General features: G+C 39.8%; 2 protein-coding genes across 10 annotated transcripts; both read left to right on the forward strand.

Annotated features, from left to right (window-relative positions):
- The first annotated feature begins 2,414 nt into the window (after positions 1–2,414).
- HBS1L (HBS1 like translational GTPase) lies at positions 2,415–63,475 on the forward strand. Of its 9 annotated transcripts, XM_055714498.1 has the most exons (19): positions 2,465–2,609; positions 4,272–4,343; positions 5,873–5,938; positions 7,886–8,026; positions 10,302–10,496; positions 36,392–36,500; positions 44,253–44,509; positions 44,989–45,154; positions 47,386–47,503; positions 50,735–50,881; positions 51,575–51,649; positions 52,434–52,551; positions 52,728–52,796; positions 56,047–56,151; positions 58,188–58,278; positions 59,898–60,006; positions 60,622–60,722; positions 61,621–61,765; positions 62,835–63,475. In XM_055714498.1, the coding sequence occupies exons 4-19, from the start codon at positions 7,924–7,926 to the stop codon at positions 62,844–62,846; spliced, it is 1,920 nt and encodes a 639-aa protein (XP_055570473.1). In that variant the 5' UTR covers positions 2,465–2,609; positions 4,272–4,343; positions 5,873–5,938; positions 7,886–7,923; the 3' UTR covers positions 62,847–63,475. The 9 variants fall into 9 exon arrangements, with proteins under 9 accessions (XP_055570472.1, XP_055570470.1, XP_055570469.1 ...); XM_055714495.1 differs by lacking the exon at positions 4,272–4,343 and having other exon boundaries at positions 2,440–2,609; positions 7,886–7,966; XM_055714494.1 differs by lacking the exon at positions 4,272–4,343 and having other exon boundaries at positions 2,441–2,609.
- A 2,342-nt stretch (positions 63,476–65,817) lies between these two features.
- On the forward strand, positions 65,818–76,935 carry ALDH8A1 (aldehyde dehydrogenase 8 family member A1). The gene is made up of 7 exons (XM_005432824.4): positions 65,818–66,077; positions 70,044–70,191; positions 70,581–70,736; positions 72,131–72,280; positions 72,898–73,154; positions 73,959–74,120; positions 75,566–76,935. The coding sequence occupies exons 1-7, from the start codon at positions 65,940–65,942 to the stop codon at positions 76,016–76,018; spliced, it is 1,464 nt and encodes a 487-aa protein (XP_005432881.2). The 5' UTR covers positions 65,818–65,939; the 3' UTR covers positions 76,019–76,935.
- The last annotated feature ends 67,244 nt before the right edge of the window (positions 76,936–144,179 follow it).

The following is a 144,179-nucleotide window of genomic DNA, read 5'->3' on the forward strand; positions in this document are numbered from 1 at the left end:
TCTTTACATTCTTACAACTATTATTTATTTTCTTTTTTAAAACACTAATTTGAAATCTTGAAAAAAATGTTACATTTGACTATCAAGAAACAAAATGTGGGTCAAATCTGTGGAGGTCACGGTCACTGAAAATCAAGAGCAATAACGTAACAGAGATGAACGTAAAACTAAGCATGAAATTATTATTTGACAAACAGCTGTTGATTTGTGTAAAAAGCATGAATAAGAAGGATAAAAGAAGCATTTTTGCAATAGGATGATTAGGCGTGAAATGAGAAATGTCACTATTTGAAAGAAAAAAAAAAGCTAAGTTTACATGACTAAGATTTACTGGAGTTTTTAACATTTGAAAAATGGAATCTAAGTAATTTTGGAGGCTGGAAAAAGTGCCATTTCCAAAGCAAAGCCATTGGCTTCCAAAGTAAAGACTGGCAGGATGCTGTGTGGGTTCTAGTGCTACAGTGTCTTAAGTTACTTCACTAAATGCTCAGATAGCACGTGCTGGAATCAGGTTTTTAATTCAGAATTTTGTCATCCTGGCCATATAATATTAAATCATAAAGTATGACAGCAATTCTTCACTTGTGTGTCTTCGACCTTTATCAAGAGATTGACAACTTCTGTCAAACCTCTGCTGTAGAGAACATTTGGGTCACTTAAGGTCCACAGGACACCAGCATTAATTAGAAATCTTTGTTTCCAATTCTATTTTAATCTTAGCACTATATGAAAAAATATTATATAGATCCTAAGTTTGTGCAGCTACATATGCTGTTCTGTACAAATTAGTTAGAAATATGCAAATAACTTAAGAAAACAATCTGCACATTTGCATACAATTTGTATATGAACACAAACTTCCGCTTATGTTTAACACACTCCACCTCCGGCTGTGACCAGGAAGGATGTGGAGTTGCAGATAGTGGCAGTTTTGGCATGTGGGCCAGGATGAGACAATAGTTAGGTGGCAGTTACAAACCCAGGGTATGCGTGTTCGTAGGGATGTGAGGCTATGTGGTGGGATATAGGACACCTGGGGCACGCAGGTGGCTGGAGGAGGCTGGATTTCTGGTTTTGTGAAAGCTGGCTAAAAAGACGGTAAACAAAGTATTAAAGATCTTGAAGATGGAAACATCTGACTTGAGAAATATTCATGGGGTTGTCTGTCTAGCAGCTCCTGAGTATGTAGATGAATGCAGGCATCTGGGGAACAACTGGGCTGGAGGATGTAGAAGCAGCCGAGTCTGTCAGAAATGGCACTCAGCAGGGAGCACTGGCAGGGCCTGGGAACTGGGATGTGTCTCCTCCCCTTGCCACTGAAGCTTACAGTTTTCTCTGCTTGCCCTCCTCTCCTGACACAGTAAAAGGAGTAACTGTAGGGATGTTCCTTGATTACCTGATCCCAACAGCACCTGGAGGCTGAAACTGTTTTAGATGGTGGCTACAGTAATGTGTCAATGAAGTAAAATCAAGACCGCTATAGAGCCTAATACCTTGCCATTTTGCTGCTTAACATTACCAGTAGAAATGCTAATTAATATGGTTTGCATTTACCTGCAAGCCAGCACATTTAATCCCAGCCACTAGTCACTGGATCGTAACAGCCACTAGTTACCAACGAGCCAGGTTAATTTGAGCTGTTTCAGGTCCAGAACTGAAAAAAGCTTGTAGTTAACTTCAAAGCCATACCAACTCTGCTCCTGTGGTGGTACACAAATGTGGAAATGGTGTTTTGAGGGCGTGTTGTAATGCGCATAGCCTTCAGCGAACGTAGGCCAACTCAGAATCCCACATTGTCATCAATGATACAACCATTTTTAATAACTTTAAATACACTTGCCTACATACATGCACATACGGTCGCAGCCATTTATTAAGTGTGAGGTGTGAGTAAGATGTAGCAGTGAGGGTTACACATCAAATGCCAGGACTGCACTCGACTGTAAGATCACAGTCATGACAGTCGGTGGCGGGGTGGTGGGATTGTGGTGGGATGTTGGCGGAGCGGTGGGATAGCTGCCGGGCGAGGCCGGGGCAGTTTGCCCGCCGGGGGGCCGGTGAGGCGTACAGGCCCCACCGCTTTTGGGGCCGGGCCCGCTCCGCGTTACGCAGGGCTGAGCACGGCGCTACCGGAGGAAGCTGCGCGCAAAAACTTCCCGGAGCGCGGGGCCGCAGCGGCCCTTCCCTCAGCGCCTCCGAGGAAGCCGAGGGAGCCCGCGGGCGGGCGGCACGGGCCCTACGGCAGCGACCTCCCCAGCCTCCCCCAGCCCTCCTGCCGCGCCAGGCAAGCCCGCGCCAGCCGCTGACGTCACCACCGGCCCGGCGCAGGGGCGGAGCGCGAGCAGCGTAAGGAGCCGCCCCCCCTCGCCCCGCGCGACGGGCCGCCCAGGGAGCGGCCGGGCGAGGCGGGAGACGCCGCGCATGCGCGAGGGCGCGATGAGAGCGGGCGGGCGCGCGGCGCGCCTGCGCAGGGGGACAGCGCCAGCCCCGCCGGACATCAACATGGCGCCCTAGGTCCGCCGCGCCAGCACCACCGCGGGCGAGCGAGGCGGCCGCCGCCGCCATCATGTCCCGACACAGGAACGTCCGAGGCTATAACTACGACGAAGGTAGTGGCGGGCAGGAGGCGGCGGCGGAGCTGCGGGAACCGTCCCAGCCGCCGGCCCCTTCGCGCCCCTCCAGCCCGCACGCCTTCCCCCGGCGGGGCCCTCCGCGCCGCGGCTATGCGCGGCGGTGTCCGCGGGCGGGAAGGTGTGCCGGGGCCCGCGCGGGTGGAGGGGAGGGTGCGGGGGGCTGTCGAGGGCGGTGGGAGGGGAGAAGCAGCCGCCTCCCCTTCCTCCCCTCCGCGGGGGTTGGACGAGGCTCCGTGAGAGGCCTCGCCGCCCCTACCCCGCCCCCAGCCCCCCCCCCCCCCCCCCCCGCCGCCTCCCGCCTGAGTGGCGGGTGGGGCGCACGTGGCCGCGCGGCCGCTGCCCTCCGGGGCCGCATCCTGCTGCCAAGGTCGCCCCGGGGCTCACACGGGCAAAGCCCAGCTTTGGCGCGCAGGCCGAGCCACGGCAGGGCTTACCTGCCTTGTCTTAAGCTGCCGAAGTTGACTGCTTTTCAGGCGGGTGGGAGTGACCCTCTGTGCAATTGAACCTGCCCTTCTTTAGTCTTGTGAAACTTAAAAATTTGTGTTCCCAGTCTAACTCTAGCAAATTGTTGCTGTTGTTCAGCCATAATAATAGACATGAGGCAGCAGCTCTTCTTTGTAGAAGAAATGTAGTTCTTGAAGATGGAGTTGAATACCTGAGGAAGACCCTGTTTTTCAGACACCTTTCTGACATATGTAACTTCCGTGTGCATGGAATGAACAAGCTCTTGTGTAAGAACTCGGTCATACCTGCAGTACTGAAGCTTGCGTTGTGCCCTGACCCATTAACTTAGGCAAACTATGAACTGTGCACTTTTTTCCAGAGGCTTCCTTTGTGTTGTCTTGGGCTGTGGAAAAGTGGACCACAGTTGATATTGGTGTGGGAGCAGCTATTTTGTTGCCTCACTTTGTCAGGATAGGTAAAAAAACACAGGAAATACTTCTGCCTACCTCTGGTCTTTTGCTGCTGAGTGAACAGATGCAATGTCAATATGTGTTACAGTAGCACAGATTGGGTTATGCATCACAGTCTTGGAATTGGGGAAGTCATGTAAATCCATGTGAACTGTGACATTTGTGTGGCCTACCCTGCAGGTTTTACTAGTGCAAATTTACCCATTATAGGCAACATTTTAGACTGGATTGGGGATTTTACTGTGTCATTCTTTCATCCTCTATAGAGATTTTTCTTCATCACAGAGTACTTGAAATGTTGATTTCAACTGAATCTCTGTCTCTGTGAAGTTGGGTGCCCACTCTGTAGAATTTATTTCAGTGTTTGTACACTGTGATTAGAATCTCTTCTAATGAGGTTGCTGACATACATAGTAATTTGCGGTCATATGAGGCTTAAGTTGATAGTGCTATTTGTAAATTTACTATTGCATTACGCGTAAGGTTTAATTAGAAGTATGTATATGTGTGGTCTTTGTATTTATACCATGTACAACTTCTGTAGTCGCTTACAATAATTTATCCCAAATGAAGTACGCTTCTGTCATCTTTTTTTATTATTATTTCATATAATGCCATTTGTTCTTCTTATGCCATTTATGATTCTGTAATGCTTTGTCTGGCCAAATTATTTGTATCCTTTCTAAAGTAAACATTTGCAGTATTTTTTGGTCTCCTTTCATAGGAAGGCTTCTGAGGTCTTGGATCTTGTGGCCTTTATTTGACCATATTCTATTTCTGCTCTCTTCTTTTTGAGGTATGGTAATATTCCAGCAGAGAGTATGTTGGTGATACAGTTGTTGATACTGTGGAATGCTTCTGTTGGTTCTATTCTGTAATTCCTGTCATTTTTTAATGATCATTTTTATGGTCAATGAAAGGTGAACCATTTTCACAGAGATGTCTTTCTTAGTCTAGAAATTAAACTAGTATAGGATATACAGGTAGTTCAGATAATGCACACTGACAAGACTTACCTTGATTTCACTTAGTACTAAATCTGAATTAACCGTTCACACAAGTCATTTTGGAGTTCCCCGTGACACTCTCCAAGTATTGGCCAAATTATGAAAAGGGATCTTACCTTGAAAAAAATGTATAGCTGTTCTCTAGACTTTTTATAGATTAATTGGTCCTAGCAAGGAACCAGGAGACAGTGGTCAAAAAGTAGATTAACAGTGCACTTTTTTTTTTAAAGACAATCAGTCAAAACAAGCTTATAATATGTTTTCTTTATCCTGAGATACTTAACTTCCAAAGTAGCTTCCTGGGTCCTTCATTAAACTTTTCTTATACTTGTGCCTGCCTTTTTAGCTACTGCTTTTCATTCGTGTTTTTTTGAAAATTACAGAGTTGAGTTTGAGATAAGTGAACCTTTTGTGCTGCAAATTCTGAGGCTTTTATAGATGTGTACAGTGTTTGTAATGTCCCAGTTCTGTGGTCCATAAGTTGGTATCCAGTGCAGATTTTTTTTAGTTGTTAGCTGCTTTTTTTTCTCTGGCTCTTAGAATTACAAACAATACATGTTGTTTGTGAAACTGCCAAGTGTATGCAGTAACATCTTTTTTCATGTATTTCCTTATTAGTTAGTGAAAACTACAAATTTATTTTCAAGGTTACATGGTACTAGGATATTGGGGGAGGGGAATGTGATTGCTTTCTCTTTGTGTTTCCTCATAACTGATTCCTCTTTAATGGGGAAAGTGTATGGTTATATTTAAGTAAATATATAAGGTTCTTGGTTTTTGGCTGAAACAACTTTGCATGTTCAAAGGGAATTGTGAATTGTGTTTTTGCCTTGCTGAACTCAAAAAGTGTGTGGCCGTAAGGATGGACTAGAGAGGAAAGCTGAGAAGTAGACAGGTATGGAGTAGCAGTGCTAATCCTGAGTTGTTGGAGTAGGGATTGTAATTGAACTGTCTTGTGGTTAAGACTGTCGAGAGGTCAAGCAGAAATATCAAGAGAAGTGCCGTGGGTGAAGATTTGTGGAACTGTAGAAAGCTGTGTTTGGACTGTGAGGGCAGCCTTCCAAAGGAGATGCTGAAGGAAGAAGTGTGAAGCATGGCAACCCTTGAAAATTTTCAGCTTTCCTAATGAATAGAGTATTAAAATTACATTATTGTAACTCAGAATTTCTTACCAAGGTAAATAAACAGTACTTACCTGCACTTCTGGAATATTAGATATGCATACTTTCTTAAAACCTTGTGTAAAAACTACACTTTGAATTATAATATTAAGTATTTAGAAATTGTGCAGACTAATCTTACTGTTTCTGCTTCATAGATTTTGAAGATGATGATGTGTATGGCCAATCAGTAGAAGATGATTATTGCATTTCTCCTTCAACAGGTTAGTTCCAATGGTTACCTATAAGCACTGTCCATTGATGCCTACTCTGATATTTATTTGTGTATAAAACGGTTTTTAAAAGCTAGTGAAACTTTTGAAGAGTGCCTAGCGGCCATAATAATTTTCAAGTCAGTTAGGTAACATGAGGCATTGCTGTACTTTTGGAAGTCACATTAGACAACTGGGCACATCTTCAGTCAAACAAGTATATTGTCTTGGATGGTCAGAATAGACTTGATAATATAAAAATCTGAATGTGTTGGTAGTCTTGAAACGTTTGGTATCTTTCAGAATTGTTATTAAGATATAGCTGGGCTTAACAGTTATGATTCTGCACCTGGTAATTTGTCTTTTACACAACTTTGGGTAAATGTGGGGTAGGGAGTCTTATTGTGGGATGCAGCACTGATCCTTACTGGCTTGTGTTCTCATGCAAGATCTCATGGAGCTAAGAAGCCTTCTGGCATTTGTAATGTTGCAAAGTAGGTATGAAAACAGTGATGCTGTGTGCTCAGGTAAGATGTAATTGGAGCGTCTCAGCCCAGATGAATTCGGTCCAACTGTAGAATCATTAGGTTGTGTTCTGCAGTTGAATCTCTGGCAAGATTTTCCCGGATTTGGTGGCAGTGTTTCTAGAGCTGAGTAGGCTCTGAAAATAGTATGGCTGAGGCTGATGTGAAGCTGTGTTGCAGGTAACCATGCCACATCTAAATCCACTGCAACTGTGATGTAGTCTGTGTCCTCTTGCCACAGGTACTTGAGTTAATTAGGTCTTTAAAAATCTGTTCCTCTGTCATCCTGTTGATTTTGGTTAGTGAATCTAGGTGTGTATTTTTATCATTTGTAGTCACATTCCCCAGCAGATTGCTTGCATTCGGTTTCCAAGTATTGCATTTTATGCTAGAATTTTTCAGACACTTTCTAAGAAGAATTAAGGTAGTCTTGTATTTTGTGATGAAAACATGCAACATGCTTACTTTTTACTCAAGTATAAACTGCTAAATTACAAAACTAATTCTTGCTTGTGCACAGCTATTTTCCTAAGAATTCCTTTTACCTAACCTTCATTTATAAAATAATCTGATCTAGATTGTATAGTAATATTTTAATACTTCCTTCAGTTATGGTGATTGAATTTGGAATGGTATGCATTTGGGAAACAGTTGCTAAGGCTATACTACTGCTGGATATACAAATGCTTTACGTATGTGTTTTAGAGCTGGAGAGCGTATTACATAACATAAGGAAATTTGTTTACATTATATTTTGTACATTTCTGAGAGAGGTAATGACTGGGTCTCATGTTCAACAAGAAGTTTTATCTATATATGTCTTAATGTGTTGCAAAATCAGAGTGGAATTATGTACTTGTTTAAAGTTTTGTGTGAATATGTTTTAACTCATGGGCTGTATTTCTAATGAAATTCCAAGAAGAGAAGAATGTGTTTAACTCCATTAAATTATCAGTAGTTTGACAGTGCCATACTGTGAAAGCAATGGTATTTTCATGATAATTTTTTTTTTTACTTGTAACTGAGGTAAAAAAATAATTGCGGAGTATGGTTCTGAAGGCATTAGGCCGTAGAGAGTAATTTGGTATAGAAAATACTACTTTTTTGAACCTGGGGCATATTCTTTTGTTTGAATATTGAACTTGAATAATGCAGAATGAATATTGAATAATGCAGAATTACTGCATTACATGGATATGAGGATATTGCCCAGCCTGTGGTTTCACTGTGAGGATGACTTTCTTATATTCTAGCATGAACTGTTGTAAGCTTTGTACAGTCTTCAGGTAGTAATCATTATACAGTAGTGTTCCCCACCCCTGAAACCACTGCAACGGCAGCATCCTAACACTTTTCCCCCTTCAGATATGTTTTGTTTTTAAAGGAGGAAAAAAGATTTGACTTTTTTTAATACTTTGTTTTGTGCCTAATGCAGCAGCTCAGTTTATCTACTCCAGACGAGACAAACCAGCAATGTGTGCTGAGCCATTAGAAGAAGAAGGATATGGCTATGAAGGTACAGATGATACAGCTGATTATTTTACATCTAATCATCAGTTGACTGACGTTGATAGAGGTAATTATAGACAATAAATAATTCTCAAAACAGTCTATTTTATGAATTAAGGACTTACTAAAATAGCTTTAAATTAATGTTTGTAACTTGACTGACGCTGCTCACAACTTCGTAATCTTGTAGAACACCACCCTCCATGAAATTAGATAGCTTCAGTGGTGATTCTTTAAGCTTGTAACTGCCTTTTGTATAGTACTTGGTTGCATACTTTGAAACATGTTTTAGTTTCTTATTAGATGCAGTGAGATTTGATGTGAAATTCATACATAAGAACAACTGTACTGGCTCAGGCCAAGCATCCATGTAGCTCAAGGTCTTGATACAGCAAATGGATGCTTAGGGAAGAGTATTAGAAATGGAGTAGTTGTAGAATGATTTTTTTTTTTTTGCTTGTATTGCATTCCAAATTATGGCAATTAGCAGTATTTCAGAGGTTTTCAAAGTCATGCATTTCCTTGAAATAGTAGCCAATATCTTCAGATATCTGTATCCTCTGCAATCTTTTCTTACCCTGTTTTGAATTCATTTGGTTTCTATTCTGTCCTTCAGCTGTGAATTCCACGTTACAAGCAGAGTTCTGAGTGGTTGAGGGCAAAATACTTGCTTTAGTTTTTTAAACTTGCTTCCTGATGGCTTAATTACATGCTTTGTGAGAAATACTCACAAGTATCCTTCCCAAGTATTAATAGTTAACTTCAGGTTTTAATGTTTTGGAAAACGAGGATTATTTTTAAAATCTTGATAAGCTCAAAGTAAAGTGTGTTGGTGAATGAATAGTCAATAAAATACATGAATGAAATGTGGTATTTAAAACAAGTTACAGAAAATTCAGAAACAATGGACAGAATAGAAACAATCTAGATTCCATGTCAAGTAAATTGGTAGAAGCTATGCTAATGCGTAGACACACGGGTAAAACATGATAAATTGGGGTGTAATAGACATGTTTTTACAGCAGGAAATAATGCTGTAGAGGGCAGTTTGAAAGAATCAGTATGTGGATACAGGTGATCTGGACGATACAGTATGGTACCCTGGCTCTTCAGAATGCTTTTGACAGACTCAAACAGTTAAGAATTGACATTGAAGAAAGAAGGAAGGTAAAATTCTGGACTAAAAGAAGATGGTAAAGAAACCTAGAAATAACCATTTCTGCTGTGAAAACAGCAGTTGTCCCACAAGACCTGTAATGTTTGGTATAGTGTGCAGTGTTGGCCGTTAACACAAAATGATTAATTGCGGTCCATCTGGCTGCAGAGAGTTTGGTAAGATTGGCCTTGTTGAATGTTAGATAGTAAAATGGCCAACTGGCACATTGTGCCAGGGCTGTGCCAGTACTTGTTCTGCAGAGCAGATATCTGGAGTGCATTGCCTTGCTATTTGGATTACAGGTTGAGGTTGCTGATTTGAGTAACCAGTTGGAATTCTGTGGTGTCAAATTCCCTTAGCAAAGTTCTTTAAACATCACCATCTTTGAGAAGGTGTTCAAATAAATAATCTGTAGTAGTCTTCCTGTTGTTCACTTACTGTTGTCTAAAATCTGAACTAGCAGAACCTATGATACACAGGAAGATTCTCTTCTGTTCTCTTGTGTTTGTATGTCTGATCAGCACACTACTTCCAGTGAGTGGCAGCCTGGTGAATTTTCAGTCTTCCTGGTGTGTGGCAAGTCAAGACTTAAGAAACTTGTCTTACAAGGCTTATACTGGTTGCAGAAATATGCTCCAAAGAAAATTGATTTTATCAGCCAAAAAATGTATTACAGGTTTAGGAAAGGTAAAGATTACAGGTAGTTTAAAACCTGGCGCGTTGATCCAGAGTTTTCAGTTGTTGAGGCCTGAGGCCTCTGAAAATGCTGTTTTACTTTGGGTGTTAATTATAACATCTGTAAACACTGGAATTGTGTTGTTCAATGGGATTCCACGTTGACTTATTAAATTCGGATAATTTTAAGTTGTTTATTTGTGCTTCTCAACAGTGAAGATATTTAATTTCACAACATCAAAGGATTTCAATATTGAGACTTTATAGACTAATAAATAGTAGTTGGTGATATGTTCCTTATAGCAATATCTGGAATTATTCAAATATTCTGCAGGGTTTGGGGGCAGACTTTATCATGGCAGTAAGTGAGATTAAAGTTAATTTCTAAAGGTTTTATCTCTTACTGTGATATTTTTCTCCTGTTTTTGTTAATCAGATGTGTGGTGCTAGTGGTTAGGCCACTTAAGACATTTTTTTTGTGCAGCTTATAACAGTCATATGTCTCTTTTAGCCCGTCTTAATTCATGCCTTGATCAAATGAGAGAAGTTTTGGCAGAGTCTGTACCAGAGCAAAAAATGGTGCAAGCAGTACTGGATAGTAAATTTGATGTACAGAAGGCTTTGGATCTTGTGCTTTCTCAAGGCAGTAAGCAAAATGTGAAGACCAAGAATGAGGACACTGTGACTGTAGGAAAGACAACAAAAGGTATACTTCTATTTAATTGTTTACACTGAAGATGATTCATTTCTAAGTACAGTTTAATTTTGGCTTTACAGGCTGTGAAGATGCTTGTTATTACATTAGAAATTTATTAGAAATTTAAAAAAGATGAACTTTTCTATTTCTGTGTTCTAAAAACATTTAAAGGAAAGTAGCTTTTCTTGAGCTAGAAGTCAAAGTAACAACCTTAGTGTCAGTTTAAATTCAAACTGCGAGTATCCACAGTTCACAGTACATTTCTGATTTCTAATATATAACTTAATTGAATAAATAAGTGTCCTAAAAGTTGGACAACATCTTTAAGTTTTATGCTCTTCCATTATTTGTGAACTGATAATCTCCCATCCCCAGTTCCACCCTTTTTTTGGTAGTATCTGTACATTAACTTTCTTGTTTTGATTTATGTTTAAATCTTTGTAATCCTTACTGGCATACTTTGCTGGTTCTTACAGTTTCTTAGGTATTTCAGTAGATACCCATAATTTAATTGTATAACATTGCATGTCTTTGGATAACACTTAGTAATTAAATGCCTTTTCATGTTTCTCCTTGATTTTTCTGTTGCTGCTGTCAACTTTTAAAAAAATGGATATTTCGTTGTGACTGCATTTGCATCTGAAAATTATTGGCTATTGTAAGGTAAGGAGACTTACTTTGTTGTCCAGAAATGTGTATTGATACAGGTGGTTTCTCTTGTGCAGCAGAAAGTGTTGCTGACAACACCAACAAACCTGGGTTTGGAAACCTGACAGCCAAAAGTGGTTCAGCTTGTTACTCTCTAATTAAAAATGACAGAATACTCCTTAATGCTGAAAAATCCAATATACCTTCATCTGAAAGGAAAGGGTTGAAATCCTCTTCACTTGTTCTGTCATCTTGTTTCAGTGATGATTTATGTAAAGAATTGTTTTGTGAACCTGTGAATAAACAGGCAGAGAATCAACTACCAGAAAGTGCTAATACAGTAAATTTGATTTCTAACAGTGAAGATAATTACTTTAGTATAGGAAGTAACCCATCTGGATATTCTTCTTTTAAGAAGTTGGAATGCAAGGAAACACAGGACTTGAAATCCTTGCCAATGCAGAATGTGCTTTGTGATTCTCTGAGTCCTGAAGACTGCATTCCTCTTGTTTCCTCAGATACTTCTGATCGTAATAGTAATGCGTATTTTTACAGTCCTCCGTGTTTAACAAGTGCTTTAGGAAAATTGGCTCTTGATAACAAAGTCAGTCATACTGTAAATAGAAATAATGAACTTGAAAATTTTTCTTCAGTTGTGCAAAGTAGAAAACAAGAAAGCCCCTCTTCAGATACGGCTGCTTTGCCAGTGTTAAGGTCTGGAAGTACAATGTTGGCTGACTTACTTCAGGAGCACCAGGAAAGCAGTGCTAGCCACTGTTACTCTTTGGCTGACCTTTATACCCAGTCAACAGCAAGTCTCACTGATACAAAGTTGGGAATCTCACCATTATCGCAACTAGTAAGTCAACCTCAAACTTCAGGTGGGATGCCAGAGCTAACAGGATCTTTGTCTTCTCTAGTCCTGTCCAAAGTTTCTCCACGAAAGGAGGTTGAGAATTTATCACTCTCGGATTTAATAGCAGAGACTATTGAAGTAGACAAAACTCAACAACAGACAGACTTCCCCATGCTTGATGTAATTGAACTAAGGCCCTCTAAAAGAATCAACATTGATTTAAGTGTCCTCGTAAAAAATACGGATGTTTCTGCAAAACAAAATGTGGTAGGACAGTCAAGTGTCTTGAGCCCTGAATCTAAACATTTAAAAGAAAAACAAGGAAAATATTCTGGTTTTGCCAAAACAGATAAAAAACCCAAAAGAGGTCTTGCTTCTAAGAGGCAGGATTTGTCCCTTTCATGGATAAAGGCATTGCGTGCAAGACCTTCAGCTTTTGCTTTAACCTTGTGTCTCCGTTATCCTCCAAAAGGTTATAAGCGGCGCACAATTGGTATACATAAGGCTTTCCTATACAGTAGACAAGTACAAGATGTAAAACCCAAGGAAACTGGTCCTATAATAACCATAACACCATTTGACTTCAAATCAGCATCTCCTGATGACATTGTGAAAGCTAACCAAAAAAAAGCTTTCACAAGAGAGTAATGAAAAAAAAAGAAAGCAAAAAACCAAACCAGCCAAGCAACCAAACCCACACAAACAAACCCCTCCAAGAAACAGTGTTTATGTCTTGATATATGAAAAATATTAATTATGTAGGACCTATTTATAATGCAGAATTGGATTTTTTTATTTTTTTAATTGACATGTTACATTCTCACTGTTTGGTAGCAAATTTGTATGTGAACTTTTAAGCTGTTGCACTGAATATCTTTATTTTTGTCTAATTTTCACTGACAATATAACATTTTTAACTTTTGCAAAGTCTTGAACTTTACTATAGATATTGCATGCACAAAATTCTATAAACAGCATTAGACTTCTTGAAACATCTGTAGGTGTTGAAGATACAGTTTGTTGGGAAGAACACAGTTATTATTTTGTAATTTAGTTTTGCTATATGGTGTGTATAGTTTGGGGAGCAGGAACCTCAGTTTATATTATGACTGATGTAATAAATATTCTTAAAGTTAGATTTTCTGATAAGGTATGCTGGTAAACTGCCAGTCTTGTAGTTGATGTTTTCAGTCAATGTCATTATTCTCTTCTATCGTTATACTGATTACAATATTACAACAGAAATACCTTTAGTTTTAAAAAGCCTCGCTAACCTCAGGTCTTAATGGTTTTACTTGTGGTAGGACATGTAATTTTTGATAGGACCAAATTTTCAGGGGAGCAAGCAATTAAAACTGTGTGCCTCCCCTCCACCCCATCAGCTGTCAAAAGTGTGGAATCCGCTATTTTGTGGGCATATACATGTATTTCATTGGAAGATTAGCTAGGATTCTGTGGTTTATTCTCAGGTTTTTTGGAAAAGTATTGGCATGAGCGTTTGCTCAATTGAAAAAAAAAAAATGGGCAGTGTAAGTGCTGTTTGTGTCTCCCTCTTGTCTGTTTTGAAGAAAGCTTTCTTTAGTAATGGAAATGTATTCTCTTCAACTGTTTGCACCAGTCGCTGTTACTTTGAATCTTTAAATGAACGATCAGAATTGGGACATTCTGAAAATTTTTTTTTAGCTGATAGTTACCAGATTCTGGTGCCCCTTCTAGTCAAATTAGTAACTACATGTGTATTTCAACTTCTCTTTTAGTAAATACTACTACTTTTAGTATGTTTCCAGTGTCAGTGTCAGTATTTTAGATTCTGAACAGCAATAAGTGCAATAAAAGTACTGCTGCAACTAGAAGAATGTTTGTTCAGATACTGCCATACGCTTATTCATGCTAAACTTGGCAGCTAGTATGGAACAGTAGATACAATTTTAATCTAATTTCTGTTGAGCATGTTGAATCAAAAAGCAGACAAAAGCTTTAGGTTTATTCCTAAAGTCAGGTTGCACTACAGTTTTGTTTCTAAATAAAAATAAAACATGTTCCAGTGCTCTCAGGTACAAATTTCATGTTCTGTATATTTTGCTTGTTTGTCTAGTTGATGCTATTGTCATTTAGAACTATGGACAGTGTGACCTCTGACCTCTTGAATGAAATTAATATTTCTTACCCTTACTAATAAAAGTTTTATATAATGACAGTGCTGCAGTGTTTATGTTCTAGCTGACATGTTAATCTAGCTATCTGTATTCTTACTTAGTTTGAGTGCCTTAAAGAACTGAAGCGTAAATAGTACAATCCAGGGTACATGCTATGATCTGATAAGTTCATGGGCAGGACCAGAATTTATTTACTTTCTTGGAAGACTTCCTACAGAAGTCTGGCTGATACTGATGGTACACTGGTTGTTTTATTAATTAGTCTTAATAGTAAATTCTGCTTTTTGAACAGTATGGAATGCTTTTCAATGATCAGTTTCTCTGTAGTTACTCCAAATATTAACTTCCTACTGCTTAAAAGTTCAAGTCTCTTTTTCCCACTGAGGCAAAATGTCCTACTTGGAGAGTTTATAATTAAAGTTCAGTTTTTCCAGAATTATATATATTCTTCTAGTAGAGAAATTCAAATTTTTAAAAGTAAAGTATTAGTGCAAAGTTTGGCATCATCATGCCTGGTATATTTTTAGGTGGTTTTGCTTACTTATGTTCCAAATACTCTTGAGGCACTAATTAATGTAGGTAGAGATTTCTAATACATGGCAGTTTGGTTTTTGTGATTTTTTTTAATTTTCACTTGAATAGCTTTGTTTTTCTCTAGAAATCTTTCCTTTTACTCTTGCTGAACTTGTCCTTGATTTTGGTCTATTTTCTCATTCCCCTGGCTGCTTTTCTTTGCGTGACACTTCTTACAATTTTTTAATAATTTTGGAATGTAAACTGGACATACACCTAAATGTATGTGCTATGAATTCCATTGGAAAGTATGTACAAGTAGTGGGTGGCAATGCATAGTACTCAGAGCTCACTTTTGCCATAGGTTTCATGCAGATCAAAGTTGAAACAAGTGACTGAAGCCAAAGGGCATCAGCATTACATCTTTATTGTAGATCTTACTGTGGGATTGATACCTCGGTAAACAATTTTGGGTCTTGTGATATAGCTAAATTTTCATGTATAAATACTTTTTCATTTGCATTTGTGTCAGTGTTGTTAGTGGTCTTGAAGAAGCAATACATGCTGTTTAGTGTATAAGAAGTAGGGGTGGGATTTTTCTTCAGTTTGCAATCCTAAATCCCGAAGTGAGTGTTGAATTAGTACAAACCTGCAGGCTGAACACTGCAGAAGGTACCTAAGTGGTGGATAAACCTAAATTCCAATGAATTTTCAGTAGAGGTTGTTCATTTCCATGCTTGGAAAATCTTACAGTTTTGTTTTTATTAGGAAAAGGGAATGTGTTACTATATTTGCTTTTTAAGTGAAGCAGATATTTTAATAATTTCCTTACTGAGAACTGGGTTTGTGTCATTAGTGACAGGTTTAATTGTTTTAGCATACTGCATGATACTACAGCATATGGCACTTCTGTATAACAAGTCTGTCTTTGGCCTTTGCGCTGAAGTGTTTCTGCCTAATGAATGTTGGAATTCTTGTTAATAAATCTACTTTATGCTTAACACTGAGCTTATTTTATTGATGTATGTATATAAATTTCCCCACCCCCCCACCCCCCATTTTTCAGCTAGTGGGTATCTTTGTCTAATACAGGTTGTGCTACTTGTTTTGGAATTCACATATTAACATTGTAAAGTACTTGTGTCTGTGTTTGCATATGGACATAAAGAGAATACTAAGCTACATAGACCTACTACTTCTAGTATTCAGATTGTGTACTTCTAAGGTATTTTGTACATTAAATTTATTTTGTACATAATTTTAACGTGGCTGCTGAATATTTTTTAATACAAAATTGACTTCTGGGTATTGCTTTATCTACCTTTTAAATAAAGTACGTATTCTTAAAGGACTGACTTAATTACAGTTTCTTGTTAACTTACCTGATGGAAACAGTTGTGATTACATGTTCTAGAATAATTGTATCTATTGTGGAAACGGGCTCCAATTCTTGTCTAGGTTTGCATGGGCATAGTTCGTTCTTTCTATGGAAGACTCCTTTGGAGAAAGTAAGGCAAAAACTAGCATCTGCTAGTGTTTCTTCAGACACCATATTGAGGCTCTGGTTTGCGTTTGGTTAGAAATGGGTTTGTAAATTCTATATTTTATTTTTATTTTTAAGATAATTTTGATAGCATTTTTTTAAACCTTATTTGGATCTTAAAAAGGAAAGGATATCAGTGAAATAAGGAAAAATCAACTGTCTGAAGTTAGTTCTCAAGCTTTGTTACAGTGGAAATTAGAGCTACTACAGTTGAATTCTTAAAATGTCTCAATACCTGTTCCATTTTTCTCTTTTAGGTTTCCTTTTTCTAGCTGATTCTATATGAATTTGTTTTGGAAAATTAGCGCAAATTGAAAGTCACAGTATGTGAAGTATAGGAAAATAACCCCCATGGGGATATAAAAAAATATTAATGCTTTGTACCCTTTTGGGATGTGATTTAATGTAATTAGGTTTAGCTGGTTTTTAATTGCAACAGGAAACAGTTTTGTTTTGAGAAGAGTATACTGTTAGGAGTATAAGCTTCACATTAGAAAAAAACCCTATGGGATTAAAACTTCACATACCTGTTTTTTTACTTCCTATTCAGAAATAACAGTATGAGTAATTTCTCATTGAGTTGTTTAGACAGTTCTCAGGGTCTTAAGCTTCAGAGGCAGCAAGCTACTTGAATTTCTGGAACTGTTGCACAATAGTATTTCAAAATCTTACTTCTAAGACACTTAACTAGTGCAGTGAGGTAGTCCTTGCAATTTTGTAATTTGCCCTATTTCCTCTAATCATGTCATTCAAATACATTTTTCAGTAATCGGTAATTCCTGAAAATCTACACTTATGCAAAAAGCTAAAGAGCAACTTCTACTACTGGAAATAATGAATAGCTATACAAAAGATTTCTATGAAGATAGGATATAGGTTGTCTTTATGAAATGCATAAATACTGAAATAAGCTACATACAAGGGCAGTAGTTCAGGGTTATGCACACAATCATTCATGTCTCTTGCAAATCTAAAGTTTTCAGCTTTTCAGAGTTGTTGAAGTGTTTTTGTATTAAAAGTTGATTATGAATTGTGATTGGGAGGAAAAAAGCAAAAATTTCAATACATTGTAATTCATGCAGTAAAAATAAACTATCAAGTGCTGAAAGGGGATGCTTCTCTGTTTTATTGTTTCTTTGGAAGTGAGTTGAATGTTTGTGGACAAGGTATCCTTTTTTGGTTTGTGTGAAGTGTAGACAGCTGGTAAACTCTTCAGTAGATTTTATGTTCAATTCACTGTGTCCAAAATACTATTTAGATTATGAGGAAATGTCATTAGTCCAAGTTATTTATACTTCTGTGTGTGCTAATGGTTTTGACCTTATAGGATTTTCTGCGGGGAAGTAAGAGAAAAAAATTTTGTGTGTTCATTCTGCACTAGAAAACAATGTGATGAAAACGAAAATCAAAGCCAATGGTGATTTATTTATTTCTTGAAGAAAGCTCTTTTGTTCTTTCTGAATTGCTATTTTAATGCAGTTTGGTGGGAATGGATCTCTATTTTAGCGTTGCTGTAGTGTACAGCCAGTTGCTCCTTTATGCAGACTGTTGAAGTATACATTTTTACCCAAAGTAAGAGCTAATTGCAGTTAGTGAATTTTAAGAACTCTTAATCTCAACAATCACTTATGAAATCGTTCATGGGTTTCTAGTGTCTATGTCATCATGAAGGTGTTCTTTTTTTTTGTTTATGGACATGTTACATTGCATACTTAAAACTGGGCCATTAAAAACAATTGTCAGTGACTTTCGAGGTATGGCAGTGGCTTGTTGGTCTAATAATTGATTTGGGTGCTTAGTGTTCATAGGGTCTTTTTAGAAAATAACCTATTGCCCTTCTCTACAACTTTCTGGTAATAAAATGACCTGTAAAATGGTTGTAGTCTGCAGAGATTAAAATGATATATTTTGGAAGAGAACTCATGAACAGTTTGTTAAGAATTAGACTTATGAAGATACAGTGAAAATTGTCTTTTTTCTTTTTAAATTTATGAGAATATGGAGATTTTGGAGAAGAGTTGCTTGTGACTTATTTACTCGTCACATCAATGTATGGAGATAATAGCTGATGAAGATGGACATTATTTTAATATTTCAATTGGCTATTTTGAGTCTCTTTGTCTTTTTTTTTTTCCTTGCTTACTTTTTCTGGCTAAACTACCTTTTAATTTCTTGTTGCTTGTGTTAGTATTGTAGAACTAATACAGATGCTGGTGAGTGAGCCAGATTCTTTTCCATTTTGGGCACCATTAATGGGATTATGAACCACTTTATGACATTAAGATTTTTTTGTTTCAGTGATGCCCGAGCAAGAAGGAGGTCAGATATCTGTAAATGTGCAATCCTTGCAAGAAATGCAAACTACTGTGAACTGAGCATGTCTTTTGACTGTAATTAGAGTAGCAAGGAAGCTATAATTTATTTTTTTTTTTTCAGGTGAAGTCATTCCCATAGTTGAGCTGTCTTTGTGGGGACACTAGCTGTTTTGGTTTATGGTAATTTCTCGGGAATAGCACCAAGAACAGGGCCTCTACAGGGCTATATGTATAAATACTTCATAAGAAACAACCTTCAGAGTAAAGAGTTAATGTTGAAAGTAAGGCACAGGAAGCTGAAAAGCCTTACTCATGATATGCCAGATAATCTAGGAATAGAGTACAGGTCTCAAGCTTTAGTCTAGTTTTCTAGATACTGGACTATACTACTTCACTTTTAGCTGTTAATAGAGGAGCAGCTTCTTCACTGGCATTTATTTTTTTATTTATGTTTTTTATTAATGCTGCAGGTACTCAGATTTTTGATGTAGCTATTAAGACAGTGTGGGCAGTTTCGAGTATATAAGCCACAAGTAAAATTAGTAGGTGCTTAGCTTGCATTTTATTGATGTTCTTTTGTTTTTCAATTTTCTGGAATTCTTTTCTTTTGCCTCTCCTGTATAACTGTCTTCCTTAATTTTTGCTTTACACCACTAACAAACAAAAATTCCACAAACACCACCACAATGTGACTTAACATAATTAGCTTTTTCTTTTCACTCAGTCAAATGCCGCAAGGTTTGTTTTTGGTTCAGAATGGTGGGTGTTTCTTGGTGCATGGACAAATACCTAATTGTCTTCTGTCTTTTTATGCTACAGGTGGACTCATAGCAGTTGTTTCTGAGTGCAACATGTCAGAATGCAGATTACTGTGCTTTAACAGATAAATTATCTCTTCTGTATTTATTAACCACATCTGTGGTTAATGGACAAGTGAAGTTAGGAGTCTTAGATGAAAAAACAAACTGATACTTTTTGGATTTTATTTATAGGGAGAATTCCAAAGAAATCCTGGAGGAGCAAACGTTCTGCAGTTTAATGGTGATGTACAATATATTTTTATGAGCTTAGAGTCCCTCAGGTTTTACTTCAATTTATCATACTAGGCCCTTAATGCTTTGGTTTTGCACGTTTGAAAAATCCATTATTTGTACCAGAGTAGCTCAGAAGAAATTTTTCTCCCCAACTTCGATCGGCTGTGCTCACTTTTCTGTAACATGACAGTTCTCAAATGTCTGCTGTAGTGATGAGAGCCCATTGTATTTAATACTACTCGGATATGGCATGTATTCAGTCTGTGGCAAAGAGAATGTGTTCTTTACTGAATGGAAATGTTTGAAATCTGACAGAACTGGTGATATAGTTATATCTTAAATCATGGAAAGTAATGAGAATTTAAGACTTCCGTGTTTTGTGTAAGAAAAATATATACACAGACTTCAAGAAGTTATGAATCTGACGCTGAGGTACTGTGTGGGTTTTAGAAAGGAAGTGGCTTATTTCAGGGAAAAATGTGTCACTAGCAATGAAAAGCTTTTTAAAATCCTTTGAGATACTTTTTGAGATTCTCCTCATACATGCTGTACACCTACACTGGAAAAAGTGACACTCCAGGCTTTTTCTCAGTTTTCTTTTATGGGTCTTCAACATTAGTTTGGTTCACTTTTTTTTTACTTTTTTTTTTTTCAGACAAAGTATAAACCAATACAAAGGCAATAATTTTCATATTTTCATAATTGACTGTTATCATCTATGAAAGTCAGAACTTTTGAGATTCCAGAAGAACTAGAGATCCTGGGGGGACAGTAATTCCCCTTATTCTTACAGTGGTCTTCTATCTCAGTGCCTTCAGGTCATGGTAAAGATCAACCTTCAGCTGTTTTTTTCTGTCTTTAGAAGGTGAAGTGCAGAATTTTAAGTTCTCAGATGTGATGTGATTGCTGGAGTGCCAGGAAGGTATGGTTGGAGTAACTTTTTAATCCTATTAGGTTTAAGAATGAATGATTGCTGCTGTAGTGCTGTTGTATATGAATTGATACATTTTAAGTCCTACCTGAAGTTTGCACTTGAGTACTCAAAGCAAGGCTGTTGACAATGCTAAGACAGTAGCATTTTGCAGTTGCAAACAAATGCATTTCAGCTCTAGAAACTATTAAGACGTCTAAACATCAGAAGTATAGGTGTATCAAATCCAAAATTGTGGGAGCAAAAGAAACAGTTTAGAATGTATCAGTTACTGATGATGAAAGGAGCTTGAATGCTAACAGGAAGCACATGTAGAAATTCAGAAATTAAGTTGATGGGGGGAAGCCAGGTAGGTGTAAAAATGCAAGCTTAGACCACAAAATTACAATGTCTGTTTATGCTGTGTCTCTCACTACAAACACTGTTGTTCCTTCCCTGTAAAATTTGTTAGCAATACCTGCTTTATCTCTCTACTGTTATCTGGATGTATTTCTGCAGTATCATACTTTTTTTTTTACTCTGTGTGAATCAATATTGTTATAAAACATCAGTTGTGTAGTCTAGTTATTATGCCACATATCAACAGAAATGCCATTCATGCACTGCTTAATGTGCCTTGATTTGCACCTGAACTGGTTTGTTCTTGGGTGACAAAATTTTGCCCGTTTTTCATCTCCTCAGCTTCTGTATTCTTCCATAAAGCTAGTGTTTTGGTCTCCAGAGTGGACAGTTATAAATACTTAAAATACCAGGTTCCTCCCTTCTGTTATACTTGTGAGACTAGAAATGGCCATTAAACTTAAAACCCTTGAGTCTACTGTCAGAATCTCTGGTAGAGATTCATGGTTAAAAAGCCAGAAGTTTGAAAAAGTAGGTAACTTCACTATGGAAAATACCTGTTCCTGCAGAAGCTGTGATGCCCAGTTCACAGAGACATGGAAGAGCTTTGAGTGGTTGTTGCTTCAGTTCTTCAGTATTTTTACTGCATATAGAAGCTTGGTGTAAATGGAAATCTTATATCTAATTAATTCCAAAATATGAGTTGAAGTTGTTTTGGGTACTCCTTGTTTGAGTCCTTTTTACCATTTTTTTTTGTGGTTTTAGAATCACATTTTCCAATTTTTAATGTTTTCCCTATTGCTGACCCACATAAACAGGAAAATGACTAACTTTGCTTGTCAACTAAGCAAGTGTGAAACTCCGTATACACCAAGTGCTGTGCCTAAGTTGGAAAAAAAGGAAGGAAAATATTAAAGATTTTAAGTAAACATTTTTCAAGGCAAAAATGCAATTGGAATTGTATGTTTTCAATGCTATTTTTCTGATAACATGTATACAAACTATTGTAAGGTTGTATATGCTATTTATGTGCTTACAGGTACTCCTGTAAATGTGAAATGTCTTAATTACTCTCACTGCATCAAAGGAAAACATTAAGCAATGAACTTGAGTCCATGGAAGTTTTCCCGTCTAAAGTTACGATAGAGTGAAATGCACTTCTTTAGACTGTCAAATGAACTTTTCCTGGCATTCATTTCCATCTGCTAAATCTTGCAAAGCTTATTTAAAACTACAGATTATATTTTACTATATTATTTTTTTCTTCTAAACTCAGTTATACAGCATTTTATAAATCAGTTTGTGTCTCCAAATGATTTTGGCAATGAAGAATAGAGCTTGCAATGCTGTGTTTCCCATCACATCTGTCATAGGTTGTTATTTTCCAAATACAGGTCTCCCTTATTCAGATTATGGCCATGTTCAAACTGCATTTTTTCTAGATTTAATTAAACAAGTTCATCTCTGATATCTCTGGAATGCAGATATGTTTGGCTGGCACCAGAGGGGTTCATAGGAAAATGTGGAAGAAAGACATTTTCAGAGTAATAATATATATAAATAATGTAGATAAGTAATGCAGATAGTGTCAAACATACTGCAATTAGAAAGGGAAACCTTTGTAAGTTTGTAAGTTTACAAAGTTTCCTTTTTAAGGGAAAACAATGTAAGTGAATACATTTCTTATGCTGAACTGTGGGGTAATTTTTATAATCTCTTCCTAAATTTTAATGTAGAACAGGTTTTTTTAAATGAATTTTGCTTCTCAAATGTATGTTGCTATGTATGTCAGGTAGCTTGCTTTTACTTTGCTTGCTTCATCTTGGCCAGTATCGCTACTTTTCCTTGCAGTGGTTTCCCTGATAAATACAATTAGAGCTATGATTTTATATCAGTTAACTACTGAAAGCCCTACTGTCAGCTTAATTGTCTAATTAATGTTAGATTCACCAAATCCCTAATAATGTCCACTGTTACTGGTAGCATCCGTAATGTGTTTCTTATGGAATGATGTCTTTCTGGTGTATGATCTGTAGTAGGCTAAGTGTACAAACAGCATGGTATACAGTGGTGGTCCAGGAAAATTTCCTTTGCGGCTTTTCAGATAGCTTAAGATTTGTCTCTCAAATTGTAGTAATAGATGTTAGAACTTGTTTGCTCCCCCGCCGCTAATACATTGTTTTTAATACTACAAAATTTCCTAACTGCAGATAAATCAAGTACGCTTCATGAGCCTGCTGCATTGTTATAGCTTGAGTTTGTTTTGCAAGTTAGATTCAGAAATCTTCAGCAGTTTCACACTTAGGTTTCAAAGATTCTTTGTCTGTAAATGTGTTACCACAAACACATTTAAATCACAAAGAATGCTAAAGTTTTTCTTTCTCTGTTACTTGTATTTTTTTAATAGCCATTGCTTCCTCTGCATTTTTGCCCTTCCTCAATGAGTAGGAACAAGGCAAGATAGCAGTGTGGCAAACTAATTCTGTTTATTTAGGAAATGAGCAGGGTGCCTTCAACTAGAATTAAAGGAAGCAGCAAAAGTAGATGTTGAAACCTGTTGATACTACAGAGAAGACAAACAGAAAATCTGACAGAAACAAACGAGAAGAAAATTATGTGGCAGTAAAGTATGCCTTAGTAGTTTCAAACTGCTTTATCTAACAGCTTGCATCTCAAGCCATGCTTTGAGAATGTGCTCATCCTCTCATATAGATGTATTTAGTTATTATTTGTCTTTTGTTATAAACAGCTGCTGTTGAGTAGGTTTATGTGGCATCTATTGAACGTTCATCTGTGTAGCACTGAGGACAAAACTGTGATTGCACTCTTTGCCTCCAAATGGCAGTTGCTCAAGTTTAGAAGGTACATACAGCAAAAAGTCCTTTGCAGCACAGGAATATCTGGAAAGTGTACCAGCAAGGGCTGCTACTGGTGATGTCTAGCTATATCAGAAAAGATGAGCTTTGAACCCTAGTAGGAAGGCAAAATAAAAATGTTGGTTTTCTAGAATAATTATGACCAGGCAAGGTCTTTTCCAGTAGGGAGCAGTCACTTTGAATAACACGTCTTCATATCCTCTGTTGTGGATAGAGTACCAAAAACTGGTAGATACGCAAACCTGATCAGGCTTTTAAGCCTAACTTCCTTTTGTTTCTCTTCTGATGTTCCACCATGAGTGGAAAATAGCATTAAGGAGAGGAGTAAGATGGGAAGATGTTCTGATTTTAGGTGGTATCTAATAAAAAAATGGAGAGAGCACACTGCTAAATAATGGCACGCTGTGAAATGTGATCTTTAGTATTGAGTTGGTAGGTTGCGAGCATATTGTAGAAATGGCTTGTTTGGTGGTGTACCTGCAGCCTTTGGCTTCATGATGTAAGAACATACTGAAAACAAAATTCAGCTAGAAGGAAAAAATCCCAAGTGTTTTCTCCTGATGTTATCTTTTTTAAATTGATGTTTAATGTCTACAGAATACTTACTGCCCCATCTACTTAGAAATAATTTGTAAATCTCATTTCTTTTTAATTAGGTTGAATAGAATATAAGAAAAAGTGTTAAAACTCTGAAGTAGTGTTTCTGAAATTTATACTGAAGAACTGTAATCTCACAGCTAAGTTTTTGGATTTTTTTAAAGCTACTTGATATTTTGTAGTTGAGGAATAATGGAAGATTGAACTAATGGCATAAAGCTCTGCCCCCTTATTCTGAAATCTTGGAACAGTTAAGGAGGGGAAGAGTGGGTACTTGGTCAATATTAGTCTCGATTTGGAGGGGGGAAAAAAACCCAAAGGAAAAACAGCACCTTGTTAATTATTTTGCTTGGTTTGATAAGTGTATGTGTTTTGCTTCAGTACTTGTTTTACTAGGACTAAATGTAAAATAATATAAAAGGTGTAAGTTCACTCAGCAAATTTTCTTTGAACAGATTGTGTGAAATGTTTAACTTTACCGAATTTACATGTGCAAAGGAGAACAGTGCATTTTTAATGCCTTTTGTTTCCAGGTTGTCCTTTCTTAACATTTATTTTTTCTGATACATTAAAAATGGCAAAAATCCGAACATTGAACATTTTTTTCTCTTCAAAGTAATTGTTCAGGTGGCTTTTAAATATGTGTATTAAACTGTTTAAGATTTCACAGCTTTTTGAAATAGACTCGGCTAATGTATCCTTTAAATTTTTACAGGGCTATACATTTCCAGTAGCTGCTTAATTTTTGGATATTAAGAGACATTGGAATAGCAAAAAAGGGAGGATTTTCAAGTAAACAGTACCTTTGAGCTATGCAGTTTTGTAAAACCCTGTAAATTATCGTACTTCAGTCCTCTAATACAGCTTTTTTGTAATCAGGGGCATATCAGATGCTAGGTCTGGAAGCTCTTTATTTAGAGCTTGTCAGCTATCAGCTGTGTTAATAGTTCTTGTGATTTTTTTCCTTCAAAAATTTTATTTACAATAGTTAGTAACTTAAGGCATCCATGTGCACAGCTACAAATACTTGTCCTGCAAAAAATTCCTATTGTCTTGGGGGCCCACAGGCAGATACTGCTCTGCTAGACTGCCTTAAAAAGTGAGAGCACCTATTACATGTAACGTGCCAGTTCCTATTTCACTGCTTATTCTTATTCCTTTGGAAGCTTTTTTTCATCCAGAGTAAAAGGCATTGCTTGGAGTCCCGTTTCTGTTGGCAATCTTGTACCACCATTCCTACTGTCTTCACCTTTAATTAAATTATAATGCATACTGTCATTTCCTTTTGTCTTCATGATAGGTAAAGCTTTCAAAACTGGAGTCTTTGGCTGACTTTTTGTAAAATAGGAAGTAGAGTATGTCTATCTTTTGTCTTTCTAAGGAAAAAAAAAAATAAAAAGAGACATCTCCCTGGATTTGCTGTTTAATTACTGTAATCTTGCAGGCAGAAATGCCTGTCAGTGTCAGTGAGTGATTCTGTCTCCCTTGTACTCTTGACCAGTTCCTGGTTTTTGTTATTAAATGCATTTGTGTTTCAATTTACAGTAAGGGTGTGTATGTATACATAATGTTTTCAATAATTGCTGTACTGCCGGACCTTTATTATTATTTTTTTTTGTTACTCTAACCATACTCAATCTGTTGAAAATTTTTGATTCTTTGAAATCATGTCGTACATAAGTCCCTAAACGTGGTTTTTTTCAATAGCTGGTAAATTCTTGATATGTGATTAGGTTCTTGTTTTGGTCTTCTGAAGCCACAAATATTTCAGTCTGAAATGTGTCCTATGCTGTGACATTGCAGGCGGCACTGCCGTCCCTGAAATGGTGGAAAGACATCAAGTAAATATATTTTTCTTATATAGGGCTAATTTTTCAGAGAAACAGGTGAATGAATAGACAAGTTAAAATTTGCAAATTTGACTGACTTGTAAGAGAAAAATTGATTGATTCTCCTACAGATATGCCAGCTATCTGGCCCAGTCAAGGTCTAGTGTGGTTGTAATGTCACCAGCAGAATGAGAGAGTTGAGAATCCAGAAAACCTAAACAAAATTTAATAAGGTTTCAGCTAATCTTACCTTGAAGTTCTCACTACACTAAAAGTTTGCAAGATACAACTTTCTGGAACTTAGAAATTATGAAGATACATGCAGCTTCAACCTACTTAGTGGGGCAGGACTAGTAAATACTATTTCTTTTTGTTTTTCAACTTTAAAAGGCCATCTCATCAAGTTTTTAGAGAAATTTGCAGAACAATTGTGGAAAAGTTGAACAGATATGAGATGATTTTACTTTTTGTATACCATCAGTTTTGCTGGTATGCTTTTCTTGTTCACTGTTCTTCTATTTAAATATCTGTTTCATACTGAAGTCATCTTGGTGCCTAAATAGAAGTTGTGGATCAGGAAAGGTTTCTTCTGTAAAATGCCTTGCCACTCCTGCAGCACAGTCAACGGGGATGTACTTGTGTAGGTAACGTCAGTGTGTAAAAGGCATGATGATGTTTCGGAATTACCTGGATGATGTGCAGGCAAATAGCACCATCCTCTGGCATTATAATATTAGTTAAGAATTAAACTTGAAGTTGCTGTGTTATTTTTGGAAATTAAATATGATTGTAATAGAATGTACGTATTGTACTTTCAGTTTTACATACTCATTTTGGGCCAGGGTTTTAACAGAAATTCAGGTAATTTGCATGGACTCTGTGTATTCTGTTCAACTAAGTGACTGGCTAAAGGGGGTATCTTTTTAGGGTTATTCTGCCAATAGTGCTGACGCTGCTTTTTACATGACCATTTATGGTAAGAAATTGCACTTCAGAAATACCAGACTGAGCTTTTTCTAAATCCCAGTGAAAGACAATTCACAGTCATTTAAGAAAAATTCGTTGAATTAGAAAACACCACCAACGACTTACAGTTGTGTATGTGTGGGAGAATAAAGGTGCTGTTACAGAACAACTGCGAATGTCTAATAAATTATTTTTACAGCAGATTGTAGCTTCAGTTACGGATTGAGAAAAGGGGCATTTGTTGGCATTGCTAGAGTGCAAAACAATACACCTCCCACAAATAAGGTTTCAGTAGTTACAGGATGAGTTGTACTGAGATATGATTATGTGAAGGACTGGATTTTAGTCCATTTAACTATAAGCAGTAGGTATGAGAAATACCGCAGGGACATTCTTTTCAAAGACTTGACGGATGAGAAAGTCACTGTTTTGATTGTTGTGAATTCCTATTGGACCTTAGATGTTTACGTATCAGAAACATCAAAAGGAGGCAGCTGATGTTAGGGTAATCTCTAGAAAACAGACACATACACACCCAGCCCCAAGTCTGCCTTTCTGTACAGCAGATCTCCATTCCTTTACATCGGAGGTGTTGGCCTAGTGAAACTGGAAATCTTGAGAGTTTTACTCCAGTGACAGTGACTTTCCCTTAATGTATTAACTGTGAATGTAAAGCAGACCAATTATCCATGTTTCTGGAAAGACCATGACAATGGTCTACATACAGAGCTGAACTATGTATTCCTTTGTTGACGTGTGTTGCTTAAACATAACTTCTTAGAGATAGCTACTGATTGGAACGTTGTATTAAGCATCTAGATCTTGAGACATACAAATTCAATTTGCTGAAACGCTTGAATGCTCGCTGTTGTAACAGAGGTCTGTAAAATGTTTTATATTAAAAGATATACCATTCTGAGAGACATTAGATTTTTGTGGGACATCAGATACTGTAAATGAACACCATTCAATGGAATGATTGCAATAGAGTCACAGAGAAAAAATAGCTTTAATAGGTAATGTTGTTTGAGTGTTTGAATGTATGTAATTTGATTAAGTCTTGATGGCCGGAAAAGTTGTATGGGAAGATGTTTGTTTCGGGGAGGAAGAGCAAGGGAACACAGCAGTAGCTGACTGCAATATTCTGTATCATTTGGCTTCTGTCAGGGAGGAAGTGTTGATGACTAGAAGTGGTGAGACTCCAGAAATTTTGGCGAAGTTCCAGGCAGGAGAGAAAATGTGTTACTGCTTTGTTATAAAACATTGCATGCCATCCACTTCAACCTGATTAGTGTCAGTGTCTCTGTCCTGAAATTAAATCCTTCCATTTATTTAGTTAGGTTCAGATTTTGTTGTTTAATTCCTACTTGTGCCCTAAACACAAAATTTCCTCATGTCATTCCAAGTTTTTCATTACTGTTCCATTTTTTCCACTTTATCATTCCAAACCCTTTGTCTAGCCATTTCCAGTTTCCTACCTATTTTCCAGTCATTGGCCATGATTGTTTTCTATGTTTACTTTTTTCCACCGATAGTTTGCGATCATTTTCAGTTCTGATCCTCTTCTGCTTCCTTTGTTTCATGTTTAGCTCTGCACGTAACTTGCCACTGAGTGTGTGGCGTCGCACTTTCTCCATCTCCTTACATGCAGCTTTTCCCCAAGTTAGTTAATGAATACTGTCAATTTTTTTGTGGTCACTGTAGCTCTCATTTCAACTCTGCTTTATTCTTTTTCATTCTTGTAGTCTGTGCCTGTCCTTGATAATCAGGTCGTCTTGTTGCTTGTCAGTGCTTTACTATACTGTTGGATTTTATCCCACTCGCCCCCCAGTTCTGTTTCATTTTTGTGATTCTCTGAGCCAGGTTGATGCCTCCAGTTTCCTGATGTGGTAGTAAACTATGGAGACCACAGGGAGAGGTAGGATTTGCTCTCAGGTGACCCAACAGAGTCTAGCCTGCTCAAAAATGGCCACAACAGCTACATATTGAATGTTGATGAAGTATTTGGGGGATTTAATTGCTAAAACTTAAGCTGTAAGAGCATATGCAAACTGTTTTCTAAGGCCAAATTGAGTGGATTTTCAGAAGGTGGAAAGATCACTTGAAGTATTTAATTTATGCAGAGAGTCTTTTCTTCAGGTGCCATTTTTGAAAATAAACTGTTCTGTCTGATATTTTCTCTTCCGGTTTCCCTATTCTCCCTGTCTGGAATGGGGGGGAAAAAAAGTCATCCCCAGACAGATACCTCACTTGAGCGAATTAATTTTTTGACTGAAGAGTTCAACTTGCTGAAAGTTGCAAGCATTGAAAGTAAAGTCTGAGCAATGAGAAGTGCAAGCTAAATCTAACAGGCGAGGCTGCCAGTGCGTCTCACTGTGCCTACTGCGCATCCAGTTGTTGCAGCTGCATGTGGTGAAGCAAACTGTTTCTGGAACATCAGCCTTGGGGTAGCAAGTTGTGCTGTTTGAGTATTATGGGCCACAGAGAGCTGGCTCATGTTGGTGATATTCAAGCATATCACTCAATAGCCTGCTGTATCAAAAACCTTAAAACCAAAACATTCTTGTAATCAGGTGCAAGTAGACATTTTTATTTTCAGCATTTTTCAATGAAAATGCATACTCCCAAGTTCATGAAAGAAAAAAAAAAACCAAGTCATATTCACCATCCGAAACTTTGCAGAGAATAGAATAGCTATAACAACAAGACGAAGTTACCTGGAAAACCCCTGACTGGTTTCTATTAGGAAATAACCTTCTTTTAAAAAGAAAAAGTTCAGTGCTCTTGTTTGGAGAATTGTTTTCAGTAATATCTTTAGAATGGCTGTATCTCAGCACTAGGGAGTGACTTAGCAAGTTGCCTTCTCTGTTACTTTGGACTGTTGCATTACTTTTATAAGTGCTATAGATGTTCGGTAGCATCCATTTGTATATTGGCAGTTCATGATAGTATGTCATGTGTTTTCCTAAAAATGGGTGTTTTGAACTGGTATAATTTAAATACTAAATAAACCTTTTATTTTGAAATTTTTTCATGTGACATTTTTATTAGAGCTAAGTGGTTGGTTTTTGCTATCAGAGGTGCTCTTTGGAGGGCTAGGATCATAGAAGAGTAGGAAGACTTTTCCAAGTAATTTATTTTTTCCCATTTGTCCAGTATTGCTTTTTATATATCCATAAGACAATTTCTGCATGTTGAACTTCCTTCTCACATATGCTACAGACTGTCACTGATCTGTTACATCCAGCCAAATTTAAATGATGAGCTGTAGGGATGAGTGCACATCACATTGTATGCAGGCATAGTGTTTTAAAGGTTAGTGAACTGTGTTAATTTAGGAAATCTGAGGTGTTCTAAGTTCAGTAGTCATGGTATGTACTGATGGGAAATGACTGAGTCCTGAACTTCTGATATTCCCAGCACTGTGATGTGTTGATAATGCTAATACTCAGTACCATTGTCACTGAAGATCCAGCGTGCTCTGTGACAAACTGTACTGCAAATCGCTGTCATGTCCTATGGCATTTTGTAGAATTTGAGTGTCAAATAATTCACTTGAATTATAAAAAAATAAATAGTGTATGTCTTTATTAAATGAATTTTTGTATTTCCTTATGTTACTGTTTTTCCTGTGTACTGTGAAATTTGAAGGGAGAAAAATGCAATGCTACTGTTTCTAAGGCAGATTAAAGGCTAGAAGCTGGTGAGGTTTGTGGCATAGAAGCATATAAACAGTTTGAAATCTGTCAGCTGGGATAGGTTACAGTCACAATTTTGAAGTAGCTCATTACAGTGATGGGTGGATGTATTAGATGTTAATATAAACCCACATATGTATGGGCAAACAGATGATGCATGCTTCTGAGCATGAAATTGTGTCATGAGGCTGGCATCTCCACATCTGCTTGTCTCGTGTAGTCTGTATTTGGAATATTTTTCACAATTGTAGGGCCTTAAAATCAGTTTTAAATCATAGCACAGCATATAGGAAGGGAACTATTATCTTGATAGAGACCTCAGTTATTAAGTCTGCTTTTCAAGGACAGACAAGACGCAGTTCTGTCTCTGCTGCTACTGATACGGTCAATAGTTTAACTGCCAGTAATGTATTAAAATTATTTTTTTTAATCAGTGAGTCATGAGGCATACTTGGAACAAACTACTGACATGGTGCACAAAACCAGTGTGCTGTCTTTTTTCTTTTATGCAGTTGGTGGCTGTTGCTGTATGATGGTAGACAAAGTTGCAAGTGGCTTGGTTGTGGTTATATAGAAAGTCTGTAGCAGAGTAAGGGATGCAAACTGTGTCTTCTAGATATGAAGGCATGGTGTTATGTGTATATTTTTCAATGACAATGCAGGTTTAGACAGTCCTAGGAGAACTTGCTTAAGTAAATTAGTTCTGGTGTCAATAGCATCTAGGCTTCCCAGCCCCTATTCAAAATCGAAATAGTATGCAGCCTTCTTCAAGTGCTCATACCACTTTTGAAAACAGATGAATCAGTATAAACCAGGTAAGAATTACAAAAGCATGTAAAAGACTTAAAACTTTAAAGAAAAAGAAACTGCAATCTGGCCACAGTTAATTAGCACCTTCAAGGTGCATTCCTTTGCCGGTACTGATGCACTGCTAGTAGTTGTTTTGTATGTAGACAACGATTTATTTAAATGGTGTTGCCATCTGAAAAAGCACAGACTGAGGACATGTCTAACGTTGGTATTCTTCCTTTCTTGTTTTTTTCAAGCTAGATTCAGGTATATTAAAAATTTTGGTTCATCTTACCGGAAGCAGGCTTTTCTGTGCAATGGTATCCTTCAGCTTAAAGTTTCAGTGCCATAATAAAATTTGATGAGGGGAAGACAAATTGGGAGGAGAAGCCTCTGTGTATGGGAATCAAAAATGGCATTTTGTTTCTTTTGTTGAAAAGGTATGGCCATCTGAATGGAGCCAGTGTGGGTTTAAAAACCCAGTGTTAGTATGCATTTCTCCAAATCTGCCAGTATCCCTGTTTCACTTGGTATAAACTTTCACTTGGTGTCTTTCTTGAGATGATGGTTTAACAGGTTCCTCTTGGTTTTATGCACCTCTAAACTACTACACCTCAAAACAGAGTAGACTGACGATCAGCTCTTCCAAGTACTACACTTAACTTCCCAATCTTCAACAGAATTAAAGACCAATTTTTATCTTCCCGTTACTTTCAATGTAAGTATATAAATGAACAAAAACTGAAAAAAGAAATTCTCAAGCCTGTTATGTATGGTAAAGAAGCCCAAATAATCTTTTGTTTGTTTAAATCTTTTACGGGTACTCCTTAACAACCATTTTTACAAGGAGATCCAAAATCTAGGGACTTGCTTTACAGTAAAGGAAAATGGTTGACTATATCCATACACTTTTGCTATTCCAGCTTGAACACCCAGAAAGACTGTTCTAATTTTTAAAGACTGTCCCAATGTTTTACTTGCTTCCTGCATATATATGTGTGTGTCTGTGTCCTGTTTGTCAGTATGCAAATACATTATTGTGTCATCAGATTTTGGGGTTATACTCCTAATAATTTTGACATTATAGCATGTGTCATTAGTATTAATTTTTGACTAAATCAAAAGGATTTTAAGTCAGAAGGCCAACTGGCAGTTACAGGAAAGGTAAAAGCAGACAGAAGGATAGTAAAGGGAAGAGAGCTTTGGCTGTCAAGTTGTTGCACGCTACCATAGTTGTACTGGAGTAACGGCAGTGCAGGTCTGTCTGTACCCTTGGGTATTAGGCTTATCCTAACTTAATACTGAGACAAATTGCATCCGTGCATGTTTTGTTTTGTAATAGTATTTGACTTGTAGCTACAGTATGCTTTAGTCTAAGTACTCTTGTCAGTACAGTCTAAATACCAAATACCTGTCTGAAAACCGCTTTGCTTAAAATAGGCTAGAAGTTTGTGTGTTAAACTTTCTGAATTGTGAGAACTATGGTGCTGACAAGCCTTTACATTTTTTTAAAGGTATGAAGGTATACTTTCTGTTTTCATGGAAGGTAAATTTCTTTAATTTTCCTAATGTTAAGTTAGTGAATTGCCAGAATTTTTATGGAGCGTCCCGTTCAATAAAATCTCTTGCTCTGCAATTTGACGCCATTGGCCAGTCAGTTCGTTTAGATGCATATGATCCACTCTTTCACTTCTTGCAATGCTAGAGTGATGAAAAGTAGCAAAGAGGTGTTTGGGCTTCTTTAGGAGTTTATGAAAGATGTATCTGTGTTTTTATTTTATGTGTACTCTTGATTTAGGAAATGTATTGTCATTGATTTACTTAGGTGTGTGTTTAAGAATGTTCAAATGACAGTAAGTGTGAAGAACCTTTTTTGACAAGAAAGGCTTCGTGCTTATATATCCTTTATATCCTTTCCCTTTAGAGGTTAATATACCTTACCAGTGCTCTTGTCCTAATCAAATTGGAATTACTGCTCCTACACTTCTTCCAGGCTTGTAGTGCACTTCAGCTGCCATAGGATACTCTGATTGTTGATTAAGAAGTGTTCTAAGAATTGTATCACCATTGGGCATTGACTTCCTTTTAGTTCCAAGGTGCAATTTAAGGATTTGCATATGATCTGTTCTGTTAAGTGCTGAATAGTTTTTGCTTTGCCTGCTAAAGCAGGTAATTTATCAGGCGGTTTTCTCTGGTGCCCTATAGATTAGATAGTAAAGTATACTGCTTTCCTAGCCTTGTGCCCTTTGTAATGAGGCCTATAATTATTAATCTTCGTGGTGCCTGCAGTGCATAAAAGATAGACTCGGTCCTTATCTCAAATGTAAATGTGCTGCTTGATTTTTAGTGTACTTGGTTATAAAAATACTGAAGTCAGAAAATTATATTTGACTCTTCAGTCAGTAGTGTTACTAATAATTCTTGTGTTGTCTTTGCATGTATTTGTATACCACTATTCCAGGATTACCTTCTATGGTTTGGTTTGCCTTTATATGATCCTAGCCTGCTTCCTTGCTCCACTTATGCTGAAGTAGTAGTGTTTTATAAAACTAACTAATTACACCTCCCCCTTCCCCAACTATTAGTGCTATTGATGGACAATTACTTTACATTCTCTTGTGCTTTTTAATTTTATTTTTATATCTTCTTTCAACTTCTAGTGTTTCCTGATCTCCAGTGTTAAATTTTTGTGGTTTGTGTCAAAAACTTGGTTCATTGAATGTATTTTGTCTCCTTGTACATTTAACTACAGATCAGTGTCAAACACCCCAACAGTACTTGTACAGAGTGAAGCTTAATTTCTAAATTGATTATAGAAGATGTTTTTTGTAAAACCTTTGACCTGATTTTTGGATCATATGTAGCAAATATTGCTAATAGATTGCAAGTTATTTTCAAGTTACATGATGTGAATTGTTATCTTGGCTTCTTTGAACTAATTTCATTCAGTATCACTGTGTTTTTTTGTAATTATTAGTTCCTAGCAGCCAGATTTCAAAAATGGTACTTTCTGAGAATTAACTGTAATTCATCTTTGAAATGATAATAAAGCATTCATGTTTAACTGGCAGTTGAAGGGCATGGCTGCTTGAAACTTCTCAAAATTGAAGTGGAAAAAACCATACCAAGTTGGCAAGAAAAGTAATTTTTACTGTAACTCAAGTGATTAACTACTTATTACAAAAATGCTGTACGTGATTTGTGTAGGAGCTGGAAGATGAACCAGAATCTTTGTGCTTAAGTAGTAGTCCCTGTCTGAGAATTTTATATTCTGAGTCTTCACTATTTGTTTGTCAGTTAAATAATTTGTGAATATTGTAAACCATGATTTGTGCTGTTGCCTTTATTTCTCTTATTGTTTTTCCTTATTTACAGTGTAGTTGATATGCAGGTACTAGTAATACGCAGAGACTACTTCTTCCAGAGATCTCTAGGTGGCATATAAATGAAATCAGTTACAGCAGATAAGACAAATGAGGGAGATGAAGACCAAGTCATCAGTTAAATAAGAATGTCTCTGTCTATAGCGTGATTGTTTAGAAAAAGTTGCACAACAACTTTTTTGGTATGCTATTATAGACATGCCTGTAGTAGTCTATTTTCTTGCCTGACATCTTCAGCAGCCTTGACCACATCTTTATATGTAACCTACAAAGCAATATTATTCTGTGGTTTTAAAGGTGTAACCATCATACTTCAGTACACAATAGAGTTAACCTAAATGAGTAGGACCAAATGACTCCAATAATTCATCTTGCAGCAGTAATCTAAAATACTTAAAAGATTAACTTGTTATTCAAAATAAGTATTCATTTGACTCTGGCTATCTGAATTGGTCTATTACTGGAAGAATATCAGCATTTTTCTAGTTTTCAGATACATAGATGAAGATTGTTTAAAACTTTTAGTTAAATTCTGAATTCAGGTTACTGGTTTGCTTTCTTGTGTGTATAACGTCCTTCAGAATGCAAGGTATAGCCACCATCACTAATGCTGTAAAGCTGGAAGTCTTTTTTGTTGTTAGGATGCCTTCTCCCTTCATATTAGAGAGGGAATTGCGGAAAGGAAAGAGCTAGTTTACTACTTTCATTTAAACACCCCTTCCCCAGTGTAAATATTTTATTACTTTTTTTAAAGCTTGACAAGAAACTAATAGTGCTGTAGTGTTATTAGTTGTGAAACTGTAGTTTCACAAAAATAAGAATGAACTTTACTGTGCTCATGTTTTCATTTAACTTACGGTACAAATTGATACCTCTAAGTTACTCAACTCTGGTAATTATTTCTGAACATCCTTTAAATTAGCTAGCTTTTGGGTATTGCTTGGCTTCTTCGGTGTAATTCAGTGCAAGACAACTCTGTTTCCAGGTTTCAGGGAAGGCCTGGTAGCCCACACATAGCTTGTGCTGCTGCTGGCAGTACCTGAGGCAGACATGGGTTTTTTTATCTTACTATAGCCTTGAGGATCAACTGTGTTAAGGCAAAAGAAGAACTCTATAAATAAGAATTAATCTGATCAGATAGTGAGCAGCTGCAAAGCATTTCATCCTCATATTGCATGAAATGCTTCTGGCATCTTGCAGAACTGCTGCAAGTAAAGTTCTTGAATGGCGTAGGTGTCATGTGAATGAATATAACTGTAGATTATTTTGAATAAAAATGTAACATATGCAAGTAAGACATGGAAGTGTGGGAATTCATTATCACAGACTGGTATCTTTAGGTTGAAGAGAAGTAATGTACTTGTTAAACTTTGTATTTAACACCTGTTAGTTACAACCTTAAGTTCAAACTTACTTTTTGTCTATTACTAGGAAAAGCAAGAGATTCCCAGTCAGCCAGAATGGAATCTGAAATTGTGCCAAAAATTACCAAAATGACAGTGTCTGGAAAGAAACAGTCTATGGGATTTGAAGTTCCATGGTAAGCCAAGCCCTCTTGTATCAAGGTACATCAGCAGCTCTTCTTTCAGACTGATGCACCTGTAGCAAGTTTCTTCTTCTTTTTTTTCTATTCTTTACAGCAGTTTTAGTGTCACTCTCCAGAACTAACCATCTCAGCTTCTTGTTTGACTCAGAATTACTTTCAGAAGATTGTACCTCACGTTTTGAGTTTAACAAATCCTTTCACTATGAATAGTGCAGAGAGATATCGGCTAGTCAGATTATTTAAACATCCGCTTCATAGAATACTGAACTTTCTTGGGGTTCGTTTATTTTAAATTTAGTTCTCTAAGTGGAATTATGAAATCAATAAATCTTAACTGTAATTGCTTGTTCTTCAAAGGAAGTAATACCTTTAAGAATAATTTCTGGGGAAAGCAATCACTTATGGCTAAACTTTGCCTTCCTCTGCAGCTTTTATTAACTTTAACAGGTGTCCAGGGTATAACTGTTGTGGAGAAGAAATTGGTCCTCCTTATGCTTTAGCTAAATTAGAGTGGTTGAGCTGTATTTCTAATTTTATCCTAACTCAGAACAGTTGGGGGTATGTCTTGTGAGAGTGTGAAAACAGACATCTGGATCAGAGTCTACCTACAACAGTAGCCAGCAGTGAATACTTCAAGAAATACATAAGGACAGGGCATGTGCATAGGGCATACAGTCAGTGGAATGTCATTACATGTAGTGTTCTGTGGCTCGCCACCATATTTTTTTCTTGATTAGGCTGTTTCTGTTAAAAATGGTTAATGTGTTTTTCTTACTTGGATGCACTTATTCTATTTTTGAACCCAACTTATAATAGCCGCCTAATCTGTGGTAAGAAATTCCATAGTTCATCCTCAGGAAAAAATTTGCAAGCATAAGCAGTTCCAACATCCCCGCCTCATCTCCCAGTGTTTGTAGTTCTGATCTGAAAGCATTTTTGGGAGTAAGAAGGCAGCATGGTCATTATTTTACAGTATCTTGTGCATGTTTGGTAACTGAGTGGAAAGTAAGCAGTTGCACCTACTTAGTCTCTTAAGCACATTTAATACAAGGTGTGAAGCTGATGTCATTACACCCTTTGTACGGCTAGATATCATTGCTAAGAGACATCACTTTCATTCAGCTACCTAGATGCAGTAAGCTCCAAATGAAAAATTTATGGGACTTTAAAAATCCTCTTTGCTGTTTGAGATTTGCAATATATAAAAGGGAACAATGTTTGGGTGTTTTTCTCCTTGCCCTACTAATCGGTGACTGGCTGTCACAACTGGCCTCAATCACGAAATTCCTATCAACGTCGTAACATCTTCATCTATGGTGTTTCTACTACACTTCTTTTTTTTGTGGGACTTTTGTGGATTAAATTAATTTGGATGTAAATTTATAAAAATAAAGGAATCTTAAGTGAGTGAAAAAGTTAGACCTGGATAGTAGCGACTGATTATTTTAGCTGTAATAATGACTAATAAAAGGTTTGTTTATAAATAAAAGCAAATACAGAATTTTGTATCTCTGATACTTAGCAACTCCCACACGTTGTGCATGTGTGCCTGCTCCATAGGAGAGAAGAAGGTAAGAATAATGCTTTCTCATCTGTAGACTGGAGTAATTCCTGGACAGGATAGTGATGACTCAGTCCCTGCGGAAAGATGGTTGTCTTTAACATGCTTCTCAGCCACTCTGCCTTCTCTTCAGGGATCCTGAAGTAGTTTGTGTTATACTTGCTTCCATTTTTTTTTTTTTTTTTGTTATATACTATTTTTTGTGACAGAAAAAAATTAAGCCTTCAGGACCTGCAGGTAATTGCTTTAGAAAAATCCTCAATATTGTGAGGTGGTTTTAAATATACTTCACTTGTTTAGTTGTACTGCTGAAATGCTAATCAAGAACAAGCCTCTTCAGCTCTAGAAATTGGATGCACGTTAGGCATTTAGCTTTAAGTGGGAAGAATTAGGTAAGTGGAGCGATTTGTAAAAGCATGTGAGATTTGAAGCCCTGCCAGTCAATAAATACGGAAGAAAGTACAATTTAAGTTGTAAAGTTATCTGCATGCCTAAAGATCCCTGCTTCAAGGAGTCTGTCATGGCCTCCTTTCTTCTTTTGCCTTACAGGCACTGTGGAGACATTGCTAAGGCACTAGGACCTTGACATGAAGAATGAGGGAGGAGGCCTTGACCGTATTTGCATCACATTTTTCCTTCTCTGCTGTAGGACAGTGGCACTTGCTCTCCTGATTATTTTCCTAACAGTTGGAGCTTGACTAGCTTCTTTCCACAGTATCTGCATAAAGCCTGTGCTAAATACGTTCTGGTTAGCTGAAGCATTGGTATTGTCTTGCAAACTTGTAATGACTTTGTATGTGTCTGTTTCTAGATTTCAAAAACAAAGCAAAACATGAACCCCTGCCTCAACTCCATGAGTATCACAGTTGAGTTTTTTCTTCTGCAGTTGTCTTCTGGATTGACAGTGTAAGGATGAGTTTTCAGGGAACAGAATGAATCTGTGTTTATTAACACCTAAGAAAGACTCATTATTTTGACTCTTTTCAGACCCTTTTTATGTTACTGTTGCATTGATAAATGTACTGCAGAGGGTTTACTATTATACAGATTTCTAAGTACATAGTTTATATTACTGACAAAAAAATACAGTGTTATAAATTACTCGTAGCAGTTTAGATTCTAAAACACCTGTAACTGTGTCCCTTACTCTCATCCCCAAAAACTGTGTTGGTGCAGACACCATTAAAAAGTGATTGTATAGTATGTATGAACTATTTTTTTTGTCACTTCTTATAGGATCTTAAATGTAATTCATGAACCGTATTTTCAAGCCAGTGGCCTAGCTATTCAGCCTTTATGATTGTCTTATGATGATGTCATATCACATAACAATTAATTTTACTTAAAATGAATGGGTTATTAGAAGTCATGAAGTGCTTTAAGCATTGATTGCCTTTTTTTGGGGTATTCTTAAGGGGATTGTCTACAGAAGATGGTTTGCTCACTTCTGACAAACTGTTTTTCTGATGTTCTAGCAAAATTATTTACCAGGCTTTTTCTTCCTGGTAAGTCATGAAGGAAGCCAGAAGTTGTGAGCAAAAAGAGTGATTATTTTAACCAGCCTGACCGATATTGTATAATTAATAATTTTGAAAGGGGAAATAAACGTAGACATTCCTGTAATGACTGTAAGTACTCCGAAAGAGTCGGTTGTATAAAAATAATTCACTAAGCATCCAGACCAGAAGATTGAAAATAATGTTTAAGAGCTTAATTATGCAGAGTTAATCTTCAGCAGATAAGCTTTCAGGTTCTTTGAATGCATGGTAGCATGAACCTCTCAACAGTTGTTGAGATTGAGTATCTTCTAACATGTCTTACAACAACATATGTTGTATTTCTTAGTTTTCCTCAGAAAGGAGATGTAAGCATAACATTTTAGTCCATTTACTCTTATGGTTCTTGTTGGCAAGACAACGTAGGATGTTTCTGGCCTGGCAGTTTTAATTTTGACTAAATGTTGGTCCTTGGCAGGCTTTTGTGTCTGCTGATGTCTTAACAAAAAGCTGTGGTAAGCTCTCTTGACGTTTGTGCCAGAATTGCTGGTTGTGAGGCTTTCTTGAGTACATGACCTCAGTGCGCGTACAAGGTGTGTAATGGTTCTGTCCTTTAAAAGAAGTCAAGAGCTGTTTAATCAGAAACTCCATGTTACTGGCTAGCGGTGATGTGGCAGACAGGCACAGATGTTGGCAAATGCAGCTGCTCTTGGTAGTTCCATCAAGTCCTCATACAAAGCCACAAGCAGTTGGTTAGGAAGTGCTGTTCTTCCAAATGTGAATAATTCTTGATATGGTGGCTCAAATAGCTCAGACCAAGTTGGAGCTTTGCTACTGAAGATGCTTGCTAATGCAGTCGACTTGTTTATACCCTCAACTGCCTGCACCAGTGTATACTAGGTACTAGTATGCTATCCTATATTCTCTGTCATCTGCCAGAAATTTTCAGTTCAATAATTTTGAGAAATCTCAGTGGAAAAGGCTTACTGAAAAGTGTTTCCAAGGTCACTAATTTCTTCATTGACTGTTAGAGATGAAGCTCCTTGGCATTTTTCTGAGCTGTTATCGAGCTTTAAATAAACTACTCATCTGGTTGCCATGAAGAATGGCTGTCAGGGTCTTACTGCTGCATCTCTTTTCATGTACTTCCATGAGACTGGAATTGTACATTTTATCTGCCCATCTTCCTGTTTTGGTACCTAGCAATAAACTCACTTTTCCTTTTCCTCACATTGATCTGCTGAAAGCTGAATTCACTCTACCCATTCTGAAGTTTATACTATGAAATGGCAAGTCATGGTTTATCATGGCACAAGTTGTTTTCAAGTTTCCAAAATAGGGTAGTACCTGAAACTTGCAAAACCCTAAATGGAGCGGTGTACTGACTGTTCAAGTACGGCACCACTGAAAAATTAGCAAGGCCTAATGCTATGGTGCCTGGAGTCACGTTTCACTCATTATTTCACTTGTATCTAGCGCTTTTTTTTTTTTTTTTGCACCACCTAAAATAAAAAATGTCAGCTTTAAGCAGTAGTAGTCACAGTAAAAGCTACTTAGAATTGAGAGAGTAGTTATTTTATCTGGCAATAACTGTGATTCTTTCAGGTACTGTAATTAGTTTGAATTCTACCGCTTGACATCCATCCTAGTTCTGGGAATCCTTACTGACATAGGGTTTGGCCTACAGGATGATTAGCGCATCTGGGATTACAAAAAAAAAAATCAATTACCTAGCTAAACAAAATAGAATTTAGAATCTTATAGGTAACCTGTCTTTCAAAATACATTTTGGATTTTAATAGTCTTGATTGTGACAGTCTTTGAATATATTTTTGAAAGCTACAGAAAAACATGAGAGTTATGTTTTTGGGTCACATCACTTGGAGCTTCATCTAAATATCTTTTACATTTTTCATTTTTTGAAATTTGGTTTGGAAAGAAATGCAGACGTTGAAAAGGAGAGAAAACTACTGCCAACTGCAAAAGCTGCTTTGATATGACTGCTTATACAAATACTTCTTTCTAGAACTTCAAATATCAGAATTCTAAGGAAGAAAACTTGATACCAGTGTAAAATACTGTATTTGTATTACAGTGTGACCTTTGCATATTGGCATTGGTCCTAGTACTTAAGTGTGAAAGTGCTAGATAGTATGCTGACACTGAACTGAAGTTTACCTGAAGAAAGGGAAGAAGATGGAAGAGAGCCTCAACCTTTATGAAGGATGTCTAATGCAAATTAATTGTAAATATTTGAAGATCTCTTAATGCATGATTCAGGCAAAAATGATCTGGTGTACTTTGTTTATTCAGATTATTTAAAAGTTATATATAGAAAGCTTTGTCACCACAGTTTTGTGCATAATTGCCTCCTATCAACTGGACTGTTTCCAGTCAGTTTTTATGAAGTAAAATTCCCTGAAGAGACATTGGAGAACACAATTCTGCCATTCCAAAGCAGAGTTTTCAGCTTGATCTTAATGTACTATTTAAGGAATTTTAAAAATAGAGCCTTCTGCTCAGTCTTAGGGAAATGCACTGATCTTTTCCAGTAAAAGAGCACAAATAACTGTAGTGACTATTTTTCTGTGGAATAGTTCATGTGTAATCACCTTTCTTCATAGCTACATCTAAAGCAATGATGACCCACTAATTTTTGGAACTTGGGCAATCAATTGTATCTTCTTGTAAAGGGTATTCAGCTTGTCAAGACACGATGTTATATACTGGAACTTGTTTAAGGCTGTATTTGGTGCTACTGTACAGCTGGTTTCATAGTGCAGAGTTCAAAATGTCATGATTGTGTGACCTAAGACAGTAGCTTGATATTGACTTGCCCTTCTCTCTCAAGTGATTTAGAATATTTTGATAGGACGAGTTCTTGTGAACAGGCTTTATACAGAATTGTCTATCCAGGTAGCATCTGTGCCCCTGTAACCAGCATGGCTGGCATAAACTAAGTTCTTTGCTTAGCAAAGGTGAGAAATGTGTTTGTGTATCCAGCCTTGATGCAAGAACCAGGCCTTGGGTTATGGAACTGTAGGGGGATAAAAAAAACCCCAACCAACCACCAAATGAGTGCTCATATTTCTGCTTTCGAGTCTCAGAATCAAGAGAAAAACTTGGCTTTGGGCCTCATGAAAAAAGTGTCAAGTCAATAATTGGCTGCAGTACTGATTACATAGGTGGGTTCTGAAACTGAGGGGAAAAAGGGACATGCATAAAATATCCCATGTTACATAGTGCTGTGTAATGAGGGGCAAATTTTCTGTTCAGTCTGAACGTTTCCTAGGTTTAATTTTTTTAGACTGTAACCCTTGAACTGATTTGTTCAATAAACTTAACGTGCTTGGACTGTATTGTTTCCTGAGATACATGTAATGGAAAGGGACTAATACAATGCAAATACTCCTACGCAGACAGAAAATGAGAAGCAATGTCAAATAAAAGCAGTTGGTATCACAATGGGATTCTGAAGTACAGAATAAGTAGTTTTGTTTGTAGAAGTTGAAAAGAGGAAACTGAGGAGACAATTGTGGTACTTAAACAGAAAATGGAGAGAAAAATTCATACTGGATGTGCAGACACTTGAGTCTGAGAGCCTACATGAATCTGTTCCATAGAAAGCAGCCCGCGGCATGGTGGTACTGCATTGGAAAGGATTTCCATTTTTCCAGGGGAAGAAGCCTCTTCTGTATTGTTTTAAATACAGTACTTTGTAGGTATTTTCAATAATCTGTAATGGTCAGTGGTTGGTATATTGAAGTTTGCTGTGATACAGTGTTGTCACACCTGTAATTACTGCTTCTGTTCCTGTCTTGCTGCTTACATTAATGCCTCGCTGTGGAGCTCTGTCAGGCAATAAGAAAGCTTTTGTTGTCTTAAAGATGTTGCTTAGCGTTCGTTTTTAGTGGTCATTTCTGCCATAACAGGTGAAGAATCATATTGTATATTCTCAGAGTGCTTGTGTAAATTAGAAAAATATCTCGTTTACAAATTGGAGAGAAAAAGAGTGAGAGAGTGTAATATAATAATATATATAGGATTATTTATTATTAGGATTAGTATGGTGATCTGTTGGAAAACAGGGTGTTAGAGAAGGAGAGTTGGGGAACCCAAATCTCCTTAGTCCCAGATGCCTTGTTTTATGCATAGAACACATTATATTGATAAATATAACTTATCTGTTATGGCTCTGTATAAGCATTGCACCATAAATTGCAGCTCAGGTATGCTTAGTTCTTTATGCTGTATTGCTGTTCTCACTATAGAACATTGCTACGTTCCGCTGTAATACTTGTAGCGTATGTGGAAGCTGTTTTAGAATCCATGCTTCAGGGTTGACTTAGGCTCTTAGTTCAGAGACAGCCAGCTCTAGTTGCTCTGCACAACTGTCCTTTCCCTCCCCATTAAAAGAAGTGGCTGTGGGAAGCTTTTGTTTATCTGTTTCATGTATTTTACAAGATTATTTCTTATCTTGCTTTTGTACACAGGGCTTTTCAGACAAGATGTTCAGAGCTGGTATCTGTGCAGTTTGTATCTAGCTGCTTATCGCCTCCACCTTAACGGGTTTATCACATGCTCTTTGTCTGGGGCTTTACAGGGTAGTGGAAGGAAAACTTAGTTTCTCTCCTATATTTCTACAGCTTCTTTGTCATTTGTATTCCTTGTGTTTTCTTTTTTCCCTAGTGTGATTGCTGAAGAAAATGGCCATGCTAACACACCTCAGAAAGGACTGTTAACTGAAGACGCCAGTGTAGCTTCTGGGGTGCTTCAGGCAGTCTCAAAATCTGCTCTTTTACCCCAAGTAGCGCAGGTTTCAGAAGAGCAAAATATGGTGCCTACTCCAGTAAAAAAGTCAAGCAAGACAAAACTGCAAATAGATGTGAAAGCAGAGTTGGAGAAGAGACAAGGAGGAAAGCAACTGCTTAATTTGGTGGTAATAGGTAATACTGTTAAATTGTATTTTTGACAGACATAGAGATTAAAAACTGTGGTGATCGTATCTGGAAGTAATACCGAAGCAAATCTATCCTCTCTCTAGGGAAGGGAAATTTCATACCGTTTTCAGTCGCGTCTGCTTGACCATTATTCATTGGAAAAAGAGTACATTCAGATGTCCTTGACTAGGGCACAGGGGTTGATTTAGCTTCCTTTTGAGAGTATAATAAAATGTACTTTGGTTTGGTTTCATTCTTGGCGGTGTGTTCTTTTTAGTATGAATTTGGACATCCTATATTACTGTCATGCTCTGTTTCAATAAATTTCCTCTCTGTAACTCTCTTACAGGATTGTGAAATTCTGTGGATTGCATAGGCATTATTAGTGCACATGATTTTCATAATGGTTTAGTGTTTTTCTTCTTGTACTGTATTTAAAATCCTTAAAATAATAAAACTGATACAGTGTTTATTTCCCTCTGTAGGACATGTTGATGCAGGTAAAAGTACTTTAATGGGTCATCTGCTCTACCTTTTGGGAAATGTGAACAAAAGAACTATGCATAAATACGAACAGGAATCTAAGAAGGCTGGCAAAGCTTCATTTGCCTATGCATGGGTCTTGGATGAAACTGGTGAAGAAAGAGAAAGGTAGAAATATCTTTTAATGGGAATTACCTTGTTTTCCCTGAAAGAACAGCATTTGTTAGAAAGTATCGGTCTACTAATAATGCTTTGGTAGAAATAATCTAAATTTAAAGATACTTAATACTTACAAAGAAAAATATTTGCTAATATGAGTACATGTTATCAAAAGAAAAAATAATATTCTTGTTTTGTTATAAGAAGTGTGAACAAGAAGCTGAGCATTTCATGACTTATTTCTGTGCTGTGGAATGCAGTGTACGGCTACAATGCAGAATGCTTCTCATAGCTGAGTTAGTTCATTTAAAGCTGCCTTACCAATTTATTGCTGCCACATTTCTCTGTTTGATATAATTATATGGGAAAGATCTAGGTTTAAATTTTTCTGTGAAAGGCTGGCAGAATTATAAACTAAACACTGAAATGTCAGTTTATCACTTAGATTACATTAAATATAAAATCTATAAATTAAATTAATAAATAATTCATATTTTTATAACCTGTCTTTTATTATTGAAATATGAAATTTTAAATTAAACTTTATCATATTTAAGTAGTACATAAAGGGGAAGTAGTGAAGCTAATAAAAAAAAAGTAAGAGCTTTTGAGAACACTATATGGGAAGCTAAGGACATGGTATTCTGTGTTCACAAAAAAAAAGGCGTTTTCTTTTGTGTTTATTTTTTTACAATCATTTGTCACCCATGGTTTCATAGCATATAAGCTCTTCTGGTTAGGAAGATAACCTTCACAATGTAAACTGATGCTTGAAGAACATGGAGTAAGGCAGTCCTTATCAAGCATGTAACTTACTGTTTTCAAAGGCAGATATGCTTTTGCAGTGTCCCTGTATATAGCTAAACTTTTGCCTGTGTGAGTCCTTTAATTTACGAAGTGCACATACACATCTGAGTGGGGGTGTCTGTCTTGGGTGGGGTGCAGGTACGAGGAGGGGGGAACAATCCTGAAATGACCAAACATAAACTTTGAAAGTAGCCTTACATCAATTAAGGCTGTTGATATTGTAGTGGTAGTGTTGTTGTGACATTACAGTCTTGAGGATGTAAAAGAGGAAAAGCTAATGGAAAGGAATTTTCTTTATCCTTGTAGATGTAGCGCAGTGTAAAACAAACAAACTTTGAAGATCAATTTCTTTCACAGATCTGTAATAAAACCATATTATGTTATTTTATTAATATAAGCTACCTTTGATAGGATGTAATTAACATGTGAAACAGGAAATAGAGACAAGTATTTATAGCCCGTGAAGAGTAAAATGTTAACAGAAAGTAATTTGTGGAATAATTGTCATGAGCCTTAAAAGTGATATTTCTTGGTTTGTGATTTTTTTATTATTTTTTTTTTAAGTATCCAACAGTTGTGCATTTAGGTACATGACTTCAGAAGATAATTTCTAATTATTAAGGGAAACATCTTCTGAATTGGTATTTTGGATTGATTGTGTTTTCTTTTTACTTTGAGTTTTGTATTTTAAAAGGAAAACTTTCTGGAGCCATCTGTAAATGTTTGGGGGTTGGGAGGGGTTATTTTGTTGGGGTTTTTTTGTCATTGGAAGTAGCCTATTTTAAGTATCTGTGCTAATGTAAGAATTTCGTCCATTTAAAGTGCCTGTGTGTCTTCATTGTCTATAAAGGGAGATGGGGATGACTTAACACAGATAGACATGTGCGTTATAGGTGTTTGCATTTGAGCAGATGAATCCTATCCTATTTGCCATGCAGAACATGTGGTTGTTAGTGAGATGTGGAACTGAGTCAAAGCACTGCCTTCCATCCCAGCTAATCAGCTTGTGGATTTTTGCATGTATAACTGTATTGCTATAGTCCCATACCTTCAATTTTTTTATTCTTGGCTGTGTTTTTGTTACTTTATGATGTCTTTTTTCTGAAGAGCTATGTATTAAAAATAGAATTAATAATGATACAAATATGCAGTACAATTACCATGTCCTCGCTGTGCTTGTTGGGACATTGTCTATAGGTGCATGGGGTTACTATTGTGAATTCTGCATGTTTGTTTCTTTATGACTAGAGTTACTGAAAGGCAGTTCTAGAGATCTGCTTTTCCAGCACGCAGGTTTCTTTTGGTACAGACTAAACCAAGTGAAAGCTATGAAGTGTATAATTTCACGATGGTGTTTTTAATAGCTTACTTGATACCTCTCTGAAGCTTTCAAAGCAGTTTTAATGGTGCATTGTGTATGTGCTTTGTTTAAGGGGAGTGACAATGGATGTGGGTATGACCAAATTTGAGACAAAGACTAAAGTAATTACACTGATGGATGCTCCAGGCCACAAAGACTTCATTCCAAATATGATCACAGGAGCGGCACAGGTAGCGTTGGTCTAAAACTCTTTTTCCAATGGCATTATTATTTATAACTTAAATTGTTTTTCTTCTTTTAAAATCTAAGATGAAATGGAATTATGGTGCTGAGATACCTTTGATATTTTCATGAGTTTTCTAAACTTAAGAAAATGTTTAACTGTAAAGGCAGCTACTTTGCTTTTTTGGGATGTTAACTTTTTGGAGAAGAGTTTTATTAGGGAAGTAATTTGAATACTAAGTTCAGTTTGATAACATCAGAGTTGAGCCTTGAAAGCTATTCAAATGTGGCATATGTCTACTCAACAAGAAGCTCTGTGAAAGTGGTCCCGTAGATAAAGACTTTAAGTGGTTTTGAGCTTAAAGAGAAAAGCTTTGTGTCATGGTTTAACCCCAGCTGGCAACTGAGCACCACACAGCTGCTCAGTCACTCCACCTCTCCCCTGGTGGGGTGGGGAGGAGTATCAGGGAAAAAGGTGAGACTCGTAGGTTGAGATAGAATTCAATAATTGAAATAAAATTAAATATAATAATAATTGTAATGGAAATGAGAGAGAGGGAAAGAGAAATAATAGCCAAAAGGAGAGGGGGGAAAGAAAAAACAATACAATTGCTCACCACCTGCTGACAGATGCTCAGCCAGTCCCCAAGCAGCAGTCAGCAGGCCTAAGCCAGCTCCCCCCAGTTTATATACTGAGCATGACATTCTATGGTATGGAGTATCCCTTTGGCTAGTTTGGGTTACCTGTCCTGGCTGTGTCCCCTCCAAATTTCTTGTGACCCTCCAGCCTTCTCGGCGGCAGGGCCTCAGAAACTGGAAAGTCTTCGACTTGGTATAAACATTATTTAACAACAACTAAACCCATCAGTGTGTTATCAACATTATTCTCATACTGAATGTAAAACGCAGCATTGTACCAGCTACTGAAAAGAAAATTAACTCTATCCCAGCCAAAACCAGGACAATTTGGAGAGGTCAAACAAAAGGCATTCTTGTATTTAACAATGTATTTTATGTGGGATGAGAAAACATACTACAATGTTTATGCAGAAGTCATCTGTATTGCCAATAGGACTTTTGCAGAGAATACTTGCCACTTGTTTTAGGAACGGTAGGTAAAGTCAAAAGTACTGGGCACTACCCATTTAATTCAGTATGACACTTACCATTCTTATATAGGTTAGTTATTTAATTTATGGAAATAATAAAGGGGAGGGGAGAATAATGTGATTACATAAAATGTGTGAAATTTTTTCCACTTAAAGGCACCATTTTTATAATACTAGATTTGATTCTTCAAAGTAGAGATTAATAAAAAATTATTTTTTTCCCAAAACGAAGCTACTGTGTAGAGTTTTCTGCTTTGTGCATGTCATTACAGTGTAAAATGTGAATTTTAACTTAACATCTCAGTAAGAATGGGTACTGCTAGTATGATTTTACAGTAAAGAGAACTATACTGTAAGAAGACTAGCTTGCCCCAAATTCTGCTCTAGCTCTGAAGCAGAGCCTGAGTAAGAATTCAGACCTTGTGACCCAATGGTTAGGCTGCAGAACAGTCAGAAGTTTGGAAATTAGTGTAGAGCTTGTACAGTTATCTGTATTATGGAGCATATCTTGTAGGAAGTCCAGGATTTTTAAAATTAGAAATTGATCTTCAGTTTCAGAACAGTGGAATACACCAACTCAGCCATGCCATTTTCTTTAGAACTTTATTTTGAATTGGTTTGTCTTTTGGGGAAAAACTAATACAGGTAGAAGTGTTAAAAGAAGACCTGCAGATACACCAGCAGTTGTATCAGTTCAGCAGAAGATGGGGCTGGCCAAATAGCACTTGTTATCTCTGTGTTCCCTCAGCTCTCGAGATGGTGAGGGGCTGCTCTAGTCTGGAGCTCTTTAAGGAATCACTGAAACTTTGCAATTTTCGGTTGCCTGTTAAAGTAGTCTCAGTGCTGAAGCAGTGGGTGGAAGGAAAGCATATGTGGCAATGGCTCTGATGCCTTTTTATCATGGAGAATTCTGTTAGGAGGTGAATCCCCAACTGCTGTTATGCAAAATGCAAATCAGCCTTATCAGGGTCAGGATCTGGCCTTTGATACATATGGTTAATTCACGTAAGTCCCGAGGTATTTTTTTGTAATTTAGAAAATACAGGATGTCCTTTTTTGAGGGAGAAGTTTACCACATGTACTTCTGAGGCAGAGAGCTGTGGGGAAACTCATCCCTCATCCTTTCCCGTTCTCACACTTGGGCCGTCTCTGTATGAACTGTGAGGATTTCGTGTCTAGGACAAGGCAAGGGGAGTTCAGAGCCAGGACAGTGTGCTGTCTCTGTTCCTTCTTCTGGCACCCCGAAGCATAAGCATATAAGGAAAGGGAGAAAGTACCGCTTTTTCTCCTCTCTTTCCGTTATGTCCATCTCATCAGTCCTATTAAATTTTCTTAAACCTGCCTCTTGATAGCAGTATCTTTGTTGTTCGCATCTTGTTGCTGTTGCTTGGTACATGAAGGTGGTCTAACTGGCTGTTACCAAAGCAGGAAAAGTAAAAGAAGTATTAGCAGCATTTAAGGCTAATAGCAAAATCTGTGGTTTTCCCTGGGCTTACATGCTGACTTTTGTGCAGTGCTGTCGAGTCTCTGATACCTCTTTGCTCTTAATGCTGTGTGGCAGAGAGTTTGCCTAGAAGATAAAATAGGCTTACACGGTCTTTTCCATCGTGTGATTTTGGCATGCTCCAGTGTGTTGAGTGGACTGTGAAGCATCCACATCCAATATGCAGTTGACCAGTTGTCCCAGTTGTATAGTGAGGTGATTTATCTGTAATTTTTGCAGCTTCTCACTATGAAGTTTTTCAGACTGAGGCAGGGAGGCATAGACACTGTGCTCATACCCATTCTTAAACTTCTGGAGCACGGGCTGCATTTGTTTAGTTGAGGTCTGTGCAGCACATCCATAGTGGGTAGTTTGAAGAGGACAGGTTCCCAAAACCAAGAGTTGGCTTGTGTTTAACAGAAAATGGTGGTTTATGACATGAGATGACATAATGCCATAATACTCACCAAAGTGGGCATGACTGAGCAGCTCAAAATACATTTAAGGCACATGAGGATTCCTCCCATGTAAAGTACATTTGTATATTTATTTTTTTTTAATTTGTGAAACATTGCTGATGGGCATAATCTTGGTAAATATGTCAACCTCTTAACCACTTTTGATTGTATTGGTTTTTTTTAATCTAGGCTGATGTGGCTATTTTGGTTGTGGATGCTAGCAGAGGAGAGTTTGAAGCAGGGTTTGAGACAGGTGGACAAACACGAGAACATGGATTATTAGTGCGTTCTCTTGGAGTTACACAGCTAGCTGTTGCAGTCAATAAAATGGACCAGGTATGTGCTTATTTTTTTCATTTTCTGAAGGGCTTCCACCTAGGATCGTGGACCCTGAGTTTAAAGATCAGTATTGTAAAACTAATAACAAAGTATCATTTCTTTCTTTGATTCTCTGCTCTGTCTCTTGTGTTTAGACTTTACAATACTTCTTTTTTTTTTTTTTTTGGTTATGGTATATTTTCAAAGTACACAGAAGGATAGTTGTGGTGCTAAAATGTGTAGGGGTCCCTCTTGTACTTGTGAAGATCTTACATGAGCAGTTAACCCAGTGGTATCTGCAAGGGCATCTTGGTGGTCATTCAGTTCAAGACCTCAGGAGCTTTACTTAAAACTGTAAGGTGTGTTAAATATTACTAGTTGTGTTTTAGATTATTACTGTGTTATATATAATCTTGCTAAATCTGAATTTTATGTAAGTTTATTTAAAAAAAAAAGGATGCTGTTCAAAGACAGCTCAAACTAAAGGGGCTTGCAAGTTAATCAATGTGTTGCTTGCTATCAGTAATTGTTAATGTATATGTTCAACTGAATCCACCCAGAAGTCTTGTGTTTATGAATTCATTGGGTGCTGTGTGTGGAGAACACCTACTGATACTACATGTTGTGTACACACAGTTGATGACATGCAGCTGTATGTTTGAGTCATAGTTAAAAAACTGCTATTTTATTATAATCTGTTTTCTATTTTAGGTCAATTGGCAACAGGAAAGATTTCAGGAAATTACGAGTAAGCTTGGCCAATTTCTTAAGCAAGCTGGCTTTAAGGTAATACAGATTTCAGTGGTTGTTGCTTTGTTCAGGCATTTGGATAGGATAAGCTTTTCTTACAGTCAGGTTATTTATTTTTTTTTAGTCGCTTTCCTGCTACTACTATGTGTACATATTCTAGCATATTCCATTTCTTACTGGTAGGGTGTACACTGAGCCCTGGCTAAGGTTAGTCAGTTCTTCAGTGATCTGTCTGTCATCAGCTTTGTTTAGGTCTGTAGAATCTTCGGGGCACTCACCTTATTTGTAGTTTCTTGGAATTGTTGACTGCAAAGCAGAACAGACCAAGTATTATGTCTTAATGTTTAGTACTACAGGATCGACAGGAGAGTTTTATACCAGAGCAGGTGTCAAGTGTGGATTATGAACTCATAAGGACACTCTCCATTTGCCATTCCTGACCGTTCTTGTGTTTCCTCAGATCCAACTACTATCCATTTGGACTGGTTGTGGCCTTCCTGAAATCCAGCAATTCAAACTGAAGTTTTGCTTGTCAGATAGGGAATTTGAGTTTGTTACCTGAACTTGGTTTCTAGTAGTTAATGTTGCTATCATCACGTTTAAATATCGCCAACTCTTTGTTGGAGTACTGTGATCAGGCAAGAGGTAAACAGAGAGGAAATGGATCCCCCGAGTAGTCTGCCTTCTCCACGGGAAGTACAAATGTGCCAGTTGTTCTTTTATAGCTTAGATGTGTAACGTTTTAAAAATGCACCTCTTGTTTCTGCTAGAAGATCCTGTTGTTAATGTGTGCTTAACTTCTATTTGTTTTCTTAATTAGGAATCAGATGTGGCTTATATCCCAACAAGTGGCCTTGGTGGTGAAAATCTGGTCACAAGGGGTCAGTCAAGTGACCTCACACAGTGGTATAAAGGAAAATGTTTGTTAGAGCAAATTGGTGAGTGTAATTTTCCTCATTTAAAAATTAATATATCTTAGTCCTGTGTATGCCAAAACTTTTATTTTGGGGAAAGTGTGGGGCAAAACCTTTGGAATACAATGCAGTTGCTTTATCCCTAAGTGAGAAGTTACTGAATACAGAAATTCTAAAAGTTCTTGTCAATTTATTTGCAGATTCTTTCAAGCCACCACAGAGATCAGTGGATAAACCATTTAGGTTGTGTGTTGCTGATGTTTTTAAAGGTTGGTTGTTTTTATAGTTTTTTCACCATCATTTCACTGATATTTAACACAGGTGTTGAAAAATGATGTAAAAATAAGACTTAAAGTAGTAGCTCTATGTGTATCAGTAGTCTTGAACAGGAATATTAAGTTTCAAGCACTGTTCTTTGTTGAATTTTACACAGTGCTGCTGAAGGAAAAACATACTGGGAAAGAAATTGAGGAAGAAAATCTGCATGACCAGCTAATTGGCTATGTAATGAGTTGATGGTTTTGTGGGACAGAATTTGGGAGTTTCTCTCCCAAACTGGTTCCTGTTGCTTAAATTAATGTTTCTCAAACTTTCTACGTGTGTGACTTTGGTTTCTTTTACATTTCACTCTTAGATTTTAAGAGTTTGACTTGTTCCTTTTATGTTCATTGTTGTAGCTGTAAATAATGATACATTTCTTCTTTTTTGTATAAAAATTTGGGGAGTGGGAGGTAGAAGAAAAGGGTGGTAGTGGTCAGACTGTTATAACCAGCCAAGGATTTAATGAAAGGCAGCTAGCTATTCCCTAGCACGAATAGCGATATGGAAAGCAGCTATAACCAGTTCTTACTTCCATTGCCTGGAGAAAATAGACTGCCCTGAGCTCTTAAGGTTTTCATGGTAAACTTTTTTTTTTTTAGTTAAATGCATTTACATTTACAGGTAATTTAGGAAACATAAGGTTTGTAATGCTCATCCCACTTGAAACATTCTGTAGGACCCTTGAGAAAAATTGCAAACTAAGTGACAGCATGATTTGAAATGTTGTAAATATTTTTCTATTTTAAAATTCATATTTTAAAATAAACTTTGCTTTATATATAGGGTGTTTATAGGGGGAGTACAAACAAACCAGATCAAAATACTGATTTTTTTTAATTGGAAAAATCAGTTTTGTGCAATTTTCATGTGGGTGTTTGAGGAGACACTGGATGCTGTACATGCCCTGGGTTAGTTGACTTAATGTACTGAAGCCATAATGCTGAATATTGAAACTTTGCATGAGAATGTGACCGCTAGTTTCGTCATCTAGGTTGTCACTGCATGTTTTCTTTTCTTTTTTTTTTTTTTTTTAATAATTTTGTGAGCTGTGGGAAAGGGTGTTAGGATTGTTGATTGAGATCTTTTGAAGTATTATCATAACTTTTTTTGTTGCATCAATCATTTTGGTGTTGAACCAAGTTTCACAAAACGAGCAATTTTGACTAAATTTGTTCTGTGGAAAATATTTTTTTTTTTTTTTTGCTAAAGTATGCAAAAAAAAAGTCATGGCTTTGGAAGGGACTCAATTTACATATACAGGGTTTATCACTAAATGTGGCCTTTTAGGTGTTTTTTTAGGCTATTTTTTTCTTGGCTTGTGATCTCAAATTGGATGTCAGCAGAGGAAGTATCTGCAGGTTACAAGTACATGAAGCAACAGTTGTTCTCAGCTCTGTTCCAGTGGCTGTGTGTGCTCGGGAGGAGCTGTCCATAGAAGTGTGTAAAAAGTGAGAGTGCTGAGTGTACTCTTGCGTAGTTTGGAAAACCCCTTTATTAAGGTTACCCACACATATGATTCATCAGCCTCAGCCTGATTTTAGCAGTTGTACTTCATAGCTCTCATAATATTCTGTGCAGGCAAGCTATCCCCTGATGCAAGAGATGCCTGTAAATTCCTTCATTGCTGCATCAGTCCCCAGTTACCATATGATAATGCTGTCTAGGGTATGACTTGACCTGACTTCAGGAAAGCCTTGTCCAGCAGCCAAATTCTGAGGACAAAGAACATGTCCTGGCAGAAGCAGAGTACCATGATACACAGAAATCCAGCTATTTTTTATGCCCCCGATTCTGTTCCCCACTATCCATTTTGTACTTGTGTTGATTTCATGGGGAGCTGAAGGAACTTGACACTTTGCAGGAAGCAATCAGTATGGGAGAGGGTGAAGCTTCAAACACCACACTGGTTTACCAAGCCAGAGCTGGTGGTGATGTGAAAAAAAGAAAAATTATTCTTGATTGTGCTTGGGAGTGGTTAGGAACCTGGAACCAGTTCTCGTCTCTGGTTGCCTGCAAGTTCTGGTTGCCTTTAAGGTTGCCTGCAACCTTCAGGTTCTGTTGTGTACCGTATTGAGGTCGTGTTTGTACCGTGACTTGGGGAGCAAGTAGCTGCTTCACCAGTTTTCTGTTCTTTTGACTTCTGATGTCATCTGTTAATTGACTACATTCATCTCACTTGCTGGAATGAATAGAGGAAGATCAGCTTGCAGGCATACTGCAATGCAACAGTACTTTCCCAGCTAGATAGATGCAAGCATTCATCAGTAAAATGGTGATGAATGCAAAAGAGCAAGTTGGTAGTATGTGACCTCAAGATTTGAGGTCAGTTTGCTCTTTTGAATTCAATTTTAAATTAAGCTTTTAAACTAATGTGACAGACAAAATAGTAAACTGTTTGCTTATCACAAAGTTCTAATGTTCAGCAAAAGGTATACTTGTTGTTTGTATGGATACTGAAAATGACATTGTAGAATCACTTTGTGAGATTCTTCTTAAACACACATGTAGACACGCTAAGGAGATGAGACATTTCTTAAAGTGTATGTGCTTAAATGTGCACGTGTAGCGTGTCTATTGAAAAGAACTGATGTATTGTTCACATAATGAAGAGACTATTAGAACGTTGAGGAAGAAAAACTTTGCAGATCTTTTAGATTCAGAAATATTTAAGTCATCCACAATTACAATAGCTCCTCATATTAAACAGGACCGATTCAATCTCTTGACTTTCCAGGACTAAAACTAATATGCAGACAGTATGTAGGATTCTGACTCAGTTAAATGGTAAATGGCATAGGAATTTGCACCTGTATGCATGAGAATTTTTGAGAGGTCTGTAGTATGTTTTTATCTATGTTTGAATGAGAAAGTATTGAATTAAATGAAATTGTTAGAAATTAAGGGGCTTAATGTAATATGGAAAAACTAAAAAATATTTCTTGATGTACCTACGTTTATGAAAAGAAGGATGTATCTCCCTTAGTTCTGAAAAACATAAGATCTAGAGGTTTTGAATTTAATGTTTCATTTTCGTTATGATGCGCAGCTGGCTAACTTGCAAGTACTGAACGCTCTACTTGGCTGTGTGTGGGGATTTGTATTAAAAACTTATGTATGCATTGCTGAAGGGCTAACTTGTGTTGGGAAACTGACCTTACTAAGAAGTTTTTTGAAATATTACTGCTGTGTTTATTACAGACCAAGGATCAGGATTTTGTGTGACTGGTAAAATAGAAGCAGGCTATATTCAGGTTGGGGAACGACTTCTGGCAATGCCTCCCAATGAAACTTGCACTGCAAAAGGTACAGTCTTCAGAAGTGTGTTTACTTTCAGGTCAATACTGGGCTAGAAGCAGTTACTGAAATGGTAACAGACTGTCAAATTGATACCAACTGTCAAACATAAAATGTGAAAGCATAAAACGAATTTCTTCAGATGTGACTGTGACTGTATAAATATGTCTATGAAGAGTATGTGAAATCTTGCATGTTTTTTTTTTTTCTTTTACCGTATCAGATATTCCAAATGTTACAGCCTCATGACTTTTTACAGGTTCTTCATAAAGCAATGTCAAAACATCTGAGTTACAGCAATGTCTATAAAAATAAGCAGTACAGGAATCATTAATATTCAGCTTTGCTGTGGAGTGTTACTTCTGTTAGGAAGTGTGAGGATGTTGAACAACCCTTAAAATTAATCTTACGAATTAATGTGAAAAAGCTTGAGAATTAAGTCTCTGCTGTTTGATGTTCATGAGATTTGTCACTGATCCTTTCATAATATTCAAACTTTCAGGATGCCATTGTTCTGAGCAGCTACAAAAGAAGAAAATTGGGTTTAAATTTCAATACCTTTGACTTCTGGAAAGAGGAATAGCTAAGTCAAGACATTAAATGTTTAGCTGTTTCCCGATTGCTGTCTTTAAACTGCAGAGCTGGTTTTGTTTCATATGCAAACACAAAGATAAAATTACGATTTTCCTACATTGACCAATGAATAAAAAATTAAGCCCTCAAAATAAATGAATAGGTTTCTGTATCTAACTATTTAGCCTGAATTCAGCAATGTGTCAGTTTATCTGTCCTGTTCTGTTCCGGAACCAGATCGTTCAATGCTAATTTGGGAAGCTCCTCAGTATGCCTCTGCTTTTCATGTGGTTGTATGCACATTGTCTGCATGCACAAGAATGTTAAAATAACACGGATGAATATGGGTATCAGACCACTGTAGTCACTCCTCTGTTTTGCAAGTGGAGGAAGTAGCATGGAAAAAGATGTATTTTGAGTATCCCCAGTGGTGCAATTCTATGGTTTTTCTTCTGTACTGTCTCTCATATGGGTGAAATGCAGGTGAAGGTTGGAGGCATGCGTTCATTAAGCATGTTAAATAACATTATCTCCTCTTTACATTAATCATACAATGTTTACTGAAGATAGCATGCACATTAGGATTCCTGTTTTTCATTTCAAGAGGTTCTTCTCACTTATTCTTTCTTAGTCTCACTTACTTATATTCATTCGTGAGAATGAAATGTGTATGTGAAATTATTACCAACACTGCTTAAAAATCAGTACTTAACATGCTTGTAGTTGAGTGATGCTTTCTGGCATGTTCTTGACAAGTGGTTTTGGGAACAGATTTGCAAATCAATAAATACAATCTCTAGTGAAATAGAATTAGATCCTATAAATGTATGCAGTATTTATAAAAAGTGGGGTTTTTCTCTTTTCTTCTTGGTGTCTTATCAGAAACCTCAGAATGTTAAGTCAGGAGCAGTTGATTTTGCCCTCACCCACCAGCCAGGTTATCTTTTAAAGGGATTAAAATACTTAAAAGTCAGAATTATTTTTTTTAAAGATGCTTTCTAATAGACGCAATGTCATGAACGAAAGGCATCAGTTACACTTTTTTATGAAAGAGTCAGCAAACCCACTTAAGGTAAATGAAAGTTGACATAATACCATTAAAGTATATGAAAGATGCGGTCTAGGGTGTGCGTGTGCCTGAAAGGAAGGGTGGGGCGATACAGAGATACTAGTACTACAGCATTTTCAGGACTGCGTCATCTGCACTGTGTGACAAGTGCCCGGTCCCTTCCTCTAGCTTAAATAAAGCCATGTTATTGTGCAGGGTGGGGTGAGAGAATAGTGAGTCCTTACCACGGGGGGAAAAAAGCTTCCTCAGTCTTCTGAGTTAAAAAGCTTTTACTCTCAACCCATTCATACTGAAAATTGATGAGTAATGGTTGATGAAGCACAAATGGCCCAAACAGAACTGTTTGTTTGTAGCTCAGAACCTAGGTACTTCACTGTGAGGTTCTGTTCTTACTCATTTCCAGGAATCACACTGCATGATGAACCAGTTGATTGGGCTGCAGCAGGAGATCACGTTAGTCTCACTTTGACCGGCATGGATATCATCAAAATCAAGTGAGCAAAACTGGGTTTCAGTCTAAGTAACGGTTTGTTTTTAATGAAAAGCTTTGTTAAAGTATTACACTTAACAATCGGCGGTTTACTTGAAGAATGATGTGGCTACCAGGATATTTAAAACCAAAGTGATGCATATCACCTGTCTTGCATGTACAAACGTTGGAAACATCTGCTACATGTACAACGGCAACCTCAGAATACTGTTAGTTTTCATACTTTTCCCCTAGTGCTGACACTGATAACTTTCAAAGCCTTTTTCCTTAAGACTTGTCCTTGGACGTTCTAATTACTGAATTAAGTAAATCCTTACTGCTAAATAAAACAAAATGCTTTTGAAGAGCTTATTGCATCATAAATCATTCTAACAAAACCCATCCAAACAACTGCCATTGCGTACCAATGAGTAAATCTGGACAAGTGGAATTGACGGAGGCTTTATTCAACACATTTAGCTGCTTGTGATACTTGTTTTGGTAATTGTTTTGCTGACCCTTGTTTTTTTGGGGGTCCGATACATTCAGTGAGACACAGCAAATCTGTTTGTGTCTATTTCAGTCTATAGGTTTCATGCTAAGCATTAGCCTCAAGCTTTTTAATAAGTGTCAGTTATTGTTCAGGCTAGAAAATTGGATCCATAATTTGATCAGCTTTTTTACATTTCAGTTGGACTTCAGACAGCAAACTTTCAAGCTAGTGTTTGAAAAACTCCTTGTGTTGATAGTTTTGTAAATTTATGCTCTGTTAAGGGAAAAGGACAGGCTTTTCTGTATTGCTGTTTCATAACGGGGTTTGATTCTGTGTTAAATGGATTGGAAAAAAAAAAAGTCTTGTTCTGCTTGTTGAATAAGGCTTGAGTCAATTCATTAACTTGATGTCATTTATCTTTTGGAGATATATTAGATTTTTCAAGAAAAAGTATGAAGTTTTAAGTCCTCTTGATACTGATGAAATCTGATTACATCTGATGTATATAGTTTAATCGTGCTGTTTGGTCTCTTCAGTCGTGTTTTTCTGCATGGGACTGTTTTTCCTTTAATTTTAGATAGCTAAAGCCAGCCACTGTGATAAAGCTTGTCTACCTCGTGGGCTTGTAACGAGCAGCATCTTTCTTGTTCACTCCATGTAGTGTTCTTTGGAAATGAGTGCTGCTGAGAGCTTAAGTTCTGCAAGTGCTGATCATGATGTTCCTTTATCAACAAAATAGTTGTTACAGGGAGCAACATTGCAGTTTTGGGCACCCTGCAGTATTTTATGCTATTGATCTGAAACAATTAATCTCTGAATGAAAGTCTTATTTCTTCAAAGTACCTACGCACAGGAAACAGTGACATTTTTAGAAACTGATTAGCAATGGACGTAATTGTTCACTGAATTAGACAGACCTCTTCATGCATACCCACAAAATACTGTAGACATTGTCTAGGAATTAATTTCATTACAGGCTTTAATACGGTGTTCCTGGTTTCTTCTCTCCCCCGCCCACCCCACCCCCAGGTTATAGTAAAGCAGTGTTGTCTTTGCTTTGCTTGTCTTAAATATTTATCTTTTTCCAGTGCACTGATTAACATTTGTATGCCAAGATAGATATTGGTTTCTTTTGTTCTCCTCTCTTGTAGTGTTGGCTGTGTATTTTGTGATCCCAAGGAACCCATTAAAGTTTGCACTCGTTTCAGAGCTCGGGTTCTCATCTTCAATATTGAGGTTCCAATCACTAAAGGTTTTCCTGTAAGTCTCTGTGAAAGTTGCTGTGTTCATTACAGGCTGTTTTGGGGCTTTTCCTCTCCATGTTCAACCACCTGTATATGAGAGGTATTTAGTGTCCAGAAGTGGTTCTGTCTCTCCAGAGGAAACTGATTTATTTGTAACTTGAAGAGGATATAAGGGGATACTGTGGCCACTTATGCATATTCTTACTGGCTTTTAACACGCAGCTGAGCCATTTTGGAGAACATGAGTTCCACCACAGTCAGGCTACACTGTGCTTTAGAAAGCTCATGCCTTTTAGGAGTATAATGATGCATTTAGTTATAAGATACCTTTTAAAATAAATAATATATCAGTTCATGCTACAGAAGTGCACTGAAGTGGCAAAAGCAAAACACTTAAAGAATGAAAAATGTATTTTTGATGAATTAATACATGATCTTTGTCATATCTGTAGAGATCACAAAGTTTAGGAACTGGGAACAGTTACTGAATGTGAGGCAGAGACTCCTGTAAGGAAGCTTTATAAGCATTTGTTCAAAAAATCAGTCTTAAAAGAAGTTGATGCTTTTAAGTATTAACACCTAGGATTTCTGATTATTGTAGAATGTTTAATAACAACTAAAATATTTTTAGGTGCTTTTACACTATCAAACCATAAGTGAACCTGCTACTATTAGAAAACTGTTGAGTGTCCTGCACAAAAGCACTGGTGAAGTGACAAAGAAAAAACCAAAGTAAGTGTTTTGAATAGTTAATAATTGCTCAAGAAATAGGCTGACTTTTGATTTAATATATGGTATATCAAGCAGGTTCTATTATATAGCTATAACGTGTTTGTAAGAGTATGCTTTCATTGTTCTAGTTGGTTTCATGTTTATATTTCAATGTGAAAAACCTCCTGCCCACTTGATACGTCTGTGGAGCACCTGAGAAGAAAATGACTTGGCTAAGTTCACTTGCAGAACTGGGAGTGAATCCTAGATCACCAGCTTGCACTTAAAGGATTATTCCGAGCCCCTCACCCCCTTTTTTTTAAAAAACGATCTCGTCTTCCTGCAATAGCATGGGAGCGTTGCTATAATTCTGGAGATGGGTTGCTGTAGACAGCGGTTCAGAGAAAGAGAGATTTTTAGGGAGCCTTCCCATACAAGTTAAACTATGGGAATATCCCTCTAGTTATTTAAAGCTGTATTTGGATAGAAATGCTGTTTGGTACATACAACGTTATCAGAATAATCCTTTTCCAGAAATTGCGTGGCTGAAACTGTTGCTGAAAAGTAATGGAAAGAAAAATCTTGACTTCTGAAGAGCAATAAATTAGCTGTTTAGTCATCGAGTTTGAAATAACACTTGTTTTCTACTAGACGTGACAAAACAGGTGTTAATGAGGTAATTAACTTCAAAACAATTTGCTGAAGGTTGTGGTGGATATCCTCTAGAAGTTTTTAAAGAAAACTCAAACGCCATTTTAAAAGGTATGCTCCAGGCAAATGAGTTTTCAGTCTGGTGGCTTGGGTTATACTTGAAGTCAAGCTTGATTATTATACTTTTGGCCTTTTAAGTGGTTGGTTGTTTTTTTTCATTTATGCATGCATGTATTTATAGTAGAGTTTTCTGCCTATTTGCCTGCAGGTTCTTGAGTAAAGGACAGAATGCGCTAATAGAACTACAAACTCAAAGACCTGTTGCTCTAGAGTTGTATAAAGATTTTAAAGAGCTTGGGAGGTTTATGTTACGCTACAGTGGTTCCACTATTGCTGCAGGAGTCGTGACGGAGGTATAGTATTTTTGTAACAGACCTTCTGTACTGTAAAGGAGCAGTGTTAACTTTCACGTAGCATTTAGTTTTTATGGTTAAGACCTGGTTTACACCCATTGGTCTAAAAAGTGAATTTATTCTGCTGAAAAAGAGACAGTCTTCAACAAGGTGTAAGGAAGACTTGCCACAGTTCTGTTAAGTTTATTAGGAACAAAAATGACTCTATTTAGAATTTTTGACTTGTGCATTTTTCCCCATCTCATCTGTCACTGTTTTAACATACACTGGTCTTTCTGAAATCTAATTGCCTATATAACGGTACTGGAAGTAGTTCATAAATGAGACATGTTGGCCATTTTAATTGTGGCTAGTGGGTCCCAGGTCTTTTTCTGTTAGTGTTAAAGATGATTATGCATTTGATTTTTACTGATGCCTATAGACATTTTCTGATCCTGTGTAAGTGAGAAGGAAGCAAAGGCTGTGAGGCTAAATGTAAATGTTTTGCCTTCCATTAGGAGCAAAAATATGAATGTCCCCCTATCTGTCACTTTAAAAAAAATTTGCTATGATTTCTGGATTAGAATTGAAATTATAATTCTAGGCTTGAGGGAGAGCCATTTAGTCGTGTTAGTCACCTTCTGGTACTGAGACTTAAAGCTGAGTCATTTAATGTCAAAACTTGGAACTAGAGCATGAGAATTTCTGGCTTCTCCCTGTGTGCATAGGAGTGATATGCTACGTCTGTCAGAAGCTCTGGGCTTTACGGAACTTCAAGGCTCTTAATCTGTCTGGTCTTAAATAGGATCTACAATTACTTGCACCCATTTTTCATTAAATTTAACTTGAACTCAATGGGGTCCATGGTCTATGATACCCAATGTTTGTAGAAGAGTTGGGGACTAAACTCTTTGATTGTTATTTGGGAATTACTATTTTAGTACTTGTTAAATTGTCCCAGAGAATTTCAGAGCAAAAGGAATTATTTTTTCCACAGCTAACTATATCATGTTGAAAAAGGCTGTGACTGTTTTACATTTAGTACTCCATTTTTCACCATAGGTTTTTTTCCATTTACTTGTATTTTTAGATTAAAGAATGACAGTGGTGCAAGAACTTCACCGTCCAACCAAAATTCAATCAGATATCCAAACTTCTGTTTAAGAGTTGAAGGAACAAGTGCAATTAATCGGGGAGATGATGATGATGACAAAAGTTGTGTGAGACGTCTGGGGAGCCCTTCATCAGTCTCTCCCACTGCAGAACAAGATGCCAACTGACAAGGAACTGCTAATGTTGCACTTCTCAATCTCAAGAATCTCATGTGTTTCTCCATGTGGAATTTAGCCTTTAGAGAGCTTGACGGAAAAATTTTAGCAAGTTGAATTAGAGGAAAAGATGATGAATCATCATGAAACAAACTCCTTCCAGACATAAATTGTTTACATGTTTTCTTTGGTTTGCTTTTTTCCTGCACATCAATTCGTTAAAGTAACTTTATTGGTCTAATATATTTTTAGGTTTGAGTTGAATGCATATTCAGGGGAAAAAAAAGAGCTATTTACTTTGGTTTCAAGAAAATGGCATGTAGTATTATCTTGGGATTATTTTCCCTGTCCCAAAATTTATTTAAAAAAATTTTCTTTTGCTGTGTAGTGGAAGCTGTGCCAACATTGGCTAATTTTATTTTTTAAACTGTAAGAATAATAAAATAACTTTGTCTGAGCATAATTTTTGTCTCCTTCATCTTTTGTTATTTAAGCACTTTCAAATTGTGTTAAATCATTCTTTACTTTCCATAGCTCAGAAGTTTCAGAGTAAACTTCTGAGTTAAAATGCGAAACTGGCATGCGACTTGTCTTTCTGTGGAAATAATTTCAGTTTTTCTCACATTACTCAATGCACTTACTGTGCATACACGTCCTTCATCCAGACTTAGTGCTCTTTGAACAGAAGCTGGCAGTTTAATCTATGGTAAAGCCTGATTATTCTTGCTCAAGCCTGTAACTCCTTCCCACTATTCAGTAATTGGGTCTGCAAAAACCTCCAAAATGAAAAGGGGGTCCTTCTGCCACCTCCAGCATAAGCTCAGGACAGACACGCTTTACTACAGTTTGGAAGTTTATGTTCAATAGGAAGTGTGACAGGACCTCAGGTATTTAAGGACCTGTACGCAAGTGCAGGGTGGAGACAACTCTACTTTGACTATAGTAGCGTGGGGAAGGAACTAAAGTACCGCTCCAGAGCATCAGTTACTGGGGTTAACTGCAGTAAAGCTCTGTGCCCTGTGTAGTGAAAAACACAAAAAGCATAAACGATCATTACTTAGTTCAAAGTCTTGTACAATCTGTACCTACTCTTCCCATGTGCTTTTTTTGGTAGGTAACTTTTTTTTTGCACTTGGATGCTTTAGCCCCATTTTCAGCAGATACCTGCACTTGGCCACATAGATACAATACAAATTGTACTGTTGACTGCATGCACATTTGTAGAAGCATCGGCAATGCTTTATGTGGAAATGGCTTCTGTGAAATCTTACGAATCTGAAATAACTGGAAAATGTTATTGCCAAAACTGAAGCTTATGAACTATCACTATTTGTTATGTCTTTTTATAGTCCAGAAATGCATTTAAATACTTACCAGTTTTAGCATGCCAGAAGGTTTCAGTGCACTCATTGGATTCCAGAGATTTGTACTGCCAAGCACCCATGTTAAACCTGTTCCACTTGAACTTGCCTTCAAACCTTGAAAATGGTTGCTTTTAAGTCAGAGGACAGCTGAAGTGCTACAGGCAGAGGAATGTGTCTTCAGTTTTAGGACTGAAGTAAATTCCTGGCTGTTTGTGGACAAGGACGTGTGATACGGGATGAACCTATGATAACCATTCTCACACGTGGTTACATTAAATTTTGAGATTCGGTATTCTGTGACGACAGAAAAGCTAGGGCATGCTTTCCCAGTTTGTAGCTTGGGACAGCCGAAAGTATTGCCTAACGCAGTTTCAACATGACTGCACCTACCTTTCAGCCCTGATTTGAACTTTGCCCAGAGGTGCCAGCTGGCTAATGTATAAATGATCTGTTGTTGTGCAACAACAAACTCGGAGCCTTTATCGATCAAAACATGTTTGCATGTTAATCCATAAGAAATGCAATGGCTTGGCAATGGTCTAGGGCGCAAAAGCTTTATAAACTTCTGATTTGAGATATTCACAATCCCCTGGTAACAAAGCATACTGCTGTCCCATATGTATGTCGTGTTTTGAGTATCTCTGGAAAGCAAGGAGGTGACATGCAGTCTTAGAGCAATTTGATCATCTACGCGTTCTCTCTTGGAGAAAAATGTCTTTTACGCAGCTCTTATCGGGCAGTTTGGGTTCTTGGGAAGTTAAAGAAAAACCTAATTGTATGTAATGGGCTTCTCTATAGTAAGGTGGTTTCCACTGGTATATGGAAGGGAAGGTGTGAAAGCTGGTGTCTTGCTGCTTTTTTAAGAACTGGATTTCTGACAATATACAACTGATTGTACCAGGTAGGGTTGTGCTCCCTCAGCCGTTTTGAATTGAAGGCCCACTCAGCTGCTTGTATTGTTTGATGTTTGGGGACATTGGTGGAAAAAAAAGGTTTCTTAAGTTTAAAAAAACGTTTGTTTTGGTAGCAGCATTGTTTTGGGGATTACAAGGAAAAGTACTGATGATGACAAAGCTGAGCATGAGTTGCAGACATGGTAGTCCAAGTTTTTCTGTCTGCTGTCAGTAAGGAGCAGGTCCCTGGCTGGGTGTTTTGTTCTTGAATTATTTTGTGTAGATTTTGCAAAATGTCTTTAGACTGTAAACTGTCTAGACTTGAAAAACTGCTGTAGGGAGAAATTTCCCTGTCAAACCATTCTTCTCCCCTTCTTCAGTACTTTGTTTCCTATAGGCAGAGAGGAGCTGTTTTCTAACAACTGAGCTGAACCTGCCTCCCTGCCTCAACTCCTAGAAAAGATCCAAGTGTCACAGAAATAGTAATTTTTAGCCTCTTTCCTCTTTTTTGCTGGTGTTACCAGGGGTTTGTTCCCACTCACAGGCGAGCGGTGCAGGGAAGGCTGAGAGAGGGGGAGGAGTTCAGACTCGCTGTGCAAATATATACAGACCTACTTATCTAAACTGATGCCATGCAGAAAAAAATCACGGATGAAGCAAGCGGCTAACAATGGCTCACTCAAAGAGTCTCCTAGTGCTGGAAAACTTTATAGGTGGCAAATTTGTTCCTTGTTCCTCCTACATAGACTCCTATAATCCATCAACTGGAGATGTCTATTGCAGGGTGCCAGATAGTGGCAAAGCAGAGGTGAGTACTATCCAAATGTACAAATAAGAGAAAACATTAAATGCACTCAACGTTAGTATTTTGAGTGGGAAAGGCTGAAGGTGAGAGAACAGAAAAAAACCTGAAGCCTTTAATGCTTAAATGAGTAAGTTCTTGATTGTATTGTAGCATGCTGTCCTGTACCCTATTGCTGCAGCAGTGAATACTGTTACTTTTTTGCACTCTGCTGTTAAAAACTTACAGGCTGCATGCTGGGCTGCTGTAGCTCAACAAAGCTTCAGGAACTTCAGTGGAGCAGCTTCAGCTCATGTGGGAGATGTCTTGTACGTAAATTAACAATAGTGCTCAGACTGGCTGTAAGTATAAAATATTTGTAAGAGAGAAAAAGGATTATTGATCTCTTCTGTAAATAAGCTTAGAGGTACTATATACAACTGAATGTATTTTCCCTTAGTATCTTGATGATTTGCAGTTGTCATTTAAAAGGATTTTTGGTATTAGCAGTTGGATATTAAGCGGAGGTGATGAAGTGGCTGTGATGAGTGTACATTTCCTTAAAACGTAGCCTGTCCTCTGCATCAATGTAATGCTTCCTAGTTCTGTGCTCTCTAGTGGGATGAATATTTCCTGGCACCCTATACATCCTCAGGTGTGTATGGGCAATGTGACGTTCATCTGGGGATCTGCAGTTTCATTGATGCTACTTGGTAAGGGACCTACAAGTATGTGTTCAGCGTAGTGTTTAAGGCTTATTGAAGAGAGAGACAACTGGAAAACCTAGAATAATGCCAAGGTCTTGGAAAATATTGACAAGAAGTGTACAGTACTTTCAAAACATTTTTTAAAATAAACTGCTGCAGTATGTAGCTGTTCACTTGTATTTCAGTCCTGTGGACATCTTTTTTCTATGCTTTTCTCAGCAGAAACCTTTGCACTGTAGTTTCAACTGGGTAAATATTTGCTAGATGCTGATGACCAAGAGTTAAACAGTAACAGGTTGAGTTTGCTAGAATACATCTGTGTAGGTTCATTCCAACCCTAATTATGCCTCAAGAGACTTCTCTTTGATGTGCAGGTGCAAATCTTTTTGCAAAATTTGCAAAATAAGAGATGTGAGGATGCTAGAACATCTTAACAAAAGTAGGTTGCTGGCCATTCTGGAGATACAGGTCAAATATGCTGAAGAGCAATGGCTTTCCTCTTTTCAGCCTTTCCAGTTAGCTAGCGGTTGTGTATAGCAGCAGGAACCCAGTTTAAACACCTGTAAAGTCAGTGGCTGCTTTACTCCTGCCTTTAGAGAACTATGCAAGGAGGTTGGGCTCTGCAGTGCTGGTATCTGCCTGTGACTGATGGAATATGCTGCAGGGGAAAAATGCAATCACATATTATTTAGACATACCTAGAGATATCAAAATACACATCTAGACCCAAGTTCAATGAAGAGCTCAAGAACTCAGGATGCTGGTTTCTAGCAAGGCTCAGTGTCCAGCTGGATTTTTTCTTGGTTAGTTTTAGTGGAAAGTGAGAAGGCAGAAGAGAGACACAGTGAATCTGTCGCTGACCCTGGAATTTAACACCTGCTTAACAGCTGCAATGGCCATTTCAGCCAGTTTCTGCGGAATGTTTTTATTCATGGGTTAATTAGTCCCCCAGCTAGATGTCTTAAATTCCAAGTAGCAACACCAAAGCAAGCTGAGCAGGTGCCCTGTATCTCCAAAAGACAGGTCTAATTAGTCCTGGTTAATATCTCCTTTAAAAAGAAATAAATCTCTCTTTAAAGAACCTTGTTGCTGGCATCATCCCCTGGAAAGCAAACATCATGTCCTGAGGGCAGTTTTGAGTATTTTAGTATCAATCTTTTATGATAGGTCTTGATTGTGTGTTCTTTCTTGGTGTTTGTCTTGTGCAGGAGAGGAAAGCAGAAGGAAGCGTTTCAGACACACGAGTTCATAGTTGAATTCTTAGGCATGTTTTCTTTGTGGCTCAGCTTTCTTTGCTGCTTTTTGCTAGTCAAACTAAGTAACTGTCTTACTTCTGAACAAATCTCTCCTTTTTTGCCCTCTTGCTTTTTATTAATCTACTGCCACTTCATTCCTTCCTTTTTCTCTTCTGCTATCTGTGAAAATGCAACTTTTTTTTCTTTCTTATAAATGTACTTGGAGGGTTAGAAATGCAGATAGCCTTAACTTCACATTAGCCCTCTCTTGAAACGCAAAGCACCCAGTAGAAAAGGCCACAGAGGAGAGGACAGATGAAAAGCAGCACCACAATGGCACCTAATGATAGGAGGGTGGAAGAACAAGTTGATTAGTAAAGGTGGTAGGGTTTCACAGAGGGTGAACCTTTTCAGGGTAGTGTGCCATCTGCACCTGACTCACTCAAGATGCTGTAGTTCCCCTTTCCCAGGCCTGTTTTGACCTTGCTCCAGCTGTGGGGTAGCTGACAGCCTGCCACCGTTGGCATCTGAGCAGTAGGTTGTTGAACTACAGTTGTAAGAGTAGAGTCTAGGTTTCTGAGCTTAGCCAGTGATCCACGTGATCTTGGTGATTTGATTTGTTTCCAGCCTTGGCCTCTGTACTAATATTGTTCTGGCCCTCAAACTCTGGTCCTTATTTTTAGGAAGACCATAAATTCTGATGTGCTTGGCAGGGAGGCTTTTTCACCCGTTTCAACTTTTGCACCTTCATTAGTAAAGCATCATCGGAGTGTCCATAAAATATTTTGTGATGGGTTTTATAGCACTCATCACACTCTGAAGAAACAAATTTGGAACTCGGTTTTGTGGAATTGGTAGAAAGGAGCCTTCAGTGACTGCATGGGAACCAGCAACATGGCAATGTTAAGAGAGATCAGAATCATCTGATAGATGTTAGACCAGTGTCCTCCTAGTTACTGACTCTGGCAGATTTCCAAAAGCTGAAGAAATTAATGAGCAAAAATTGTGGGAAACCAGTTAAGACAGCTTTGGCTAAAAGCCCACCTTGATGCATGTGTTAGTCACTGGAAGCAATAAAGATGTGATACGTAGGAAGCAAAAATTGGGAAATAGGGCAGTTAATTAAAATATGGAAGGATGCTGATAACCCTCTCTAGTAATCTGAGAGACTGGTAAACATCTGGAAGAAACTGCTTATAAATCAATAGATGCAGGTACCTTCCATTTAACAGCCCAGAGGAAATGACTGGTGGGAGAGAAAGCTTCCTGGGGAACTGCAATCCTTTGAGGCCCAGCCTGCTTCAGAAAGTGCTGGTAATCTGCCACTATTCAGACAGGTCAGGCTGAAGGACCATGCAGCAGTTATGTACATCTCAGGCAAAATAGTGACAAGACTGGTATGCATCTATGTAAAAACATATAATTATCTTTTATATCTGTGGATTTCATTAGGTATCTGATGAGAGAACAGACTAAACCCCAAGAGTTTAGGAAGGAACTTCTTTCTTTTTCTGTGAGGGCACTAATGAGTTTCTAGCTGTGATCAGGTAAGGCTTGACTGTCTGTTCTGTACACATATTCTTAATCCTTGCTTGCACAAGCCGGTGGAAAGGAAAGAGGAAATCTAAGGCTAGCAGGGCATGCAGTCTGTTCCTTCCGCAGCCCCTTAATTTCATCATTGCTCGGTGTGGCTGAAGCCCTGTGTTGCAAGGACTGTGGATGTTTCGACTGAGGATGCGTTTGTTCTGGGAGATTCTTGCACTTTCCTCCAGGAGAAACAAGGTTCTACATGGGTTCAGCCAGGGGCACTTGCTGCTGCTAGTTGACTGGTCTGGCGTTTCCTGCAGGCCTGGAGGGTTGCCCACAAGTTGCTGGAGAAAAGCAAGACTTACAGCAACTGTTTCTTTTCTGGATACTCATTTCAACAACACCTCCTGAGTTATGGGAAAGTGTCCTGGGAAGATAAAATAGTCAAAACTCTGAAGAGATGCAGTCTTCCCAACAGTGTGATCTAGATTGTTAGCCTCACCATCCCTCTTCTGCTTTTTTAGGTGGAAGCTGCTGTCAAAGCTGCCAAAGATGCCTTCCCAATTTGGTCCTCAAAAAGTCCATTGGAGAGATCTCAGATCCTGAACAAAATGGCAGACCTGATCGAACATGACCTGGAAGCATTTGCACAAGCAGAGTCAAAGGATCAGGGTAAAAATTGGAACTGTTGATCTCAAATACACTGTGTCTTGCCGAATATTGAAATGGTGGATATGATCTAAATTTTTAGCATGGCATGAACTGTTGGAGCAAATTGGAGTTGATGTGTGCATGACCTTTGCAGAAGCTACTGATTTTGGATTCCTGGAGTGTTCTTGCTTTTCAGAATTGCTGAGTTTGACTTCAGTTGTTAGTTATTCGGAATGCAATACCACAGGGGAACTGCTGCTGTTGGCTATGGTTGCACTGTGCTCGGGATTACTTGGGTGCAGGACAAAAGACATTTCCCAAAAAACATGCAAATCAGCTTTCAGAGAAGAGCAAACAGAGCAACTGTTTCTGCCCATGATAACACAGCATTGTGCTTGGTTTTGTTTCAGGAAAAACTATTACATTTGCTAGAACAGTGGACATCCCTCGGGCCGTGTACAACTTCAGATTCTTTGCCTCTTCCGTCCTTCATCATGTGACAGAATGCACTGAGATGTCAACCATAGGCTGTGTGCATTACACCTCAAGGACACCTGTGGGAGTTGGTATGGTGCTCCTGAAATGCTGATAAGCTTGGCTTCGATCCTCAGCAGTGGCTCAACAAAGAAAGAGCATTTTTCAAAAGCGTTTATTGTTTCTGGATCAGGTGCTAAACACGACTGGTCTGCTAAAGCATGAGCAACTTTATCTAAAATCAATTATTCTACTTCATGGTAAAAATAATGCCTTAAAAAACATCTGTTTTAACTTGGTAGCTCTTATCCTCAAAATCTGTCTTGTGTTTTGCACGTTGGGTGACCATGTGGGCATGCACGTGTGTGTCCATGTTGGCAAGTATGTGTTACTGCTGTGGGTCAGTGAGATGCTCAGCAGCACTGAGCTGCTGCTTCTGCCGGGAGAGCTGGGTCCTCCTCACCTTTGGGGAAGGAGGAGTAGTTTGCAACCTGACATACCAGCCTGTGACTGGAGTGCATGTGGGTGGCTGAACCGCTTTGAGCTGGGAAATGGCTGAACGAAGCCACTAGATGCTGCTAATGTTTCAGAAATAAAGTGGCCGTGCTAAACTGACGAGTGATGGCATCCTGATGCCATTATTAGGTATTGATCTAAATATATATGAATGTTCTATGTTCACGCTTGAATTATTTAAAACATAGGATTGGCTAACCTAGAGAACCCATTTAAAAGTGTTCTTGAACAGTGGAGAACGTGAGTGCTTCTGGTAAAAACTGTCATAAGGAAAAGTCACTTGCTGCATCTGCTCCATCAAACAGTGAGAAATCCTGTGGCTTTTTTGAGCAGTCACGCCTAATGATTACAGACGGTTTTTCACCATTTCCTATAAGTATGTAAAGTATTCCCAAAAGTGCTTACTGAAAAAATTGAGTAAATTGTGGAAACAGCAGCTTTTACACTGATAAACTTTGGCACTCCTTACTTAGGCTGAAATTTATCAGGAAAATGTGTGCTATATTTTATGTGTGTTCTTTTTAATATTAAAATTGGGGGGGAAAAAGCTCTAAAGACAACAGAAAGCAAGAGTGATCTCAGCTAACACATTACTTTGCTGTTTGCTATCAAAGAATATTATCACAGACTGGCTGAGGTAAATAATTGTTATGACTAACCTTGCATTAATGTTTCTAGAAAACACTGAAAAGCTTCCTGTGAATATAAGATGCTGCCCTGAAGAAGTAGCAGAACTTATTCAGAGACTTTGGCTGATCGTCTTTTAGGATCATTTGCACAAATCTTTTAAAGTTATTTGTCTGTGAGAAATGTTTCTAGCTGCAAATTTATTGTACAGTTGTCAGGAAGCAAAGGCCGTAGCCAGATTCCCATCATAAATCTGAACTGGTGTATAACTGTTTGAGATCAGAGAAATAAATTTTATATCCTGGTAAACTAAACTCCTGTCTTTTGTGGGTTTGTATTGTAGCTGGTTTAATCAGTCCTTGGAATTTGCCACTGTATTTGTTGACCTGGAAAATAGCTCCTGCCATTGCATGTGGAAATACTGTGGTTGCCAAGCCAAGTGAGATGACATCTGTCACAGCCTGGATGATGTGCAAACTCTTGGAGAAAGCAGGTAAATCCTGTAGTGTTCTAGGGAGGGGGAACGAGGTAGAAATGCTTGTCTGTGCACCATTTTTTGTTGCAGATATCAGAATGTGCTCAAAGACTGGCTGCACCAGAGAACAAAAAGTTCTCCCTGTCCTCATGCTATCCCATCTCCCCACCCCAGCTATTGCCCATTTTTTTCATGAGAAGATAGTGGAAAAGTCTTCATGGGCCTTCTTTCCTCTTTCTGCACTCCACTTAAGGATGTCCTAAGTCTGTGGTGCCAACAGAGGAACCATGAGAGCATAAGAGGGTGAGAATCAGCTCTCGGCGGTTGTGTTGTGGCTGCATTTGATGCGTTTTTAAGAGAAACCGGGAGGACAAATGCTGCTTCCCTGAATGACTGAAAACTGAATCTCTGTTGATGGGTATCAGGCAAGCTTGACTGATCAGCAGAATTAATGTTATCATTTAACTCATGGCCCGCGGAGCTGTTTAAGATCATGCATTTCAGCTACTATGAAAGTTAAGGGTCAGTCTTTGTCACCCGAGGTGATGTTCTAACTTCAGTGGCAAGACACGGTGAGCTGAAACCAGCTGAGCAAGGGAAAGCGTAGGAGAACTGTGTGCCTTTCTTCCCATCAGGGGTGCCTCACGGGGTGGTGAATGTGGTATTTGGAACGGGCGCCAAGGCAGGAGAAGCCCTTGTCTGCCACCCTGACGTGCCTCTGATCTCCTTCACGGGAAGCACGCTGACGGCCCAGCGGATCATGGAGAGAAGTGCTCCGCACTGCAAACGGCTTTCGCTGGAACTGGGAGGCAAAAACCCCGCGATTGTCTTCAATGATGCCGACTTGAGCCAGTGCATCCCCACAACCCTGAGGTCCAGCTTTGCCAACCAGGTGCCTCCCGCTGCTGTAGTGTACAAACCCCGCTTGCAACAGCTGTGCATGTGTCTGAGAAGTGTGTGTGCGCACGTGCACATATCTCTGCTAATACCAAATCCTAAATTGTCAAGGTCTGTTTCAACATTCTGTGTTGTGAGCAAATCCTAAGTACAAAAATATGAGAAATGCTTCATTATTCCACAAGCAGGGAAACAAAATAAAAAAGGGCTCTTTGCATTCTCCATCAGAAGATAACAAGATGTCATTATCCCTCTCAAAATAGATATATTACTTATCCCTCCAGGAAGCAGCTGCTTTAAATCCTACCCTGCAAGTAGGTGGGAAGCTTGCTGATTTTCTGGAATTAAGTTAGGAGACTTCCCCCAAAATTCTTCCAATGATCTTCCCTCATCAACGCCCTCAGGACAGATCACCAAAGCCAGGAAACTGTATCAGGACAAATGTTCAGAAAAATAGCTTGGTGTCAGAAAGGGAATACCAGGAAATGAAGACAGAGAGCATTCAGAGTTGGAAATCACATTTCCTATGAAAAATGTTGGAGAGGAAAACAGGTAATCAATGAAAAATTGTATTTACTTGCGTTAGGAAGTGACTGCACAATCTGATACTGTTGTTTTGTCTTTTTCTTCTCTTTTTCCCTTTTAATCTGGGAAAAAAAAACTACTTTTCAGTGTTGGTGAATGTAGTTTGCACTCCTGAGGATGCAGGGACACAAGTCTCATTCTGGGATGTGATTCCCAGTACTCATCAATAGTATAATGAACTAAAATTTTTTTCTTGTTTGTTTCTTTTCTGTAGGGTGAGATCTGTCTCTGTACATCCAGAATCTTTGTTCAGAGGGGCATATACAGTGAGTTTTTGAAGAGGTTTGTGGCAGAGGCTAAGAAGTGGAAGGCTGGCAACCCCTCAGATCCTACAGTCGACATAGGAGCGCTAATAAGTAAAGAACATCTAGAAAAGGTGATGTTATGTGGACCTTATGTGATCACATCTCATCATTTAGAGGGCTATAAAGGGTGATTTCAGAGGTATATAGAAAAGGACCATGTCCTCTCCAAGATTAGCTCTGAGAAATGACAATTCAAAGCCATAATAAGGTATCTTTTAGATAAGGTTTCTGTTGCCTGTGGACTGGGATCATGTGATTCCTCTGGAAAAATCAGCTCCATAGGGAAAATAATTTTAAATTACAAAAAATATTTCTTCCTGTTTGAAATAATTCAGAATGGTGAATTCTAAATAATGAATCTGAATACTAACCAATCTTGGAGCTTAGCAACATTTTCATAGATTTTAATATTCCATTTGCTAAGATCACTTATTTGCCTAATAAGTTAGTTAACAAGATAATTATTTATTTATTTTTATATCACCATCAAATCCTGGAGAGTGCAAGACACGGCTTCCTAGGACTGCTTGCAGTAATTTGGAATTGCATGTGTGGAGGGCAGCTGAGATGATGCACCACTAAGACATAGTCTGCTTTAGTGGCTTACATGAAATGAATTTTACGGTGTCAGGCAGAGTTCAGGAGAGCAGGTGTTTGTATCCCCAGCACTATCTGACACAATCGGTATAAGCAAGAAGCAGACTGAAACCGCAGCATGAGAGAGAAAGCCAGACCTTTGTCATGTTTCCTGGTGCCTCAGCAGGCTCTCCAGGGCTGTTATGAAGTGGGGTGGTAGAAATACCCACTTCCCGAGATCCTCAGTCTGTGGCACCACAGAAAACTTCCGAGTCTAACCTACTAAGGTGGTTGAAAGAAGAGAAAGAAGCCCAATGGGTATCTCCCTGATGTTTCCATAGAGAGAGGAACCAAGCAACTGTTTCAGAACAGCAGCAGATTAAAAGCATGTCCTATCTGTTCAAGGTAGCATAGGATAGCAGCAGCCATGGAAACAACTTTAATTATTTATTGATGAGATTTTCTATAGCATTGATGGCTTCATCATCCTAGTGGCATGTAAACATTTAACAAGCCTGCCTGCGAGGTAGGAAGATATTACTGATCCCTTGGAGTAAATGGATGAACCATGGCATGGAATATATGGCAAACTGCCCAAGCTCCAGGAAGGATGGAGGGAGGCTCTGGGACAGCTTGTGTTTTCATCAGGGGCTCTACCCTTTTGCGGATATTTAGTGAGGAGGGCCACTGGTGTTACCTGCTAAGCTAATAAATGTTTGGAGAGAGAGAACAGTTGTTTTACAGCAAGAAACACCTAGTCTTACTTTTACAGAAATGTAACGAAAAACTAGGGAATAACCCTCTGTTGTTAGAAGGGAAGTAAAGGCAGCATGATACAGTTGGAGATATTCAGGGGCTCCTGATGATGTGTCCAGGCTTGTGAGGTGGACTCTCAGATTCGGTGTTCTTCAGCAGTGACGTTTTCCTGCTGCTTCCCCAGGTAAGGAACTATGTGAAGAAAGCCCAGGCTGAAGGAGCCAGAGTCCTCTGCGGAGAGGGAGTGGATTCCTTGGCTCTCCCAGCTGGCAACCAGAAAGGCTATTTCATGTTGCCCACGGTTATTGCTGAAGTCAAGGATGAATCTTGTTGCATGCAAGAAGAGATCTTTGGTCCTGTGACATGCGTGGTAGCATTTGACACAGAAGAAGAAGTGATCAAAAGAGCCAACAGCGTGAAATATGGCTTGGCAGCCACTGTGTGGTCCAGCAACGTGGGACGCGTTCACCGGGTGGCACGAAGACTGCAGTCTGGATTGGTGTGGACCAACTGCTGGCTTATTAGAGATCTGAACTTGCCATTTGGTGGGATGAAAGCCTCAGGCATAGGAAGGGAGGGAGCAAAGGACTCCTATGAGTTCTTCACTGAGGTCAAAACCATCACAATAAAGCACTGACATACGTCAATGGAAGTATTCTGGAGTAAAATAAATGGCAGTAATCTGTGTTACCAAAAGTGGCTTTCTAGAACACAGGTTGCTATTGTGGCCATCTTTTTCTTGAACTTTGGTCAAGTAATACTGATGACAGCTGAAAAGAGTCATCCCCAAGGCTAATGTTGAATGCAGCCTTTCATCTTGCATAGGAAGATCAGTGTGGACTCCACAATCAACCCATCCTAAGCCAGATGACTTGCTTCTCTCACGGATCCTAAAGCTTTTTTAGTATTCCTGTGCAAAAATCTCTCCCTCTAAGGCAGATTGGAGAAAGGATGATATATGACTGTACCTGCAGTGGGTGAATTACCTTGATGGACAAAGCGGCAAGCACATTGTGAGGCTGATACTGTAACGGAAATCAGGCTGTTTCCACTATGAACAGTATGGTCCACATACCAATCCATATTGCACTTCACTGATACCAGACTGCTGCAGCATGCTAAAAGCCTGAGGCAGTACTTTTAATCTACTATGTGGTGTTAAACCATGGGGTCGTGAAATTCTCGTGATACACGGAGACAATAAAAATTTTAATTATAACCTGCTTTATGGTATGCAGCTGAATCATCCTGAGACTTGTTCTCTTAGCTATTTTCAAATTACCGCTTTTTGTCACTTCTAGGCCTCACTGATGGTGTTTTTCACATCCCCGCACAAAGATTTGGCTCCATCAGACAGTGTTATTCTTCATTACTAAAGACTGGAAGTGACTCCTAGGAGAGCTGACTGTTGGAAATGTTTGTCACCAAGATGTAAAAACACTGGTGACCTTTCCTCATTTGTTTACAACGGGAATTTTTTTAATCCGATATCTCACAAACTTGTTTGCATTCTGCAGAAACAGAAATAAAGTTGGATACATGTTTCCCCCCTGAGATGGCTATGTTGCTATTGAATTTTTACAGTAGCCCTTCATGACTTGTTTTTCAAGTTTTGAGCTGAATTTGACAGTAAACAAAGCTCCATGTAATTTCATAAATGCCTGTATTCTAAGAAGAGCTTATGAGTTACTGGCATGTGTTTTTCAGGGCTGTTGGAAAAAAAAGGGCACCTCTAAAATACAAAAAAAACCCTGATGAAAAATTATTACTAATGAGACGTGAAAGAATAGAGTAGCAAACTGCCCTGCTGCTCCTAATCACAACAGAAAGAAAATATATAGAGAGATCTGGGGTTAATAGAAAAGACAATTTTATTTTTTGTATGCTTTATAACATTTTTAGCAATGTGGAGCTATGACATGCAGGGCTGTAATACCAGTTTCTAGGTCTTGAATACTAATCCATACCTTTATTTTGATATTTCTATTTAAGATAGATTTTTTTGCATAGCGTACTATTCAAGAGTATATTTTCCAGAATGGATTTATCTTTTTCTCTCCAGAGTTTGGCCAAGCTAACACTGGATTTCCACTTTGCTTAGTAAAAATAAAAATGCCAACATGGTGTTTTAAATTCCAGCTGCAGAAAGGCAGTCTTTCTTAAGTGCTCTTTGGTGGGGGGAGTACTGCAGTAAATAGTCGTGGTGGTGTCCTCACTTTGCCGAAGTTGTGCCAGGAACTGCTTTAAAGGCCTTAGCGTAGGGGATGAGTCCACCCCCACTTCCAGAAGCATTTGCTGCATATGTCCCAAGTTGGTTGAAAACCTGGTTCTCTTTCAGAAGACTTTTTGAAAGTAATTTTTACCTCAGAGCTGAGGCCCAAGTGTGTGGTGAACCTGGATCCAGCCTGGTGGCAGGGCAGACCTTCCAGGCAGGCAGGGACCTTGGTCATCTGATATACAAGTACCCCCAGCTGGGCATGAGCTAAGGAAATACATAAAAGTGATAGCCTCGGTGAACTGATGTGTTCTGAAGCACAAGCATTTCGTGGTATTCTAAAACAATGCCTAGGTCTGTCCGTGACCGTGTGGTGGCAGCAGAACCCTGCTCTGGTGGTTTTAGTCCCCCAGTCAATCATTTTGCTTGGAGGGGAACCAATAGCTGTATCAGTGCCTATTGGAAATTTTTTTTTTTTTTTTTTTTTAAGAAATCCTATTTGGTAGAGCAGAAGAGCCCAAAAGCTGTGGAATGCTTAATTAATTTGGGGGGCAGACGTTTTCAGCAGCGGCAGGTGGGATATTACACAGTTAGTAGATTTTGATGGATTCCTCCCCCCACCTGGATCTGGTATAGGTTCAGTTTTAATGAGCTGAATTTTCTTTCAGGTGTTGGTTCTGATTTGGCTTGAGATGTGATGGGAGATTCTGTATATATTTCACGTACAGGAGACAGAGGCCTCATCTATGTGTTTCTGGCCCAAGATATCAGAGGCGGAGTAGTAGGTGGGGAGGGGAAAGAGCTCTGCAGGACCCTTGAGTGAAGGGTATGGAGTTGGCAGGGTATGGCTCTGAGGGTTTCTCAGAGGTGAATTCCTGGGATGCCCCATTTGGTTATCCCTGTGTCCAGCACCTCAGCGAGGTAAGGGAGGTCCGCTGCTGCCGCTGCTGCTTACTATGAGGCAGGAGGGAGAGCCTAGGTGAAGATACAAAATATTGTCCGTTGCTGCATTTTCCATCTGTAACGGACTTCTTCCTTCTCCAGTTAAAGTGCAGGTCATGCTCCTTGTTTATTCTGCTATTTCTTGCCCTTTTAGATGAGTAGAGATTCACATATGTAACTACACACGTGGGTGGCTGGGTAACCTGGTGGGGGATTTCTTTTCCTGCCTGCAGTGATGGGTAATTCTTGCCTTTCACGTGCCCACCTCTGTCGTCAGGTCCTGGCCCACAGGGGAGCTGCTGGTGCTCGTGGCTGTGAAGCAGATGACATGAGAGAGGTTATCTGCTTGTACCAGGGGCTGCCTGTGGAGACACTGAATTCTCCCACATACCAAGTGCTGTGAACTTTCCCATATTTTCTTTATTCAGACTGACTCCTAGTATAGCAGTGTGCATGGATAACTGTCTCTCATCTTACAGATAAAGTAGTCCAAGAACTTCTTCCTGCAGATGATGAAGGTGCCTGTTGCAGCTGCTTTGTTTCTGGATTTTCTGCTCTTGGTCCCAGTGCACAGCGAAGAGGATATCCTGGAGGACAAGGCACGCTGATCCAAGGCATTAGGCTGACGCTTTTGCAGAGCTCTCTGGGCTACATGGCCTGGAATTTTCCAACCTGGCAGAAAAGCTTTTTTCGTAGACTGCTCTGGCTTGTGCATGAAATCATGTGGCTATTGTGAGGATTTGTTTAATTACTGTTACGTAAACCCCAAAGAGTTGTTCCATCTGTTAATTCTTACAGATGGAGCGAGTACAGTTCTGTTTAACACGAGCAGATTATCTCACTGGTGTGAGATGATTACTTTACATGGGTAGGTAGTAATGTATTTGCCATACCTAACAGCTCTCAGTTAGCATAGTGTTATTTTTGTTGTATTTCAGTTCTTTTCTCAGCATGTTTATATCTGTATCCAGCTATGGTATAATGCTTGAAAGCAGCTTTGCTTCGGGAGACTCTGGGTGTACTTTGGAGAGAAGACTGATCAGTTCTAATGATTATATTCAAATCAAGCTACATCCCTGTTCCCACAGTGTTTTTAACTTAAGGCAGAACAAGAAGTATTCGTAGAACACACAGGGATGAAAACAGATTTGATTTTTTGGGTCAAAGAAAGTTTCATGCCTAACTTAAATGTGCAGGACTAGAGTGTAAGCTAGGCTAGTTTTAAAACCTTAGCTTTGGATTTCTGAACTTCAGAAAGCTATACCATAAGATTCAGCTTCAGAGATAGAGTTAGATCTCTTATCCTTGAGACTTTCCTCTGACAACAGCAACAACAAAAAAAGAAGAAGAAAGAAAGAAAGAAAGAAAAGCGGGGGGCAGCAGGACAGGGGGATGATTCTGAGAGAACTGTGAGGATTTCTGTCAAGGTTGTTCTCAGGGCTGAGGTATATGTTTTTGCTCAGTCTGGAAGGATGTTTGTTCAACACCTGTTTCAGCTCTAGAAGGGATGCCATCTGAAGTGTCCAAGTACTTGACTTCAAGCTTCTTATTAAGTCTTTGGATTTTCTATGTGTTGAGAGAGTGAAAAATGGAAATTGAATGAAATTTTCCTAGGCTGGAGGAAGACCTTGGTCCCACTCTCCACCCTAGCTAGCAGTTAAGTATGCTGTAGAAAGCTGTATGTAATGAATAGAGGAGACCCAGAACAGTTGCAGGAAATCCTGGTGCCTGCGCCAGTTTCTTCATTGAATTCTGTTCCCCTCCTTTCCAGGCATTTGTTTTTGTATCTGGAGGATGATGCTTGTATTTTGGGGGCCTCAATGCACCAGCTTTGTTGTTCTACCAATATATTAAATCCCTCTTGGTAACGCTTGGACTCTAGGTGAAGACTGGTATATAATGAGAAAAAGAAGGAAGTCCTGCAGTATTATAACCGGTAAATTGAACGCATTTTAATGCAGCTGAAAGCTAGTTATGCATCTAGAAGCTGTATGTGTGTGTTGCTGCTGCCTCCTGAAAAGGAGCAGTTGAAAAGGATTTAGAGATCATGAGGGAAAGCACAATCAGTATGAGAATACCAGCTCAGCCAAACAGTGTAGAACTCAGCAGAGCTCATGCTACATCATTGTAATTAATGGGGGAGCCAGCATGATCCCAGAGAGAATAAGCAGAATTGTGCTGAAACTGCAAATAAACTGTACCTTTGTATGTAGTGTTGCTGTCATATTGTGCATCTATTTCTGACCTCTTTTAAAGGATATGGAGGGAGAAAAATTATTCCCAGTTTGAAAAAAAAGGCCTTCTATTGTGAGGCTTAGACCTTGGGCCACGTGTTGCAACATCCTTTGGCTTCAGGAACACCTGCTTTACTAAGACAACTCGTGTATGTGTATGTGTGTGTATGCAGATGCAGGAGAGCAATTACAGGGATCATTTTTGAGTCCAGAGGGGCAGATGCATACAATTGGGCTGGTATTTCGAGAGCAAGTTTTGTCTTCTGAAACACAGGAGGTGGTGGAGCACACCTGACAGATATTCTCTCTGTTGGGTGATCAGTTAACCATAGCACAACCTGGCTTATGGTGTTTCCCTCTGGCACCAGGTGTCCTTAATCATTTCCGAGAAAATGCAAATGCTCCCACAGAAGGGAGCATGAGTGTCCTGAACAGGCTACATCCTGTGCTTTAAAGCTTGCTTTTTACGGAAAGGGGGAGATGCGGAGTCGTGACCCATCAGGTGGATCAGGCCAAGGCTTCTCACCTGGTTGTGACCACTCAGTCTTTGTCCTGGGCTCTGGGAAGATGGGCTGGACCTTGCAGCTTGGCTCAGGTACGGGCAGGGATGGCTGGTCCAAGGAGCCTTCTGGGACATGAGTGGGTGAGAGACGTATGCTGAACTGCTGCCAGAACTTCATGGTAGGCATGTGGGACCTTTGCTGTTACATGCAAGATGAAGTAAGAAAACTTCCCTGGGTATGAGAGGTGTTGTGGAGTGCTCAGATATGATAATGATGGGGCTTATATAAGCCCCCAAAAGAGCAAAAGTCGTCTTCCAGAGTAATGCTAATAAGAGCTATTTCCTCGTTTCAGAGAAATGGAAGTAATTACAGACCATTTATTGTGGAGAAGTAAGGACACACGTTCATTCACAGGGTGCTAAACTGGCCCAGTTAACTCTGAGCTCCTGAAATAATAATGAAAAGATTATGCTACCATTTTAGTAATTGAATTTTCTCCTCCTTTGGGAACAGTGCATATTAAAGTGAGGGTTTACCCTCGGTTACAGAGAATTTTCTTGTTTTTCCTCAAGTTTGGCTGACCCAACAAAAAAGTCAGGCAAAAGTCACATTTTCTGCAGCTGTAAAATAGCATTTTCAAGGCTTGATTTAAAAAAAAGAAAAAAAAAAAAAGACCATTTCCTAATCTTGCCTTAATTTTTCAAAATTGATTTGTTTACACTTACTTGGCTTGAGTGAATTAACTGTTTACCTGCTAAAAATGCAAGCTTTTGTCATCAGGAGGAATGCCAAAATGTGTGTTAGTGGAAATAGCAGAAAGTCGGTTTGGGATTCCGTTTGGGATTCTTGTGCTAAAATATCCATGTTTTCACATGTGTACTTGTTAGCTGAAAATAGATAATTTCAGTCCTGCTTCATGGCTGTATTTCAGTCACCATTTTCCAAGGAGCCAGTGGAGCCAGTTTTCCATGTAGAGGACATTGAGTAGCTATGATAAGATTGTTTCAGAAGTTTTATTAGGAAATTACCTCCTTCCTGTGCTGTTTTACTCCCCAAACTAGAGTAAGATTTTTCAGGATGGAAACAATACTTTTGTAGTCCATGATTATATTTTTACAGTTAATAATATATTTTCAGAGCTGCCACTTTTGCCTTTTCAAATGCACAGTGTGGAGGGTTTTTTTGATCATAGAATAGTTTGGGTTGGAAGGGACCTTTAAAGGTCATCAAGTCTACCCCCCTGCCCCTGCAATGAACTGGGATGTCTTCAACAAATCGAGCAGCTGAGGGAACTGGCTACAGTTGTTTAGCCTGGAGAAAAGGAGGCTGAGGGAAGATCTTACTGCTCTCCACAACTACCTGAAAGGAGGTGATAGACAGGCAGACATCATTCTCTTCTCCCAGATAACAAGCAATGAGACAAGAGTAAACAGCCACAGGTTTGTCAGAGAAGGTTTAGATAGGATAGTAGGAAAAATTTCATCACTGAAAGGGTCATCAAGATTGGAACAGGCTGCCCAGGGAGGTGGCTGAGTCACCATCCCCAGAGGTATTCAAAAGACGTGTAGATGTAGCGTTTAGGGACATGTTTAGTGATGAACTTGGCAGTGTTGGGTTAACAGCTGGGGTCCATGGTCATCAAGGTCTTTTCCAACATAAATGATTCTATGATTCTTTCAAATGTGTCTCTGGACGTTGTGGCTTCGAGTCACATGGGACAGGGGTGAAAACCAGCATCCTGTAACAGCCACATGCACGAGAGTTTATTGGCAATTTGCAGAGAAATTTGCTGCTACAGCGCTCTGAGATTCTTCTAATCTTTTCACCCCTGCAAGGAGCTTCAGGCTGCCTCCTCTGTTGGTGATATGTTTTGAAACCTTTGCTTTGTGTTTAAAAAATAAATATGTGTATGTGCATAACTGTTCAGAGCTCTAGTTTCCATAGTGTGGTGCTCCAGTAAGAAGGGCAAGCTGAGCTATTGATCCATGTGCTTCCAAAGAAAATCTCACTCTGGTCTGAGACTTTACCTTCCTGTTCAGTTTCTTTCCATGAGCAGCATAAAAGAAAACCAGTTTTTTAGATTCCAGAGCTCTTTATAGCACAACCTGCTGTGTATTTGTAGCGCTTAACACCACAGACTCATCTAAATAATAAAATTTCCTTATTTTAAGAACAAGGGTCCAGGGGAGGTCGTGTTTCTCTCAGCTGATACAAATCAATTTCAGCTTTTGATCATCAGCTGTTGGCTTGTTCCTGATTTTGCTGTCATCCTGCCAAGGACTTGCTTTTCCTTTTCTTCCCAGGGTCTGATCAATATCACTTTTCCCCAGCGGGATTAGAACACTGTTTACCAAAGCACCTTGCTCTTCTCCTGGGAGATGTGGCTTTTCACTACTGGAGAAGGGAAGTAACTTCTCCAGTTATTCTTCCTGAGATTTGGCTAGGTTATTGCAGTTTATGAAGTTTGGAAGTGAAGATGATGATGTTCTGTCAAAGGACAGAATTCAGCGAGAGGTGCATTTTTGTCTGGTTTTTAAATATGCTTAATCTTTCTTCCCTTCCTAATTAATGTTTGGAAATGAGCTTTCATGAACTCGGATTCACTTGGTTTTTTGCTCCTAGATACCATTTCTCACCAGTGTTAGTCAGTGATATGAGGTATTTAGTGGGCATACTCGACTTCAGAAGCAGCATTTGTAGCTGGGCTGCTATGTACTTGAGCAGAAAAAAAGATCAGTTTTTGAGGAAGCTGTTAGAAGTCTCCTGTATTTTAAACATCAAAACTGCGAGCCCTGAATGTGATAGAGTTCTAGCAATATTTACTCTAATATCTCATTTGATTATCCTGTCAAAAGTAGGTTGTGAAATCAAATCTCTGACTGCGATACAGCTTGGAAATACCAGTTTCTAAACAATCCCTGAGGCTCCCAGTAAAACTTTGATGAATAATCCTATGATTGGATGATTTTTCTGGCATACATTTTCTGTGCAACATCAATCTGCTTTTTATGTTGGGTTTTTGGGGGTTTTGTTGTGGTTTTTTTTTTTAATACTAGAAAGATGGATTCTGGTTGTCTATTCTTAGCACTTCATTCAGAGGTCTTCCCATCTTCAAAGCAGTATATAAACTTTAGCTAATTAAGCCTCTTTATACATTTTACATCTGGCAGTATGAAGCATTTTTCATTTTGCTGCTGAGACAATTTATGGAGAGAATATACTCTTAATATCTGCAAGATATTTTCTTCAAAGGGATTTGAGGGTGTTTTTTTCTTCATGCAGTCATATCCTGAAGTGTTTGAATAACCTTGCCAGAAGAGAAAGTCAATTTGGAGGGGGGAGGCAAAAAGTTCCTGGCTGAAATTTCTTGCTTATTCCTTTCCTTGGTTGTAGTGTGGTTTATGTGGTCTCCAAGCATCCTGGAAAATGCTCACTGCTGGAATTCAGGGAAGGAGGTGTTGGCCAGTGTGTACTCTGGCTGCTGGGTTATCTGGTAAGGATGAGTTGGAGCAGAGCTGAGGTAGAAAAAGTAAGAGTGAATGCTTTCAGTGTGTGTTACTGGGAGGTCAGACTGCTTTAATTCAGGCAGTCTGACTTCGTAGTTCTTTTTTCATTGTAGATAAATCTTCTAAATCCGTTTATATACCTCTAAATCATAAAGAAACCTTAATGTAACAGTAGATGGTATTTATACCACGAGTTAATTCATAAATGTAAAGAAGTCAGAATCTAAGTGAGAACTAGACTCAGGTAAAGCTCAGAAAATAAAAGAATAAAAAAGCTTTTACAGATGGTGTTGGCTTTTGCCTTTGAGAGCACTCAAATCATATGCACAGAGAAAAAGCACCTGCTGACATTTACTCGTGCACAGGACAGGAATATCATGAATCTACAGTAATATTCTGAACAATGCTAAATTTTCATTTGGATTTTATTGTCATGAAGTAGCGTAAGAACTTAACTTATTTTGGTTTGAGGAAACAGCCATTAAGGGCTGGACTTGGACTTCATGCATCTGTCATTGGCATGATGTCAGATTTTGATAGCTCTTGAAAGAGTTCTGTTCCTTGAAGCTACATCAGATCATTTCTGTGATTAATGCACAGCATTATTTCTCTTTACGTGTGCAGGCTACTTAGTTATTCTCTGAGTTACATTTTAAAAAATGCAATCACTCAAAGCAGTGATCGTGCATGGACTAAGCCCTGCATGGTCAGAGCAGCAGGAGCATTAGGCATACCAGATCAGGAGTGTGCAGTCTTAACTAAACTGGAAGTTGCCCATGGTTTCACAAACCTCAACTGAAATCTGTTTTCTTTTTCTATGTGGCCCTGAATAATTTTCCATGCTTTGAATAGGTCTAATTTCTGAGCTTGCAGCTCTCTGTGCAAAACACTTGACATCTGAAACAGCAGGAATGGGAGTAACTTCTATTTCTCTGATCCATACTTTGTTAATGGCTAAGTATGAATGAGGAAAGTGCTCTGTAGTCCAAGGGAGGATGTTGAATGCAGCATTTTGTTCTTCCAGCATAAATGGATGTCTCTCTACCATCAGGGACAGCTCTGCTCTGGATGGGTGAGCATGGATGTGGAGCTCAGACCAGTCCTGCAGAGCTGGGAGGAGGACTCAGCCCATTCTCGTAACTGTGCTTCAGGTCATTGCAATAGGAAGTTTGGCCGAGCACAGTTTCAATCCGCAGCTCCAGCTCTCAACTTTCCACTTAGAGCTGCAATTTTCCCCTGGAGTGGGATGGGGCAAAGGTAAAGAGACAGTCATTAGACTGTGTGACCAAAGTATTGTTTCAAGGTGACTGTGTATCCCAGATCGGTGGCTGCCTCATTTTCTCCTTTTCCCTCCACAAGCCCTCCAGAAGGTTAATGCAGTTCATGCTCTCAGACGGCAGTCATGCAGAGCGGCACTGCACCCTTTCCTCAGGATGTGTCCCGTGCAGCCTAATCTTTATAAAGACCAGGTCCTGAACTGAGAGGTGAGGGTCACATTGCCACACATGGAAACGAGAAACCTTTCCCTACGCTTCTTGTAAATGTCAAGACTAAGTGATGAGCCCTGTGAAAAGGTGAGGGGAATCTCCCCACCCCATCCATGGACCTTTTGGCACTGCATTGTGCGGCGTAAAACATGCTCCGCCTTGGGTGATAAAAGGAGCACTACTATTTCTGCCTTTTGGCACTGCCGGGTCCCTGCTGCAGGTTCATGGTGACAGACGAGCTGTGAACTGCTCATATGGAGTGGCCCTGGCGGTGGCTGCACTTGGTCTTTTGATGGTAAGGCAGAGCGTGCCATGCGGGAATGCCGAGGAGAGCCTGTGGATGGTAACCACTACTCGTGACACATCCCCACCTGTTCTGGAAAAGAAATACGGGCAGGGTCACGCACTCTTTCCTCATAAAACATTCCCATAACCTTGAAATTACAGTTTTCAAAGGGAGCATTGCTTTTGCTATATGCAATTTAAAATGATGGCTTTGTGCTATTTTTAGGGTGGTGCTTGCCTTCTACTGTAAAATGCTTGTATTGTGGTTATTTAGACTTGTTTCCTCCACCACCCTTAATTCTGAGAAGACCGTGGGGAAGTTATGAAGGAATGCTGGTAGCATTAACAGCCCAAGACACCTGAATTTGCTTCTCCACAAATGGAGGCAGATCAGGCAATAACTTCTGCAGTAGGGCTCAGCTCTGCTCTGCTAAGACTGAGAAGAAACTCGTTCTCCGTGTACACAGAAACTGCCAGCAAAGGTGCCAGCAGCCATGTCATTGCTAAGGGTTGCATCCAGCTCGTTTACTTTCTGTTGGTCATCAAGAAGGCATCAGGTAATGCTAGCTTTTGAGCTACGGCACTAGCTTAGTTCCAGACTGAACCGATAGCCCAGCTAACAAAAGGCACTGCAGTTTATGGCTGGCTCAGAGTATCGGGCAAAGCACAACAAAGATGTTGCTGTGAGGAGAAGCAGGTGTGTGTACGTGCTCACCCACCCACCCTCCTGCACAGCAGGATTGTGCCGGGGTCTCTGTAGGCTCCCTTCTGATAATGGATCTGTTTTAGGCCCTGAAATGGCAGTGTATCTTTTGCTTGGTACAGCGGTTAGCCACTGAGGCGTGTATATACACACACGTACTCTTCCTTAAAGCCCATTATCTGGCAATTCTCCACAGTAGCCTGGACCTCATTTCATGCTGCTTTAGCTCCTAATAGAGGTCAGAGAGAGAAACTGAGCATATGTATAAACTCCCCATTTTTTTTCCACGCCACTGCAGAGCCCCTCGAGAGCACAAGCGTGCCGTAAGAGCACTCCTTCCTCGAAAGCCACCTGGAAAGCAGTAACTACCCCAACTGCGTCCCTATAAACGCATTTTTTGGTTTTTTACTGTTCTCTCCCTGTAGACCTCCAGTCATTCTTGGAGTGACAGGTGTTCAATCCGCAGCTGATACATTGGGGCACAGCTTCATTGGTTTGCACTGGTTACCAGTTTGACCCTTTTCCTTGGAGTAGTTCACGAGGGGTTTAACAGGACAAAAGTACACTGCAGCCTGTTTTAATGCCCTCGCATGCTCGCTTGTGGCTGCAAGCACTTGTGAAGCTGAGTAGACTTACAGAGCCAGATTCACCAAAGGCTTTAGATGGACAAGGGAAGATTTTTAGTGCTGTTCAGTGACTTCTCACACTGCAATTTCCTAAGCCCCTGCTTAGCCACCACATAAACCTGCTGTCCTTTCTGCATTTATCACCAAACCGTGCCAGGTTTCTCAATCCTTTCAACATGTGTGTCTAGAAGCATCACTACTTCTGCCTCGTGCCAACCCTGCTAGCAGCTGGATGGCAGAGGGCAGGGAAATCCCTGGTAAAGCTTTGTTTTTCATACAGTCCCTAAAGGTAAATAGTGACAGAGCGGGAGAGCTAGGTACACAAAACTCTTGGTTTTTTGCTTCCAGGGCAGCCTGTCCAATTTATCTAATGGGACATAAAAGCAGGTTTTAACAGAAATGCCTGCAGTCATGGGAGTAGGAACCCAGACTGGCTCTTCCCTGGAGCAGAGTGCTCACATTCAGTTTCTCTGGCCCATTTAAGCATGGCCAGCATGACAGAATTTGCTTTGCGTCTAAAAATTTGGAGTTACTATGCCTAGATTGCACAGGCCTGTGGGTTTTCACATGGCTTCCTGAATGTTTTTGAAAGGTTAAAGCTGAGGGGAGAAAATGGTGTAATTATCGAGGGAAAGGAAGGTCACACTTTTCCTATCACTGTATCTGATAGCCTGCTCTCTCCTTCCTCTGCCCTGCCCAGGCTATGAATAGGGAGTTCAGGGGTGTTTCCTGCAGGCCAGCTGCGGTGTGGTTGCTGGAAAGTCTCAGTTCCAAGTGAAGAACACAGGCTGGATCAAAAGCGATGAGTTACTGGTGACTGATCTCAGCTGATGAGGGAAAAAAATGACTCCTCGGTGAACTGGGCTAGTCCCCAAAAAAAGAATCCATCACTTTGGAAAAGAGATTAATGGAGTGCATCCAGCAGCTCCGCTGGCCCGTGGACAGCAGTTTGCACTGCAGCCACCGGATGAGGCGTTTCGTTGTGTCATCGTGTGATTATTTATATCTTCCGTTGACTAGCACATTTGTTTCCCCAAAGCCGAGTGGGTGTATGATTTGCTATTTTTTATTTTTTATTAAGTTCTAAATATAAACCAGCCCTGAAGGGTGTGTAGAGCTGTAGTGCTGATTGATTGGGATGGGATGGGGTGGGGCGGGGCGGGGGAACTCCCCCTACCCACAGAGGTCTTCTCCCCTTCTCCAGTGTTCACAGACTTCTGAGCCAAGCAATGAATTTGCCTTTCTGCCTGGTTGCTGTTGATTTGAGGAACAGTTTGACTTAGTCTGCAGAATTAAGACCATTTTATATCTTGTCTCTCAAGCACCACAAAGGATTTTGCCGATAAAATAATTCGCAGTGTTGTGTGTGTTCATGATTTTTGCTAGAACAAGCATATATTCTGATAGTTATAAGCCTCTGTGGCCATACATGGCAAGGAGGACTAAGTTTATGGGGTATTTTAGTAGTGTTGAACTGCAAAGTGAAACCTTCTTGAAGCAAATCTGTTGATAGCTGTAGAAAACTTACCTGACTGATCATTTACATTAGGAAATTTCTCAGTTTTTTCCCTCCTTTTGATAAGGGTTTTTTTCAGTCTTCTATGAATTTGTATTTCAGTCCTGTAGTAATGTAAGTTTCAGAAGTACAAAATGATTAGTTACTTATATATAAATCTAACGTTTTTATAAATGAGAAGGAGAGTGGGTGAAAGTTCTGCTACTTCTGCAAAAGCTAATTAATGTCAAAAAAAAAAAAAAAGGAACATCAAGTTCTCATACTGGGTCCCGTATAACCACTTAAAAGTGGGGAAGGTGTATTGCTGGAGGGCATCCCTAATTTTGAGCTGGAGACCCAGGGTTTGTTTTCCTGAGGCTTTCCTATGTGCCTGTCAAGGATGACTTCCCAGAAAGTAATGCTCTAGTGTTTCTCTGGACAAGGGGGAGATACTGGTTACCACCTCAGAGCCTACTGACCTTTATCACAGGGGTCTGTGTGCAACATTAAAGACAGTGAAAAACTTCGGAAATGTTTTAAAAATACAAATAAGAATTTAAAAGAAGTAGTTATCTGAAGCTCACCAACTTCTCAAAGCAGATTTTGGTTCTGATATTCAAAACCTTTATTTTCCACTTTTTACCGTGATGTTGTTCCTGTTTGCTTTACCTTTGCCTCTGTAAGTTTGAAATACTGAATAGCAAAAGGCTAAAAAAGCACTGAAAAGCTAGCAGGAAAGTTACTCCTGCGAGGGATCCTTCTCCTTAAGGTTTTACGTTGATATTACACCAGATCCAGATGTGATATACTTTGAAACATCAAATCTTTGGAAATTTGCCTGAAATTAATGTGAACCTGTGCCTATCAAAATGTTCAGGCACCTCTGGTGGCAGAGTATAGTTCTATTATGTTCTTTTTCCAGCTTCCACCAGTTATGCTGAAACTTAATTTGGTGTCTTTTAAGTGGAAGGGTATATGAGATTTACAGCTGTAAATACTGTAAATACTGATTCTGATATTATGGGTTGAACCGTAGACATCAGGTTTTACCAACACAGTTTGGCTGAAGTAAGGCAAGCTCTGTTGCTGGACATGAGGAAGCACAGCAGTATGAGAAGTATGCAGGGGAGAGCAATAAACATTTTATCAGCTGAGGATCTAGGTGAAATGGTTGATTTTATGAGAAACTGTTTTTCACAAGTCCAAAAATAGATAGCATATCCAAAATTTTCCATCCTATGTGTTTCCCATTGCAGAGCGAGCTTAGTTAAGCAGAGTTGAAGCGGCTTTTTGGATCCACTGTGAAGTAGCACTTATGAACTCTATTCAGCCTTTTACTTATTTATTTTCTTTTACATGAAAACTGTCAGAATAAGTACAAATTCCTTTAGAAATATGCTGTGGACAGTACCTATCATTTTTTTTCAGCTATACTCTTGGAGACTTGGTGTATGTCTCTTATCAGAGATGTATTTGAATTGAGTTTCAGGGATGTTGTCAGTGCTTTACTTTTGAAGCATAGCATCAGGGCATGTTGAATCTTGGGTCACCCTTGGGACTTTAACTGCTTCTGTTAACATTGTCTTTTGTAGCAACCTGTATTCAGATTGTGTATAAATCCCATCTGCTCTTGTGGCAAGTGATAGCAAGACACTGGGTCCTTGATTATCCTACAGTGATGTCTGGGAAAACCATCTAATATTTTTCTACCAGGCATGGTTTCTGGAAGGGCAGAGGGTACAGCTGGATGATGCAAAAGCCCAACTGTGCTTCAGCTGAGTCGTGAGGACACTGTTGGGGAGCTGAGTTTTCCTGAAATTCCTATAAGGTTGTTCAGAACCAGCCCTGAGAGCATCTCCTAACAGTGGGCAGTTTAGGAGGTCTGAGGTTATTCAGTGCAGAAAATAGTTTCAGAAATTTGTACAAACTTGCCTGTGACCTTCAGGCCAAACAGCAACTTCTCCCTTCCTATTCTGTCTTCATTGGTAATTTTTTATTTATTTTTTCCTACATACCTATTTTTTCTTCTGGCTAATTAGAGATGCTTTCAGTGGACAAGTTGATACTGTATTTGTTCTTTGCTTTATAAAGTTCTGATAGGAATCAAATGCATATTGTGCATCAGAATAAACTATACAGACTATCATGGATTGGATATCTCTTCTCATAACTGCTTTGATTGTGATTAACATTTGTGTAACAGAGCCTATTAGGTGTTAATTTTTGAGGAGATGAATGGAAAGATTTCCTTACCAACGCAAAGATAGTTTCCTTGTAGATTAAATGTCTGCTCTATAGTGTTATCTTTGGCATGTTGTACAGGGAGTCAATGACTTGTTTATTCTGCAATACTAAGTGGTCTTTTAGAGCATGCTGTACAATTGCTGTCTTGGTGCTGCTTATTAGAGCTAATAAAGACTCGCTGCAGTCTGTTGAGCCAACAGGAGGGGCATTAGCTGCTAGTAAAACAATTTAATTCTGAAGGTTTGAATCTTCATTTAATAATGAAAACATACTGCCTTTCACCACAAGTGCTATGCTACTGATTGTTGCCATAGCAGCTATATTGTATTGGGGAAAAAAAAACCCCTGTATACTGAGTTAACCACAGATTTATTTTTAAACAAAATTCTGATTGACCTCAGAAGACAACTTGCACGCTTAAATTTAAGTATATGCTTAAATATCTTATTAGAGTTGAGCAACTGTCAGAGATAATATTATGACTGAAGACAGAATCTTAAATTCAGCTGAGTGGAGGTGCCTCTTTAATTGTCTGTTGTGGCAATAAACAATGGAAACCATAATCTGGCATTCAAAGTTAATAACCTGAAGTTAATGCTTGCTTATTTCAGAATTATATTATATTTAGAAACAGTGGAAAATAAGGAGCTTTGCTAGAGCAGAAATATAGGACACGATTGCCAAATAATGTGAGAAATAGCGAAGTTATTGCCCTACTCAAGCAAGAGCATTACTGTAGCGTTGAGTGGAAGTTGTCCTTGCTTGGTACCCTCTCAGTTATGGACTGTTGGGGGTGCTCATTGTGTCAGTAGGAGTTAGGTGTCCTGGAGACAAAGTGAGAAAGTGTGAGTTGATCCCGTTCCCACTGAGGCTGCTGGGAGACTTGTCAACTGGTCTCAGCAAGGGCAGCCACGCTGGTTGACAGTGTGTCTCTCTAGATGATAAAAAGCCATCTCCTAGTCATTTACTGAATTCCATCAAAAGGCCAGTAAAGGGGAATTAATTTCTAAAATTTTGGTGAGAGTATCTTCTGTGATCTAATTTAATTTGGGAATATGCAAAGCACCCTGCTTAATGAACTGATCATCCAGCAGACATCTGGGGTGAGAAAAATGCGATCTCTGTGTAACAGACAGAGGAAACTGGGGCACAGAGAAGATCAAAGATTTAGCTAGGCCCTTTGGTTCTGTTTTTAATTAGTACTTACCATGTACAAAATTAGCCAGTTCAAAAAAGAAAGTTGTGTGAAACTGTTAACTACAGAAGTCAGGTTTATTAAGTGAAATTATATAAAGAATTTACTGATCTCCAAACCTCCCATCAGTAGGTATCAGACATGGTGCAGGGGCACCAAAGCATTTGATTTTTCTCCCAGATAATTTTTTTTCTACCCTCCTACACTGCTCAGGTGCCAGGGTAGTAAGGTGACAATATAGTTATTCCTATAAAACCCAGAATAGAACAGAACAAAGAAACTAGTATGGGTACAAAAAATATCTTGAAATTGCTTTGTCTTACATTAAAATCCTTTAGCTTAATGATCTTGAATGACATCTTTCTGGGCTTTACAATGGCGTAAGTCCACTGCCCTTAGCTAAGTACCTCCTGATTGACACTGGTGTGTGTGAAATCCAGCTGTACTTGTAATTTGATCGTGTTTGCAGTTGGAAGGGAGCTTAGACATGATGATCTTAAAGGTCTTTTCCAACCTAAATGATTCTATGATTCTGTGATTATGTTTTCTAGGCTAGAATTTTAATATCAGAGGCTCATGGAAAAACAGGGCTGGAAGAACCTCATGTATTTGTCTAGGCTTTGCTTCTGCTTCAGGCCAGAAAAATTAAACCTCTATGTTTATTAAATTTGTCCTTAAAGACCTCTGAAGGTAGAAAGTCCACAGCCTCTCAGGCACACTATGTCAGTATCGCTACCTGTACCACTGAAATGCCTTTTGCTAATATCTAACCTGAATTCTCGTAACTGCAAATGAAGATCATTACATCATCCTCACATCCGTGATAAACAGGAAGATCTTACTAGTTCTGTTCTCCTTTCAGTAGCTTTTAATATGTTGCTAGATGATTTTACCCCATGCAAGTTCTTCCTTGTAGGGCACACTTTCTGGATCTCTCTTGTTTTTCACTGCTTTCCACTGGATTTCTTCACACACTTTCTGAAGGTGACACCCAGTCCTGGCTGTGGTATCCAAGTGGGAGCTTGCCAGGACAGAATAGGGCAAATGGCTACTTTCTGTATCTCATGTAATTTGAGAATTACATGTTAGTGCTGAACCAAGATCAACTTTGAATTATTAGAGCCCTCAGGATCCTGCTCCTCTACCATTTGGAAAGCTCTTTCCCCATCATTTACAGTGGACCTTCTCAGGCTCTGTGTGACCATCATGTTATTATGGCCCAATAGGCAAACTACAGTTTGCAGGAAAGTATTTCCAGTTGAAGAAAAAGTTATTAATGGGAAAAGGTAAATTCTGCATCACTGAGGAAAAACTAGCCCAATCACAAATGTACACACATTTCTATTTGGTTCTGCATCAGGAATTTCATTTCTGCTGGGGTATGTTGCTATTTCGCACTTAAAGAATATGGGAAAAAAGTAGTTACTGCTACTCCATTGACAAATATATTCCTTTCACCAAAACTCTTTTTACAATTATGAGAGAGAATATCATGTCCCTGTGGGAAACTCTCTTCCCAGTATTAGGTTAATCCTGAAGTCTTCACACAGACAGAAAAAATGCATCAGCCTTGCTGGAATATTTTCCTCAAATCCAGGCTTTGAGTTGTTAAGGAGTCCTTCCTCCTTCCTTTACTCTGGTGCTGTATTTAATGCTTGAGTTTAGTCCTTTGACTTTCAACCCGAAACACGGCTATCGAGGTGATGGTGAATGGTACTGCTTGTGTTTTCAAGTACTCTTGGTGGTTTTGAAAGGCAATATGTTGTTCAGTGTTCAGTATTTTAGTGCTCTCCCATTAATTTTTATCTCCATAAAATTAACCCTTTTTGGGGGGGAATAACGGAATTGTTGGCACGATATTCCTCTAAACATGAGGTTTCAGTTTGTGTTCAGTTGTCAAGAAATTTCTGTTACCTGTTTTTGGGTTCATAGCGCTGTTAGAGAACTGGTGATAGAGGCAGTACTATTTAGAACAGTGCACTGAGCACACCTGATCAAAAATAAAACAGTCCTGTGCTGATCTTGATTGCCTCCAACCCTGTTGCAGCCTCAAATTCCTGAGGGACAGCAGCGTGCTCCTTCACATGCAGGTTGCATGCCGAGCACATCTTTGTCATGGGATGCAGTGACTGGCAGAAACAGTTCTCCTCAACATCTTGTGTTACTTACAGCTGGAAATCCATAAGGAAGGTCTAGTTTTCTATTTCTTGAATTCTGAGTAGGTAGGAACACCCTGATTAAAGGTACAATCTTTACCATAAGTTATTCTTTTATACCTATTAGGTATATTTAGTATATCAGGTTAGCTATATATTATACATATCAGGTTAAATGCTCTGGATTTGCCAGTGGAAACACTCATTTGCCATGGGAGGCACAGCTGTGTGCCAGCCTTCAAAATGGCTTAGGACTTCGAGGTCCTGGCTGGTATTTGGTTATCTTATTCCCTTGAGTGACTGGCTTTTAATTTTAGTCCTTATTTTCCCCATCTGCAAAATAAGGCAATTTTATTAATTCCCCAGTCTGAAAGGCAGAGCCTTATGCCCTGTAGACCCCTGCACTGGTCCCTCCTAGGCACCTTGGGCTTTGTTTGTGGGATATGGGGAACAGGGGAAGAAGACAGGCAGGGTAAATGGAAGGGAATGATGTAACTTCTGGGCCATACTTAAGAGCAAGGACGGGACATGGCCAGAGAGTGCATTTGGATGTGGGAGCCAGGCAGCACCCCTTGCCTCACATGCCTAGGGAAACACAGGGTCACTACGATTTATGGCAGACGGTGAGCTATATTTGGCACTCCTAAAGCCCAGGCTGGTTGGCCAGTCTTCCTCTCACTCGTTGCCCTCTTGGTTAGTAGTAAAGAAGATGAAACATAGATTTGCTGGTGAGGAAAAGGTGGTGGTCCTGTATCAGCACCTGCTAATGGAGCACACACTGGGGTGGTCATGTGCCAAAGCTGACAGCATGCAACTGTACCCCAGTACACCCCTGTATGTGCAGCCTGCTGTTGGCTTCTGTCCTGGGGGCAGCTATACAGCAAAAAACCAAGAGGGATGGGTTTCTTCAGGCCAGGTGGATGCAGAAACAGAAATATGTGGGATTTCCCAGCACCCAGCCCGGCACTTTGCTTGTGTGCCTTCTGGAAGGCACCCACACCAACACGCCTGAACCTCAGTTTACAAGGATGGGGATAAATCAGATTTTGAGTAACTACCAGCATCCAGAGATCACTGTATGTCCATGAAGTCTTCTGTGTGGAGAAATTTTGGTTTTACTTTTCTTTAAAAAAAAAAAATAAATCCCATTTTTGTAGTTTTTCACACCTGTGAAATAAATCTTTTGGATTTAGCTATAGGTAGTTGAGACAGGTAAGATCCAGTGTCGCGAAGCTTGTGTTAAAAATCAGGATAGCTGGCAACATTTGATTTTTTTCTGTAGGAGTTTGTAATCATACAGTAACGTCTTAGTCACTGTTTTAAATGATAATGATGATGATGATGATGATGATAATAATAAGCAGCAGCCTTGTTCTCATGACTGGTCAGAGAAAACCTGCGAACATGAACAAACTGAGCACCGAGGGACCGGGAGACCAGAAATCCGAGTAAAAGCTTGGGTACCCCTCACGGAAGAAGCTGGCCTCTCCAGCCCCGCTGGCAGCCTGAGGGCAGAGGGAGGAAGGAGGGTCCCGTAGCTGCTCGGGGGCTGCCGTGCTGCTCCCGGCACCGCGCTGCAGCTCCCCGCCAGGCTCGCTCGGCCCCGCGGGCACGGGGCGCGGCCGCCCACCAGCGCCGCCGAAGGGACCCCCGGCCGCACCCGCGGGCCCGTCGAACCGCTGCGGCGGGGGGCTGGCGGGGAGAGCCGCTGCCCGCCCCGCAGGGGGTGGCGGAGGCGGTGGTGGCGGTGCCTTTCGCCCCGAACCTCCCCGGCAGCCAGTGCCGGCGGCAGGGGAGATGCTCACACCCGCGCCGTGCTGTAGGAGCGGGCTGCCTGCCAGGCGCCCACCCCTCCCCCGAGGTGGGATTTAGTTTTGGTGGGATTTTTTTTTTTTTTGGTTTTTTTTGTTGTTTTTTTTTTTGGGGGGGGGGGGGGGGGATGTTTTTTAACCCGGAGATGTAATTTAGTGGATTTTCCTTTGAAGGAAGGAATCACTAGATGGCACTGCATCACCGCAGGACAAGCCACCTCCCTCTGCCTCTCGGATGGATGAAAGACATTGCCTACCTCTTTTATTTTCAGCCGCTTTCAATCTATACCAGGAACAGAAAAAAAGAAGGAGGAAAAAGCTGTATCTGTCTTAATAAAATGTCCTTCAGCACGGTTTCCCTCTCTAGCTTTAGGAGTGCTAGTCCTGAATCGTTTGCCCTTGGGACCTCCTGGCTAGAATAATACACTTGCATGACTTTGATTTTTGTACTTTGCTCTTTTAGCCTCTCTCCCTGCTGTCACCAATGCAAGACACTCAGAAGGCTCAGTGGAAGAAAAGTGGGACTAGATGTTTAGTTTAAGACTGAGCTTGCCTAAATGCGGGTGATGTTTGGGAATGCTGGTCCCCAGCTAGGCTTCTAAGTTCTTAAAACAAATGAAAATATTTGTAAATGGATGTGCTTAGCTACATGCACATAAATGGCTAATGGAAAGCCATCCACTGACACATGAATATAGATAATATTGTTCACAAAGCTGTAGTTTTGATAAATCATTGTTATTCTGTGCTGCAAATATCCTTAATCAGAGGCTTGACCAAAATTACCTTCTGCCACCAAGCTTGCAAAAATGAGCTGCCTAATGACTATGGAGTCGATGGCAATAGTTTCACATTTCTAGACCTAGTTGTGATCCATAAAATCACGGTTTGGCAGAAAAAGAGAATAAACTGATGAAAAAAGCATTAAAATGCATAAAATGTTTACTTTGGTCTGAAGCCCAAATGAAATGGTTTTGGTCATTTCCTATCAGCTCCATGAACCTTAATATACTAGTGTTTCTTTCTTCAAGAAACCTTGCCAATTAGCAGCACTTGGAAGAAGTGGGTGTTTGAGCTCTTCTTTGCAGTCTCAGAGAATCAGCCTTATCATTGTGCTGTTCTTGTTAGTAGCTGCTGTAGTTGCAGTACAGTTAAAGAGGGCAGAAATCTCATTGTTGGGAAAGAGACCAACCTATTTACAAAATTTGCGAGAAATTGCACTGCACACGGAGATGTGATTCTTGGCTTAATGCTGCTTTAATCCATTTCTGTGTTGCAAGACCATTAACATGAAAGGTATTTGAGTTTTGAAAGTGAAAGTATTAAAAGGTGCCACCGCTGTGCCAAGTTTCTTCTCTGTTCTTACGAAGGGAGTTGGTTAGGCTAGAGCTGTAGCCTACTGATAATGAAGATTAGATTAACTTTGTCAAATAATTCATGTTTGCCAGCAGTCACTGGACATAGATTTTCATAATTATTTGATTGTATTTCCCCTTTGAATTCACAAACAGATATTTATTTCTGTGAGATCTCATTGCAATTGGGGGATGCGATACTTCCGTATTCTTCAGTCTCTCCATGGCAACTGTAAATAGGTCAAGCACCGGCGCAGCCTGGCACGCAAAAGTGATAGGAAGGCAGCTGCAGGAGTCTACCCTTGCAGTGCCCTACGTTATCCTCACCTGGAGCTCCCATAGGTGATGCTTCCTAGGACAGTACTGAGTGCTGCAGCCGAGAGGTATCATGGAAAAGGTCTTTTGGTGGTAACTAAACCTTGAACATCCCCTGGATCTGCTGTAGGTTCTATTAGAGGCTACATGTTCAGACAGCTGGTGTTGCGCAGACCCACGCTTCACATCCATGTGATTATTACAGGTACATCATAGTGCTTTCCCATACAGGTGCAGAGCTTGTTTCAAGCTCTGCTCCAGACTCATGACCAAGAGAGCCTGGGCTAAGGCAGACTGAGGGAAGTGCTTAGGGGAAAGGGAGGATGATGTTGAGTCTGTCATGTTGTGTGCAAGAGAGGAAGGAGAGCTACAGGCACAATTAATGCAGGCTCTGCTCTGTTGCAAGGGAAACTAATTTTCAGCACATTGGGATGCAGGGAGAACTCACTGAGGATAGGGATGTACAGAGAAGCAGCAGCAAGGAGAGGTGTCCTGGTACCTTGGTGCAGGGGTACTTTGGCATTAGGCAACCCTGTTTGGATCCAACATTGTATGGCTTGTGAGGCTACTTGCCTTCCATGTGGATAAGTAATTGCATGGTCTGAAGTTTACATGATTCAGTGCTGCAACTAAAATGGACAATATGAAACAAGAATTGGAAATTACCCAACTTTGCAATATTGCGAGAATAATTCTAGACTGATTTTTGAGGGAGAAAACCCAGACATGTTTAGCCATAAAATTATAGTAGTGCTAGACAGATGAACTGGAGGCATGCATTAGGGTTTTGTAATAGGGACACTGAGGGCTATTCCCAAGGCCAAAATACAATTTACATTTCCGAACATCTGCCTGTGGAAACTGGGGTGGGGAACTCTAAATCTAATCTCTGGTGCCTGTAAATCTTGTTATAGGATCTGTTCATTTCCACAGCAGTCCTGATTATTCAGTGGTGGGAATCTTTCCTCTCTGCTGATCTGTGACATGAGGTGTTATATTTTCTGAACACTATATATTGTGCAATGGGATCATAAAAGGCAAAGAAATTCTTTTGAACAACTATTTAAATTGTTGGAGTAAGAAGCAGCCTTGTCATTATGCTCTCTGTTAGTACCAGTGTCTGCTAAGGAAACTGATGTCCAGCCAATAGTCCATTTAATTGAATCTTGGTTGGGTGTACATGTACTAGGAAGAATAGACACTGATTATCACTTCGTTGAGGCACAAGTGAGTTTCTATTCACCACTGAGAAAAAAAAACCCCAAACAAACCAACGGCAATCACAGACCTGATGGAGCTATTAAAACTCAACCTTCACCTGGAGAAATAAAGGTTTTGTCTCTGTGGCCATGTTTCCATAAGCAATTAGTTCTGTGCAAAAGGAGCAGATCAGTAGACTGGGGCAGATGGATCACCTTCTAATATATCATAATTGTTAATGGTTTGGGTATTTTACTCTGGACTAGATTTAATCTGGTTCCCTGATACCCCCAGCTCACACATGGTTTGATGCTGCCTGAAGTCACCAATTTAGCCACTTACAGTCTCTCGCTGGGGTGAGTTTTGTGCATAGGTGGATGAAGGAGAGATTTTGGATGAGCTTCCTCCTCAGAACATGTAGTTTGAATGTACTAAAACTACTTTGCAATCCCAACTGTCAGGTGGTAAATTGGGACAGTCAAGGTTTCACTTCATCAGTGAACCAGAAGGACAGTATGGGCACAACCTGGTGAACACAGCAAGAACAGGTTGTTGGGGTCAAATGCTTCTGGTGTCTAAGTGGAGACTGTTTTGTTCTCAAGCCATTAAAAACTCAGTGGGGAACTAGTTCCTTTGTCGACAGTATTGTCTAAATGATCACTTAGCTCACCATGGCAATTAATCTTTATTTCTGTCTAAAATACATGTCATGACACAATTGTTAGATCATTTGCCCTCAGGGTGCTCTTCATACTGTTTTTTTCAACCTGTTAGCACAAAACCTTTTCTCTTCTGAGTCTTTAAACACATAGGTGAACTCATTTGAGTCATACATGCTCTCTAATTCTTCAGCACCATGCAGTGATTAGAGTTATTCTTTAATTTAAGGACAGCTAATGACCATTATTTAAAATGCTTACATTCCCTTTGGGTGCAGAACCTGAGATACACAGAAGCTGATTTTGGAGGGGTGTGGAGCAATAGCAAAGCCATTCACATCACTGGGGCTGTACTGCTTTAGCCCTTCTGAATATTATTGACTACTCTAAATTGAGCATCTTTCTTTTTAAAAAATTTAGAACTACGAATGAAGAAATATCTCTTGATTTTATTCAGCAAATTTCACCATCACAGTCTGTGGCTGTCTGAGTTCAATTAAATTAAGTCGTGTCATTGTTAGTGGTGGAAAAGGAGAAAAAACAATGAACAGCTAGTAAAGAGATCAATGTTGGTATTTTCAGTTTGGAGCAGTCGCCTTCTTCTCAGGTCACTTGCTATCCATATACACAGCTAGATATAGCGAAGAGTTGCCTTAAGATAGCAGTTACTTCACTACTTCCTCTTAACTAGCGTGGACTGTCCCAGTGTAGAATCAAACAACCTGGAACTTGGCGATTTTTATCCTTTATGTACTTAATCTTGTCTCAAGTATAATTCCAGACGTCTCAGAGGTGGCCCCTGTGCTGTAGTCCAGGGCAGCATGTGAAGTAGAGACCTGACACAGACCATTGTGTTGTAATTCTTTTCACAGACTGTTCAGCCTTCATCTTAAACCTGGCTAAATTTATTCTCCCTAATTTCTGCTGAGTTATTTGAATTTTCCAGGACCTTACTGGTCTGCTGGTTAGATACCTTCAGTTTTCCATATCCAATTTATTCAAAGCTCTTTATTCTTTGGCAAGACAATTAATACATTTAAATTTTCCTAGCCTTTACTTTTCTAGGCTAAGATAAACTAAGTTCTCCTTGTCTCCTTTCAATAAGAAGGTTCTTCCATTCACTTGATTAATGTAGTGTCATGTCATGTTGTCCTGTCCCTGGTCCCCCGCCCCCCATCTCTTTTGATGCACAGTAGATTTTGTTTAATGTATGTTGCTGGAATTGTATATAGCATTGCAGTGCCTTGTGCAGTGGCAATAACATTAGCACATCTCTATCTTTCTTTGGGGAAATAACTTTTCTCAGGACTGCATGTTTTTGGCATAGATTTTATGGTTACCCTGAGATTAAATAAAGCATCTAGGTCTTTTATTTTCTCAGTTGTTTCCTAGTGTTGCTTCCCCATTATTACTGTGTTATTAGTTTGTATGTATTTTTTCTATTACTTACCCATTTTCTCCAGTCTTCAAGAGCATTCAGCCTCTGTGATGATATTCTGGTCCTACTCCCCATTAGCAGTGATTGTCAGCAGTGCCTCCCAGCTTTGTCAGCTGTGAATTTCATTACAATATTCTTTCTTGTTGGTATCAAGATCAGTGCTAAAAATAGTAAGGAGAGATTGGTTCAAAGACTGTGGGCTGAATTACTAACTTTCCTCTGATTTAACACATCTCTTCTGTGCTGTCTGTTGGCACATGCAGGTTCCCTATCAATGCAGAAATTTTCTTCTCCAGCTGAACCACTCGTCTCCTGTTTAGTACTGCATCAAATGCCTTGCTAAATTAGATCCAAGGCACTTCCACAGGATCACCGGGCTTCTGAGGTGGGAGGGCAGCTCTGAATATTTTTCTAGTTCAACCCCCCGCTCAAGAGCAGGGTGCTCAGGGACTTGTCCTGTCGGGTTCTGAATATCTCCAAGGAGGGAGACTCTGCAGCCTCTCTGGGCAACATCTTCCAACATTCAAACACCACTATGAAAAAAAGTTTCTTAAGTTTAGATGGAATTCCCTGTGTTTCAGTTTGTACCCATTGCCTCTTATCCTGTCACTGGGCACCACTGAAAGGAGCCTGGCTCCTCCTTTGCTTTCCCCCAGCTCTCCCAGCCTTCCATCACACAAAGAATGCTTCAGTCCCTTAATTATCATTGTGGCCTTCCACTGGACTTGCTCCAGTATGTCCATGTCTCTCTTGGACTGGAGAGCCCAGTGCTGGACCCAGCACTACAGGTGTGTCTCACCAGGGCTGAGCAGAGGGGAAGGATCCCCTCTCTCCAGCTGCTGGCAAGACTTCCTAAGGCATGTTTGCTGCAAGGGGACACTGCTGGCTCATGATCAACATACCATCAACCCTCTTCGTGCCCTCCTGCCTTTTTTGCTTTCCTGCCAAGCTGCTTTCCAGCTGGCCAGCCCCCAGCCTGTGCTGATACCTGGCCGTGTTCCTCCCCAGGTGCAGGGCTTTGCATTCCTCTGTTGGCGTGTTTTCCCAGCCTGTTTGAGGACCCTCTGAATGACAGCATGACTCTCTGGCATACCAGTCACTCTTCCCAATTTGATGTCATCAGCAAACTCGCTGGGATCACACTCAGTCCCATCATCCAGGTCATTAATGAAGTCATTAAACAGTGCTGGCCCAAGTATTGACCCCTGGTGCACAACCCTAGTGAATGGCCTCCAACTAGACTTTGTGTTGCTTATTGCCACCCTTAGTTATGGTAACTTTTTTTACATAGTCAGATAAAAATGATCAGTTTAGTCTAGTTTGTTGTGTGCTTGCCGAATGCAAATGGTACTTCATCCAGATTTGGTGTCAACTCTCCATCTTTAAGAGTTTTCTGAGTGGAAATAGGCTCCAGGACCTGCACCTTGACAAGACAAATGTGGTGAGGTTCATAGGTGTGTTAGAGGAAGAAATCTTTACTTGTGGGTAGGAAGGAACTCTTGGATGTTACTGTTGCATCAGATCTGTGGAATATGGTTCAGCTGATAATCTGCAGGGCCTTTCTGGATTTTTTTTTCCCCAGTATTATCAGCAAAAATAAAATTTCAGATAAAAAGGTTTTTTGAGCATGCACCTTAGTTTGCTAATCCTTACTTTTGGAATTGGGATTGCTTCTGAGAAAAAGGAGTCTAGTTTTCATTTAGAAGAAATATGCAGTGTAGAATATGTATAGTTGGAGTACCTGAGGATACAAAACCTTTCTCTAGCTTTTCTACACTTATTTTCATTTCACATAAAAAGCTTTACAGTTAGATATCAAACAAACATAATATCTCTTGTCTCCTTGGGGAAATTGAGCATAAAAGCATCTGTAAGGAGGAAATTACATAAAAATGAGATGACAGAAGTAATGGAGATTTAGATGAGGAGAAATCAGCTCTCATTATGAGGTAATAAGATTGCTTATCTGGCTACATATTAGAATAGAGTTCATCAATGAGATGTCTGTTGGTGAAGCTAGATAATGGAATGAACATCATTTTCTTGCCTTTGGAGCTGGTAGTTTCTATCCTTAGTGAGTGTATTGCTCATGTGTTTCCAAACATTTTGTGAATCACAAATAATACACATATGGAATTCAGCAAAGCAAGCATGATTGATGTGAACAAAGAAAATCAAAGTCCCTTCAGTTTAATGAATCACATCTTGACCAAAAAAGAAAGCAGATGATCAGGACAACTGGGGATCAGAAAAGCAAATCTTCAGCAATAGTTTGTGGCAATTATATATCCTGAGATGCAGGAGTTACCAGCTAAATAGATTGGACATACTACAGTACAGTCTTAAATACGATTCTCTGGCATTGTTGTGAACAGCATTGGAAAAAACTAACTATGGGGGACACAGTCTCTGATCCTGCAGATGCTCATGGATGAGTTTAACTTTAAGCATTGATTTCTACTGAAGTCAGGGCTAAGAACTGACTGCTTAACTAGGCCAAAATACACCGAAGTATTTGTGGGATGAGTGGCCAGCTTTTCTTCAGTGATATCAAATCCTCGTATTGTCCATTAGTGGTCAATGGAAAAAAAGTAATACGTATTTTTGATGACTGCTGTTCCCTGGTATCATTTCCAATATACACATCTGTTGGTTGGGTTTTTTTTTTATTATTTCCTTTTTACTGCAAATGGTAGCTCTGCATTTATAGACCTGGAAGCTACCTCACAGTAATTTCTCAGCAGTCCAGTCTCAGTGTAAAAGCATCATGTCAGTAAGCCACATACCTGAGAGGGGTCATGGAATAGATACCCTGTTCTCAGAGCTGCTCTGGCTCCCACAGGTCCCATGGGTGCACTTTAGGGTGTTGGTTCTGACACTAAATGGGTTGGGAGTGGAGCCACATTTCCAAAGCTGACCCCTTCTCTTGATTCCTCTTCCTATAAAAGAAAAGGGAGGGGACAGTGGGCAGGGAGTTGTCTACCATAATCCCTTTGCTCTGAAATTCACTTTCAACTCTGTTTGACCCAGGCTGAACTTGATGGAAATGGGACTTCCAGACTTGGTCATTTGGGAACCACTGCTCAGAAGCAGTTGCTAGCTTTCAGGGCAGTTTGCATGTCCCTGCTTGCTTCCCAAACCAGAATTCCACTCCCACCCATCTTCCCTTCCCAACCTTAAGGTTCTTGCTTCCTTCTACACACCCTCAAGCAACAGTTCACTCCCTGGCTCCTATTTCTTCTCTTTCCTTTCCTATCTGCCAAAATAAGGCCTCCAAGTCTACCTCTCTTCCTTCTTAATCGCTCTTCTCCTTTCACCTTAGGGCTAAAACTGATCTAGCCTTTCTTCCATCCTAATACAATACTCTCTACCTCATTCTAACAAATTTCTGTCATTTGCATTGGAATTAAAGGCATGGTTGTGTTTGGTTCTAATTGTATCAACTCCTGGTTGCCCTCTGGGAACCATGAGGAATTCATCCAGCAGCTCCTGTGGAAACCTCCATGCAGCCATTGTCAAGAACTGCTGCTGCCACCTGCCCCACACATTTACCTGGAAGAATTTTGCATACCCCTTGTGGCACGTAGACCATGGATTTGGGTCCTCAGATCTTGATATCTGTTATGTGGGACTGCCAAGAAAACTGAAGGACAGTGGTTTTAGGTGTGGTGGGTATATGTTGTGGAGTGTCTGCATATGGTAAGAAAGAATATACACCTGGTTAGAGAGAAGGGAGGAAGGGTTTGTACATAAGTTGCATGAATGTGAACCGTGTACCTATAGTATTTCAGTTTTGACCCATGATTTATAACATTATATCCATTTTATCCATGAAGGCATGAACTTCCACTTAAAACTAACTGGGAACACAAAAGAACCTGTCACTGAAGTCAACTTACTCTTTTACAGGTGTATGAATCAGTGGCTTAAAGTGCTCACTTTCTTGCCAGCACCAACCTTTATGATAGCTACTCTCCAATTTTCACAATATAGTTGGTTTTTTTTTCCTTTTCTGAAATATTTGAAGAGAAATGGTGTTTCTAAAAGATACCAAGTAGCTGGCTTCTAATTTCAGTGGTGATTGCACGTCTAACTTACTTAGACTGGTTTGAAAAAGTCAACTCTGTTGAAGAAAGAAAACCCCAAGAATAAAATTTCTAGATGTTCACTATAGTCTCATCCACATTTGAAAAACTCGCCATGCTTTGTATTTAGGCTATGCTTAGAATGGGTCAATTAAACAATCAGTGGACATTTAAATATGCAGTTAATCGATTGTGAGATCCCTGTTGATTCTGTTTTGTTAGTGTGCTCTTTATAGCCATTGCCTATGCCCTCATGTAAAGCTTACTGCTAATGTGCTTGTAACACTCAGGAGGCACGCTCCTCTGATCAGTCTTTTAAAAACAAAGCAGTGTGTGCCATGCAGAAAACTGATTGAAACCCGTGGCCTGTTTCAGCACAAGATTCAATGCAAAAGCTTTCAGACACACTGGTAAAGCATGCCTAAATAGCAGGGATACGTGATTTTTCAGACCAATCTTTGTAAAAACTCCATCAGTATGTGTTTATAGAACTATTCATAAAGAGGGTGTGTCTATGCCTTGAATGCTTATTTATAGCCATATTTTAGATGTAAGCAGCATCATTTTTAATAGCTTTGAAAAATAGTTTTGGGAGAGGGTCTCAAAGAGTTTAAGCTGGGTGATTCAGGCACCTCAGGTCATGTACAAAGCATTGAACTAGGAGCAAGTTACTTGAAGCTCACCTCTTTATGCCATTGTCCTCCCGAAAGATGGGAGAGACATCTCTTGCTCTTGGATTTCCCTTTTTATCTTCATTAGCTTTGCTTATTTATATTGTAGCACCTTGAGACAGAAAAATTCAGGTCCAATCCATCAAGACTACCTAAGATCACAGGCAACTTTCAGAGGGACAGGTCTTCTTTCCATCAACTGTATCTTTCTAGAATGAATATAAAGAGAATCTAACTTAAATGACAGTCAGTAATAGTCACTAATCAAGTTTGCCTGAACTAGATAGTTGGTTGCTATGTGTGGATTATACTACAGCTGGACTCTCCAAGGACATCTGTAACTTAAATGATCACTATGCCTAGAAATGTCACTGTTTTACCTCCTAGGGTATATGCTAGCTTTACTTTATTTTAGACTTTACTGGTGATTAAAGGTCTTAGACAATATAAATATATTTATTCAAAAGCAATTTGGGCATAGTCTTGGGCAACCGGCTCCAGATGACTCTGCTTGAGCAGGGGGGTTGGACAAGATGACCTCCAGAGGTCCCATCCAACTTCAACCATCCCGGGATTCTGTGAAATACAACAGGAAATTAGAGAGGAGCATGCAGAAGGGGAAAAGAAAACCTGTAATCATGTAGGGATAGATAGAAGCACTTCTACTTGCTCATGAAGATGTTGGCTTCAATGTGAGTGCAAAAAGTCTTTGGGGTTGGCACAAACTGAGCTGTGGTGTAGCTCTGTGAAATGTGGTGAAGTGGCAATGGGACTGAACACAGTTTGTTTTGCCTTTGGGTGGAAAAGATGTGGGCAGTAGCTTGGGTCTTTAATAACTAAGTATATTGGTCCAGAACTGGAATCCCTCCCTCCCTCTGCCATACACTTGCCCTTTATGTCCTTTGTGAGGCTGACACTGAAACTGAGCAAACATTATCTTATTCTAGTGATACATGCCTCAATGGTAGCTGTAAGTGAAAACAGAGCTTTTTGCAATTTTTAATCTCTGTGTTAGTTGAGTATAAAAATCAACAGTACTTAACTACCATACAGGATAATTTCCACTCCTTTTGGTTAACCTAGCCAGTTTATTTCCTTACTCAATATTTATGCTTTTCAAATTATTTAATGCTTACAGCCACCTCCCATTTTAGAAGATGTTCAACCAAGCTAAACACATTTAGTGATGTTAATCTTTCTGCATAAATCTGACTCCCATGCTGTATACTCCGAGGTTGTATCAGATGGAGCAGGTGAAGGAAGCTGTGTCATGGATTAACATTTCCACCCCATGAGTGCTCATCTTGCTGCCAGATGGTCAAGAGAAGAAATTTTTAATATAATCCTGGATAAAAACAGTCTTGGTTGGTCAGAACAGGAATGCTTCTTATCTCCTTTCAAAAAATCTATATAGCCCAGCAGTGAGGAGAGTCCAGGGGCTGGAACACCAGAGTTTATGAGCAGATTCAGGAATGCCTGAATTTATGCCCCTGCTTCACCTTCACCCACCTTTTTCCTATTACTGTTGGCAAACTGTTCAGGGCCAGGCCCTCAGAGGTGCTTGCACTTGGGTTTTCTCCTCAGCACTGGAAGACCTGACTCCTTCCTCACCATTCCAAGTGCGCAGGTGTCCTACGCTGTGTGCGGGGAGCAGCAGCCAGCTGCGGAGAGGCAGCCATGAGCACAGTCCACAGGGAAGTTTTAGGCACCACCTTAACGGGCCTCATCAGAGGTGGATACTTACTTTATGGCATTCCTATCTGTCCACACTTTTTCCTGAAGTGGGTTAAATGCTCAGATGCAGAGGTGTGGCATCAAACTGTATGCATGAGCAGCTGCTGAGCTGCACTGAAAATGTCCAGGATGACTGAGAGATGAATCCATTTCTTTGCCTATTTGGGAGCAGAGACTCAAGGTCTTCCTCAGCCTGGGGAGGTACCACAGCCATGGATAATGTCTCCCTGTCCCTTTGCTGGGAGGATATTTTTCTGCCCTTGGACTTTTGGCTGCTCAGGGCTCAGTTCTGCTGTAATTGCCAGGAACTGGCAGAGCAAGGATTGTGCCTTAGAAGAACCCCCAGAGACCCATGGCCCCAGTGGTTTGCTGAAAGCTTGAGTGAGCACCAGCGATACCAAGGGCAGATGCAGGGTTAGGTGGCTGCTGAGCAGCCAGCTCCAGCCTTTCCCGGCTGCCTGTGCCAGGGGTTCAGGTGCACAACTCAGCAAAGGGTGCGAGCAGTGAGGGACCGGCTTCTCTTCATCAGCCCACTTGGCAGATGGGGATAACAGTGCTTTGCTGTCTCTCAGGGGTGCCATCAGGATAAATAGATTAAAAAATTCTGTGGTGCTCAGAGGTGTGTGATGGGGGCTTTAAAAGAAGTTCAGATCAATAATATGGCAGCAGTACAACAAAAGGTCTCCTCCAGTTTAAGAAGAGCAATATTAATGCTATCTTGAAAACAGCATCTACCTCTTCGTAATGGAAATTATAAAAATTATTTTCATTTTGCGGTTTTTGGAAAACAAGCATTTCTGTTTAGCTAAAACTGCTTTTTTTTTTTTAATAGCAAACTTGTTTTCAAATGCTGGGATTTTAAAACTTTAATATCCTTCTTTTCTGGGGGCATGGAGGAAGCAATAAAAAGAAGTCAGAATTGGTCAAGTTTTGGAAAAAATTCTAATGTGGGTTTTTTCCACACTGATATTTCTTTATAATATAGGAAATTCACTTGAAATGTTCATTGTTTATTTGATGCCACTTGATAAATCAGTAAAAGCTGGTTTAGGAGCTTTGGTTTGTGTTTTTCAGCTTCATATCTTAACAGCTGATGTGAGGAGAACTACAATTCTTAGAAGTTTTACCAAGAGGCTTGCGGTCACTATTTTATACAGTGAAGTTGTTAGGAAGCAAATGATTTTTGTGTCATAGCTGTATGTGTAGTAACAGTTGAAATCCCTTCTTGATTCCAGAATGGTAACTTTTTATTTCTTATTCTTCTCTTTCAGTTTTATATCAAGATGTGGGAACAGGAATTAAAGAAGTAGTAGTAGTAGTAGTAATTATAATAATAATAGCGCAAAGTGAATAGCTGGCTACAGTTGCCAATTTGTTATTAAGATAAAAATCTGAATTTCTCTTTTTTTCCCGCTGTAGTATAAAAGCAATTAAGAATGTTGAATCCCTCCCTGATTTTCCCCTTGTGACATTTATTTATTCTAGTTCTCAGGGCCTCAAAGACTTGTTTTTGTTCTCTGTCACTCATTAGCATCTGTCAGATTTAAGTCTGTGGGATTTCTCTGTTTAAAAACACAATGTTTTCTTCTCTGAAGATGTCAAAATCATGAAAGTGTTGATTTATTTTAATGGTATATGTTGAAGCAGATGAATGATGAACATTACTCCTCTCTTTCAGGTTAATGATCAGTTACATGGATGTCATTTATGTGCTCTACATTTGCTCTGTCTCATCTGTGGTGCCCAAGCATAGTATGACTTTCATTTACTGCCTCTCTGCTGGTAGCACACTAGGTAATGGACTTTTCATGGTACAAGTCAAATTCAATTCAACTTGTTCTTTTTAACCCTGAGGGGATGTCTTCAAACAGTTCTAATTTTCATTCCGGTTCTTTCAACAGCATGTCTAACAAACAGAGCTCGTTTGCCTTAAGAGTGCACGACGTAGCTGTGCGGTTTGATTTTGCCCAGCATATTGCCCATCGCATTTTAATTTTAATTTAGAGAAGCAGAAATTGTCCCCTCAGCTATTTGCAACAAAGACTACACTGGTGTAAAGCAAAATGGGAATGGTCCTCAATTTTTGTCCTGCACTGTATCGGGAGGTAACTTGCTTCCACATAGAAAGTTTCTTGCCTTACATGTATTGTAGTGTCTCTGTTATTTTTAGCAACATAGGTTGTTCTTAAAAATAAAATGCAGACCTGAAAAAGTGAAATGTAATGCGAAATCAGTTGAGCTGATCATCTGGGCTACTTTTGTATAGGACTATGAGAGGAAAATGGACAGAGAAGGAACAATTGATAGAGAAATGGTAGCTGAGGTTCTCCCTTAGGCTCCAAAATCAATGGCAAAGACCCTGAAAGCTTGAGACCTGGGGGGTGAGTTAGTGCTGATTATGGTAAAATGCCCCAGAAGCTGAAATGCAGGAATCTTTGTTACTTTTAAATGCCCCAAAGGAAAAGTGGCAGGACGAGTTCAGGACAAACTCCTGTCTTTCACTGCAATTTGGCCAAAACTTCTTGTTTTTGACCAGTCAATAGTCTCCAACGAAAATCAAAATGTTTTGTTGGGAAGTTCCCCAGCAAGTGTAATAAGGCCCATACTGAATTGTTGACATAACATATGAATGAGTAATAGCTCATCCCTCAAGTGGATGAAAAGATGGAGAACGTCTAGAAAAGGCTACATTGAACTCTGCCATTTGATGTACAGCCTGAAGAATGCCAGTGTTGTTCTGAAAGACTTGCTGACTCCACTAAATGCAATCCTGTTGAATGATTCTGCGCAAATGTCTTCACAGTCCTTCCTGTTGCTTCCTGCTTGTTTTTAATTACACAGACATTTGCATGAAGACAGAATGGGTTTTGCCCACAAGTTCATCTGCTTCTCCGTTTGGTCGCTGGCTGAACTCCTAGTCCCCCGTGACATCATTGTATTCCTCACTTCAGCTGTCACCCACTGGGATCAGAGCATCTTGTATTTGCCCTTTCTGGATCGGACAGGCGGAAGAGTGCTACAGTCCCCCCGCAGTGCCTGCTTTCTAACTGAAGTGATGTCCTCTATCATGCCTAGCTCTGGAGCCGCTGGAAATAAATGCCAGCTGGGGTGCCAGTCACAGCAGTAGCCATAATCACTGACAGTTCACAACCTGTCAGTTAATAAAACATGAGAGGCTAAACAAGTCTCATCCGTCTTTGCATAAATATCCTTCACAATACAGTGGACCAGGTGAGGAGAAATCACAGGACAGACAGGCAGGATTAACTCAGAAATGAAAGGCCTGAAAATTAGGGCAGCAGAGGTGTAAAGCCAGTGAGGGATCCTCAGGAACAGGAATGAATGGACAGGATATGTGTTTTCTTGCAAAGTTGAAACTAATTTCATGTACCTGAAATGAGCTTGACTTGCATACTCCTACATATATATTATATGCATATTATATATCTATAAGTATGTATGTACCAGAGGTTCACATTCCAATATTAGCGGTACTGTTAGTATAGTTTAATTGTTAAAAGAAGGCAATTCAAAGGATTTAATAATCAGATTATTTCTTTCTAGTTTCTTCCTTCCCTGGCCAGGCAGGAAGTAAGAAGTGTCAGTTTAAGGAATATTAAAAAGATGACAGAAACAGTCTTTCTCGTAATATCTTAATTCCCTTAGTACAGTACCTGGGACTTGCAGAGTGCTGTCAGACATGCTAAGAAGCTCCTTAGTTCCTGCATGGCAGAGACATGGAGCTGCCTAAGGAACTCTCCAGTAAACTGGCTGTGTGAAAACCTCAGAGAAGAATCTGATACAGGATAAGTCAGCTTATTGCAGCCTTTTAAAATTTTTTTTTTGCTCTTGGTGACTCCCCTGGGTGCCTAAGAGATTGAGAATGAAGCAGGCACTTAAACCCTGACTGGATCTATATCTTTCCAAGGAGCAGATGGCCACAGCTTTGCCTTCTCTTTCCTCTGCACCAGATGGAGTCTGGGTCCTGGGCAATGTTTGGGGATGCTGCAGTTCAGAGCACAATACTCTGTTAGTTCAGACCTGTAATGCGATTTTCAGTTGTGTAACTCTGAAAGGGGAAAGATTTTAGGGTATATCACAGCTGTCAAATGAAATTTCTAAGAGGCAGATAGCAAGGCAGGAGCTGTGTTACCACAACTACAGAACCATCGGTTGGAAGTCATGGTAGGAAAGAATCTGGAGGTTTTAAAACTCACCTCTTGAGCCACACAACATATGGTTCTCAGAAGAGCTTAAGAGCTGCCCAAATAAAATACTCACTGTCCAGTAGCCCTGGAGCTCATTATCCATAAATACTACAGGGTTTATTGGTATGCCAAGGAGGCGAAGGAGATGAAATGTACTTCTGCCTTCAGAAGGGGAATTAATGTAATAGCATTCATTCCTTTTATAGATAATGCTGCTCTTTAGGAAGTCCTAAAGTACATGATGTCTTTGCTGATTAAATTTCCTGTGAGAGCAAAATGTTCATAACGTTACATAACTGCATTTTTCTTCATACCTCATTGCTGGCAGCAGCACCACAGGTTTCTGGAGCGCTGCAAGCCTTGCTTTGCCTCCATTTCTAGATGACTTCAACAGTGAGGAGAAAAGAGTGGAGGGAGAACAGGGGATCTGAGAGAAAAAGAGTGATGCTGTTGCAATAAATCGTTCATTCCATCTGTGTAACTCATACACAGTTCCTGCTTTCCTCTTGCATCTCCCAACAGATCTAGGCTCCCTATGGCCTGATGCTTCCCACCTGAGGTCATTAATGCAATCCTGACCCAGCGAAGTGGCTGACGTAATTTCCTTTTATATCCCTGGTGAATGGAGCTGAGAAACCAAGACCACCTCTCCCTGTGGGGCTGAGCCTGCTAGACAACCCTTTCCCCCATGCTTATGTCACACAGTCTCTTTTCCCATGCTGTGGGGCTGCTTTCCCCTAATGTAACTTTAGGACTGGTGAGTAAAAAGTGCCAGGTTGCGAGACAGATGTTTGGTCAGAGGATGTCAGACAGGCATCCTCTGCATCATCTTCTGCAACCAGTTCAACAGAAACAATTGTGGTGGGGAGTGTTTTGGGCATGTCCTCTAAGTGAAAAATTATAGGGAGTAATTTTCCTGCCTCTGCTCTGGCTTATCTGACTTTTGTATCCCTTTGTGGTAGAGCAGGCCCTTGCCCTGTTTTTTTAGTCAATTTAAAGAGTGAGTCAGGGCAAGAGGAGTCTATTTCAAAGTTTCCATAGTAATTATTATGAATCAAAGTAAAAATGAATATAAGATTAGTTGTTTTACTTAACTAGCACTGTCCAATCTGATTAATAACTAGCCTTCTGCTGACCTCAAAATATGTTGTAAAACTTCTCCAAGATAAGGACCAAAAAATGTACCAAGACACTTCTGCAGTTCTTGTATTTGTTTATTGTACTTCTGCTCCAGTTTCCTTTGCTGCCAACAGCTTTTAAATACAAAGGAGCAAACTGTGGTCCAAATTAAAGGAAAGAAACAAGATTTTTAAAGAAAATGGTGGGACCTCAGCAGTGGAATGTATATGAAATCAAAGTTTTATTGTATAGTTTTGTAATACTCTCAACATATGGACCGTTGCCCTGCTGAGGTGACAACCTCATGGCTGAACCCTTAAGGGACCTGGTGCAGTTAGACAGGAGAGCTTAAAACCACCTATGCAGCGTTTGAAAAGTCAAGCCCAAAAACTGTTAGGCCCAGGGAACATTCAATCTGGAAATTAACAAAGGGAAAAGGTGTATGAAGAGAGGAGACAGTTCTTAAGAAGACTCTAAAACCAGCTCTGGTTTTCGTCAGCATTCTGTTAACTATTATATTGCATTTTTAAGTTGTTTGACATGGGGTGATGATAATCTGCCGCACGGCTCTGGGAGCAGCAAGGAGTGACAAGCTCAGCACATTGGCCACTCATTCTGAGCGAAAGGTAGAAGCACGAGCTGTGCTGCAAGCCCTTTGCCCAAGAATGAGGAAAAGCTGCTCTTTGTCCTGTTCTGCCTCTTCAGGAATCAGCAGCAGCCCTCTTTCAGACAATGCATGATGGAAGGGTCAATCTCCTCCTCTTCAGTTGAAACTTTTCTCTGTAGTGTCGTTTGTCTTATTTTTGGCAGCAATCAGCAGTTTTGCTCAGTGTACGTGGGACACTTGCTGCAGACAATTTACAAACATCAGGGGCAAGAAGGGAGTTGGTGGTGTTTTTGAATTCCTATGTTCTTCTTTTTTTGTTGTTTCTAATGAAACCGAAAAACAAAATGGTTGTTTTATTTCCTGATGAGGACAAATATTTGTCCAAAATATCTTAAATTGTTAATGTGACTCCACTTGAACAATTCTTTTTTAGACACCATGTGAAAGCTCTTATTTCTTTCATGATGGATATTTGTCATCAGCTCATGTGAATGTTTTGGTGAACGAAAGGATGGATTGTTCTCTTTTGCTTGCTTGGGTTGTGAAATAGGGATATCTGTAACATGACAGGGCATGAAAGAGCCTGAAATGAATTAAGGCTGTACTTTAATGAATGGGCTTTTCATTTAGCAGATTCTTTATAAACAACTGTGGTAAATCCACTTTCAGTAAATCCAAAGGATGGTTGACACATACATTTCATATGGGTGGGTACTGGCAGACTAGAACTGATGATACATCATTCCAGATGGGTCATTTTGCAGCAGATGAGTGTTCTAGATATTATATTTCAACTGGAATAACTGCTCTGGTGTAGAGCAAATACAATATGTACTATGTTTAATCTGATTATCTCAGCTCAAAACCTGGACAGATGAGGACATTCTCAGGCTGGATACTCCAGGAATCACCCAGCTAATGTGGATCTCTCGGCTTTCACTGTGAAAGGAGCAGGTTTCTACCTGCTGAATTATTTGCTAAGTTGGGCTGAAGATAATCGAGCCAATGGATATTCCATGCTGAAGATGGATGAACTGAGCAGGCATATACAAGTAAAACGTGTGATAATGCCTAGTGCATCATTCAAAGCTGTGTATTTATTCAAATGCAGAGTCCCTCTAGGCAAATGTTGCACCTGACTTTTTCAAGTATTAAACCATAAACAAAGATAACACCTACGATCCATACTTAAGAGAAAATTAAAGAGATCTGTATCTAAATGTGAGTACGATGGAAAATGCTGTGACTGTGCATCTGTTGTAAGTATTTAAAACCATTGAATTTTGCCAAGATAACTGTGCCAAAAATGCAGGTCATGAGAAAGCAAGATCTGTAAGGAGCACAAGCAGTAAGCTGGATCATTTTGCTTTGCTGATTTTTTCAGGAAGTACAGTGGCTGAGGGTAAATGTAGTATTTGTTCCTTAAGGGCTTACTAACCCACTTGGAACAGAACCTGAGGTACATCTAGACGTCTAATTTCTCATGATGATGTAGGCTTACGTCACTTTTTGCTTTATACCTCAAAGAGTACCACTGGTGTCCATGTGCCAGTTTGCCTGGAAAGAGTTCAAGGTGATTGACACTCACTGTGTGCTCTTGTTCACATCAGAGAATACTGGAACTGAGTCCCTATAATCACAACCCCAAATAAAAATCTGGGATTCCTGATTGCCAACAGGTTCCTTGGAAAGTTGCATACATCCAGTGCTAGTCTGGATAAATATTTTTGTGGGATATGTGGCAAGAACAGTCTTAAAGATATCTGTGCCCCTTGCCTGTGGCCGCTTTTTATTGTTGAAAGTACTAATGTGTTTTTCAGTCCTTGGTGATCCCTTTGTGTTAGATTTTGTATTAACCTGCTGTTAGGCATCTAGTTTCAGCTACAGACACTGACTCATAACTGTAGAAACACCTCCTACTGCTCGGTGAGGCAATGGACTGTGAACAAACTTACCGTCATCAATCAAAATGATTTCACAAACTTGTTCCTGACTTTTGTTGACCCTACATTTTCAAAGTTGAGAATGCAAACCACAAGCTCTGTAGCTCAGGGCTGAAAGTTTGGGTCAGATAAGAGAGTGTTGCTTTGCACTCAAGTATAAGAGTGTAATTAAAATCAGATTACTGGTGACTACTCAGAGAGGTAAAATGTAAAAACCTTGCATGTGTAAGCATAAGCTCTATCTTTGTAGATCTTTTAACCGATTTAAATAGGTAGTTGAATGTTTCCGGGAAGAGTGCACAAGATGTGAACACAGCAGAAGACAATTTCTCTTGTCTTTTTAAAAAGATGCTCAGATTTTTCACCCTAGCATTTGCACAGCTCTTGCTGAGCATAATAGCAGGTATACCTAATGTGACTGTCTATCCTGCATTGGAAGATACCAGTCAGTACATTACATACATTAGAGTCTGTTAGCGCATCAGTGACCCAATTATTGTGCAGTAAACAGATGCATACCCTGGAAGCATTCCCATAACTATGTTAAGTCTGACTCTTTCCATATTTAATAACAAGTCATTATGATAGATAAGGGACAGAGGGTACAGAATCCAGTCAAATGAGTATTTCAGGCATCATTTAACTATGGTAAGCAAGGGGTTAACTTGGAAATTAGATGCCAGAGTAAACATGATAAAACAATTTATCAAATTTAGCAAGAATGTCCATTCTAGTCTAATCATGATGTAGACTCGTACTGAACTGAAGGTTATGGACCTGACCTGTTTTGCATCTGATAGTGCTGATTTGGAGAGCAGATGAATTCTGGTTCCATAAGGTGTCCAGTTTGTCAGCAGGTAAGCATTGTCTGTCCTTCTCTTTCAGACTGCTTTGTGCAAACCCACCCCTAATGACTCCCACCGATCATGTAAGTGGAGTGAAACAGGCTGCTGGAAGTAGTAGTTACTCAAATCTCACTGGTCCCCTCTGGATGAGCAGGACACAATCGATACCTGCATGTGCATTAGTTACACACGTGCCTGTTCCCGCTGAGCCTATGAGAGAGGAAGGGTCCTACAGCAGTTCTGTATAGCACAGCTCGGTGAAAGGCTGGTGGTCACATCTGACCCCCCTGACTTCAGATTTTAGATGCCTAGATATTACCAAGGAGTCTTTCCCCTTAAGCAGTGGTCTGAACTAATGCTAAAAGCCGCAGAGTCAATCTGCTCTGTAACCCCGTGTGGCACTTCCAGTTGTCTTTCCACCGTGTGTCTGGGACTGCGGCAGCCACTGGTGGGTGAGGAGGAGCAAATCGTAGCTCCTTTCCCCAGCCAGTGTTGACCCATTGCATTTTGAGCTGAGCTGCCCTGGGCGGCTGAACCACAATAATCTCAAAATACAGGATTTCTGTTTAGAAATAGAGCCAGCTGAGCTTTGGTTTTTCCAGGACTTTGATGTGCTTTACACCTGATGTAATCAGGGTAACCGGATAAAACCAAGGTAACATTGATGGTAACTGGAATGTAAACAATTGTGTTGAAAATGGCCTCTTGTAAATGTTGCTTTAATCTGTGCTGGTTTACTGCAGGTCACTGTGGACTAGCTGTTTTGGCTAAATGGACAGGTGATCCCAACCGAAACAAAAACTTCCTGAAGTACTACAGTTCTTCTTAGTCTATGCATATTTTTTCTGTAAATGGAATTGAAAACATGTCTTCATAGCATTTCAGCTAAATTTTTAGAAATATTTAGCTGATATAAATTTACTTTTGAGAGTATTTCCACCATGTTCAGAAAAAAAAAAGCCATTTATTTAAACCAATGTTCTGAATTTTTCAAGGTTTCCAGTGCACCTTGAGCAATGGAGGTAGAAATGTTCTGTATAATAAGAGTCTTGAGACAGACATATATGTATGATGCTGCAGGACTATTGTTTTTTTAAATTAAAGTAGAGATTGGCCTCCGCTAGGTATCATTCACACTGGCTTCTTGCGTGGGTTGTAAACTGGAAATAAATCTGCAGGAATAAGTGGCATGCTTTTCTGCTCCATTTGGTCTTGCGAAGAACTTACTTGACCATTATGGTCTCAGGCCCCTACCAGTCACAAGGGCCGGCAGACAGGTAAGCAAAACTGTTCTTGAAAGGCACACAGCTGCATCAGTAACAGGGAAAATGAATGATCCATTGCATCCAGAGAGTTACCAGAGCCTGTTGCCTCGGCAGTCAGAAGACCGAGACTGCCTTTGCTGGTGGAAAGCATCTTTCTGATTGTATCTATGGTCCTCTAACCCTAGCGAGCTGCTGTTGCTTGTGCTGTTCAGTGCTTCACAGGAACTTGAGGTGGTGGGTTTCTACTGTGTCTCTAAACAGTGGTTTCAAGACACGATTAAGAGCACTGTTTTGGAACTATTTATTTGTATCCAGATGGCTGACCATGAAGGTACAGGTCAGTATGTTGTCTGTGAGCTCTCTTAACGACTATATAATGGCTTAGGGTTTTGCATGGTATAAACCAGGGTGTAAATTATGTGTGTGTCAGCTTACTCACATTCAGGCCCTGCCAGATACACACTGGAGCAAATCTAGTTGAATCTTCTTAGAGAGTGGCTATCCCATATTGGGGCGTCTATTAAGGTCTTGAAACATTCTTTGGTTCCATGCAGAAACAAAACCAAGCTCTTCCAAACATGTTCACCAAACTGAGTTGTGTCAAAATAACACTTTCCATCAAAATCTGAACTGTTTGGGAAGTGTTACACGTGTCTATTCCCATGTGCTTTGTCTTCCTCTCTTCTTTACTTTTTCCCCTACCCCACCCTCTTCCCTCCTTCCTGTCAAAACAGCCACAGCCTGTGTTTTGTAAAATGGGCAAGTTCTGATTTTAACAAAATTTAATACAGTAAAAAATTTTTGCTATCTCTAAACATGTGCTTTCTTCTGTTGCCTAGCTCAGGGGTAAAAAGTACCTTCCACCTCACCCCGCCCCTACACCGCTTGCCCATAAGCTAATAATACAAGACAATTTTAATACAAGACAATATATTCCTGTTAGTTTAAACATCTCTTCATTTTTCAAGCATACAAGCAGCATCCTTTCCTCACTGTCCATCCTGCCCCCATACTAAAACAAAGCAAAGGACACTGGGTCCGGTGTGTGGGAATTCCACTGTCTCCCTCCTCAGCCACAAACAGCCTTCCCTCCTGCAGGGGGGTGAACGCTGTCCACACATCATTTGAGACAGGAACAATATAACAAAATCTGTTTTCAAATTTTCTAAATATTTCCCAACTTCCATTGCAGGCTGTTGTCTTCATGCTGCAAATTTGTGCCAAGAACTCCCCAACAGCATTCTTCTCTGCCTTCCCAAATCACTCAGAGCACAAACAAACCTCTCCTTGAGCCATTGATTTCTCCAAGAAAGCGTTTGTGTTTATTACATTTGAAGGAGGAATGGCTAGACTGCATATTTTACAGCTCAGAGTTCTCCAGTGAAAGCCATAAGTAAGACTTTTGACAGCACAGAGCTGCTTTCTCCTCAGCATATTTTGATCTTTGAACAGGACTTGTCTCTTCCCAGAGCAGCCGGGTACTGCTGCGCTGGGTGGGAAACAACTGCCTGGCAGTTTTCTATCCCCTCCAAGCCCATAAGACTCTGGGACATGTTGTGCCATCTATAACTGGTTTTATTGCCTGAACATAAAGCTTTTAATGTAATAAGCAGTGTACACAGTGCAGTTTCACAGGATAATAAGATCATCTGTATTGCACTGAGCTGTACTGAATGGCTCAGTCTAGACAGGAATGTGTTAAATCAGTACTGGAACAATTTAGCTGGCACTAGAATTAATTAGGAGAGGAATCTTTTTTTTCTACAGTAAAATAATGTAAGATATCTAGCACCTAATAATTAAGTTGGACCACAGAAATTGTCAGTACTCATCATCAGAAATACTTAAGTCATCTCAGTATGTGCTAATGCTTCTCTGTGAGGTCCTATACTCGTTACAGTAGCAGAACTTTGCCTGCCCTATATAAGGGCATTTGTGCCTGGCCATGACTACGTTTTGAGCAGGCACAGTTCTTGATTGTCTCCATTTATTTCCTCACTGCTTTAGCAATGTAGCATGCTTGTATTTCTCTATTTTTTTTCCTCTGGGTCAAATCACCAGAGGAATCACATTCTACTTTTTTAAAGTGCTATTGGAGCAAGTGTCCTACCATTTGGTGTTTGTGTTTCAGTTCCCCTACTCTTCACTGAGCTGTTCCGGTACAGTAAGCATGATTCAGTGATCAAAGCAAAGAAAGGAGGTTAATAGGCTGTGGTTCTGTTTCTCAATAGGGCATCAGTAGCTCTCACATCAAACTACTAAACAACTTTTTAAGTTCCTTGAGTCACACTGTATAATGATACTCTGCACTGGGATGTAACTCAGCCTGCAGGTGCTCAGCATCAGGTAAACAGAGTGAGTTTCCTTTCTGTGCAGAAAACTTGTGTACCTGCAAGATTGTCTGATTTTCTGTCCCTAGCTGTATCACCTGGTTTAAAACACATAACTACCTCTTCTTACTACCTTACTTATATTTTTGTGCTAGTTCATTGTGCAGTTGACATAAAGAAGTCAGTGTACTTTCTGAGGTGTGGAGAGCTCATATTATCCACAGGTCTGAAGCCACATTGCCACAGCCTGGTGCCTGATGTCTGGAAATTTGGGTGAATATATCCTAATTTTGGCACCCAGCTTCTGAGGTGCCTATATTAAATGGCATCTGATAATTGTGTAAGTTGGTCCAATTGCCTAACACAAATGAGCTATCACCAAACCTAATTTGGCATCCTTACAAAATGTGTCAGGATACCTATATATAGCTGATACATTGATATGAAATGTGGTCCTTATTGTTGTGGAATAGTCGTTTTGCAAAATTATCTTTTCCAAAATGAAATGGCTGAAATTTGGTTAATATTTGTTTGCTTGAGTCAGATGGAAGCAGAAGAATAGTATCTCTGCCTGCTTTACACTGAGTTTGGAGGAAAGGTTGACAAAGACTGCATTTCAGTCTGCACTGACAAGATCTATTTTGAGCTGGGGGTGCTCCCTCACCAGTGGTCTTGAAGTTCTTGGTAACTGTTCATGGCACATGTTTCAATAAGACCAGTCACTCCAATAAAACCTATATCTAATGTCCATTAACAAGAATATTTTACTGCCACTATCTGCAAATCTGTGGAGAGTGACTAGAAATGCTGTTACTTTACCTCAAGGGACTCTGAAGACCACCAAACAGGAAAGTAAGACATTGCAAGACAAGCAGAACATGTTTATGCTAACTTCTGGCTATGTGACCAAGACCTGGATGCAGTCCCTATCTGTGCACAACTTCACATGTATCTCAGGCTCTGGAGATACAGAGCATCAGGTATATTGAAGACATATTGCAGACCTGAGTCTGTTTGTTTAGGCACTCTCGGTGGATCAAACAGAGGCATGTCTAGGTCTCACCACAGGTCTCCCAGAAGGCACAGCAATAATTTCCAGATGCAATTTGCCTTCTCGGAGGCAGGGGATGCTGCCACCTCTTAAGTGTTTCAACTCAGGCTATGAATAGTGGCCTGACTTGGAGGGGTTTGGGCCAAGGAAAGCTTGCAATGTGGGCAAAAATTTCAGTGATGAGGAGCAGAAAGTTTATGCCTGCACTTGAATCTGCTCCCATTTGCACTTACCAGTGTGTGATGGCCTTTTAACAGCATGCACCTCAGGTTTCTCCCCGAGTATGAGCTAATACAGGGCTGTGAGCACTGTGAGCCATGAAGGCACTCTGCTGCTAAACCTGCTCAATAGCTCTTCAGAGGAGCATGAAGACTGTTTTTACAGCTGAATACAGTGCAAGGGTTGAACTATGGGCCTTTCATCTTAGAGCTGGCTTCCTACAATATGTTTTTGTTATGAAGACAAGGTCAAATATTCCAAAGTTTAGTGTTACATAGCTAAAAGTTTGCATAGGGCTTTAGAAAAACAAAAGAATCAACATTATTATAAAAACAGAGCTCTTATACATAATAAGCTAAAGTAAATATATTACAGTTTAACCGATGATTTGGAAAGTCCTTTTCACTGTTCCCATAGTTTCAAAGCCTGGGAGTATGGAGGCTTTTTGAAGAAACTAAACAACTCTAACCACAATGGACAATTTCATGCAGGTGGTGAATTGGCTGTTCAGAATAATAGAACTTCTCCTGTGTTGCAGGAGAACTTGCTTCTCTGCTTTCTGCCTCCTCCAAGCAAACTGGCCATGCAGAGCTGAGGCAGTCCTGTTGGGAAGTAATCAATATGCTGCCACATACCATCCGTAATTCTGGAATTTTCTTTTTCCACCCACACCACAGTGGCTTCACAATGTGCTTTCTTGTGCTGCAGCAGAGACAGCCTCCTCAGGACATGTTTTTCTTAGTCACGTGGATTTGCCAGATCCAGCCGTTTTTCCTAATCAAATCAGTTTTTCAGTGTGTACTCAGCACTGGATAAGCACAAAGGCTCACATAATCAGTCCAGATGACTCTTTAAGGAGGTTTTTAATATCTGTAATTTACTGCGTGTGTTTTTTTTCTTTGAAGCATACCCTATTTGCCCACTTGGACCGAGCAGTGCCATGGCACCCATTCCGAGTAAAAATGACTCGGTCCTTTCTCAGCAGTGAGCAATATTTCATTTGAATCTTTGTGCTGCAAAACTGCACTGACTAAGGACTGTGCAGAGGTGGATAGATTGCGACAACCTGTGGGACAGCATCAGGAATTAGCGTGTGGGCAGCACAGTTCCCTGGTTAGGTGTGGAGACCCAACAGGCCTGGCCCTGTCAGGCAGAGCCTGAGCTAACATGGCTCTACTACATTGTGGCATTATAACAGTTTACAAGTTGTGAATTTTTTTTCTTTTTTAATATCCTGCTCTCCTGACCACCCTGACTGGTTAAATTCCTTTTTCTGGGGGTGCATTTCCTAGCTGTTAAATGTCAAATTATCCAGATTAAAAAAACCTGCCAGCAAGGCTTTGGTTTGCTTCCTGTGTTGCTGTTGGTAGTTAATGAGCAGTGGTTAATGAGTTAATGGCTGTGCCATCCTCCGGGGCTTAATCTCCCCATCATGTTAATATCATGCTGTATCGCCCAGGTACCCTGAATGGAGACTGTTCCCTCTTAAAGATTGCTTTCTCTAAAGTAGAAGATCTGTGTGAGAAGAGAGGTGTCTTGTAACACTGCTTTAATTCTTCAAAAGGTCTTGAAATTTAAAAGAACTATAACACAGTTTGTCTACGTTGTTAGTGTCATGTAAGGACAGAACCAACGTCCTGCAGACTGCTGGGCATCAGCATCGCTGTGGACAGCTTCAGTCTCCTGTTAGGGAGTGCTGTGAGCAACTGCCGTGCTGCTGGTGTCATGGCCCGTTGCTGGTGAGCCGTACCTCTCCAGCCTGTGAGCATGGAGAGCAGCACAACCTCCTCAGCATGCTGCCTGGGGAAGCTTGCTCAAAGTCAGTCTGGAGGCATCTGCTGCTGTGCTGTGCTCTGTATTCTGGGCATGTGTTAAATATAGGAATAGCAGCTGGAAGAATAGAGGCAGAAGAGGGAACCCGATGTAACAAGAAGACAATGCTGGTCAGATACACTGCTTCTTACTGGTTTCAGTCAGTTCTCCCCACTTCACTAAAATTCTGTTTGGAAAACAACCCCCCCCCCGCTTTTCTTTCCTTCTCCTGCTGTGTTTGTGATTACAAATAAAAATGTAAGCATGTATGTATGTGTCCCTCTTGAATCACATTTTCTACATAGCTGTATTGAATTGGGATCTTCCAAACATGGCAAGGTCTTCTCAGAAATACCTTTTTTCACTAGTGTTTCCCATCAGACTGCTGCAAGCATTCGAAGTGTTTGAATAATAGAAAGAAATGCCAATGCCAAACAGAAAGCTGAATTCCTGGAGGCCACAGGTTAAAAAGAGAGGGGTTTTGGCAGCTAATTGAAATCTAAGTGGGATTTTTCCAGTGTGCTATTTCTCCATTTGTTCTCTCTTCGCTAATATTTAACAGGTCTTTATTGATTACAGCAGCGGATTTGTACTGTAAATGGAAACTGAAGGTTACATTTTTGTTTCACGATCAGTAGCTATATATATTTCATCTATATATAAATATATAATACATATTTTACAAATCAATACTTGTAGAAATCACATCCTGGCACAGTTGGCTGTAAAGGCAAAATGTCTTTAGTAATTTTTTAAATAATAAATCTCAATATCTGAGTAAATTCTCCACCGAGATATGTAGAAAGTCTCCATTACTGCAACACTGCCAGCATGTCTGAATCTAGCAATGAACTCAGCTTCACAAGTGGTGTAAGTTCCCTCTGAGCCTGCAGCGAGGTCAGCTGTCTCTTCCCTGCTAAAGTGGGAGTACTTCAAGTCTTATCTATGGTAAGTCTCTCTCAGATTCAGCTAGCAGCTGCACATCTCTTTTGGCTTGGGTTTTACATACTTGTGTCTGCAGGGAGCACCGTAATGTCCCACGTGTCCTCCTGCTTCTCTGTCCCAGTCCCACATGAAGCTGTTCCCTTCTGGGGTTTTGGCCACCTGTGCATTGAAAAACTAATTTCCTGGCTGTGCGTGCACCTCTAGGATTTTTGCTTATTAGCCAAGATTTTTAGTCAAATGGGGAGGATTTATGAAGCTAATATAATTTTTTCAGTGTATAAAACTTCCACACAGTTCACTTATCAACCGACCCAGTCCTATAAATACCTGTTAATTTGCGATTTTCAGCATGTTTCCCTCTTCCTTTTTTTTCCTTCTGCTGTTGCCAGAGCTTCTTGTGTCCATCTGAACTTTGGCAGCAAAGCCCATTTTCCATACTCCATGATACTCTTAATCCTACAACTATGTGAAAGCACATCACATCCATGCCACCAAGGGTGGCAGACACAGCCACTCTGGTTCTTAGTGCCTCTCTGAATTTGCAACCCAATTCTACAGCACATTTAAAACCACATCTGTGTCATTCCCTCTCTGACAGACATGCTGTTGCCTGTGGCGTTGGAAGGCTATAGGTACATTTTCTTCACCACAAGTTTGTACCACTACTTCTCTTGCTTTTGCCAGAATTTTGTACACCAGTACTGGGACCTTTATCAAACAAAAGTGAAATGTCACTGAAACGTGGAGTCAGGTTTGGCTGACAATCACAGAATGGTTTGGGTTGGAAGGGATCTTAAAGATCATCTAGTTCCAACCCCCTGCCATGGGGCAGGGAGACACCTTCCACTAGACCAGGTTGCTCAAACCCCCGTCCGGCCTTGCCTTAGACACTTCCAGGGATGGGGCATCCACAGCTTCTCCAGAAGACCTGTTCCAGTGTCTCATCACCCTCACAGCAAAGAATTTCTTCCTTATAGCTAATCTAAATTTACCCTTTTTCAGTTTAAAACCATTCCTCCTCGTCCTATCGCTACAGGCCCTACTGAAAATTCTGTCCATGTCTTTCTTATGAGCCTCCTTTAAGTGCTGAAAGGCCACTATGAAGTGTCCCCTAAGCCTTCTCTTCTCCAGGCTGAACAACCCCAGCTCTCAGCCTGTCTTCGTAGGAGAGGTGCTCCAGCCCTCTGATCATTTTTGTAACACCTTAGTCATAAACTCCAGCTCCAGCTTTGCCATAACTGCCTGAAACTGATGTCAGCTCTAGTTAAACAGGTTACCCCACCTTTTGTTTTAGTTCTGATACAACACTGACATGCTTCTGAAATTTTCACCTGTAACTGAAAATTTATCAACAGCTAACACCTCATCCATTGCATTTGGTGCACCTTGGTATGAATTATCTTGATCTACTGATCCAAAAATATTTCTCTCCAGTTAAAATTGTTTAATATTCTTCCTGCTTGGTTGCAAATTGACTGGAAGTATTTCATCATTATCAGTCAGCTTGTTCTTGATTTTCCTCAATGATGGGAAATTAGCTCTCTGGAAACAAAAGTGAAAATGCTATTGATTGGGACTTTCTCTGATTTCCTGTAATTCAGTCACGACTCCTGCTTATGAAGCAACGACAAGTGGTACAGAGGGAAATGAACCATTCACCCATGTGGTGTACCTGGGAAATCACTCATTATATCCATATTGCTATAATAAGGTCAAAACCCGGCTGTGTTCAGGTTGTGTTAGAAAGCTGTCATCTAACGTTTTAGAAAAATATTTCTAATTTATTTTTTTGTATTTTATTTTTTGTATTTCACTAATGGTTGTATGTTATCCAATAACATACTCTTTGAATTCTCAGATTCATTTCATTATAGAGAGGCATATAAGGAGTAAGTTGTCCTTTTGGCCTGTCTCGGTAGATGTTAATAAAAACCCTGTTCAGACTGTACACATCAGAGTGTTGTTCAACATCAACACCCATGGTGTGAGACTCAACTGAAAGAGTTCCGGGGTGTTTGTGCTTTAGAACAACACCACTCCTACTAGGAACAACCAGTAACACTAAAAATAAGGAATATGGTACCACAGGAGGTGATATTTCCCAGCTGATATTCTTCAGCTCCTCATTTTGCCCCTGATGTCTCAACATCTTTTTCCCAGTCTCCCTCAGCCTCTGTTGTACACACTCCCTTTGTTTTTAATAATCCTCCAGTCTCATTAGTAAGTCAGTACTGGGCACTGTAGAGTGGGCTGATGGTGCTCGCCTCTGCCAGGAGCGCTTGATGCCCAGGTCCATGAGCCCCTAAACTCTCGGGAAATACTACAGTGCACTTCCCAGCCGCCTAGGGCTGCAAATGGGTTGTGATGTGCAACATGCACATTTAACACAGGGCATCAAATGACATCTGCAAGCATGAAATGTAAAACATGGTGTTCATTCCTTAGCTATAAATAATAAAAAAATCCTTCAAAAACTGTCTATATCCTCTCTTTCATCGTTCTTTATTTCCACTGCAAATAACTTGCAACAATAAAAATGAAGGAATGCCAAATCTGTGTGGCTCTTCAAATTATATTCCTTCCTTGAAATGAAGTTCAGCTGAAAAGTCTGACCCTCATCCCCAGCCTTTGTGCAGGCCAGATGGGCTAGTGCTGTACTTCAGTGTGAAGCCATCCTTAGGGATGTTGTTCCTCTTTCCTCATGAGTCTGAAAGAAAGGGATCAGAAACTTTACGTCTCTGTCCTATCTTGCAGAAATTTTCTCTGCTATCTCCTCTGGGTGGAGTCCCTTGAGGTCACGTGTAATGATCTATTCACTGAGGCTGGCTAATACCTTAGTCTCCAGAGCCATTCAGTCATTGCTGACTTTAATCTTTACAGTGCTGTCCTCAGGTTCCTTGGAGGTTTTTTCCTTTCTCATTAACAAGTGTTCATTATTTCTCCCTTAAACTCCACACAATTCCACAGTGGATTTTTTCATCTTTTAATTTCCCAGGAGGGATGTGAAGGGTCTACAAGTAAAATGCTTTGCTTGCTCTTATCCGGGAGATTACAGAGGGGAATCGGATAAAAGCAGTGGTTGAATACTCAGTGCTTTGCCATTGTCAGCAGCAATGCACTTTTGGTAGAAAATACCATTATTCTTGCACAGTAGGGTTTACAGAACTTTTCCCAGGCATAAAAAATGGAGGAATCAAATTATTTGGACATTACTCTGCTGCCCTGAAGTTCCTTTTCATTGCACTGGAGACAGAAAGGGGAAGTATGGTGACTGGGTACCCTAGCTCCCATATAGCATTCAACAGAGACTGTCCTCACAACATACCTGTTTCACCAACATTGTTCAGACTTTATCTGGATGCTGGCCATGCTAAAGCCCACCAGCAGAAGCTGGAGGGCTGTTATGATTTGCAGAGTTGTCATCAATATGTAGAGTTTAAAAATTTCTGTGAGTACTTTGGTATCTGAACTTCCCATATGCTTGAGCCAGTGTCCCTTGCCTGCAGTGATGAGAAAAACCTGATGTCTTTGGAAGAGTGAGAAAGAACTGCACGTCAGGCTCTTCATTAACCTCTAGTGGATTTGCCAGAAGAAGTGTGTTACTGGTGAGAGATTTTCGGGCACACCAAGGGTCTCATGAGGCACTCTGAACCTCTCTCAGTCCCCTGGAAGGCTGGAGCCAAACTCAAAGTAAACATTTAAACTTCTAGCATCCCCTGAGATCTGCTTGAAAGGAGCTTAATGGGAACCAGCAGCAGCAGCAGTGGTTTTGGCAGCTGTCTTGCAGGGGGTGTTGTGCTGTTTGGCCTCAGCACCTGCAGCAGGGTGTGAGCCAGGAGGGGGTATGTGGAGGACATGCCTGCCCATCAGCTGTGCAACCAACAGGCAGCGTAACCTGCCCAGCGATGGGGCTGGTTTGGTCTGCTGCACTGTTCAGATGCTGCATGGTCAGAAGCTGGGATTCACGCTGGCATCTCAGTTCCTCCGGCCTTTCTAAAACTGATCATTGTGAACATCGTCCATAGTAATTATTTTTGAGAAGTTGCAGTAAGAAGCCTTATAAGACTGTTGGACGGTGTTCACAATTAAGGATTGCCTAAAGGATAAAGATGGCTTTTTATTTTACCACAACACTGATTGAACTCTGATAAAGCACATTTTTCCTTGTTTCTCTCGAGGTATCCTTAAGCTATGAGATGAATAAATTAAACAATGGGATTTAAATGAGAAGATTTCATGCTGATAAACATGTGCACGTTTTAGTTTTCCTGTTGTTTCGCTTCACCATATTCCCTGCTCGAAAATAAATGTACAGTTACACATCGCTGCTCTTTCACATTATGCTTCTTTTCCAGATGAAATTTTCTTGTCACATAAAGTTGATCTTCATTCTTCTTTTTGAAAATGCCTTGAGAAACACAGAATTGTGCTAAGAAATCTAGAAATGGTAGATGAAATAATGTTACATGTCTGTCTCTGCTTGTCTTAGATCCCTATACTGGTATCTGTAGCTGGGAAAATTGGAGCTTAACCTCAGAATTTCACTGTCAGCCCTTCTACTCACTTTTAAGCTTTCTCCTATTAAATGTCGTTGATTTCAGGTTCCACATCATAATGACCGTTGTGCCAGTGGCTGAATTGGGTGACTGTAGAAACCAGCTCTATGCTCTTGCTGGTAACAAAATGTGCTGGTAGCAGGCCAGATTGCTGAAATTGCCAGTAGGATTCTGCACATACTCCTCGTGAGCCGCAGGGCAGCCAGATCATCCTCAGCAATGGGCTCAGACTGTGCCTGGTGTGCCCCTGCTGCCACCATATAGCTGCAGTGGAGCTTTGCTCTTTCCAGCTGGGGAGAGAAGGAAAAGCCAGACCAGCTCTGAAGACTGAAAAGAAGGTGAGTATTGCCATTTGAGAGACTAGTATATTCTCTATTACAGTATATATATATATATATATATATTACAATATATTACAATATTTAGTACAGGACATAGTTTTAAGCTCCATGGCATTTTCATGTTATTTCTGCTCATGTTAGGTGGGGAGGGAAGGCTCACATTCAGCCTTGCACCTAACACACATGCCAAGAAGTCTGGTTACCCTGGTCCTGTTTCTAGTCTGATGATGTTTCTCTGCTGCTGTTGTAAGGTCCTGTTATCTCTCTGTGCTGGTGTACAGAGCACAGCGTGGTGTCTTCAGCAGTGAGGTGGGAATAATGACTACAGGAGTATGGCAAGGCTTCAGTCACTCATGTTTGCAAATGCTTTTTTTATTTCTCAAGGAAAATAATGACGTAAAGCCAAATACTATTAATAGTCTAAACATGTTCTCACCTTATAATACAACCAATAACAAGTATTTTAGCTTAATAAGTATATACTGCAGGTTAGAAGTGTAAATGCCTTACTGATAGTTTAATCAGGATTCCCTCAAAATACCTTCTGTGAGCACATTTAACTGCATAAAAATTTTAAATTTGAAAAATCAGGTTTGAGGATTAAAAGGCAGAACTGTCACTCATGTCTCTGAGGACTGCCTTATTTCTGTAAATCTGACTTGAAGGATTTCAAAAATCTTCCTTTCTTGCTTAGCTTGACTGGTGAACTTACTGATCATTTTGATTTTTTGTCTTATGCTTGATTTTCTAAACTCCCAGATGGTTCCAGGAAAACAAGTTTCTTTAAAACAATGTGCCTGGGTAATAATATTTTATAATAGGAAATATTTTTTTCTTTCTGGTTTTCTTTCCAGTACTCTCTTACAGTTAAAGATTACATGTAAAAAATGAATTCATGCAATTTCAGTTGTTCCTGTGAAACTGGAATTTTAACTAAAGGAAAATATTTCTGTAACACCTGTTCAATGGTAACACAGTTCAATGACCTGTTTACGATCAAGTTAAGTATACTTATGCTTCCTAATCTCTTTCAAGGACCATCTTTGGTGAAAGTCAGCCCTACACTGGATGCTGACGGGAGGAGGATCCAGGCTGTGACAGCCACTGCCTGTCAGCCGTCAGCCAGAGGCACAGCATCCCATACAGCATTGCCTACAGAAACATACGTACACGTGTACATATCCTAGGATTCCATTGGCAAGGCTTCTTCTCTGAGGCTGTTGCCCTTTGAGGGAAATTCAACCACTCTTAGTTTGGTTGCAGGCTTTTGAATCAGTGTGACCAGAGCAGAGTGATGCTGTGGGTGGCATCGTTGTGTGAGCATCGCTTTGCTTTCTCCATCCCTCCAGCATGACTCTGACGTGAGATGTGTGCAAGTCAGTGAATATGTAATGCTCTGGAAGATCCCTGCAATCACAAGTATGGTATAGATGTAGATTCCTTTTCACCATTGTTTGACATTAAATGGATAAAGCAGTGTGAGAATACAATAAAAAAATTCGTTATTTTTTTTTAAGGAATGGCTCTTATTGTTATACTAAATGGAGTTTTCTTCTTGGAATTGACCAGCAGTTTTATAGTTTCATTTTCTCACTACAAAATAAATTTATTTTAAATTATCTTTCTTTTTACTAATGCAATATGAAATGACAGGAGTGTGTCTATAAGGTATCAGCTATTGGATATCATTGACTGATTCTCTGTCAGCAGTTTTGTGGTGTAAATGTACAGTAATTTAAAGAGTGTCTCAGGTCTGTTCTTTCTCTGTGAGAGAACGCATGGTCAAAATCAAACAAATTATCTAAGTGCTTTAAAAAAGATGAATGGACAATTTCTCCCCTTCTGTGAATTAGACACTGCAGGAGTAAACTTCATACATCTCAACCACTATGGAAAGCCAGGCAGGGGCGGAAGCTTTTCTTTCACTGCAATTTTTAGATTTTATTTTTTTTATATCCTTGGTCATAAAATAATGATAAAGAAGGAATATGCCAAACTGTGTTTAGGGAAAAGAATTCTGTTAGAAGCCAACTTAAGAATCACAGCTGTAATGTGAGAAGCTGTTTCAGACCTTTCTGAAAGGATTAGCAAAACATATTCAGAACGTGAGATGATTTTGGAAATCAATATTGAATGACATTCAGCAAACAGTGGACCAACAAAAATGATTCTCAGCAGTGTTTGTAGAGGCTCACCATAGCCAGGGGAGGGTAAACTCCCCGCTATCTCTGATCATCAGCAGAGAGCGGATGAGTTAGGAAGGCTGAGGGTCCTTCTCTGAACCACCCTCTGGATAAGGTGTTTGTCTCTGGAGGCAACAGAAGCCTGGAGAAGGAGCTGAGTCTCAGCTCAGCACAGCTAAGGCCCATGGCCCAGGGATGTGCAGTCACGAGTACCCTAACCATCTATTAAGTACTGCACTGACAGACAAGCCGATTCCGCTGGCTAGGAATTTCCACTGATTAATTTTCTGAGTTAAGTTTAAAAAATATATTTTAAAAACTTCAGACAACCAACTCAGATTTGCCAGACCACAGTGTCACTGAAATGTGAAAATGGGAGCTCAGGGAGAATTTTCTGTTTCTCCTGTGGAAATGCTTCATGCAGCAGAGACAGCTGTGAAAAGCTGGAGCTTTAAGAGTGGTGGTGAACTTCCACTAAAGAAGTAGTACCACTTCTGTAGTGGTATAACTGGGAGAAGAGGAGGGGCCAAGGAAACGGGAAATCTTTCAATCTGGTTTGAGATGTTTCTGGTCTTTTGACTGGGGTCACTTAGCACTCATCTTAAACACAAACCCAACACTACAAGTATGTTTGATTTCCAAGAGAACAGTTTCATATATTCCAAAATACTTACTTGTGAGGCCTCCTACAGTGAAACAACAATATCTCTGTTACCTCATTGCTGGGGATTGCACTTGGAATAATAATTTCAAATAAGAATCAGAAGCAGCCCAGAGACTGGATTTCTTCTCACAGGGTATGCTCAGGAGGTGGCTTTTAAATGCATGGGTAGAGAAATACTGCAGTGTTACACTTTATTGCACACCTTTGTTTTACAAGCTCACTAAGAAAGCTGTTCCATAGCAGAGTTTTAAAGACTTTCTGTTGTCTGCATTATCACAAATTTTCTGCTTACAACAGTATTATTCTAAGAAATAAAGAGAGGAAGATATATATGATACATATATATACCTGTATTGGGCTTTAAGAATGCAGTAGGACCTAATCCCATTGGGCAGGATTCCCAGACTTGTAGCTGATGATGGAAAAAATGAAGTCTATCATACCTCAACTCTTCTTAATCATACAACTAGAAGCCTGACCATCATAAAATGTCATCAGCCTGTGCCTGGACAGCCATACCCCACCTTTCCCCCACCTTTCACATTCCCCAGGTATGTGAAAAACCTATCATTTGTCACAGCTGACATTTGTTATAAAATGACATAGTATATTGACAAGAACACCAGCATATGAACTTACAGCTCTTTCTTTCTGATGAGACACATGTTTGTGTTTCAAGGACTCTACACAGTACTAGCGGAGTGTGCCTTCCCCAGAGGTTGAAGATTGATCATGCCTAATGCACAGGCTGAACACTGAGAGCTGCAGTTTTTTCTGACTCCAGATGACTTCATGAGAAGCTAGAGAGATGTGGCAGCTCCCAGGAAGAGACCCAGGCATTTCACAATTATATTTGCAATACCAGTGTATTTTGTCAGCTAAAGAAGCTTGGTGGGGTATGCCCTGGTTCTCTTCTGCCTTGCAGAGAGGCTCTGAGATGTAAAGGAGAGGGGTCCCAACCAGCGTTCTAGCATTGAGATAGGACATAGCTGGGGGGAGCATGTGGACCCAGCCTAGGAAGTGCTTGCTCATCCCACATATTATATATAGACTTTGGCCCTAAAACTTTGCTCTGAGTTATATTATTTACTTTCACACTCATTATAAGTTATTCCTAGACTACATTCTCACATGGCTTGTGTAAACATACCACCATTCATTCAACAGTTTGACTGACATGCCTAGCTGTAAGTAAAATAGAGGTGCCCCCATTGTAAGATAGCTAAAACCAGCAGCAGCCAAGACTAATCAAAAGGACATGTGGTGTAAAGTTTACTGCTGTAGCAGAAGACTGTTGTAGATGTGTTTTTAGGAAGGTTATGTACAGTCTTATAAGCACTGCTAGCAGTTGCAGTTAAAGTAGCTGGGAACCAAAATTCAGTTCTGCCCCTAGAGATTGGGGAGTTCTCAAAGTGTTCAACATCTAATTCACAATTTTGAAAAGCAGCTATTTTTTTATATATCTCTTCTCATTTGAGGCGAATGAAGTGTTTTTCTCTCATTGTTGGGAGAACTCTCTTCTCACATATAACTGCTCTCTCTTAATTTCCTGGTAGCTCTGGGGGCTGCCAGTGTGGTGGGAAAAATGACGGTCAGAATGGTTATGATGTTCTTCAGAGGACGTGCCTCCTTAGGCAAGGAGTACCATATGGGCAGTAAGACACTATCTGTCGTTGTATTTGGTAGGTTCATGTACCTTGCATGAGCATATACGGAGGCTCAGCAAGATCCTTGAAGGACAGATGCTGCAGAAATCACTAGTGTGTGGAATCAGAATCAATTGGACTTTGAATCCTGCTTAATACTACAATGTGCCTAGCAGATTGTGTAAGTACAAGAAAGGCTTTTTGTCCGTGTATATCTATAGTCATTAGAAGGGGATGGGCAATTATGGTAAATAACATAATAATCTCAAATTCCAGAGCTGATTGCATATGGCCCTAGAGAAGCAGTGCATTATCCAGCATTTGTCTAGAAGAAAACAGACCACTGAGAAATAAGCTAGCAGTGAAATGCAAAGAGAAAATTTTATGCAAAAATGGCTGTAATGTTTCATGCAAGCCTAGTCACCAGTGGCCCTCCTACCCACGTTTCTCATGGCTGCTGTTGGTTTCATGTATTCCTAAGGCTGGCTGCACACAGTGGAATTGATGGATTTTCCCTTAGGCATACCCGTCTGCTTTCCATTATTAAAAACTCTTCCTTTTGAACAGCAGAGAGCTGAAGCTATTCTGATTTTTCCTTACATTAACTCTCTTTCATGAAAGTTTTGTTATAGCAGCCCAGATAGCAAGCCAGAAGTAGATGCCTCTGTAAAGTGCTTATATAAAGTGCTTATACCAGCGCAGCTCTCTGTTAAGAAAGCAGACTCCCAAGGAAGATCATAACCCAGGAGGATTAGAGCAAAGGACGGTGATGAAGACATTTCTTAATTGAATTCAGTTTCTCAGGTCACTGTAATAATTTGTCTGTTATTTCTGAAAGGAAGAAATGTATTTCCATACTATCTGCATGTTGATTTGACCATCCTTTCTCCTAGTATATGGAAGTCTTTCCCATGCATCTCTCTCCTTTATTAAGCGGTGACATTGCTACGTAGTCATCAAGGCCCACTAAACTGTCTCAGTGCTGGTATCAGGGAATGACAGTGCTGACAGCGACTGCCGAGCATTAGGGTAAGAAGTGAAGCTGGCTCAGGATGAAGAGGTTACGATATGTGAGTGGGTGTCACCGGATTCAAGCAAGGGAACCATCTGGGCCTGGATTAAAGGAACATTACAGTTACTCAGCACAATTTAAATGAACCGTTAAAAGCCAGACAGCACTAAAATAAAAGGAAAAATTGCTTTGTGGAAAAATCAAGCTTTCATACTGCTAGTCTGGTTGGTCTTCAACAATGCTACTTCATCAAAAAAGTTTGTCACCCAGGGTTGTGCTACGTGTCAGTCCTATTAGCTAGCTTAGGCGGCTGTTGGGATATGGGCAGGCGAGGCAGCATGAAGCTCTCTAATTTACTCTTTGAGAAGCAAAGTTAGTGACTGCAGTGTAGGTGTACCCTTGTTTTGCTTCTCAGAGGTGGGTAATGGTCAAAAATGCTCTGCAAAACCTGCAATCACTTTGGTATAGAAAATTACCCCTTCACTATGCACTTCAGTGAAAAACTTGCCTCCAGTTTAAACTGTTCTGCCCCAAATTGTGAGCTTATACTTCATACTCAAGGACCAAAGTGGGTCTTTTCCATCTGTAATGTATGGGACAGCAGAAGTCAGCAGATGAATTTTAAGGTAAGTGAATGTTATGCTAGCTGAAGTGATTTTGCTTTTGTTAACAGAGGGGACTACATATTAACAGGATGAATAATAGAATTAATCTCTTGTCTTGTTACCAATCAGAGCAGTAATATTTCATAATCTTTACACTATTTTAGGTAGCAAATGACGGAACCAGATGTACCATATAGGTGAGTCAGATCTTAGGAAAGTAATTAATAATGTTAGGTAAACAATTTAAAACCTGTTGTTAAAAGATGCTTGAAAGACAACAGCATAATTCCTCACAATAGATACTCAAAGAACTGCAATAACTGTTGACAGATAAGCTCTGCTCCAGGGGCTTCTTGAACATCTCTGTAAAAAAATGGTGGGCCCAGTAGCAAAGCTTTTAGGAAATAAAAGACTATGTTAGACAGATAACATTGTCCAAGACTCTGGCTCAGTTACAAGTACAGGAGCATTGTAAGTAATAGCCAGAGGTCAGATTCATTCCTTTTTTCATTAAGTGTGTAGCTCAGGAAATTCAACAGTATGGAATTCAACACTTCTATTGATAGACATGACTGAATAAAACTTACAGTGTGAACTTGTTTCTTCTTCAATGCAATAAAACACAGGTTATCAATCAGACTACCATGTATTTGCCCCTTAAAATTATCCTTTAGCTGCTTCTCTTAAATATAATACAAATACCGACTTTGTAGTGCCAGAAGAGAATTACTAGGCTTTAGATCCAGAAGTGAAGAAAGCAGGCAACCCAGAAATGCTGTGATTGTGGAGAAGTGGCAATTTCTCACAGGACCAACAACTGAACAAGCTGGGGCGCAGCTTCAGGAGGGGTGTCTGTAAACCTCTATGTCTTCAAAGTCGGTGGCATTGACCACTGAGGCTAGTGGATGTGCTTATTGAGCTGTTACTTCAGCTGAGACAGGTAATGTGGTCAACTTCAAAATGCAGGTACAACTTATGTCAGAAACCTTCCCATTGAAGACACCAGAATCCAGATAACTCTGAAATCTTGGGAAATAAGTTTCTGGCAAATTCTCAGCTTTGCATCTCTAGAAATAAGAAGTCAGTCTCAGCATTTGGGAGTTGCCTATTTTAAAGAACTTTCAGCTGAATGAAACCTTTATGGACTGGGCTAGTTTGTATACCCAGGAGCAGAGCTGGGTGTACAGTGTTGTATTCCCACAGCAGGGCTGAGTCTGAGCACAGATAAAGGATTGACGTAAGTCCTCAGGTGAGTGAAAGCGTGCACAGCTTTCTGAATTAAAAAAAAAAAAAAAAAAGAAAAAAAGAAAGAAAATACTGGGTCAATGAAAAAAAAAGAGTTATCCAGGGTGGAAGAAGGGATAAACACAGGGAATTAGGCAGGCTGGGGAGGCTGTTCATGTGTGACCTAGTCATATCTGACAGTCCCTGCAGCTGCTGTTACTGGAAATGAACTATCAGTGTACCAAACGCCATGAGCAAGTCAGGGAAGAGCAGTGCCTGAAAAAATTTACTCAGTGACAACTTGCACAGATCTTTTGTTGCTATGATTTTTAATATGCCCATTTTCTGTTTTTAAATTAACGCCTCCCTTGCACTGAGGGGTTCAGCAAGGGTCTGAGGGCTGGAGCCCTGGCACCTGCAGCCTGTCACCACACTGTTAAGCAGGTGCTGAGAAATGGTGTCCTGTGAAGTATGGAACACAAAGGTGAACAGAGATAAAACTTTTGTAAATTGCTCTAAAATGCAGTTAGAGAAAGATCTGTGAAGGACAGCATTATGTGACAAAGTAGGGTATATATTAAAATATCTCCAATATTCTTAAAAGACGCTTTCACTTTGCCTCTAAACTGCTTACCTATCAGGTGTTCTTTTGCTTGAAAGATATTTATGGTGCCATTAAATATATTTAACTAGTGGTCTTATGGTCTATAATTTTCTCCTGACAGAAGGTGGTTGCACAGGTTTCCTAATAGTAGATAAGGCAAAACCAGCGTAGGTTTTGTGATTTGATTTTTACATTTGTCTTTTGGGGGGAAGGGGTGGGAGTGGATAATCTAATGAGTGTCTAATGTGAAATATGTAATAATTTCTGGGATCGGGGACTACAACACAGTTCTCCCTAAGCTCTCTGACCTATTGACTGGCTCTCAGCTACCTGTTCAGCTTCTTACTCAAGGCCTTTACACTCAAAGCTGGAGAGGGGTTCAGCTTCTAGGTGATATGAAATCGTCTCTGTTTCACCTCATATCACCTGCAGCCCTAGATGTGAGCTGGAGCCCCACTCGCTGCATGCCTGTGAGCAGAGCAGCAGGTGCAGGGGACTGCCCTGCACAGGAGGGGGGCCTTGGGTGAGGGTAGGAGCCTGCTTGGTGCGGTGGGACTGCTGATTCTGTCAGTTTGCCCATGGCCAGCGCACAGAGAGCATGCACTTACAGCTAAGTAATTCCACAAAAATTAGGTCACCATGCCCTAACCTCCTCCTCTGTTCATAGCCTCATTTTTCAGCTGGGCCTTTTGGAATCTTATCTAGTGTTGGCACTTCCCTGCCTCAAGTGTGAGTCATTTAGATGAGCACAAAATGCCTGGCTTCCCAGATCACGGCATTTGTCCACACACGTCTGGGCTCAGAGGCTCACTCAGGAAGGGAGCCGTGCGCTTCTAAAGAGTGATGATCATCAATTTCAAGGTTCAGTTGGAGGGCAAGTTTGCTCAAGCTGTCTTTTCAGCTAATTTCCAGCTAATTCCCACTTTAAGCGCATAAGGCAACAGTCTGTATCTCTATATGTGTTTATTTACAGGTTTTATGTACAGCTTGTGTTAGGAAATTGGATTCATTTGTCTCATTGGCAGAAAGTATCTGGCAAATATATGGTTAATGTAAGACACAAAAACATTCCTTTGAATGCTGACCAGAAGTGGTTAAGGTATTTAGGGGCATCACCTTATACCTGCTGAATTATGCCAAACAGGTGTAATAGCGGGGACATTTTAGTGAACAGTAACTGCTGCTGAGGAAAATAATATTTTCTCTTAAGCTAAATCAGGTAAGGTGTGTTCTGAGTGCCTGGTGAGAAGCCCTTGTAAGTATAATAACTCCCAAAGGCATAACTTCCAGAAGGTGGTAATGTGTGATCAAAGGGTGCCATATTTCTTACTTTTCCCTGATTTTGCCATGATTTTTCTTATGTAGACATTATTATATCAAACTTACTGATAAATACTATATGTGGACAGAAACACTTAAGAAAATCATAGCTATCAGTGATCAGAGAAGCTTAGCGCTGTTACAGACCTTGAGGCAGTACAGCAAGAGAGGAACAACCTGAATAATGTGAGCACACAGGCTAAATTTTTTTATTTATACCGGCCACAGGGAAAGAAGGAAACTGTAGAGAAGGTTTCAAATGAGAGGGTTCAGCAGAGGAAAAGGGGATCAGTGTTAGTGATGCAGTTGCCCAGCAGAAGTTTGAAGGAAAGGCCGTGAGGCATATTAGCAAAACAACTCAATAAACTGGGGGCTGATGAGTTTTTAAAGATCTCACCATAATTAGAACTAGTTGGAAACCTTCTGGCAAAGCACTTCAACCAAAACACATCTCGTGTCTGAAACTACACTACAGTATGTTGTCTAAATGGTCTTGGATTCAACAGACTTCCACAGTGGCAGGGCAAAGCTCTGGGTCCTCTCAGGCCTTTCTGGAGACGTGGGAGGTGGGAAGGAGCCCTGTCCCTGCTGTGCACAGAGGGACTTCATCTGAGGCTAGGAGCTGAAGAAGATATCAGGCAGCAGGCATCTTCTGTTCTACTGCTCCCACCTTCAAATTCCAGTATCATAGGTCTGGCTGGTCTGGTGGAGGGCACCATGACAGCTTCCAGGCTGGCCTGGTAGCAGTTTGGTCTCCACCTGTAAGTCCACAGCTCTGAGAGCCAGCCCTCAGCTCCAGCACCAGAGACATCCACCAGTCTGACTGGTGTCCAGCTGGGTTCACACTCCCACACTCTGTCCTTTGGCAGTTTACCTCAATGCAGGGGCACTGTTTCTTTCATAGGGGAAGCAAAACCATACTTTAATGAAGGATTTTGAAACAATACACATTTTGTACATTTACTCAAAGTTGTGAGTTCACCTAAAGGCTTTCCAGTTCCGCTCATGGCAGCCCATTTGTGCTGGTCACTTATTTTGTTTCAGTTGGGAAGGTACATGACTCCTTTCAGGTCATGCACACATTTAGCAAGAAGAAAGGGGGAAAGGGATGTCCTTGTGCTTGATGGGGCTCACCCTTCTCCCTTCATGCTTTGGAAACAGTCCTTGACAGGGATGATGCTTACCCTGAGGTAATAAAAAGACTTCTTAAGAGCACTGCCACAGCCTTTAGTCAGTACAGACTTTTTGCTGCAGCCAACACCCTTCTGTGGAGCAGACCCTCCAGCCCCTACACAGACCTTCCCTCATCCGTCTTGAGTGTGGACTAAGGCAAAGTCAACAGGAGCTTTTCCATTTCCCTTTGTGTCTCTGGAAGAGGCCCGAGGGTGGGTTCAATTACGTTTCTTCTTGTTCTACAGCCCCAAGAACATGAACAACATGCACTGAAGGAAGCATGAGACATCTGTAACCCACAGGAGCACTCCAGATGTTGCATGGAAGGGAGAGCTCTGTTGATAAAGTGGCAGGCTAGGAGTTATAGGAATAGTTGCTGGAAAAACATTCTTGACACACCTCTTCTCCTGCTGTCTCTTTCCTCAAACTGACATTTCTATGTTCTGAATATTCTGTGGTACCAATTAAATGCTTACAGATTATTAATTAATTAAGCAGCCTGTAAGGATTTATGCTGCAAGGCTCCCTGGGCACTAAAACAGTTGTTCTGGACACCCTGGCTCCTCCAAGATTTTTCTTTCAAAAAACACCTTCATGTTAGCGCTGAGATGGGTTTCGCAATGGTTATGTAGCTCAATACAGCAGTGATAAATAAATGAAAATATTTTAAGAAGTGAATAACAGTAGGATTGACATTTGCAGGAGCAAGGAAAAGCCAGGGAGGAATCTGGCATCAGGGAAGAGCCACCCTCACATGTAACAGGTGAGCTTTCCACAGGCAGCAGCCGAGTGCTTGTGCCTCACGTGTGCGACTGCAGGAGCAGCCGAGTTCCATGTGACCTGGGAGGGATGGTGAGCACAGCTTTCAATATGCCTTAATGCGTTCCTGCAAAGTAAATTTCTACAGCTGTTATATAGTCAAGTGGATTTCTTTTATGAAATGCCTGTGAGATGTGATTTAATACCATTGACATTGAAAATCAGCTCCTGTTATTTCTCTTCTTTTACATAAGTGGGAGTTTGAAGCAGGTAAGTTTTTGCAGGGCACAGCTTGTGTTTATTTTAAATGGCCATTTCCTAAGCCAGGTCTTCAGTGCCTTTATCTCTTAAGAGGCCCAGAGCCCTGGAAAGCCCACACTGCTTTGGAAGCTTGACATTCCCCTATTTTCTTCAAAGGAATGTAGGAAAAAGCTGAAATCCCCCAGACAGAAAATGTCCTATATGTACACATTTGTCTGACTGCTCCCTGTCACTAGGTGCCTTTATCTTCAGCTGCAGTCCTCTGAGAAATACTGGAGTTAGAAAGATGCAGAGGAAGGAGCTGGTTCCACTGCTCAGTCTAGACATGTAAGGGTTTGAATTTTATTTCAAGGTGAAGTCTTCAGAAGCAAACTTTCTAGCCATTTAATCTTTAGTTAAAAAAATAATTCCAGAAGAAATGCCAAAGGGATTTAAAATTGAATTTATAAATACATTAACACTTATGATCAGAAGTTTCCTTTACAGTTGCATATAGATGTGAGACTTAATGTTACATTTGGCACCACAAACCTATCATCCTAGAATAATTACTTTGTGATCTCTTACAGTGAAACCTTTGCAAAGGGACTGACAGAGGACATCCTACAGCCAGACATCAGGTGGTGGTGCCTGACAGCCAACAGGAGTTGACTGTGCTCTCGTGTGTGACATTCACAGCATGGGGTGGGTGAGCTCTCCATCCAGCTGGGGCAGGAGCAGGTCAGAGCTTCTCCAGCCATTTCAGGGCTTCTACAAACAGAGGCAAAGCTTTTGCTTCCCCAAAGAGGAAGGGATGGGGCTGAGCTGAAGACAGTCCTGAAGCTCACCCATGCTAGTCTGCCAGCATCTTACGGTCACGATTAGCAAATGCCACGCTTACACCTGACAAAGGAGTTTCATCGTCAAGCCCTTGCCATCCTTCTCTCTTTGGAGGCTTTCCATACAACAAACAATCCAACCACCTGGTTGCAGCTGTGCAAGTACATTCTGTATTGTGGCTGCTGGCTGCTGGAAACAGGGCTGAAACCACTGCCCTGTTTTGCACACAGTATTACAATTGTAGGAAAAAAAAAATTAGTCATTATTACCGTGAGGCTGGTGTTTAATTAGTGACCTAGCAGCAAAAGGTTCCTGAGTGATCATTGCAACAATTCAGGGTTGTCGTAGCAATTTGTTCAGTGCAAGCACAGTTTGCTGTGTAAGACTATTGGCATGCAGACAGTGTGCACAGACTGGAAAAAATGAAGTGGTGTCAAGAAAGCTTTGGCTATATTAACTCTGAGTATGTCCTTGCTGCCCTGGGATTTTGGTTTGAAATGCAGCGTTGTTTGAAAATGCTTTGTAGCTTTCAATACCATATTCCAATAAAAGGAAAGGTATAGCATGCTGACAACCTATGGCTGTATGACTGCCAAAATGTATTTTGTCTGCTTGTTTCGAAGACATAATTCAAGGAATTTGAATTTTATTCTTGAATCCTGAAGATAATCCGGAAAAGCCTTATATATGTACAGACTGATTTATTAGCAAATAAAATGAGCATCTTGCCAAATAGCAAGATTTTGGGCATGTTTTCATATTGATTAACCCAGCAAAGATCACAGGTGTGGTGAATGGCACAGCTGCTGACTTTATCTGGCCCTGACATGAAATGAGTTCATCACCTCTGTATCTTAAAAGAATGTTCTTTTTCTCTGCTAAAAAATTATAATGCTCCTCCTCCCTAATGCCCAGAAGTAGAGGATTTGGAAAGCAACCATTCAGGATACTGAGCTGCTTTGTCTTGTACTCTTTGTTGCAGGACTGACACATCATCACAGCAACAAATTGGGCACTATTTTATTTGATTCAGAGCTAAAGACCTTGCTTCAGAGATGGAGCTGGAGTCTTCTGAATAGCGCTCTCCAAAGAGAAAATATCCTTGTATTGAAAGTATGGCCATTTATTTTTGCATGAACAGTGTGAAAACTTTGTGCAATAAGAGAAAATTATTTCACTGATAGGTCTTTTTGTTACCTGTTGCTCCTCATTTGTCTGCATTTATACATTTTTACCACATTCAAATTAGAAAAGAGCTTTTGGACATTGAATTCTTCTATTTCAGGAGAGCTTTACTTATATTCTTCCAAATGACAACAGAAGTAAAACACAGAGAAATGTGAATGCCATCCTGGTCTCTCTTCAATAAATATGGTTTATAGTTAGTATTGCATGCCCTGTTTCTGAAAACAGGACATGGATGGTCCAATTAAATGCTCACCTTTTGAAGACTAAGATGATTATTCCAGCTTCCAGTTCTTGAGAAACCTCAAGAGAACTGCTTTCCTTGATCTCTCAGTTGCGTCTTCATTCCTCCTGAGTGAGGAATTGCGTGAATCTGACTGGAAAAGACATTTTCCACTTGTTTTGTCAATCCCATTAGGAGATTTATCCCCCTAGAGGGGACCTTTGCTCAAATTAACCAAAGATTTATGAATCCCTGAAGAGATAATTTAAAGCTGTATCATAGTCCAGTGGATTTTGATTCTATATGAGAAAATTTATTCCTCTAAGTTTCATACTTCATTTTCTTCTTATCAAAATATAGAAGAACTAAATGGTTTTTCATCCTTCTGCAAAAGGTACACACACACACACACAACCCAATCCAAAACCCAACAACTTCCTGCAGGGAGAGTAAAGAAAATTAAAAAAAAAAAATGGAGTCAAATGATTTTATTTCAGAATCTGGATTAAAAGGGCAAGCGATATTCTCTAACACCTGGTTGTAAAGCCAGCAAACACCCTGCTAGTACCAAGCACAAGTCTTTAATGAGAAGGAAAGGTTCTCATCCTGTGTAAATCAGTACTCCCTTATTAAAGAAGACAAGGTCAGCCAAGCTGTATTTTTTGCACTAAATGAAAATCTAGCCTACTATTTCTCCATGTATTTGAAGAGGGTTGAGTAATGATCAGGCAACTTCCAGGCCCAATAGTCTTTGAATGATTCAACCTTCTTCTCCCCTCCTCAGTCCTCTCATTTTAATTTCTGTTTCCTGTTCAAAGCATGCTAATCTTACTGCTACTGCTTCCTTTCTGCCTCTGCTGCTTTTCCATTCTTTGGGTAAGCTCTTGAGGACACAATACTTCTGTTAAGTTTACTTCATACAACAAATTCCCGCAGTAGCCTTTGTTTATCATTTACTTGGTATTTATTTACCTAATATGATTTTCATCACAAGGAATTTATTTAACATTTGATGAGAGT

Source organism: Falco cherrug, chromosome 6 (assembly GCF_023634085.1).
Source record: "Falco cherrug isolate bFalChe1 chromosome 6, bFalChe1.pri, whole genome shotgun sequence".
Taxonomy (NCBI): Eukaryota; Metazoa; Chordata; class Aves; order Falconiformes; family Falconidae; genus Falco; species Falco cherrug.

Bases quoted from the DNA above. Each gene is read 5' to 3' on its own strand.
- ALDH8A1 (XM_005432824.4), top strand. From the start codon at position 65,940: ATGGCTCACTCAAAGAGTCTCCTAGTGCTGGAAAACTTTATAGGTGGC. The intron at 70,192-70,580 runs GTAAAAATTGGA...GTTTTGTTTCAG, and splicing joins AGCAGAGTCAAAGGATCAGG to GAAAAACTATTACATTTGCT. The intron at 74,121-75,565 runs GTGATGTTATGT...CTGCTTCCCCAG, and splicing joins GTAAAGAACATCTAGAAAAG to GTAAGGAACTATGTGAAGAA.
- HBS1L (XM_055714494.1), top strand. From the start codon at position 2,567: ATGTCCCGACACAGGAACGTCCGAGGCTATAACTACGACGAAG. The intron at 52,552-52,727 runs GTGAGTGTAATT...ATTTATTTGCAG, and splicing joins ATGTTTGTTAGAGCAAATTG to ATTCTTTCAAGCCACCACAG. The intron at 60,007-60,621 runs GTAAGTCTCTGT...AAATATTTTTAG, and splicing joins CAATCACTAAAGGTTTTCCT to GTGCTTTTACACTATCAAAC.